The sequence below is a fragment of the Pseudorasbora parva genome, chromosome 13, assembly GCF_024679245.1.
Source record: "Pseudorasbora parva isolate DD20220531a chromosome 13, ASM2467924v1, whole genome shotgun sequence".
NCBI classification, from domain to species: Eukaryota; Metazoa; Chordata; class Actinopteri; order Cypriniformes; family Gobionidae; genus Pseudorasbora; species Pseudorasbora parva.
In genome coordinates this window covers 26,679,121-26,801,016 of record NC_090184.1, presented here as the reverse complement: position 1 = coordinate 26,801,016, position 121,896 = coordinate 26,679,121, and the positions used below count along the sequence as shown (strand labels likewise).

Genomic DNA, 121,896 nt, shown 5'->3' with positions numbered 1-121,896 from the left:
TAAACTCTGTTAGCCATGTGGAGCAGTTATAATGAAATCATGGGCTAATTTTCATTTTTTGGATGAACTAACTATTTGATCTACCCCCTATTTGGAAGTCAATGGTGCCCGGGCCCCCAAAGTGGCCTTACAAAATTTCTTACAAAATATCGTCTTTTGTGTTCAGCAGAAGAAAGAACTTCATACAAGTTGGGAACATCTTGAGGGAGAGTAAATGATGACAGGATTTTCATTTTTGGGTGAACTATCCCTTTAATAAGCCTGTAGCTATTAATGACGCAGGTTTTTGTTTTGTGAATTCATGCATTCAATTTCAGTATCGTTTTGCACTTGCAGCCCATATTAATCATACAAACATTAATTTAGGACTTTGTAGTTACAATGAACTGTAGTAAATTACAGGAAAAGCGTTGCAGGATAAGGTGGATGAGGTTCACTCCTCAGCTCTCATCTCATTACGAATCAGATCTGCTCAAATAAGCTCGGATCAATTTGTTTGTGAGTTGTTCACTCGGTAAACGATTCATTCAGACCGGTTTTGTGAGCTGGCTCGCCCGACTTATTAAAAAAGATCCGACTCCAAAGACTGATTCGTTCACCAATCTAACAGAACTGCATGGTGCAGTTGGAAATGGAATTCAAAAAACTGTTCGTCCTCGCACTGCGCCCACTTGCCCACATCTAAACCCCCTGCCGCCGCTCGTGCCAATGATGTCATTCTATTTCAACGGCTGAGGGGCGGGGCCGTGCCAAGCAGCTCCTCCTCGAGCCAATCGCGATCGAGGATAAGACAACTCCAGCAGCCCAACAGTGTCTGTGGGAGGATCTAACGGCTGCGCTCCGTTCCTTCTCGGCCAGCCAAACACTTGAAAACACTGCGCCAAAGAAAAAGGAAACCTTAAGCGCCGAAACTTCAGTTTGAAAACAAGGTAAGAGTTGATTTCGAAAGCATTTCGAGTTTGTATTACGTTCATTTTTTATTAGACAGTAGAACAAGCAAGAGCCCTTTCACGGCTTAACACTTCTGCGGGGAGAATAAGTAGGTGTTGGCTTCAGAAAAGCGTCTTTTATGAAGATCAACAACTTGACGTGTTTCTAAAGAAGCCTAGAAAACCCACATCAAAAGATTTTTGTTAGTGATCACTGAGGACACTAAAGCGTAGCTGAAGTTGTGGTGTGTTTCACAGTTGTCACCACCTGTTTTCACTCGCAGCTCGGTATCGCAGTGTTTGTTTTTGACCACAGCGCTAGATTCAGATGGATTTGGCTTGGGAGCGCCAAACAACACCCCTCTCGAACACCCCAAATCGTTGTGTTTAGGTTCACAAGGTCGTAGTAAATCAGTTCAGAGACGTCAACGTTATATGACACCCAGATGGAGTGTTAATTAGTGAAACCTGAAGATGAAAGACCGCGCCTCCAAATAAAATAACTAACTTTCATCTCATGTTTTTCAAGTCTCAGCAGCTCTTAGTGCGGGTTCATGTTACAGAATTATGCGCTGGTGCGCTTTCATGCCAAACTTTTTTTTTTTTCAGTGACGTGATTGTCATGTTTTTTTAAAGCATTTTTTAAAGTGGTAGTTCGCCTCCTCCTGAACGCCGCCATGTCGACGTCACATGACTTGTCTCGAAATACAGCTGACCGAATGTTCATGTGGATGTTGATAATATGAGGAACTATATATATATATATATATATAATCCCATAATTTATTCACTCAAGTCATCCCAGACGTATACGGTTATATATCATTTAAAAAAAAGCCCTGGCTCTTCCAAGCATTATAATGGCACATGCAGTGAATGGAAGCCCAAAAAGTGCATCCATTCGTTATAAAAGTAATCCACACTGCTCATGGGGGTTAATAAAGTTCTTCTGAGGTGAATTACAGGGTTTTTGTAAGAAAAACATCCATATTTAAAAATGTATAAAGTAAAATATATTGCTTCCGCCAGCCTGCCTTCCTTATTCAACTTGTGAAGAAAATGTAATGCCTCTTGCAGTTCAAAACACTTATGTGATGTCCAACATCATCATAGCGCCAGTTAAAGGTGCACTATGTAGTATTTTTGCAGTAAAATATCCAAAAACCATTAGGCCAGTGTTGTATATTTTGTTCAGTTGAGTACTTATAATATCCCAAATGTTTCCAACTATTTGAAAATTGTGAGAGAATTGCTATTTTAACCAAGGACCCATGACGTCTGAGGGAGTCGCCTGTCAATTGCGTCATATCTGCGTTAGGGCTGGGCGATAAATCGATTTTATCGATTAATTCAAGTTTGTAGTTTCATGTCTTTTTTTTCTTTTTTTTGTGAAAAATCGTTTTTTTTTCTTTTAAATCCGCCGACGCTCCCTCTGGGCTCCCGTAAAGGCTCAGCCCTCCCCCGCGCGTTTGCCAGTGCCACAGAGATACACAAACGACAAGGATAGCGTCTGACAACAACATCCAGTGTCATTGGTTCAGTTTTTCACGGAACTATTAACAATACCCCGCTGCAAAGTGTGTTTGAAGTCTGAACGGAACTGCGCGGACAACGAATGCAGCGCGAGCTCATACACGGGCCGATCTCGTGACAGGCTCGATACACGGCGCTGGAGATCCAGTGAGAGGGCGTTTAAATTCACCACAGAGTTAATAACATCGCTACTGTGATCTAGTGGAAGCGTTCGGCGCAGAATTCTGTCATGAACCACAGATATCAGATCAAACAGAGCTGACGTGGAGACAACATGAGCGAAGGTCAGGGGTTTCAGTCACAAATCACCAACATTCACCATGATTTACTGTAGTAAAACCACATGGATTTAATGTTGTTGTCATTATTTATCTTAGGATTCCTACAACCTTTTGAGATAGAAATTCAAGCACTTTCCAATGGTTTCGTACACTTATTTGTACACTTACTGCACTTATTTCCAGCACTTCAAAGCTATAAATGTCTAAAATATGCTATTTTTAATGTGATGGTTAGTAAAACTAAAAGTTTAAAGGGGTCTTGTGAAAGGAATAGTATTTTAGTTAATTGTTTTAAATGTTTAATCCATTTTGTGTCAAACAAGCATTTTTTATTAAAAAAAAGATATGCAGTGCCCACCACAATAACCAGCAGAAGAGCACGTATTGATTTATTAGCCATTTACACTCCCTAATATATGGAGAAAAGTGTGAAGTCACCAAGTCTCATGAAAAACTAAATTGCACAGAAAGCAAGTAAAGACCTCATTTAATAATAACTGAAGCTGTCGGTCAGTTCAGTGTGAGAATATTGAAGAACAATTGTAATCTATATTTAATATCATTCGCATATTATTAAATAGCATAACATTTAAATTTTCCCTATACTTTTTTGCACATTACTGTTGTTAATAAAAGTTAATTTGATCTGCATATCAATTAATAAACCTTTGATATGTATACTGTATATTGCAAAAGATATGGTGCCCATTTATACTGTGGAATGGTCTGGGTTATTCACATGCTGAAAGTTTGGCACACCAGGTAGGCACTCTACCAAGCCCCAAATATTTTACCTAAACAAAATAAAGTTAAAACTTGTTTTGAACAATTTCTTTGTCATGCAGATTGATTTTAAGTAGGAGAAAAGAAAAAAAAAAAAAAAAAAATCGATTAAAATCGTAAATCGAATTTTTTGGCAAAAAATCTGGGATTTTTTTTTTTGGGCCATATCGCCCAGCCCTAATCTGCGTTACCCTCGGTTTCTGGTTTTTACACTGCAGATGTGCTTTACTTTTAGCAGTGTGCAACAAGTGTCACAGCAGCCGCTGAGCGACCACACAGAGTAACGTCATAACATAATTTTTAACACAATCAAATGTATCTAATATGATAAACAGAGCTATAAACATGATAAACATTAAACCTCCTACTCGTGACCGGAAAAACAGAAATGGCGCCCGGCGACTGTGTCCCGTCCCATCATAATAAAAGCTTGCGAGGTGTGTGTTGTTCATCTCATTAACAATCACTCCAGCGGCCTTGCTCAACTCCCTCAACACTCGGTCCTGCTCTGCTTTATACTACAGTAACATTAATAACCGCATCTATGAACATGATTTCTGCCCAATTTCTGTCCTGTTTTCCACCAGTTGTGAGGTGAAGACCACATGTCCCAAGAGCCTGCGCTCAAACTTGGCATCATCAACCTACACCTTTGTTTTGACTAGGCGCCCTCTAGCAAACAAAAAGTTGCATAGTGCACCTTTAAGCTTTTTTCATAAGTTGAATACGAAAGGTGGAAGCTAGATATTTTACATTATAAAGTTTTAATTATGGATATTTTTCAATTCGCTTCAGAAGGTCTTTATTAACCACCCGGAGCTGTGTGGAGCTTTCTATAATGGATAGATGCACTTTTTTTAACTTCAAATTTTGGGTTGCCATTCACTGACATTATAATGCTTTGAAGAGCCAGGACATTTTTTAGCACAACTCAGTGTGTTCATCTGAAAGAAGAAGGTCCTATACAGGATGGCTTGAGGGGGCGTAAATCATGGGGTCATTTTTTAGTTAAACTTTCTTTTTAATGTTTACACTACTTGAAATGTATTACAATCAAAATTGGCAATCCTTATTTTTATGGAATATTGCAATATTTATTTTAAATTATTTATCAATTATTTATTTTGCAACGACATCACTTCTCTGATGTGTTTGTTGGTGTGAGGGCAGGACAACCTGTCACGCACAGGAGATCACCGCAATAGCAAACCACAATGATCCAATCAATTCCTGATGAAAAATAAAAATAAAAAATAACATTTTGTCTTGTTTGTAAAGCTGTTTCACTCCGATATGTATAAGGAAGAAACTATTTTATCGGAACTTGTATTTCATGCTGACTTTTAGTCTAATTGTAATTGATTACAGTTCTAAGAACTTTATAGTCCTGGATTTTCTTGTTTATCATTGACCCGTGCCACGTGTGTTTTGGACAGAAACAGCTGGTCATGGTCTGTTTTGTAGAAAGTGAAATGTTCATATAAAAACTTGTTAGACAGGAATGATTCGGGTGTTTGTGTTTGAAGCAGTACCTGTATAGTAAAACTCCCTCAATGTGTTTAGGAAGGAAGAGGCCACATTTCAGCAGGAATTTCTTAGCTATTCTTTCTGAAACGGAGTACTTCCTCCACATAAAGACAGTGTTTACATCACTAGATCTCAACGACCATGGCTCAAAACACACTGAGCTGCCTATCTAGACTGAATTTGTGGGCCTACTGCAGACTAATATTTACTGCATGCATTAAAAGATCTTGATTTACTGCTTATTAACCTTTTTAATCTGATGATGAGTGTGACTGTGATAAGCTGATGCTAAAAAAGAGTGGAGGGTCTGAAGAGCATCAGTCTCACTTGATAAGAACGTCTGAGTGTGCCTGTCATGCTGGAGAGGCTGCGGTCTGCTGTGCCACATCAGCAGCGCCAACAGGTGTGGGCCCACAGCCACAGCACTCTGTGTATGAGAGGTGCAGGTCGATATCGGTGTCATTATTCAGCTCGCTGTCCAAACTTCAAAGTGAGACACACTGGTTTGATTTGGAAGCAGCCTTCAGTGCTTTAGTGGGCACTAAGCCACAAACTGCATATGCGGAAAAAGTGGCAAAATAACCAAAACAGAACTTAAATTTTACATGTAAATTAATTATTAAATGTGTTTACTGAGCATTAACGAACATGGGAGGGGGGTGTTTGTTTGTTTACTTTTATCTTGCATAAGCAGAATGTTTTTGAGGGTGGTTTCCTGCATGTTAAAAACGAGTGGATGTCCTGGAGGAGTGTCTGTATGCTGTTGTGTCCTCTGGGCTGTTTTCCTCCTCTGTGATATCAGACACTTATGAAGTAGAGGAACGCTTGAATCCACCAGCAAGGACACCAATTTGTTAGACGTGTGAGGTCTGTCTTGCCCTCACTGGCTGCAGGTGATGTCAAAATATATTTCAAAAGTTTGGAACCGGTATTTATTTATTTTTTCAGCAAGGATGCATTACATTGGTCAGAAGTGACATTAAAGACATTTATATTCTTACAAAGCATTTCTATTTACTATAAATGCTGTAACTTTTAAATGATTTCCACAGAAATATTAAGATTATCGATCAATAAAACATTAAAGGGGGGGGTGAAACACTCGGTTTCAGTCTCATGTCAATCTTGAGTATCTATAGAGTAGTATTGCATCCTTCATATCGCCGAAAAGTCTTTAGTTTTATTATATTTATAAAAGAAAGCTAGGCTGAACCAAGTCTTTCCGGAAAAAAAACGAGCGGCTGGAGGCGTATTGTGTGGGCGGAGCTAAAGAATGACGAGCGCACACAAAGCGGTGACGTCCTCAAGCGTGGAGAAGAGAACGCTACCCTAAATCAGATTCAACTAATACATATATGATCCAGAATCAGATCCGGAGGCTGAAATAAATTGAACAGGAGAAACAGCAACAGCAGTACGTCCGTCTCTGTGGTATGTACTGTATTTAGTGGCCTGTCAACATCTGTGTGTGTTTACTCGCAGTTTATGAGGACATGATTCGGTTTATGGACTATTGTATGCGACTAAACCTTAGCAGTAGCAAGCAAAACGGTTTTGCACGTCAGACTAGTATAACGTTACATAGAACAACAATGGAGTAACCGTTGTTGCATTCGAATGACGAAGCACGCTTTGTGAGAACGCTAGGTTTATGTTTGGGTGGTTTTACAATAAACAAACTGACACCTATATTGGTCAGCTAAACAAATGTATTTAAACACACACCATAGATCGCATGCTCCATTGATAAATTAACTAACGTTATACGATCGTGTTGTTTACTGATGTTTACTTGCGCGACGATAGCCAACAGCACAGACATTTGAAGCAGTTTTACTCACCGCGCATGACCTTGAACCTTTATCGCTGGGACCGCTCTGTCAAAAACACACTTCTTTGGTAACTGTTGATTTCGTGAAGTCCTGTGACAGCAGTGACCGTGGAGATTTACTTTTGCGGCGCGACTGAAGTGTGACGTTGTGCCGCTTTCTGTCATTTCTGCGTTCAAATCGGTTCAAATGCAGCACTGCCTTCCCAGAATGCTGTGCTGAAGCGTTGAAGTCGCTCGACGTCATCCATAGGAATAAAGTGGAGCGCGGCGCCACAGAAGTGTTGCACTGACGACTGGATCTGCACCTGAGAGCAGTGTTTATGGGCGTGCATTTGCTCTCTCGCTCTAGTCACGCACGCGCGCACCCTACCAGGAGAAGAGCCCATACAAGGACCTTCCGCTCTATTAACATCAAGCGGACCCATACTCGAAAAAAACTCTGAAACTTGTGAGAAACCGGAAGGAGTATTTTTAAAACAGAAATACTCCATCAAACGTCCAACATTAGTTTTTGAAACTTTGTCTATGTTTAGGATGGCAATCACACAATGCAGGTGAAACTGTAATATAAACTGCATCAGTGCTATGATTGCTCACTGCACCATATAATTAACAGCACCAACTATCAATCTATGAATCAAACTCACTTTTCCACCCTTAATTTTATTATATCCATTTATGTGGTTACAGTCAAATCATATAAAATAATGGAATCACTCCGGCACACTGTCCTGCATGCTATGCCTGCACTCGAGACGGTGACGTGAGCTCCACTTGACAGTCTTCACTCTCATTGGTTGTTGTTTGCAAAATTCACTTCTTCAATTTGCATAAAGGTGAAATTTCTGAACTTTTGTTGCGTGTCTCCCATCACTTGACGCCCACATTATGTCGCTAACGGTCACTGTCGCTCATGTCGCCGGAAGTCTCCAGCGCTCCTTTGAAATGAATGGTATCATGAGTCATCATGACTCTTTGATGCTGTGTCGCTGGGGGTGTGAATGGGGCTTAACTGACAAATCAATGTTGCTGGTGGATTCAAGTGTTCCTCTAGCCAGACAAGCCTGACCCACATCAAGGGGTGCTTCTCAATATCCCTCCTTGTTTCCCCGCTCCTCCGTCCTCCATCCTATAACCCGGAAACTGATGGAGCTCAGCCATCTTGTAGAACATCTCAATTCTCTAATTCCACAGCGAGGATCAATGAGTGAGGAGGCTTCCTGAGGAGTCATGAGCGAGGATACGCAGGTGGATATGCAGGTGGAATTTGGAGAAATCTAGTAAAATCTTACATGTTGCAAAATACATTCATCAAAATGTAGTAAAAAGTAAATATATTGATAGAAATAGGGCTTTACTGAGATATTAAAAGACATTTATTTTAAATGTATAGCTTTTTTAATGCGGCAGCCGTAACCTATTCCAGATAGGCTATTAATTATCTTTCATTGCATAAAAGTATTATAACATGAACAGTTCCAATACAGAGCGGCACAAAGCGCGTATGCGTATCCCACGCACAGGATGATGCGCTTGAAGCAACACAGTCACTGCATTGAGAAGTTCAATTGAGAAGCAGTCCGCATTGAGAAGTTTAAGGCACAAAGTGAAGATATATCGCTGTGACTGTCCTAAATGAATGCGACACAGTTTAAAGCTAAATAGTGGCAGACTGAAAGCCATAGCAGAAGATAACAATTCACATGAACTTGAATTTAATGACTTAAATATTCATCTCTTCCTCACATTAAACTATGGAATGACTTCAGAAAACTTAGTGAAGTTTTATTAACTAATTTCGGGAGGAGCACTAACAGATAATTAAACAACGGAGCCGTCAGCTAATCAAACCTAATTAACAAGGGGAGCACGTCAGATAATTAAACCTAATTAAACACAGGTGGAGCATGGTAAGCTAATCAATCTGATCAACGATAGGAGGTGTACTTATACTACAGATTTACCTCCTCTCGTTGACCATTTTCATTTTGGCATGGATGGCTTCAGGCAGGTCGCCCCACCTGCACACTCACGCTGCTAGGCTAACTCCAAATGCTCAAGAAACAAGTATTTTCCTAACAAAAGTTTAAGCTATTTATAAACTCAACTCATACCGCTTCATCAGCACTCATGGTAAAAGATTTCTGCTTTTCCCTACGAAACACAATTGGCATTTTGTCTTCTAACAATTCTAATCGGTGAACAACGTCAATAATCAATGTCCTAAAAGCATGTTAATAACGTTGCGTTTTTGGAACCACGACAACAGAGTCAACTGCGAAAGCAGCACTCGTTCATCAAAGATTGCACACTGCTGAGACTTGCAACATTAAACTACAACAGTTTCTGACTTAAGAAATAGAAAACGATCTTAAATAATGAATGTATTGTATGAATGAATGTATTACTGGCACACCTCAAGCTTTCGATCGCTGTGTACTATGCCTACGTTACTTTTAATCCACGAGAATACGTTCATCATGCACGCGCACGCGGTGACCGTGGCGATGAACAAATAATTATACTTCTGGGAAAGTGAATGTACAGATATTTTGAGGCTACATCACTCAGATAATGACAATGCTACAGCGTGCATCACAAAAAAAAAAAAAAAAGACAAGCCACTAGTCGGAACCAGCTCTCCCTTGATCCAATACGTCTCAACTTGACTTCCAAATGAGCTCGGTCACACAGGGACACAGTGAGTACAACCTTCTTACAAGCATTTGCGACTCAGGGCATTTCCACACCTTAAAGTCCGCACTGGGGTCTGAACTGAAGCTCATGTTTTGATTCATTTTTACATGTTGAATTAGTTTTGTTTGCTTTCACATTGCAAATTGTGCGAGTGCACTAAAGAACTTACATGACATGCGTCCTGCTGTAGTGATGTCGTTTACGAACGATTCGTTCATTTTGTATGAATCTTTAATCCGAGTCTTTTGAACAACGAGTTTTCTCAGAGAGCGATTCGTTCATTTGTTTACCGAGCACGCGCATATGTTCTGTACAGGGAAGTACTAAACGTGCTGGAAAATGTAACATGCAACATTTTAATTAGATTCAGCTTAAATTAACGGGATCACTTTAGAAAAGATTCGTCCATTTTGCTGAACAAGATTCAAAGATCCGTATCAGTAAAAAGGATCCGAACTTCCCACTACTATTGCAGTGTGCTGCTTCTTGACATTGATTGGCTCGTAAACGAACGTGCGTCTGACGTCAGCGCATCGTCACTCGGGCGAGTAACTCCCAAAAACTTAGCCAGCTGACTCTTTGCCTCACTGCCTTACGAGACATGGCTTGTAAAGCGGTGTTTTGTCAATGATTTTGGACAGACTTCTAAGGCAGTGTAACAGTTTAATGATCTGCAGCAAACAGAGAGAGCTTTTGTGAAAACTAAGCACATCTAATTACTTCACTAGTACTACATTTATAATGACACCAGAAGTGGAAATATTGGTGGTTGCGTGTTTAAAAAAAAAAAAAATAATAATAAAAAAAAAAAAAATAAATAAATAAATAAATAAATAAATAAAAAAAAATAAAAAAAACTGGAAATTCCTTTTGAAATATCTTTAGAAGTTGTAGCCATTCATACAAACAAAATTCACCTAAAGAAGGCTTTCTATAAGGCTTTTAACATTACATCAACATAAAAAGGAACTTCCTGTAAATGGTCAGATAATTCAAACCATACAGAACGCTTTCGCACAAGAAACGAACCTAATCTTCGTTCAGTTTGATCCGGACAGAGACTTTGCAAACTGAAAGTCAGAATCCGGACGAAGCAAGACGAGCTGCATTTCACGAAATACAATCCAATTTGGAGCTCCTGTTTTCCTAAATATAACACAAATTTCTTACAGTAGGCTATATTGTATAGCATAATAATTATTATTTTAAGCCATCTTATATTTTGGGGAAAGAAAACGTATATCACGATTACGCAAACCTCAAAGGCCATGATTTCATTAAATAAACGTGAGCTTCACATTCAGAATCTGTGCGTTCTACAGCCTTCACAACAACAACGCTCTATTTCAGAGCAGTTCACAATCATGATTAGTTCTCGTTTATGCCAAGTAAATGCATACAATGACAAGGTTTCTGTACTACGATTATATCGTAATTTGTGGCACACAATTGTGAGGGAGTATATGTTATTTCCTTCATACTAGTTAAAAGGAGCATTCTACAATAATCAAGCAGTAATTTCAAAAGTCTCAGTTGGTCATACAAACATGTTTCTCCATTTGTCTGTTCAACGATTTTTTCTTCTGCCGCAGCAGTGCCGTTCCTTCAGTTCCCGCAGGAGCTGAGTTTCTCCGGCTAATTTTCTCCACAGCAGCAGCAGTGCTGTTCCCTCTGCTCCCACAGGAGCCGAGTTTCTCCAGCTAATTTTCTCCACAGCAGCAGCAGTGCCGTTCCCTCTGCTCCCACAGGAGCTCTGTTTCTCTGGCTAATTTTCTCCACAGCAGCAGCAGTGCTGTTCCCTCTGCTCACACGGAGCTCAGTTACTCTGGCTAAACTTTCTCCACTGCCGCAGCAGTGCCGTTCCCTCTACTCCCACAGGAGCTCAGTTTCTCTGGCTAATTTTCTCCACTGCCGCAGCAGTGCTGTTTCCTCTGCTCCCGCAGGAGCTCAGTTTCTCTGGTTAATTTCACCACTGCCGCAGCAGTGCTGTTTCCTCTGCTCCCGCAGGAGCTCAGTTTCTCTGACTAATTTTCTCCACTGCCGCAGCAGTGCTGTTTCCTCTGCTCCCGCAGGAGCTCAGTTTCTCTGGCTAATTTCACCACTGCCGCAGCAGTGCTGTTTCCTCTGCTCCCGCAGGAGCTCAGTTTCTCTGACTATTTTTCTCCACTGCCGCAGCAGTGCTGTTTCCTCTGCTCCCGCAGGAGCTCAGTTTCTCTGGCTAATTTCACCACTGCCGCAGCAGTGCCGTTTCCTCTGCTCCCGCAGGAGCTCAGTTTCTCTGACTAATTTTCACCACTGCCGCAGCAGTGCTGTTCCCTCTGCTCCCACAGGAGCTCAGTTTCTCTGGCTAATTTTCTCCACTGCCACAGCAGTGCTGTTTCCTCTGCTCCCGCAGGAGCTCAGTTTCTCTGGCTAATTTTCACCACTACAACAGCAGTGCTGTTCCCTCTGCTCTCACAGGAGCTCAGTTTCTCTGGCTAATTTTCTCCCTTATCCATCTGGCGAGGCTCCCCCATTGAAAGCAATGAGTCTTAATCTCCCATCGGATGTCGTCAGAGCCTCTCAGTCACTATCCATCTTTTCTTTTTCCGTCCGGTGAAGCTTCCCTTTCCGATTGCAGCGAGCATTGATCTCCCGTCGACTGCTGCGAAAGCTCTCCTGGCGTGCGTTTCCCCATCTCTTTCTCCGTACCGTCGGCCGATAGTACCCACTCATCTGATGCCAGGAATCTGCTCCTGGCGGAAGCTGGGTGGGCCCCCTCGGTCAGTCTTTCTTTTTAATTTCGACGCCCCATTTATCAATTTGGTAGGGCTCACTCATCTGACGCTGTGATTCTAATCTCCCGTCAGATGCGGCTTGAGCCCCCGATCGACGGTTTTTCAAACTTCGCGCATGTCGAATCCCGTTGTGCGCTCTTTCTCCGGACGGTAAGGTTTTTTCGTTTGTTGCAGTGAGCCGGGCCCCCCTCAGACATTGCAAGAGCTTTCCCGATTGGTCATCTTAATTTGAGGAAGCTCCTCATTTATCGGCCATTAGGGTTAGTTTCTCGTCTGTTGCAGTGAGCCCGGCCCCCCTCAGACGTTGCAAGAACCTTCCCGATCGGTCTTTCCAATTTGAGGATGCTCCTCATTTATTGGTCGGTGGGGTTTGTATCTCGTTGTGCGCTCTTTCTCCGGACGGTAAGGTTTTTTCGTTTGTTGCAGTGAGCCGGGCCCCCCTCAGACATTGCAAGAGCTTTCCCGATTGGTCATCTTAATTTGAGGAAGCTCCTCATTTATCGGCCATTAGGGTTAGTTTCTCGTCTGTTGCAGTGAGCCCGGCCCCCCTCAGACGTTGCAAGAACCTTCCCGATCGGTCTTTCCAATTTGAGGATGCTCCTCATTTATTGGTCGGTGGGGGTTTGTTTCTCGTCTGTTGCAGTGAGCCGGGCCCCCCTCAGACATTGCAAGAGCCTTCCCGATCGGTCACTCTAATTTGAGGATGCTCCTCATTTATCGGCCGTTAGGGTTTGTTTCTCGTCTGTTGCAGTGAGCTCGGCCCCCCTCAGACGTTGCAAGATCCTCCCCGATCAGTCTGTCAAATTCAAGGTTGCTCCTCATTTATTGGCCGGCAGGGTTTTTCTCGTCTGTTGCAGTGAGCCAGGCCCCCCTCAGACGTTGCAAGAGCCTTCCTAATCGGTCCTTCTGATTTGAGGATGCTCCTCATTATCAGCTGGTACAGCTTGTTTCTCGTCTGTTGCAGTGAGCCTGGCCCCCCTCAGACGTTGCAAGAGCCTTTCCGATCGGTAATTTTATTCAAGACCGCTCCTAATTTAATCGGCCGGTAGGGTTTTTTCCCATCTGTTGCAGTGAGCCTGGCCCCCCTCAGACGCCGTAAGAAGCCTTCCCAATCTACCCCGCTGATTTTGAGGATGCTCCTCATTTATCAGCTGGAAGAGCTCATCTTACATCTGTTGCAGTGAGCCAGGCCCCCCTCAGACTTGGTAGAGAGCCTTCCCGATCGGTACGCCAAATTCTAGGCTGCTCCTCCTCTATCGTTCAGTAGGGTCTTCTTTTTCATCTGTTGCAGTGAGCCTGACCCCCCTCAGATGCTGTAAGAAGCCTTCCCAATCTGCCCCCCTGATTTTGAGGATGCTCCTCATTTATCAGCCGGAAGAGCTCGTCTTACGTCTGTTGCAGTGAGCCAGGCCCCCCTCAGACTCGATAAAGAGCCCTCCCGATCGGTACGCCAAATTCTAGGCCGCTCCTCATTTATCGTCCGGTAGGGTTTTTCTCGTCTGTTGCAGTGAGCCCGGCCCCCCTCAGATGTTGTAAGAGCCTTCCCATCGGCCTCTCTGATTTTGAGGATGTTCCTCATTTATCAGCCGGAAGAGCTCGCTTCTCGTCTGTTGCAGTGAGCCGGACCCCCCTCAGACGTTGCAAAGGGCCCTCCCGATCGGTAATTTTACAAAAATTCTCCTCATCCATCGTCCGGTAGGGTTCTTTCCCGTCTGTTGCAGTGAGCCTGGCCCCCCTCAGACGCGGCAAGAGCTTTCCCGATCGATCTTCCAACGCCCAGTTTCCTTCAGCCAGTAGAACCCGTCCGCCCGAAGCAGCGAGGCAACACGGGCTCTCCTGGTCTAGCAGCCAGGCCTCTCAAATTATCAGCCCACCAATTTTTCTGCGTATTTGGGGGTTTTTCTGGTGGCTGTCCTCCACTCCTTGCATTTTGGGGGATATTCTGGGTTCGGGCAAAAATCCGAGCCCGGAGCCCTCCCCTGGACAGCACGCCAAATACGCATACTCTTTACTCTATTTAATTTGATGTAAGTGGGAACTCGTGAAAAGGGTTACTTCAGTGATTTAGCAGATGGCTTTGTATGAGTAGAAACCCGGGAGTATATTCAAATGATCGTGCCCCCTAATAATCCAGTGGGGCACAAAAAAATGTATCCAGTAGCGGTGGCTTTGGGAGTGGCCACGTAGGGCAGCGAAGCAAGTGCATTCTGGGAGTTGTTTTTCATCCCCATGAGACAAATACATTTTCTCAGTCTAGAAGGCACCAAATTAAAAAAATAATTTCACATTTCTACTACATTAATGACCCAGTTTAAATACAAAGCTTAATGCCAAGTAAATTAAGTAACCCTTTAATAAAGTACAAGAAGAGTTGATGATGCTTTTAAGGTTTTGTACCTTTTGTGGGGCACTGGGGCTCAATAAACTCAAATTATTATACACACTTTGGAACGGTCCTGTCTGACCGATACCTGATCCGGCAAATCATGGCGATATAGGAGCTGATACCATATACTGAGATAAACTAATCGGCGCATCCCTAAATATAAGTGTGTTTTTTTTCTCTCTTTTTTTTCTTTTTTTTTACGACACTGCTGTTGAAAAAAGAGAGAGAGAGTGGGCTTGTTCAAACTAGCAGTCTCTACATTTTTGCTCACTTTCTGATTGCTCAAAGATAAGTTTGCAGTGTGCAATGTCACTGATTTTGAGTGATTGTGCCTGGGAAGCTGTTTTCAGGTCAGTGTGAGCCCTCTGGGCTATAGTCCATTTACTCTTTGATGACGACCTGATCGAGTGAGAAGGAGAGATATAAAATAGGAGGGGGAGGAGGAAGAGAGGACGGTCTTTAATTAGGACACCCTCTTTTTCTCCTCTCCATATCCCCCTCTCTAGGAACAAGAACAAACATTCAAGTAGGTCAGACCCTTCTGCTGCTTCTGTCCTTAGCTTGGAAAAATCTGTCCATTTCATTTTGCTATGCGAGTTCTTCCAAACCTTCCAAAATAGCTAAAATCAGAGACACAGCTCTTATTTACGTTAACTGTTTTGCTTACCCGCCACTGTAGTCAGCGGTTTTCCAAATTTACTAGTCACTAGGGATGTGACGGTGAGGAGATTTTCCCACTGGTTAATAGACATGTGACAACACCGATAATTACCGGTATGACCGACAGGGGCTTTTAAATCGCACTGCTGCATTCATAATGGAGCAGTACGGAGCAAAGCAAGACTTTCAATTAATTCCTATGAAAGTTGAGCTTCCGTAGGAATGAACTGCAAATGTGCCATAAATGCGTGTGCGCTGTGCAGCCGTGAATGAATAAGTGTGGCATTGGTTCTAGTAAACTTAAGCGTAAGAACTTTTATTTAAAGTTGTGCTATATTTGTTTCCGTCTTGAAGTGTGTTATACACTGAAAGTATTTCCTCTCTGTGTGATAAGGAAGCCAAACATCAGTGAGGCCTCAGGAGGCCTTTAAATTAGAGTTTAATCTTCTGTGCTCGTCTCTGTTCTTTCATGTGGAGAACCTGATCTAAGGATTCACTGCTGCTCAGAAGCATGAGGCAGTTGTGTTCTTGTGTCTGACATTTGCTGTTGATTGGCCATCACCCTTGGGGTCAATGAATCCCGTAATAAAAGTGTTGTTGTAGCAATCTGACAATCTGCAGCGTCACTGGGATTGTGCTTCAGCAAGTGGTTTGGAAAGTACCTCATTGGTTTTCCACACAAACACACAGTCACATCACAAAGTGATCAGATGTAACAGATTGGAGATCTAGTTTTTCAAAAGGAATTCCCTGTTAAACACAATTATTTAAAGCATTAGATGCAATAATGCAGACTGACGTCTTGAACAAAAGCATGCACCATCGATTAACACAGTTGGTCCGTCTTTAACTGTTTAAAGTCTATTCCCCTATGGAGAAACTGTTGTACTCTATAAGTGATGTCTACAGCTGGACTATGGTTACAGTAAATTACAGCTTTACACTGTTTTACTTAAGGTTGAAGAGTGTTTTCATATGGTTTCTTGTAGTAGATGTTAAGTATCCCACACACGGAGTCATAAACTCAGATTTAATCTGTTATCTTTTTGTTCTACAGAGACTTCGTACTTTCAGCTTCCCAGACCAGGCTTTGCTTGGCAGGCAAATTACATGCATTAAAACCACAACCAAAGACCAAACACTATGACTAACCAACAACTTTCTTGCTGTGACATGTTTTCTTTCTCTGCGGAATCATTTTTATGATGAATCACGATGCTGATGTGCACGATTGTGCATCAATGCATAAAAACAAATGTTTTTTTTAAATGTAATTAAATAGGCCTTTCATAAATGTCTTGTATTACCTTAAAACAGCAACCAAAATGGAGTCTAAATCTGGACAGCGTGATGCGTTAATATAAATAGTGGCTTAAAAAAAAAAAAAAAATCATAGTCCCGGTCCCCAAATCATACCATTTTCCAGAGGTTTACCTGCTGAAAAAAAAATGTATGACTTATTTCAAAAGGAGAAAGCATTTTAACAAAGATTTTTTAATTTGGAAAATAGGTAATGTGTTTATTACATGTTGAACACAAACACAAAAACCAACCAATAGCAAGTTTTTAAAAGGGAGGGTGGGTGGTTTGGGGGGTGTAATTAACACTGTTAAAGAGATGTATTGACCCCAAAAAAACAAGTATAATGGAGTATTTCTATGCCAAATACACTCCTTCAGTTTTTTCTTGTCTTCCTCTTTCTCTTGAATATGGCCCTTTATGACGGCATAAATGGCGGAATTCCTTGTATGGGCACTTCTCACATGCACACATCAACCAGAGCAAGAGCAAGAGTGTGAGCAAGAGCGTGTCCTTCAACGAGCTTCATTCGGGTTACAGAAGCCGCCGTCAGTTCTGTCATTTTGTTTTAGACCACAAAATCAACAATAGCCACATTTACATGCAGACTTTTTTTTGTCATTCCGATTAAAATAATTCCGTTTGAAAGATTTGGTTTGTTTACATGTGTTCACGGATGCCATAGCAACACTCAATGGCCACCAGGACTTAAACGGTTTTATAAAAGCTATTTATTTATTGTAAAGTGTAAAGTGCCTGGGACAAACGCCACAGTTTTTATACCATCAAATAACTTACTAAAACTAAACTTATTTAAAACGAACACCTGAAATGGAATCATCGTGATGATAACTGCCTACAATGACATAAACTAACTTTTGGGAAAAAAAATATTTGAAGTGTAATTTTATTGTTTAGTTTGCCTTGAGTCCATTAGAAAACACAGAGGTGCGGCTATACTAGGACAGGTTGCCAGGGGGCAATGGAGGCGCGGAAGCTTCAGTTTCTTAGAAGGGTGCTGCAGGCTTGATCACGTCATATAAGGATGCACACTAAAAAACAATCGAGTCAGGTCTTTTACATGGTTACATTTTTCGTTTGATTGGTTCATGAAAAGGTTTATCCCACCCCTCTCAAACTGATTACAATTTCATTCGGTTTGGGCATTTTTATTCCGATTGAGGTGTTTATATGGAGCATTTTTATTCGATTTGGACTTTAAACCGATTACATTGCTCCATGTATTGTAAACGCACCTAATGTCACTAAAGAAGTGTGTTTTTTGTTTTGAGGAAAAGATAATCTTGTTGCTTCCCAAATAACCCAGCGTTAAGGAAACAGTGGGTGCAATTTGTTTTTCCGGAGCAGCTACAGAGTTCTGCAAGTGTGTTTGTTTGTTCCCAGTCAAGAGACGAACCTGCAGGCTGTGAGTAAAACTGCATCAAATGTCAGTGTTTTGTTGGCAATGGGTGCGTAAATGCATATAACGTAAACAACACAAACGTAGTGAATCGAAAGTTGAAGGGATAATGCCACGATGTGTGTTTGTTAGTGCGCGCTCGTAACTCTTTAGCTCTGCCCACTGTATGCCTCCACGAGTTCGGCTGTTTTAGGTAAAGAATCGGTACAGCGTTTCTTTTATATATCTGATAAAACTAAAGACTTTGGACATATGAAGGATGCAATACTCTATAGGTACTCAACATTAACATGAGTGGCAGAAACTGTGTTATGTACCCTTTAACTGGTAGCAAGAGTTCCTGCATACACAAACAGACACACACACATGGACACACATTCTCAAAGGTCTCTAAGCTGAAATATTCTTAACCTGCCCAGCATGTGTGCAGATTCCACACAGTCCAGACACCTCACAGCCTTCATGAACCTCAGGACTCACATCTGTTTTTTGCTTTGAGTCAAGGTTGGATTAGAGAATTTGGAATGATCCTAGATCAGCATTATTAAACTTGTCAAAGTATACTTTAAGATAAGCATCTTTAATTATTGGACTAAGCAGTGAAAACAACGGGGGATGAAGTGTTTGTTTGACTAGCTGTGTGTGTTTTGGTGTGATTACTTAACCGTGATAGTTCAGGCAAAAAAGTTAAATAATTTACTTGTATGACTTCTGTGGAACACAAAAGATGATTTGAAGACATTTTTGAAGAATGTCAACTGTTTTTGCTCATACAATGAAAGTCAATAGGGTCCAAAAATATTCATTGGACAAAATAAAAACAAATTTTCAGGTGAACTGGACTGTCTGGCTTAATTCTTGGATTCACCATGAAATCAAAATTGACCAATCTTGATTCTTCTTTTTTTTTTTACATTCATTTAATGAATGAATGTGCCTTCATCAGCTTTAATCAAGTAACTTTCCCTCCAGCTTGCAGTGATGATCTCTTCTATGATGACATGTTTTTCAGGCCAAAAACACGACAACCGGTCACTAACACGAGATCCAATCAAGTCCCCTTCTACTTTACTTATTTTGTTGTTTTTTTTTGGTTTATGTAGCCATTTCATTTAGATATGCATCACAACAGGGAAGAAAAGACTATCGCAATGGTTTCATGCTGACTTTAAGGTCTACCTGACCATAGCAGGCATATTCTGTAGTCTTGCTTTGTGTTCAGTGTCAGTGGCACACGGTGTTTATGCAGGTGTTATCTTTTATAGGTTTTCAGTATTCTAGAAGCTTCCGTATGATGTGATTTCATGTTTAAGTTTATGAAGGGTTTAAGGTTATGAAGGGGACAAGTAATGAGACTCTTAAGGATCCCCATTTTTTATTTTCCGATATCATCCAACTGTGGCCCCAAATGGGCGTTATCGTGCTGGTGGGGGTTACTGTTTTCATACTGGAACGCCCCCTTCTTCGTCTTTGCCTTCTTCTGCTGAACTGAGCTGTCAACATCTGGATTATGTTCAACATTTGCTAGTTAGTTACACTCCACTTTCTAAAGCCAAGTGGCGTGTTATCTGTGTGCATTTTGAGCTATCTGCGTGTATGTCTACGCCTTGTGATTCCGTGTGAATAGTTTATACCTAAATGATCCATCATCGCATGTGATTCCGCGTGTATGTTTATGCCAAAATGAACGTGTGTGTGTACCCACCTGTGCGTCCGCAATGTAAATGGATTTATAAATCTACTAAATTGTTGTTTTTTGAAAATGTAAAAAAGCAGAATGTGTCTTATGATGGGTAGGTTTAGGATCAGGGTTGGGTGTAGGCAATCGTTATTGTGATTGACATGGCCTAATGAAATGTTTAGAATCTGTTGCAGGGCATTTCCGCTGAACTGGTTTGGGGGGGGAAATGACGCATATGACATCATACCCATGTGCCTTGAGAAACTCATCGCGATTGGTCGACGAGACGCTACCAGGAACGCCCAATAGGCGTTCTTGTTTCATAATGTGAATGCCCAAGCCGCAGCTGGACCCTTCTCACTTTTTTTAGATCTTCTCCCGTGAAACTTGAAATGTTTCTAGAACCAAATTTGGCAAGGTTTTCAGTATAAAACTGTGAAGCTGTTTTGCCAGATTGACATAGGATTTTCTGGCTGTGTTAGCTGAGAAAGTGCTCCTTATCTCAAAGTGGTTTTGTAAGACTAAGATAAGAAATATGGAGTCAATGAGTTTGTGGAGGAACTTCACACTTGCAGTGAATATTCTTCCAAATATCTTCTGTGTTCAGCAGAAGAAAGAAATTCATACCGGTTTGGAACAATTTGAGGGTGAGTAAAGGATGTCAGACTCAGAATTTTCATTTTTGGGTCAGATATTATCATATTGCACACTCCTAGGTTGACCCCATCACAGGAACATTGAAGACATCAGCAACAGCAAAAACTTTCAAATCTATTCTTCTGATTCAATTCAGTTTTGCTCTTGTCTTGTGATTCAGTGGAAAAAGAATGAGTGGGTTTCTGTGAGGTTTCTCAGTCTTAAAGGCCTCATGGGACCCCCTGATGATCTCCACAGGTCATTAATTGTGAGATTAGCTGTGAATTGATGGCAGAGCTTCACCTTATTAAATGAATACTTATACCCCATTAAATATTTCTGATGTGCTCCAGTGGGTTTAAGTATATTGAAGCTCCAGTCAGATTTCCTAGAGAGAGAGAGGGAGAGATTGATCATCTTTACCTGTTCACTAAGATTTCGCTCGGCAAGCAAGCGCACTGAGATTCCTGCTGAAAATGAAAATTGGTCAGTGTTGGTCATCATGATTCGTTTTGAGCTTGAATCCATTTGCATTTAGCATTAAAAGTGCACATTAAAGCTGCAGTCCATAACTTTTTGCGCTGTAGTGGTTAATAAACAGAACTGCATGCATCTTGCGGAAGAACACTGCAGCCGGAGCTACTTCTCTCTGTTTATGTCTATGGCGAGTCACGCAGGGACTGTGCTCCTCCGCAGTGGTACCTACCAATCTGGCCTGAAATAGTCCCAATATAAATACTTATTATAAGTGTACCATAATGATTCAGGGTAAGACAAAAACAAGGTTTGGAAAATGGATTCATGTTGTACATTCTCATTATATAATTTTTGTAAATCTTGAACACAAAAAAGTTACGGACAGCAGCTTTAACAAACACAATTTTGAACATAGATTTGTGTTGTTGTTGTTGTTTTGTATGTGTTTGCGTATTCGTTCAGTAATAGAACTTTGTTTTAATTAAAAAAAAAAAAAAAAATATATATATATATATATATATATATATATATATATATATATATATATATATATATATATATATATATATATATATATATATATATATATATATATATTTTTTTTTTTTTTCCTTATGTTTGAGATGCATATTATTAACAGGTCAACTGGTTATCCAATAATTGTCAATTTAGTGAGGCAGAGGAGATGCTATTTATTTTATTTTGAATGATTGATATCAATGTAAACTTTTGCTAAAACACTGATGGTTACTTTCAGAAGTTGTAGCGACGCTTTCTTTTCCCAGAAAGAATGTGAAACTCAAATGATATCATTCTCAGTTTTTAATTAAAAAAATATATCATTTAAATAGATTTTACACACTAATAGCAATATCGTATCGAATTATTTAACTAGGTATTGCATGTAGCATTTTTCTTCAATATCGCGCAGCCCTAAAACCAACGCGTAACTTGCGGCGTAGAGGATACGGCGTAGGTCCAACTCAGAAGTATAAATCAGCCTTTAGCCTAATGGGCTGTTCACATCAAGAAACATAACTATAACAATAAAGATTTTAAAATCTTTAGAATTTTTATGAAAACCAGGAAGTCCACACTACAGCTAACTAGGGGTGCTCAGATTGATCGGCAACCAGTTCCTATCTGCTGATATATTGATTTGGGATGATTGATCGCCGGTCTCTAAAAAGGCCAATCTCATGCTGACGACACAAAGACCCGTGCCTGCTGTAAACAATATTATTTGAATCACTTTCAGACTAATATTCTCCAGAAGATGAAGAATAAAAAATATTGAGTATCAGAATCCATCCATCTTGAGCTTGAGCATTTAAAGCGGCAGCAACAAAGTAAGTGCAGTATGCGCTAATAATAAATAACACGCACAATAAATAATAAATAGTTATTTTTATAGTAGGGATGCACTGAAATTTTGGCTGCGGAAAATGGCATTTTTGTTTTTAGGAGAACTATAATGTATGGCGGAATAGTAAAAAGTCACGCCTGAAAAATCCTCCCTCAAATCTCCTCACATTTCTGTCAATATGGGGAGAGGATTTTTCAGGCGTGACTTTTTACTGAGCCGAGTCGAAGTACTCTCAAAAGTGCTATTCCGCCATACATTATAGTTATCCTTTTAAACCCACTTAGAAAAGCGCCACGTTTTATTTAGTGTCACCATACTTTGTCGTTCAACTATTCATGTAACTGTATTTTAATAGGAAAAACGTGGAGGTGTTTGGTCGCTTCTTACTTGATCTCTGTTTGGTACCATAGTGAATGAACTGGCTTAGTGGGTGAGCTAAATGCTATCAGATCATCACCGCGCGTCAGAGCGATTAAGTGAATGCACTGAGACGAGAGAGGTTTGTATCTACTCATCTTAGGTATGGGAATAACTTAGTTTAATATGAAAAAGAGTATTCCTTTAACATAAATTCAGTGTGGCCAACTGAAAAATGTAGATGTGATCAGCCACTACAAAATGTTCAATTGTGGCCTGAATTCTTTTTTACATTGTATCTGGTAATAATGTCACATACATGGTAGGCAGTGGCGATTTCTTTAAGACTGCAAGGGAAGCTCGGCTTCCCTTATAATGTCACAAAATTAATAGTCAAATATGTACTATTGTATTAACATTTTATTGACTAAAAATGCGTTAAAAAACTAAAGAAATCATTCTAGAAATCATCTCAAAGACGAGTTTGTTCAGATACATATAGCAAGTCGGCTGACTCGATTTCCTTCTCATACATTCTCGCAGCGTCACAGTGCATTTCCCTATTGAAGCCCAGCGTCCATTGACTTCAATGGGGCTGCTTTGAACAGTTTTTTTTCAGCGCTTCGAAACTAGACGGTCATTGGATAAACGCTGTGATTATGTCCCGCCCACGGACGCTCAGCGTCTCTGGGAGTGAATGGGGAGTGGGCTGGCCCGGACTCCGAGCTTCTGCGTGATGATTGGAGGGTCTGTCGAAAGACTGCATCTCCTTTTGACTGACAGCGAATCTGTACTATAAGGAATCACTGAAGCTATTCACGCTCAATCCCATCGCGGATTTCTCAAGTTCAGTCGAAATAAAAACTGCTGCAACCTATTTCTTTGATATTTGCTTGGCGAAGTTGCTTGATTTTCATCATACATTTCACACAATTATACACCACATTCCTTGTTTCAGTTCTACAGAGTTTAATATTTTTTTATAGCTCTGCTGGCCATTGAGAGGACACTGGTCAAGTCACTTGAAAAGACTCCTAGTTGGTACGACAGGGTCACAGACCATTTTCTTGAAAAGGAACGTAGAGCAGAATTTACTTTTAAATAAATAGACAATTTTATGATGTAGGCCGAAAATGAGCTTCCCCTCTCTGACAGACCAGTAGCCGCCACTGATGGTAGGTGACATTATTGCTCCCTCCAACTCCATAAACTAGTTTTTTTTGAAAGCGATATTAAAAACACAAAATATTTGACTGGTGGATTTATTATTTTTTCTAAATTTCTAGTTATCGTGATATTGTTATTGTGACAACTACAATAACAATATCACGACTTATCCAAGTAATGTCATTTTGCTCATCCCTAGTAAATAGGGTCATCCTGCAAACAGCTGGTTTGAGCCTCAGGCAGAATGCCGTAGGGGTGGGCGATATAGCCTTAAAATTATATCACAATATTTTATTTTCATTCAAATGCATCGCCACAGCGCTAGAAGTATTGAGCGCTGATGAGCCACGTGACTGTGTGCGCTGCCGGGAGATGAGAGCATGCTGCAACACGCTTTTCAACGCCTCTGGCTTTAACATTATCGCCAAAACTCAATTGTTTGAATTTCGCATTAAAACTTAATAATAATAAAAAAATCTATAGGCCTAGCTTTGTTTAATATCAAAAGCAGGTTTGGCAATTTGGCTTGAGATGAAGTTGGGCAGCGTGACTGAGAGCGTGACACAGAGCCTGAAAGCATGTGTGTTACACCACATGCGTGAGAGTTGGCAACCCTGTCAATAACAGCTTTAAGTTGTCAATGTTATGTCAGTTGTCAAGAGAGCTGACTTCTTGTAACCAAGCAGCTCCCTTTTCGGTACTAAATCCTCATCATCGGAGACATGCTGCTCTTCTCACTCAGACAGGTGTTATTGTGCACGCTAGGGAAAGTAAATGTGCCATACGTCATCGCGTCTCTATATCATTGATATCGTGATATCACACTTTATTTTTTTATCATGTAATTTTTTTTTACCGGTGTTACCGTGGACTGTATGATATGGCACACCCCTACCGCAGAGTGATTTTTTTACAGCTTGCCTGTGAGGTTCAGACGCCTGTTTCACAGAGCTCTCAGCACTGCGGCTTCCACTGCAGGCATCATATATTCACACACTCAGTGCTCACATCGTCCGTTACTTCCTGGAGACTCGCAGGAACCAGGCCAGTGGGCATCACTCAGCACAGTTTCATTTTTCTCCTTTACCCAGCCTGTCTGAGCTCTTTGTGCTAATGAGACAGACAGAGAACGAGTTACTCGGTTCAAACGTTACAGTGTGCCCTGCTCAGTGAACAGGCAGACTGACAGATGACTGCAGGCTTTACAGAGGTGGTGGCAGGAGGAGACGCTCCATACACCCTCACACTGGCCGAGATAGCCTTTTAACAAGACATCTTGATGTTTATGTACCCCCCATTTCTTTTTTTTTATTTAACCCGACCAAACAGCTGTTATTGTCCAAGGCGAGAAGTAAAATAAAGTTAAAAATAATCAAGGCATGTCAAGTCAATTACATTCCCATGAGACATAGAGGGAACTAGTTTATTGACACATGGTCTTTAGGAAGCTTAATGGCCAAATTAAAAACACATTAAGATTGTTGCGTGGTTCACAGTGTCACTTAATTTGATATCACGAGCCAAATTGTTGCAAATTCATCATGAATGTTCAATTTGCCACCCAACCATATTACAGAGCCATCAGTGCAGCAACTGTGGTTCAAGGTCAATTGAAAGCATTTAAAGTGTCCACACTCGTCCATTGCACACCCCCGAAAAGCTCTCCTGGGCCCCATTTAGTCTGTGCGTGTCATTTCTGTGGTGGGTTTGGAGGGAAGAAGGCTGCCGTGATGATGGACTTGACTCAATTATTCCATCATCCCTTATGGAAATCTTTCAAGCAGAAAGTCTAAACCCCCTCGTGAATCCAATTTAAATCTCATTCACTTTCCATATCCAGGTTGTATCGAGCTGTTATAGATTCCTATCAATCATAATGAAACTTGCTTTTTCTCATTTTCTTCTGATTATCTTCTGCTGATTTATTCCAGTGCTTGACTCAACTAGTCTTTGATTCTGATGATGTTAGGGTTGCACGAAACTACATATTTTCATTATTGTCTAGACGGATGGCTGAAGGGTTAGTTGACTTGTCAGCCTTAAAGAAGCTATATATACACTCACCTAAAGGATTATTAGGAACACCTGTTCAATTTCTCATTAATGCAATTATCTAATCAACCAATCACATGGCAGTTGCTTCAATGCATTTAGGGGTGTGGTCCTGGTGAAGACAATCTCCTGAACGCCAAACTGAATGTCAGAATGGGAAAGAAAGGTGATTTAAGCAATTTTGAGTGTGGCATGGTTGTTGGTGCCAGACCGGCCGGTCTGAGTATCTCACAATCTGCTCAGTTACTGGGATTTTCACGTACAACCATTTCTAGGATTTACAAAGAATGGTGTGAAAAAGTTCCATACGTTCCATATTCACAAATGTAGGGACTGTCTCTAAAGTTGCATATAACATTGGTAAGATATACACATTTATACTTGAATAGCATTTGAACGGAATGACGGTATCAAAACCAATTGTAATGTGTTCATCCATGTGTGAGCTATGATGCACACCTTTTACATAGTCCGTTCAAACTATTAAAGTAAGAAATGAGTACTATACAAATGTCATAACTTTAGAGGTCCTTAAATTTGTGAATACGTCCAGCGACTTTATGCCACAGTGGACTGGTAGGCTAATGCTCTGTGACGGCTCGTTGGGCTCTGTAATGTTGTTCGCAATTTGTCAACCAACTGCAAAATCGTGTTGTGGGAGTCTGTATAATATTTAAAGGGGGGGGGGGTGAAATGCTGTTACATGCATACTGAGCTTTTTACACTATTAAAGACTTGGATTCCCATCCTAAACATAGACAAAGTTTCAAAAACAAATGTTGGACGTTTGATGGAGTATTTCTGTGTCAAAAATACTCCTTCCGGTTTCTCACAAGTTTCGGAGAGTTTTTTTCGAGTATGAGTCGACTTGACATCGACAGAGCTGAAGGTCCTTGTATTGGCCGTACGGGCTCTTCTCCCGGTAGGGTGCGCGCGCGCGTGTGACTAGAGCGAGAGAGGAAATGCACGCCCATACACTCCCGCCGCGCTCTACTTTATTCCTATCTGTGACATCAAGCGACTTCAACGTTTCAGCACAGCAAGTCACTGCTGTCAGGACTTCACCAAATCAGCCGGTGAGTAAAACTGCTTCAAATGTCTCTGCTGTTGTCGCGTGAGTAAACATCAGTATACGACACGATTGCGTGCTTCGTCATTCAAATGCGCTAACGGACTCCATTGTTTGTATAACGTTACACTAGTCTGACGTGCAAAACCGTTTTGCTTGCTACTGCTAAGGTTTAGTCGCATACAATAGTCCCAAAAACCGAATCATGTCCTCATAAACTGCGAGTAAAGACACACAAATGTTGACAGGCCACTAAATACAGTACATACCACAGAGACGGACGTCCTGCTGCTGCTGTTTCTCCTGTTCAATTTATTTCAGCCTCCGAATGATTCTGGATCATATCTATTAGCTGAGCTCGATAGCGATGGGCTTCTACACGCTTGAGGACGTCATCGCTTTGCGCGCTCGTCATTCTTTAGCTCCGCCCACACGATACGCCTCCAGGCGCTCGGTTTTTTCCGGAAAGACTCTGTACAGCCCATATTTCTTTTATAAATATAATAAAACTAGAGACTTTTCAGAGATATTAAGGATGCAATACTACTCTATAGGTACTCAAGATTGACATGAGATTGACTGAAACTGAGTGTTTCACCCCCCGTTTAACGTTACAAGCATTTTATCAGGCCATCCTTAAAAATATTCTTGTTTGCCGTAACCCGACCGACCCTGTCAATTTAGGGCCGACTCAATTTTTTATTTTTTTTCCCTTTTAGTCCGACCGACTTGCCGGTTGTAAATGGGCTTTAAGACCGACCAATTTCTTTTTTTACTTTTCAAACAACTAATACAACAGTAATAAAATAATATGAATTATATTTTAGAGTATTATAAATGTATAAATTGCCTGGGCCATACAAACGAAGGCTACGTTCTTTCGTTTATAGAAAAACCCGTGACGTCATCTATGTTTACACTATGGTTAACGGATGTCACACTATGGCCTGTGCGTTCGTTTCGGCTCATACTCTCATTCACTGTAACGTTAGACTGTTAAAGCCCTGTCGGAGATTTCGCCGCATTGTGTGACAGGAGTCAGGACCATGGACACGTTACACACACCAGGCAAGTGCACTGCAGAGGGGAGGGCTTTAAGCCCCTGCCCTTTTTGAAAATGAATCAAAAGTGCCCCTCTCAACATTTATCATTACTATATTGTGGCGAATAAAACAACGTTTTATTATAACAACGTGTACAAAACGGTAACAAATGGCGGAAAAGCCGTTTATCTTGTCTCTGTCAGTCTGAAATGTCGTTGTCATAACGCGTTGCTATGGGTAGCGGGTGTTCTGCTCGACCCCAGCGCGTGGTGGGAGCGGCGGCACTAGTTGTAACTTGAAAAATAATGCTTTATGTATGGTTCTGTCGATGGATACACGTGCACTACAACAGCGATAATAAAAGAAAACATGGGCAAAACGGTCTATCTTTGTAAACTGTGTTCAATGCATGCGAGTGCTGCCGTATGACCAGTCATTTTCGCCATCATCACTCAGTATATTCGCCAGAAGACGCGAATGAGAACTGCAGTAAGAGAAGATCTGTCTCTGTGCGCAGCGCGCGCACGTCTCACAGCGCACAAATATTGAGTTCTTTCAAGTCTTGCGTTTGAACGGATAAACTCACACAAAAAGTATGTCAACATGTCGATCTTGATGAGTATCCATCAGACAGTCTGTATATGCCTTAAGAGAACTTTATACAGTTGAGAAAGACGATGCATATCTCTGTATTAGGTCTTAAAGGGGCAGTAGCCTTTACTGCTGTCTGTCAAACAAAAGATAAGGACTCACTCACTGCTCTTGATTGAATAGCTGGTTATAGCTACTTAATTAATTGAATTCATAAAAACAACTTTTTGCTTTTTAACTTCTTAATCCGCACCGGATCGTGGGCGGGGCGTCTGACGCAAGTGGGCGTGTCTCTACTTATAATTACTTTTGTTTTATACAAACTGTTCAATCAACTATCACAAACTATGCATCATTTAAAAGCTAAAACACTCAAGATTCATGTTCTGAACTCGTTTTTGCAATAAATACACCAGAGAGGAAAGGGTTAAATTAAATGCTAAAGCAGTGGCTATTTAAACATTAGCATAATGAACGCGGTACTCATCTTTCATCTCCTGACGTTCAGATCAGATCGGACGAATCCACGAAACAACAGCATACATGTCTGTGTAAGAGTCCACTCTTCAAAATGCATCCCACTTTTAATCCAAAACAACGAAAAAATAAGGGGAAAAAACTAAAAATCCTCCGTTGTTTGCATAAGCGTTTTGTGTTAAGAGTAATCAAGCATGTCCATTTTCAATGAAATAGCGATTGTAAGCCTTATTTTGACAATCTCCCCTGTACTGTGGACTGTTCCGGTTATATTAAACCCTCCCAGGTCTCTCTCCTTCAATCAAAAGCTGACTAGGACACATAAATAGAAAGGGAGCGCGTCACTGGGTGATACATCTGTCAGTCAAACTCGCCGGTCCTTTGTTGGATAAGCCAGTCAATGCCTAGCCAATGCATAGCCAGCATAGATTTGATTGATGGATGTAGTAACGAATCAAAAGACAATATTTTGCGTAGTTTCTGTAAGAGATGTCGTAAGAAGCATTGGTGAATACCTCATGCTTACTTAGCTGTTACTTACCGTCGTCTCCACAGTTTTCATTCATCGTATCCAGCGCCTGCCAGTGTAAGCACACATACTTACACACAACGCGCAGACTAAATAAGAGACTGTTTTTATCAACTAAATGAGTTTTTTTTACACTTGTAAATTCTGTAAATAGTTGTTTTAGTTATCAGGGACTGCAAATGCATTATAATTAGCAGTTTATTGCAGATTTATTTGAATAAAAACTACTCTTTACTATTACACAAATGTTCTAATATAATTGGACTTTATTGAAAGGACGCCCAGTCTTTTTTGACATAAAAGCTTACAGAAGCTACATTTTTGAGAGAATCGTCCTCAAATTTTAATCAAAGCATGATCAGACATTCAGTTTTATATTTAGGTTATTTTCAGGGCATAAAAATTAAAATCTAATATTTTTTTCCATAAGGGAATAATAAAAATAATAAAAACGTGAGTCACTTACATGCATATTTCCCCTTGTTTTAATCTGTCCCTATACTATTTGAGTTATTATGACTTTTGGGTAACATAATTTAAAGTGTCTAGTTTAAAATAAGACCACATTTATGGATATAGACCATAGGGTTTAAGAGCTGCAGACATTTTTATTTGGGGTATGTCATTTTTTTATTTATTTCTCAGCACAGGGCGAGGGTTAAGAGGTTAATATTCAAATGCACTAGTCTATATCACCAGATGCGTTGGTCTGGCAAGAAGTGCAAGCCACTTCAGAGACACAGATAGTTGCGTGTTCTGAGTTAACACAATCGAGCGTAAAAATAAGAAACATATCACGGGAAAATACTGAAACGGGAAGACAGCGGGAAAAGAGCTAAAATACCTGAGAAACCCGGAAAAAAAGGGAGGGTTGACAGCTTTGAGTCAATGACAGCTAGCTGGTGGTTGGACCCTTTTCTTAAAGAATGCACCTGAAATTTATGCAATAAACATGTTTTTGACAAATATTTCAATTTGTTTGTGGTCTATATAGCCTGCAATTAGCCTATGCGCCCGAAGGCACGGCTTGAAGACCCAGTCAGTGATGTCACGATATGCCAATTTGTTTAAATTCATACCTACGTAATCACCATCACCAAAAATTAACTTTTTTTTTTGTATTAAAATTTGAAAAAAAAATATATAGACCTACCTACCGACCCTTTTTTTAAAAAAATGTACTGTTACTGCAAACCAAAATATTTTTAAGGATGGCCTCATCAAAGCACAGCGCTAGCTGGATCTCCACCATCAAAACATCTCCACCATCAAAACATCGCTGCTCTTCATATTTTATAATTAATAAATGTAACGCTCTCTCGAAAAAGGATTTGTGTACTGTGATTTTTTTTTTTTTTTTTTTACCGCTGGATTTCTAAAAGGTTTGAAGTTAGGACACCAGTGGGGTTGTCCTAAAGTTAAGACAGCTTTTAGGATTTTTTGTCGAGTTAGAATGCTTCTGTAATACCCATTTCCTATCCATAGTTAAGATAGGATTTGTTGCCCAACCCTTTTTTTTTTATTATTCGTGAGGCTATCTGTTATGATGGATGAATTCACTTTTTGGTCTTTAAATCTAATCCTCTGTTACTGCCATTATAAAGTGTGGAAGAGCCAGGACATTTAATATATCTTTAATTGCATTCATCTGAAAGAACAAAGTACACCTAGGATGGATTGAGGGTGAGTAAATCATGGGGTAATTTTCATTTTTGATTAACACTTAGAGAAATGGACCCTAATCTAAGGTGATACCATTTGTTTTCCCTTGATGACTATCAAGCCGGTAAACAGTGTCAAATTTCACTTTATCTTCTGCTTCAGTGTTGTTTGCTAAAAATAATAATAATAATAATAATTCAATGAAATAAAGCTGAAATAAAATAAAACTTTAACCAAAACTTGAAATGTTGCCTTGGCAAACAATAAACTATGCCATATATGTATAACAAAATGAATAAAACCTACACTGCAATTAAAATAAAGTATAAAAAATATAAAGCTTATTTGACATCGATTTTTACCCAGATGCAACTGTTTATTAACAGATGTTTTTTGGAGCCTACATGTGAACAGGAAGGGAGTTTTCAGAACAGGAAGTGAGCTCTTTCTCTTCCTGCCACTAGAGGCTGAGGAAATCTTTCCACATTGTGCCCTTAGAGACGTGACAGCATTCCCAGAGCAAGCATCTGGGAAATTCCCAGTGTGACGCATCACAGATTTTCGCATATACTAAAACAATAATTGTGATTTTCGTTATTTCAGTTTTAGTGAATTGATAGGTCAGCATTGTAAATGTTCAAGTTCTTCGAAACTGTTTCAATAAGCCAGTGGTGTTCACGAATGTGCAGAGTTGGGTGTGTTTGAAGGGCTTGTGAGATAATGGCAACAGAGATTAATGTGTGTGTGCCAGAAAAACCAGGCTGCCGTCACCAAGAACGCATTTCTCTCTCCAGGGATGTACGTTTTAGAATAGCACTGACCTGCTTTGGTTCCTTTCTCTCTCTCAGAACGTGTCCGCTGTGATTTTTCAAGTTCAATGTGTGGGTGTGTGTCACTGTTTCAGGATTAGCTGACAACTTCCTATGGCCGTCGAATCCAAAACTCTCATTATGATACTGCAGTCTGCACAGTTATTCAATAAATATACCCTATGTAACTTATTTCATTCAAAATGTATATGCGCAAGTAGAGTACATCATTAATCTATCTTCTAAACTGTTTTTTGTCTTTTTTCTGAATCACTACAGTTCGCCTGTAGTAAGTGTTCATATTCAAACTATTTTAGGCCGAGCGGGACTGGCTACAATGTTCTTCCGCAACATTGCGTACAAATGCATGTAGGTTTGTTTATTAACTGCTAGAACACCAGATCTCTCTTTTTTTGTGTGTAACAATGTACTTCACTGTCACTTTTGATCAATTTAATGCATTTTGCTGAATAAAAATAATGTCTTGGAAAAAAACCTTTTGAATGGAAAAAAACCTTTTGAATGGTACAGTAATACGATGGTATTTTGATTAATTCCATTGTCATATTATATTGATAAGTATATGCTACACTAAGGTAATTCAATGAATACAATGGCACATGTCCAAAATATAGCATTGCCATGATTCTTAGAAATAATGTGGTATTATCACGATATGTCTAAAAAAAAAAAAAACGAGGCATTACCATGATATTGTCCAAAACAACATTACGGTGATATTACCATTTCAGGGCCAAGCAAAAAAATATATACATTATTTTTATTTTTTTTACTTGCTATGTGTGCTTATTAGTGTAAATTTCTAAGTAACCTACATCTCTCAATCTGCCGTCAGTCACACAAGCCAAAAGAGACAGATGTGTGTGTCTGTTGGAGTATGTCCACGTTCACTGGGCTACTGTACGGCAATGCTGCCTGCTACTCTACAGATGTTTGTGTGTGTGTCCTGCTAAAATGTGTACAACTGGTTGGATTGGCACTATTTAAAGAAAATGTGTGGCTGCGAGTGTATGTTCTTTGGCCGTGACATTTTTGGGCCATCGTGTCCTTATTTTGTTCTCCAAATTGCGGGAAAGAGAGGAAAAGGGTGGGACAGGAAAATATTTTTCTTACTTTATTTTTTCCATACGCTTCGTGTTCTCACTTTGCGTGGATACAAAAACTTCTCCCAAATAAAGCCTTAAACAAAATGTTCTATTTCATTTCAGGGTGATGTTCAGTTAGGCTCTTAAACATCAGCATTTTGGGCCCCTGATTCTGCAACGATGCGGGATTGATCTTGGACCAGTATCTGTTTCACCAATTATCCGTTACATAACATCTGTTATGTTGTGTTTCTCAAACAACAAGGTCTCATAACTCATGTGAGACGAACTGTTATGACGATTATTAGGACTCATTTCATGGCTTTCTGAAATGCTTGATTCTGATTTGTTAAATGTCTGTTTAGAATTACTGCTAAACTGGATATTCCACCGCAGTCAATGGCAACGTTTCGCTACTACTTTCACATCTCGTATCAGTCTGCAGTCTCTATCGTTTCATTTTTTTTATGAATCAATTCTCTATCATCAATTTTTTCATTGATTACCAGCTGGAATAAAAATTGTAGCTAAATATGTTAGCTAACAAGTCTATAGAAAAAGTCTATTGGGAGTGCAATAATATTATGACTTAATATTATATCCATATCCATCTCTCTATATCTATATGCAATACATAACATTTATATTTTATACAATTTAAACAAATATATAATGGGAGGAGCAGGAGGAGCGTTCATCATCAAATCACTCACAGTTCACATCCGTTCTGCCTGTTACATACATTTCATACAATTTTAGGTTACACTTTATTTTAAGGTGTTATTGTTGCAGTTTAATTATATATTTAAGTACTTAGTAATATTAATTAACTACATGCACTTACTGTAGGGTTAGGATTAGGGTTTGGTTGAGGGTTAGCTGCATCAATTACTGTGATAACCATATGTAACAAGGACACTGTAAAATGCAGTGTTACCTACTTTATTTATTTATTTATTTATTTATTTATTTTCTAAATAGCTATGTAATAAGTCGGATAATCTACTGCCAGGGGTCATTATTGCAAAATATGAAATGTACGTTTTGTGAATTTAACCATTTCTCATGGTAATGTTGTCTTTCTTTTTCTGTAGTGATGGCAGCTATTCGAAAGAAGCTGGTAATAGTGGGAGATGGAGCCTGTGGAAAGACCTGTTTGCTCATTGTGTTCAGTAAAGATCAGTTCCCAGAGGTCTACGTGCCCACAGTGTTCGAAAACTACATTGCTGACATAGAGGTGGACAGCAAACAGGTCAGTCGACCAAAAATAGTCTTGTATGCAGTTCTTCTTTCCTCGTTTTGTGGACTGAAGCACTGAGAATGTGGTGAGCGTATGCTTGTTTGAGAGGGGGAATTAAATGTTCCTGCAGCCTTTTAACACATGTTAGACTATCTTGATTTAGTGTAAAGAGAAATTCAGCAAGTTCAGAGGAAATTCATCTAAAAGTTCTGATTGAATAAGATTTCAGAAGTTAAACTGGTAGAGAACAGTGTTCCAGAACTTTTGATTTAAAAAAGTGCAGTTTGTCAGTTCATTCTATATCCTGTATGCCCCAGTACACACATTTCATCTCTGTCTCCTTGAATGTTTTGTATTTTCATTGAAGACTTCTAGTCCAGGGTGGACCGTAGTTATCTCTTTAAATAGCTTCAGGTTTACTAATGGTTCTTATATTTAGGACCACTGGCATTGACAATTAGGCCACTCAAAGTCCAATGACATACCTTCAGCTGACAAACAACACTGAAGCATCTGCAACTCTCTTCCTCTTTCAGGTGGAGTTGGCTCTATGGGACACAGCTGGTCAGGAAGACTATGATCGGTTGAGGCCATTGTCATATCCAGACACAGATGTTATTCTGATGTGTTTCTCTATAGACAGTCCAGATAGTTTAGGTACCTAACTACACACACACTATTGTTCAGAAATTTGGAGTCCGTAAGATCAGAAAGAATTAAAAAGTAAAGACAGCAAAGACATTTATGCCATGCTGTTCGTCTACTTACAAAAAAAATACAATTTTAGCTGAATGTGAGTAATTTAACATGTACATATTGCAATAAAGGTGCCCTAGAATGATTTTAAACAATATTTTAAATTGTTCTCTCATATCTACATAGACGGTATGTGGCTTATTTAAGGTCAGAAATTGTCCAGATACAGTTTTACAGGTCCATTTACAACCCTATAAACTGTCCCTAATGCTCTGTTTTTGCCTTATTTGGAATGGTCATGAATATAAATGCAGAGTTCTGCTCTGATTGGCTGTTTCACTGCACTGCTCAATGACAGCGAACACATCTATACAATCCGTCAATGGCAATGATTTGACAATGATAGCTTCTCGACTTTGAATCACGAAACTGAACTGGGTAGTATGTAAATGTTGTTTGTACAGTAATGTTACAGTTTGACAATAGAGTACTGATTTAATAGTCGATTTATTTAGCCAAACAAAGTCATGTAGAAGCCACTCAAAAAAGGTCAGTGTCATGTTTACTACTCACCCGCTGCAAAATAATCATAGTTCAGTTCTCCAAAAATGTATATTTTTTAACAAATTGACTAGAAGCCTTGTCAAATGACTCGTTTCAACTTAGAAGGTGACGTTAGCTACAAGGATCGAGTGAGCTATAGCAACTAAACAGTTGTAGTAAACGTAGTTAGCTTTTGAGTTGTGTTGATTATGAAATTTAGGCTAATTTAGATTTCAAGCCGTCAAAAGGGATTGACATGCGTATCTCCTGTTGTATTTTATAAGAACACTGGCAGAAAATATTAACCTTTGTCATTTGACAAACTGCTATGTGTGCTACTTGGAGTTTCTACTACATCTTGCATTGGATCTAGACAACAGGGGATATTAACAAAATGTTGTCTTACTAAGAAACTCTTAATTTAATCAGAAATGGGTTCGACATCAAGAAGTGGATAAAATGACTACTTACTGCTTGAAGGAATATGGTTGGAATCGGCCCTTTCTTCAGTTTTAGATGCTGAGCGAATCCAGCTTGATATTGTCCCAGGTTAGAAAAACTCTCTGTGGTGAAATGGGCCGAGCAAACAAACAACTTTGAATTAAATTATTGCGTTATCCGATTATAATAAACATCAACCAAGACTGTTGACATTTTTTTTTTTTATCTGTGGGAAGGCTATGGAAAGTCCTCACATCCCCTGCACAGCCTGGATCATAACATTTAATTCCATGATCAGTCATTTTCGCTATCCTCACGTGGTGCTTGTTTACCTGAAATCCCGACGGCTGCACCGATCCGCCTGACAGTGAACATGGGCTGGCATGCAAATGTTGGCCATACATATAAATGATTCCAGCGATTGCGTCACAGTTGGTGTTATGTTGAAAACCGCCTGGTTTTCTGTGGTGTTTTTCACAAACAAGATTTACATATGAAGCAGGAGGCAATGGTGTTTGAGACTCACAGTATGTGATGTCCATGTACTGAACTCTTGTTATTTAACTATGGCAAGGCTAATTGAATGTTTCATTCTAGGGCACCTTTTAAGGTGACATTAAAGATACTGTAACTTATTAAATACTCTAAATACACAAGATAATTTTACTGCAATTATTAGCATTTATAATATAATTTACTGTAATAAATTATTTCTAAAAAAACATCTTAACATTGACATCAGGTTTCGTAACTTCTGTTCTGGCCTCTTCCAGAGAATATTCCTGAGAAATGGACGCCAGAGGTAAAACATTTTTGTCCCAACGTTCCCATCATCCTCGTGGGCAATAAAAAGGACCTGCGAAATGATGAACACACGCGCAGGGAGCTGATCAAGATGAAACAGGTATGGCAGGTGTGCGTGCGTGCGTGTCTTTGTGCATGTGTAAAATGTGTGTTGCCATAGTAACTTGGAAGTAGAGGTTTGTAAGACACCACAGAGACCTTTTGTTGGCCTTTGCCTTAACAAACAGGACACTTCCTGTCTCTGACAGCCACAAAGGAAAATGAAAATGCAGCTGTTTCCTGTGGTGATAAAGCTGGGCCTCTGGGATTACATCATTCTGAAGGGTGTTTGTTAGAGTAAGGCAGAAACAGTAGTGAAACTGCTGAAACTTTCATGCTAGTTGTCATAGTACTTCTATATTTGCACATGTAGCATTTTTATGCGATTTGCTAATGAGAGATTTCAGTATACACAAATTGTAGGCTACGTTTACCCATAATGCTTTGTGTTGAAAAACTGTTGTGGGTGCCATTTAAGATAGCTAAGAAACATTTTCATTGGTGTCTAGGAATGCTCACTGAGCTCAAACCCTGATTTTATCTTTACAGGAATGTGGCAGATTGTAAGTCATGTGACATTCAGAGTACTACAGTATCAGTACGAAATGTCTATTGTAGTTTGTTGTTTATTGTAGAGTTACAAACGCGTTACATTTTCATATAAATCTAGCTACATGAATTGGGTCTGTCTCCATATGAGTCAGTGCCTAAATAAATATAAACCAAATATAAGAGGGCAGCTGTAATGGAGGTTTACCTTTTATGAAAATGGTGCTGAATAGACATTTAACAATGGTGTAATGAGAAAAAGTGCTGGAGAGGATTGTTAAAGCTGTCTACCAGAACGTTTATGCACTGATCTGAGGGATTGATGAGGCAAATATTTTTATTGCACATTTTCCAGTCAAGCTGTAATGTTGTCAAATTATATCAAAATTGAGAAAATATTGTTTTTATTGTGCATATTAAGGCTACCTGCATTGCTAGCCATGAAATCAGCTTTAGCAAGACAAATGATTCAGCCATTTATTCCAAAAATGTTCAAATTATCGCTAATAATTATGCTAGTTAACAAAAATCATCATTTGAGATGTGGAAATGTTCATGACTTTCAGAAACAATTAGGATGAATTCTCCTGTGATACACTACAATTCAAAAGTCTCTTAAGCTCTTAAAGGCTGCATTTATTTGATCAAAAGAAAAAATAACATTGTAAAATATCATTACAGTTGAAAATAACTAAAGTAACTATTTTAATATATTTAAAAATGTAATGTATTCCTGTGATGGCTGGAATGTCAGCATCATTCCTCCAGTCTTCAGTGTCACATGATCCTTCAGAAATCATTCTATGCTGATTTGGTGCTCGAAAACATTTCTTATCAGTGCTGAAAACAGTTGGGCTTTATTATCTTTATTTAAAATAGATAAGTATTTATCTAAAATAGATAAATAAGAATTCAATTATAAATATTTTGTAACATTATAAATGTCTTTACTGATCTTTTGAACTCGAGTACACTAGTAGACATTATTAGTGTACGAATGAAACTATTGAGAGGGTGAAAAAGAAAGTGAAAAAATATTTTGAAACACATTTTTTAAAAGAATGCTGCCTCTCATCATATATGTGTGTTTTAGGAACCTGTAAAACCAGAGGAGGGCCGTGACATGGCTAACAGGATCAGTGCTTTTGGATATTTGGAGTGTTCTGCGAAAACTAAGGATGGCGTGCGGGAGGTGTTTGAGATGGCCACCAGGGCGGCGCTGCAGGTGCGCAAGCGCAAGAAGAGAAGCGGCTGCCTATTGTTATGAGCCAGCCACACACACACACACACCCTCTAAGTTCCTTTCAGCAACTGACCCCAGGAAAATCCTACAGTACCTACCGCTCCCTGCATTTCTCGCAATCCAGGGGTGGATGACAAAAATATTTATAAAGAAACCGAAGTGTGTCAATACCCAGTACCTCTCCATCTTTCTCTTTCTTTTCTTTCCACTAGCATACTTTCCTTCCTTCCTTCCTTCTCTGGAAGAAAGACTGACAGATTAATTTTGTATTTGTACATAAATCTTCTCTGTATCTTTCGGTTCTGGTTTACAGTTATTCTATGCCTCTGTATATGATGCTCAGTGATTTAAGTTTGGGGGGGAAAGCAAAAATACATTTATCATTCATTTAAACTGCCAGCCTGTACTCTGTCTGTTTTTTTGACTGCTGACCTTTTGGACTGTTTAACTGCCAACTTTTTGTCCAATGGGATTGACCTTAGTTAGGATAGATGGCATGTTTATTTCACAGGAATGAAAATTGCGCTGGGAGGAATGCAGACATCCCAGTCCCACCTCTCCCAGATATTGATAGCCATCTCACACGAAAGCTTTGTTACAGGGTGGGATGGCTTAATAGATGTACAGTCTGGTCATTTGGGTTTACTGGTATACATGTTTGTGTTGATTGCTTGGAAAGTAACAAAATATTTGAACAAAAACGCTCCCGTATATAATGTTTTAAGTTTAAACCAAGTTAATGGTTTAGCAGGCTGAAATTGAATTATCGCTAAGTGCTAAATAAATGAGCTGGTCGGGTCTGAATAATGTCGGATAGAGATAGATTCATATTATTTTTGGCGGTGACTGTGTGCGTTACAATTTCAGAATTGTCAAACTCAAAGACAACTCATCAACTCCAGAGATGCCTGCTCTGAAGAAGGTCAGTGGTTTCATTAGATAAGTGTACCAATTAAGGTTTTGGTAAGGTGCGGTCATATTTAATGTTAGGAGAATCCAGTCATTTCAATAGGAATCCAGAGTTTCGCATGAGGGTGAAAGATTTCTTTATGCAGATTCCACAACAGGCCTACAAGTTGGTCATGCGAATTTGTAACGTTGACTAACAGAAAGCTGTCTGTTTTGTGACTTCACTATTATATTTTGCCCACAAAATATCAACAAAAGTTATGAACTCAGAATAAACAATTGTGAGGGGGGAAAATAAGCAGAGGTGGACAAAGTACACAACTCTATTACTTGAGTAAAAGTACTACTGGTCAAATATTACTCCATTACAAGTGAAAGTTGTAAAAATAGATTTTTACTCAAGTAAATGTACAGAAGTATTTGTTTTCAAAAGTACTTAAGTATCAAGGTAAATGTCCTTTTTTATGCCAATGCATTATTTTATTATTGTTGTATAAATGCACACTGTCATCATGGTTTAAGTCATTCAGTGATGCTCCATCTGACATACTAGCATATGACTAACTTAAACTCATTTAAATACTTAAGTATTAAATAGTATTAAATTAAGTATTAAATACTTAATACTTTTAATACTTAATATAAGTTACAAAGCTCTTTACAAAGCTGCTGTCGCTTTAAGGCCGAATGCACGGATCCAATACACTGATACACATCTGATATTCTCCTAACTTTACTCTTCTCTTTCTCCCAGACGTTTATAGTTTAATATTTTATCAGACATACACCAAGTGTATGCCAACTACACTAATCTTGATTTTTTTTTGTTTTTTTTAAACTGAACCATACTTTCAAAGTATAGCTATGGGTGCACACACTTGTGCCTAAGAACCTAAGTATATGACTATGAGTGATTCCTGACAGACTGTCTGCAACAACAACAACAAAACACCTTTTAAAGAAGGAAAATATCCACCGACTTTCAGAGCTGCTGCAGAAATGACTTTCGACCTAAATAGAAATGTAGTGGAGTAAAAAGTATGATATTTTTCTTTCAAATGTAGTGAAGTAAAAGTCATAAGTTTCCAGAAAAAAATAATACTCCAGTGAAGTACAGATACTCATAAAGTGTACTTAAGTACGGTACTCAAGTAAATGTACTTAGTTACTGTCCACCTCTGAAAATAAGTATCGTGACCTAAAGTATCAACTCTTGAGGGGAAAAAAAGTCAGGATTGTGATATATATATATATATATATATATATATATATATATATATATATATATATATATATATATATATATATATATATATATATATATTTATATATTTTTACTTAAAATTGTAAGTCAGAACTGCGAGATTTAACACCCACCGTCCCGCAGAACGCTCTTTTTATTTATCGCCTTTTTTTCATATTTTAGTAGCCTAATCATCATAAATTAGGTATCATTCGAAAGCTTATGAACTCTTTTAAATTAATTTTTCTAAATTATTTTGGCTCCTGGCACTGTCAGGTTTCACATTAAAGTTATTTTAACTTTTTAATCAAAACCTTTTCTAAGTTTGACAACACATCGCCAGAAAGGTCTCACGGTTCCATATTTTGTGATATTTATCAGTGATATTTGGGCAGAAATGTATTAATTTGTTTAATGCACAAAAAAGGGCATTTGCATTTGTTTAATGCACAGGGCAATGCACACACAAAAATCAATAGAACGTGGGTGACACCTGGTGGCTATTTTAGGAACTTCAAATACAATTTAAGTATAAAAAAAATATTTTGTCATGTATATAAAATAAAATTAAAATTAGGTCTATATTCCAAAGGCAGTCTTGAAGTTAATCACATCAATTCTCAAGAAAGGGGGTTACCATTATGGGGTTTGTAATTTTGAGGGGGAAAAAGAAGTGTAAATGCTATTGCAAAAGAATTAGATAAGTCGCAATTAACTTTATATTTTTATTCTGTGGTGGAAACAAGCTCCCATAGCTGGCAACACAAATATCTATGGGTTAATTGGAGGTAGAGGTGGCTGAGTTACTAAAATCTATTTCTGTATCCTTGAACACAAAAAGGACCCCGCGGAAATGTCCCTGTAGCCTAATTGGACCAGCATATTACTTTAAAATGAGAGGAAAGGAGGGCCCTGATTGGTTTAAAATTGGTGTACGCAGTTTGTTATTTTTGATGCAGTCAGAAAATATGTTTACTTGACAGATAGCACTAGATCAGGTGTGCTGATGTTGCAGACCTGACGGACATAGGCGCTACAAAATGCAATGATGAGGATAGGATTGCTTGTGAGCCAGAAGGTATTTGGTTTAACAGCACATAATATGAGGATAATGGCTCAAAAACCCCTGGAATTTGCAGCAATCTCCGCAGTACATCCAGTAGCCACAAGGGAGAGACACACACACACACACACACTGTAAAACCACTCAACAGAGGGGATGTTTTTGTTTAAAATTCATTTATAGACTTCATTTGAAAATATATTAACATGTCTGTGGTTTAACAATAATAAGCAAAGCTGGAATACAAAGGATCTATTAATAACAGGACTGATAATGTTCAGATGTTAAAAAAAAAAACATTTTAAGTCACATTTTGTGCAGAGTGAAAGGAAAAAAAATGTTTGGTTTAATTATCTTATTCACAATCATGAAAAAAATGAATTATAAAGTCACTTTAAAAGCAAAAATGTGTTCATATTTTCAAGGAAGTTTAAAATGTTTTGTTGTCTCAATTATATTCGATTAAAATTGTCGAATATATCATTTTCATTAAAATTGACACCAGGTTCGAACTGTATAATATTTTGGCTAAAATGTGTATCACACAGTCCGACTTAAAATGGTTGATGTTGCACAGTGTTAATGTAGGAATTAAAAAAGTCACTTCATCATATAAAAAAAAACTGGGTTTATAAATAAGCCCATGTGCTCTTTTTTTCCAAGGTAGATTAAAGTACAGTAACAATCATAGTTTTTTTACAGTAACAATCATAGTTTTCACCCAGCTTTAATGGGAAGATTCAGGATGTCATACTAGCTTCAAAAGAAGGAGTAGAATGGGTGTGGTCAGTGAAGACTGGCTGTTTAGTAATCATGTCTCCACTCAGGGTGCAGATGTTGTTGGACCGCACTCTCATCAGTTTCCACTAGGGGGTGAAAGAACACAACAGTTTTCTCATCATGCCTTCGAGAAACCATCATTATTCAGGCTATATTATATTATTATATAATATTTGAATTACTATTGTACTATTACTATATCATACTTACTTTTACTAAACTATAAATCATCATAGGCTGCGGTTTACTTATCAAATTGAGCAGAAGCTAATTATCTAGAACAATATATAATTTTTAATTATGAAAACGGGAAACCTGGAATTATAATCAGGTGCATATGTTTTTGTTTGATGACAACCGGTTTTGAAAAAATGGAGGAAACAGAACAGTATTCTGTTTGCAATGTGAATGTAAACAAATAGAGCATTTGCATCAAGGCAAACCCTTGAAATCTGACACAGTGTAATCTTTTTGGCAGAACATCAACTGACATTCATTACTGCTCCATCAATTTCCTCAGGTATTTTGAGGGCATTCAATTAAATCAAGTTTCATCCCAGTGAAAGATTACTTCTGAAATCTACAGTAACCAATAAAACTGGCATGAAAAACAGGTTTAAGTCAAACAATGTGTTGGTTTGACTTAAGTTTGTGATTAAAGCCTGTCTCACCGCTCTCGTCGTCAAAGTTAAGAGCAAGCAGACGCTTTTCGACCTCCTCTATGCCCTCTACACTGGTAAAGGGAAGCCCGGTGTAACCTCCCTGCTCGGAGCAGAAGTCAATAAACCTATGAAAATACACAATACACATCATTTAGTCAGTTCCTCATCAGGGTTTGCAATTCATCCGTGTGTAAGTTGGAAGTGTACAATATATACCGGCCCCATATTTCATCAGTCTGCAAAATGAAGGGGTTTCCCACCATGATGAACAGGGATTTTGCTCTCGTCACCGCCACATTGAATCTCTACAGAAAAAGACATGAAATTAACACAAGACTAAATACAAACCCAACAGAACAAGAGGATCAAGTCAGTTAGAATACCAAGAGTTCACTCAAAGCAAGGAGAGTCTGCTTTTAGTTATTATGCCAGCTTATTCAAATCCGGACTCAAAACACATCTGTTCAGCTGTGCATTTACTGAATGAGCACTGAGCCACTGTACGTCCGACTGATTACACCTTATCTTATCTCTTTATTCTTTTTATAATTGTTTTAGTTTACCCTTGTTCTTATCTTTGGTTATTGTTATTTTATATGTTAATTTGAGTTACATTTTTATTATTATTATTATTATTATCTTTACAACTGTTTTAACTCTGCTTGTTTTTAATTTTTCATTTGTCCACATGTATTCTTTTTTCTCATGCATATGTTACCACTATTTTAATTCATTTCTATGTAAAGCACTTTGAATTTCCATTGGGTGTGAAATGTGCTCTACAAATAAACTTGCCTTGCCTTGGTGTCAAGTTTGGGGTTTAGGGGAACCAATGCTCACCGCTATGAAGGGAAGGAAGTTGCGCAAGACAGTACACAGAAAGATCAGATTAATATCACAGGCCTGAAGTATAACCAGACTAAACTTTTGTTGGCGTTTGTCATGTTAATCATCTCTCTCTCTCTCTCTCTCTCTCTCTCTCTCTCTCTCTCTCTCTCTCTCTCTCTCTCTCTCTCTCTCTCTCCTCTCTCTCTCTCTCTCTCTCTCTCTCTCTCTCTCTCTCTCTCTCTCTCTCTCTCTCTCTCTCTCTCTCTCTCTCTCTCTCTCTCTCTCTCCTCTCTCTCTCTCTCTCTCTCTCTCTCTCTCTCTCTCTCTCTCTCTCTCTCTCTCTCCTGGTTTTCGACTAGCAACAACACATAGTTTAATATTATTGCTTATAAAAACGTCTGGCCATATAGAATTCACAATATAACGTGTATGTAGCGATAATAAATAGTTTGTGTATTTTCTTCATTGCTCCAGTACCGACAGCAGAACCGATAGCGTCAGAGCTTATGGATACTGCGTTTTTTTTATAATTTAGCACCGGGGCTCATTTAATACCGGGTTTTGGTACCCTAACCCATCCCTAGTCATCAGTGTCACATGATTTTTCATAAAATCATTCTAATATGATGATTTGCTGCTAGGCTATATAAATATTTCTAATTAATATCAGCTGAAAACATTTGTTACGCTTAATAGTTTTGTGAAAACTGTAATCCTGGAATCTCTGTGTCACAAATCAGGCCTCTGGGGCTCCTTCTGATCGCCACCAGAGGGCTCCCTTACCTCAATATTTATCCCCATTCCGGACTTCATTCCCCATAATCCTTTGCCCTGACTCATCAGCAATCATTGTTTACACCTGTGTGCCATTAGCCTCATCACCGCAGTCTATATAAACCTTGTTCACTCTGCTATTCACTGCGAAGTCTTGTAAAGTGTAATCACTACAATTCTGAGCGTTCTGTCTTGGTTTCATGTCTCTTGGTTTTCGATCACCGCCTGTTTCTGGACTGCTCTTTTGCCTACGTTCCCTGCCTTGTTGTGTTGTGTTGTGTTTGCTTGTTTGTTTGGACTGCCTACACGGATTGTGATTCTGCCTGAACTCTGGACTTTGATTTTGAACTGCTGTCTAAATAAAATTGCATTTGGATCCCCACTCTGTTGACTCATCGTTACACTCTGACTAATAGAAAGTACAAAAGAACAGCATTTATTTGAAATAGCTGTTTTTTTTGTAACAATGTAAAAGTCTTCAGAAAAAGTAAAGTGATGTGAAGTTTAATTATGGTAACCCATACACGGAATTAGTCCTCTGCATTTAAAGGAGCACTCCATTGTTTTTGACAATAGGCTCATTTTCCAACTCCCCTAGAGTTAAACAGATCTCCGGGTCTGGTGTTAGCACTTTAAGTATAATTTTTAGCTTTTTAATAACTTTTTTAATAACTTTTAGCGTTTTTGTGATTTTTTCCCTATTTCCTAAACTTGAAACTTCTGTAGATACATAGTGTTCTAAGACCTGCGGAAAATGAAAAGTTGCAATTTTCTAGACCGATATGGCTAGGGACTACACCCTTATTCCTGCGTAATAATCAAGTAACTTTTCTGACGTATCATGGGTGCAGCGGCGCAATGATATTACGCAGCGACTGAAAATAGTCCCTAGCGTGCTCTCTGTGCAAGCAGGTTGTCATTTTGGTTATGTTGATGGTCCGAAAGTTAGCCTATTTTCAGGCACTGCGTAATATCATTGCACCGCTGCACCCATGGAATGGCAGTAACGTTCCTTTATTGAGATGCTAACGGTCTAATCAGATTCAATGATCTATGCTAAGCTATGCTAAAAGTGCTACTGCCAGACCCGGAGATTGGCTGAATGGATTCGAAAATGATAAAACGCATATGTTTAACTCTAGGGGAGTTGGAAAAGGAGCCTATTTTCAAAAATAGTGGTGTATTCGTTTAACCCAACCAAGGAACAGTGAGTAGTGAACATTGCAAACAGTATATACACAAACCTGGAGTAGTGGGCAGCCATGGGCAGCAAGGGAGTGATTGGGGGTTAGGAGCCTTGCTCAAGGGCACCTCAGTCGGTATTGAGAACTGAACCCACAACCTTCGGGTTACCACACACACAGGGCCACAACTGCCCTTCTGCCCAAGCCTTATTGCAATATTAAAATTTAAAAGTACATTTATGTTGTGTTCTTTTGTAAGTTGTGTTTAGATACTACCTTCTCATTCTTGAGAAACCCGATGCTGAATGTTTCATCCAAAGTGATGTGTTCTTTGCTGCTACGAACAGCCGACACCATGATCACTTTCCTCTCTTGGCCCTGAAACTCCTCCACGGATCCCACCTACAAAACACACAATCGTTTTGTGTTGACGTGTCCTAATATAAGATAAAAAGCCATACCAGAGTGTTTACTAACTTTCAGGTCATCAATGCACATGCACTTTGCGAGGTCCTCGTCTGATTTGATGGCCCGTCTGATCTTCTCCACCTAAGAATATAATCCCAAGAGAAATTAGTGAAGGTACAGACCAGCAGAGATTCAAGAGAAGTGTCATGATCATTTAAACGATAGGGGTGTCCAAAAGCAGGCTCCACCTGTTTCCTGTAGGGGGCGATAATGCCAATCTCTCTGGGGGAGATTCTAGAGATTCCTTTCTTGGCCTGTGTCAGGAGCAGCTTCTTCAGGTAATCTATGATGATATCGATTTCAAAGGTGTTAAAGAATGAGGGGCTGTTCGACTCTCTTTCATCCTTCCCAGGAACTCCATGGAAAATCACAGGAAATCCCTGGAGGGTTAAAATAGACACATCTGGGTAATCTCCAGGAAACAGATTTAACCATAGTGCCATAGTGTTTAATATGTCTCATACTCTTTTAGGCAGGTACTCCCAAGTGCAGTACTGGTTAGAGCTGATCTCATTTGCACATGCCCTCAACTCTCCATCATAGAACAACTCATTAGGAACCTTCAGAATGGATGGATGAGACCTGAAGAAAGAGAAAGATAATAAAATAGGTGCACAATATGGCATCTATAACTGATAGAGATGCACAATATAAAAATGTTCAGGCTGATTTTTTTAATTAAAATTCTTTAGTAGCCTACTTATGTAATTACATACCATAGGCCTAACTACACTATTTTGTCTAAATAAATGAGTTATGTAATATTTTGTGTATTTATTTATTTATTATTGGTCTTGACATCTAGTAGGTGTCCCGGTAGGGCTGTAACTAAGCGCACAAAGGAAATACTGAAAATAGCCTTTAATTGTAGTAGACATTTGCCGATTTCGGCAATGCGATATATCACGGTATTAATGAATATGCATTGTCTTGTTATCGTGGGCACTTTAAAATAAATAATAATGTATTAACAATCATTCATTTTTTTATAATGCACTTAAGAATACTTTGCCCATCAACCCAATGAAATGCTCAACACCGCTGTATTCTGCGTCAAAGGGACACGAGTCGGCTGAACGAGTGAAGGAGATGCCGAATGAAGTGCACGTTCAATGACAACAGAGGGCGCTGATGGAACTGCAGAATGCAGCGCTTACCCCGGAAACCCCGCAAACAAAAGCAAACGTGCTAGGGAGGGACGTTTTTAAAATGCTCCAAAGAGCCATTCATTTTAGAGCCCTGCACGGGCCTCAAATCTAGGCCCTAGCCCGGCCCGTGTCCGACAGCTTATCAAAATTCTCGGCCCGAGTCCGACTGGAGCCCGTTTTTTTTTTTTTTTTTTTTTACATTGTTGCAGCCATTAAAATAGTTCTGTTTTGTTTTTAATGTCAAAGTAGTTATTTTTCGTTTCGTTCCTTTATTAAGTTAATTTAGAAAAATGTTTAGAGCATTTTTTTGTTTGTTAAATTAAAGTTTTAATTTTTTTAAGTGACGACCAAAAGCGGCCAGCGGCCGACAGTGAGTTAACCGCATATTTAATTAATTTAGTCTCTCAAATCAACTCTTGACTTGTCTTGCCTATAATAAAATCCATAAAACACTTCAAGCATCACAATGTTAGTTAATTTCGCCAACTATTACCACCAGTAGCCTAAAAGGCATTTTTGACGAACTGAGGCAGGCTGATTCTGCTCACGGCTCTCGCAAACGGAGCTAAACAAATAAAATAAAAAAGCACATGCAGGTTGTCTTATAGCCTACCTTACACCTACGCAAATGAATATAAATCCCATCTTCAATTCCCGGGGTATATGCTCATTTAACGGAGTTTACAGCAACGGAAGCAAAAGATTAAGGTGCATTTTATTCAGCAGCTTATTTTAGATTCAAATACCACATAAGAGAGCGCGACGCACTGGTAAGATAATGATCTCATTCATCTCATTCATTTTTATTGAAGATGATGGTGTTTTTGACTATCTTAGACTTATTTTAAGTTTCATTTACGGCCATTTGCGTTGGCTTGCATTAGTCATTTGCGGCGATGCGTGTTGCAGCACCATCATATCTATCTGACTACAACATATAGCCCATAACACATTGTGACACATAATGACATTTTCATGTTTGAAAGTCTGTAGGTTAACATAAATGCAGATAGGCCTAATTGTAATAATAAAAAACAACATAGCCTAATTATCGATTTTGAAATATTAAACCAGTCAATACAGAACTAATTATTCTTTTGCCGTCAATACCATGGATATGGCATGGGCCGGCTACTGCCGAAGTTGTCTTTGCTGTATCAATAGGCAATATATTTATATTTAACATGAAGTATAGGGCTTCCCTGTACATTAATAGCACCAGACGCCCCGCGGATGACACGCAACAGAAACGCCACGCTCACACCACGCTTGCAGTGTGTCTCCGCGCTGAAGAAACGCAAGCTGCTGCTGCTGGCGCGGACTCTGAACCTGTGCTCTGAACACTGTGCGAGCCATCTTAACAGTTGCGTTAGCTATTATGGTCTCCTGTTGTTTCCACCAGCGCAGAACTCATTGTTCCTTTTAATTGATAAAATAAATATAAAACGAAGGAGAAGCCTATAAAAAGGCCCGAAGCCCGGCCCGCGTTTTAGGTATGACGTGAAAATTGGCCCGAAGCCCGGCCCGAGGGGCGTAAAAAAGTCGGGGCCCGTCGGGCTCGGGCATAAATGCAGGGCTTTAATTCATTTTTGTACTCTCTATGTTGTTCATCACAGCACCAAATACTTTACACTTAAAGACTTAATAGGCTATTTATTTTCAAACTTAAACATTTTTTATATTTGAATCTGGACTACAACATGCCCTAATAATTAGAACTGTTCTGATTATTTGTTATTGTTCAGTAAAACTTTGAGACATAGCCTACTGCTTCATTAGTTAACATGTTAATTAATTTTTACCAAACTGACAATGAAAAATACTTATAAAGAATTAATTATTCTAAGTAGGCTAATGTTAATTTCTTACACTGTAAAAAAATTGTGGTGGTTTTTGTTGGTTTAACTTAAAAAAGTAAGTAACCTGGTTGCCTTAAAATTTTGAGTTTATTGAAATTAAAAATTTGAGTTGATACAATGAAGGAAATTAGTTTAATAAATAGAAACTCAAAATATTGTTGTATCTGAACCACATAAAAAATGTGATAAATCATAAAAATAGCACAATTTGGCATGTTTCACTGCGTCATCAGAAATAACACACACATAATTACCCAATATGCTTACAAAATCTTTTAATAATCTTTTAATAAATGTTGTCGAATCTCAAAAAATGTTCATTGTATTAACTCAAAATTTTTTATTTCAATGAACTCAAAATTTTAAAGCAACCAGGTAACTTTTTTTCTAAATATTTTTTTACAGTGTAGTTACTGTTTAATAACATTACTTAAACCAAAATAACTTATTTAATGGACCTAAAATAAAACAAAAAATGATCATTTGTATTTCTTGACTAACATTAACAAAAGAATAACACTTTCTGTAACAAATGTAGCTATAGCTCAATCTTAGTTAAAGCATTAAATAATGAGACCTTATTGTAATGCGTTACCGTTGTTCTTTATAGCCTAATTCTTTTGCACTTTAATGGTGTGTAAAAAAAACGACTTAAATTTGGCCTATTTAAACGCTAAGAGTAATTTTGGTTATTACAAAAAGAGTTCTTAAAGCTGTTATATTATGACAACACCTTTTTTGCAACTTATTTCAATACCGTGATAATACCGTATACCGTGATAAAAGCAATTATCTTAGAAAAATAGCACAACCACTTCAGCATAAACGTTAAACACACTAATGACAAACACAGGGCCGGCTCTAGCTCTTTGGTTGCCCTAGGCGAGATGCGCATATTTAAATGACATCCATGTAGGTGATTGTAAATTATTGTCAGTTAAGTTATGTCTGCAATACGTAGTAATACGTAAAAAACTAGCATGTGATAGCTTAGTGACAATAATAATAATTTTAATAAACTATATTGAATATTAGTTGATAATATTGATAATACTAAGTACATTTATTTAGTTTGACAACTTATTTGCTGAGATAAGAAGACTAACCTGGGCTTTCTTTTGATCTTCTTCCTTTTTTTCCTTTCTCTTTTTGTGTCCCTGTGCACTAGCGGGTTTAGACACCTCATTTTTGATGAACGCGCAAGATGGGCACCTGCCTGACCTAACGCCTGAACCAATAATCAGTAATCACCGTCAATTCAATCTAATAATCAGGTTGATAAGTAATTAAACGTGTGGCTGAGGGGTGCCCTATGATGATCATGTTTAATAAACATTATGTTGTATTTCGCTTGTTCTGATTCTATGCTTAATGGGAAGTAACGGGCGGCACTAGAGCGCGCTCACGCCCCTAACACAATTGTCGCCCTAGGCAACCGCCTAGCTCGCCTATAGCAAATGCCGGCCCTGGACAAACAATCCAGGACCAGGAACAAACTGAAACTGAGGGTTTAAATACAGAGGGCAAACAAAGGAGCAGATGAGTTCACTGATCGAGGGACAGGTGAGTTGGATGAATCAATGAAACTCGTAGGAAAACTGGGTCAAAGGAAAACAGGCAAACAAAAAATCAATGAAAAAAAGACCAGAACATAACTCTGACAATAGGTAGACTAAATAATTAAACATTAGTCTAAATAAATGAAAAAAGAAAATAAAGGATTCTCATTTCCGCCAAGCATTAAAAAATAAAATAGGTAATTGCGACTTTTTAACCAACACTTCAGACTTTGACAGGTTGTCCCGTCCTCGTGCCAGTGAACACATCATCAGAGAAGAGATGTCATTACAAGAGGAAGAAGTTTTTTTGATTAAAGAGTACAAGCACATTCATTTTATTACAATAATAATGCTGTACACGGGTAAATCTTTACCAGTAAATACTGCCATATTCTATAAAAATGGTACATTTTGATTTCATGGTAACTTTAAGAACTTAGCAGATTGGTGTGTTCTACCTGTAGTTCAGAAGAAGTTTGGTGACGTAGCGTTTGTCAAACTCAGTGTTATCTTTCTTATAAAGATCATTCTGTGTCATCAGCCTCTCCAGCAAAGAGACATCTCCAAGAAAGACATGCAACTCCAGATTACAATACATTACAATAAAACACATATTCATAAACACCATTTTGCTCATGCCTCCTTTTTTTAATTTACAACAGCCATGATTTAGTGATTGTTAAAGGTTAAATGGTAAACTATATCAATAGCTACTATTTTTAGTATAAAAAATATGTTAATTTAACATAATTTTAACATGAAATCAATTAGCGTATAGGTTGAGTGAATGATGTGTTTGTTTATATAGGCAGCTCACCAAGTCCATGATTCATAGCAAGAGGAGATCTCAGGATCGGTCCCAGCTGCTTGGGATCTCCAGCCAAAACAAGCTGCCCGGTCTCTGCATTCAGCAGTCCTTCACACACCCAACGAGACAATGTAATGATTCCAAAAATGGATCTCACTACTATTAGAGGTTAAGACTTTTACTACAGTACATACAGTATGTATGCATCTGAGCAAGAGTGGTTACCCACCTGCCACACTGATGATGGTCTCTGGCTCCACAGCATGTCCTGCCTCATCCACAAAGATGTGAGAAAAATGATCCACAGGAAAGCCCCCACTGACCAGCCTACCAACACACACACACAGTTTACAGACTGGTGTAAATCACACCTGTGAGAGAAATTTGTTTATAAGATGACGCCCTTTACCTGCCAGCGGTAACTAGAGTGCAGACCAGGATCTTATAGAACATCAGATCCTCTTTACATGGGAAAATAACCATTTCTCCCTCCATATTACAGTTGTTCTTAAAACACAGACACAGACACACACACACAACATGGACCATCAAGAGTAACTCCATATAGCATTTGGTCACTTAAAAATACATGCATTTCACTACATTAAATAAAGTATGACTAAAAATATCTTTATTAAATTAATCTTTATTAAAATAATATTTTTGGTTTATATATTATATGATATGTTTTACATTATTTCTAATATATATAATTTGTTTGATATATTATACTATATTATACATTTTAATTTAATATTGTTTGTTTACCTTTAGAACTTTAGGGATGTCTTTTGGATTGCGTGAGCTGGCGTAGAGTCTGTATATTTTACGTGCATCCACATGTTGACTAATGATCAACTTTTCACACAGTTGATCAGCTGCGCTGTTAGATGGAGCGCAAGCTAGGATATAGGCGCCGGGTATATTCCTCTCCACCTGAGAGATGTTGAGAAACAGAGAAACAAACAGAAAGAATGACTGAATCCGTTAGCCATTACACTGAAATCTTTCATGCAGGTGAGCATACTACCAAATGACATTTTCATGCAGACCTTGCGGTGATGTGTTTACTTTGGTGTGTATGATAACCAGTTTTACCTGTTTGATGGCCTCCACTATCGTGACGGTTTTACCAGTGCCAGGAGGTCCAAACACCAAGTACGGTGCAGGCTTGGACGTACCGGCCACAATGTTACATACTGCGCTGTACTGTTCAGAGTTCCTCTCAAGCTGTTGATCAAAGAGTCTAGAGATACACACATTGTGCTAAAACGCTTAATGTTTCCCTCTGAAGGTTTAACAGAATGATAATAATAGCATATTACTGACCTCAGTGCAGGTGGAGACACAGGGGTCCCAGCCCTTGAGCCCACAGGGAACAGCACATCTCTGAGATTGTGCTGGACCGCCATGTGTACAGCTCTGTGTTGCAGTCGTATTGGGAGACGATTCACCGTGAACTCCACGCGGAACTTCATCTTATCTATGTATACATGTTCAAGGAACCTTAACACACACACACACACACACACACACACACACACACACACACACACACACACACACACACACACACACACACACACACACACACACACACACACACACACACACACACACACACACACACACACACACACACACACACACACACACACACACACACACACAGGTTCAATGAATAAACAATTTGATTAATTGCCTTCAAATCAATCTGGTAATTTGATGATTGCTGAGTTTTAAAAATATCAGTAAAAAAAGCGTTCCATCACAAAACAACGAATAAATATTTTTCTAATTATATGTCAAACGTCAAAAGTTTTGACAAAAGAAGTATTTATAAATGTTAAAAATATATATAATTATATATATTTATAAAATATAAAAATAATTTAACATGCAATCTGCAAAGGAATGGAAAAATATACTCAAATAATCCCCCCCCCCCCCCCACACACACACACACAAAAGCTATAATTTGCTGTCGCTGAATGGACTGTAGTAAAACACCCACAGATGTAACATCTGCGCCATGTTTGCATTTTCTTCTGGCCCTAATTTTAAACCATGAAATCAGGATTAGGCATAAAATAATGTCATACATGGGAAAATCAGCTGAGAATTGAACAAATAGTTCTAAGCTGGCTCGGAGAATGTATTTGTGGCAGTTTTTCTCGTGTTTAAGCGGTAACAAAATGCTACGAAACGCAAATTATATTTTGTAAGAAAGTGTGTGTGCTAGAGTAAATCAGGCACCATTTTTTGGAATCAGCACCCCAAAATTAAGTAAGCGTTGGATTTCATACAGCCAATATAATGCAGGGCAGTATTATGACATATGCAGCATGTATTGTTTTAAATCTCACTCATACTTCATACCTTCTGGAGAAGCCCAGTTTAACTTGATCAAGTTCCACTTTGTGGACGTAACCTTTATATTTAGTCACATTTGAGAAATTGACCTCCTCGAACTTGGTGAGAAGCAGATGATCTCCCCTCAGGACTGATGGCCTGTTCTCTGATACACCAGGGAGCTTTAAATCAACAGATACACAAACAGACCTTAAAAACTATACACAGGAAGTGCTTTAACAAAAGACATTTCCACTCACGTTTAAGACCATTAGTCTTTTGTCATATTTGTCCCTGATTAATGTGACTTGCTCTCTGTTGTATCGCTTGATATCCACATGCATCTGACATTCCTCCAGGTGCAGCAGTAAATCAAAGCGTTCGGCATAATTATGGAAACTCAGCGGACTCTGCAGTAATGACCTAGACACCACCAAACACATTAAGGAATATTCATAACTATACTATATAACAGCAAATGACACAAAAAAGCAGTATGAAACACATATGAGTGCCACAAAGGACACACAGTTTGTGTGTGTCTCCTATAAAGCCTAAATAAACAAAAGCACAATTAAATTATCTTAGTAAAATCCAAAAAAAGGATTTAAATGATCCCCCCCCCAAGTGGATGCCTTTAGAATATTTAGTTTGCTCAAGGAGTTTGTGGGCAACATGAAAAAAGACAATGTAAAAACTGCACAAACTTTGCTGCATAGGCGTTTGGCCAAAACAGCATGGCACAAGTAATGCAAAGGTCACAGGTTCAATTCCCAGCGAATACATGAATGGATAAAACCTTTTTCTTTAATGCAACGTACGTCCTGCACCCCTGATAACATTTTTTTTTAAATCTCAAACCAGTTCTAAATGGCATAATTGGACACTTGAAGAACACTAACTAAGTATTATCAGCATATTGGAATGATTTCTGAAGGGTCATGTGACACTGAAGATTGGATTAATGGCTGCTGGAAATTCAATTATTAAAATTTGTAATAATATTTCTCTTCAATGATACTAACTGATTTTCCTGAAACTTTCCTCTGAGGATCCGATCATCTTTCAGGAGCCTGGCCAGCTGAGTGATGTCAGGAGAAGGAGTGTATTTCCCCAGTGGCAGAACATTTTCAAGAAAGTTCTGAACATAACTACAGGATAGAAAAATACACGGAGATACACATATATAAATAAATGCACAAATAAAGGTAAATTAGCCATTTTATTTCTATAACATTAAGGAGGACTAAATAGTTAAATATATATGTATTATTATTATTATTATTATTATTATTATTAATTACATTTTTATTATTAATTTGTATTGTTTTAATGAATAACTTTGTATAACAAAATTTGTATGACATTATTTATATTTATATATATATGTATATATATATATATATATATATATATATATATATATATATATATATATATATATATATATATATATATATATATATATATATATATATATATATATATATATATATATATCACTCGCCTGTTTGTGTCTTGTCATATCCGTAAATAGAGAAAAGTTGCTCCGGACACGTAAGTACGGATAATTGATGTATGTATAGTGTGGCAGTGGCATATGTTAGTTGTCACAACGAGAGAGAAAGGTGGACATGGAGCACACTAAATCTCCAACCTCCAGAGAATAACACTTTTTTTTTTAAAGTCTGCTGGCAAAAAAAAGTATGCAAAAGAGTAATAAAACAAGAATCAACATCACTCTAAAAACGCCAATTAATAAAATGTTGGAAGAGCAGAAAAATATATGTTGAACTAATTTTCTTACTAGTGGTTAGTTAAGAAGACATATTATATTAAGTCTGCACAAATATAATTGAAAAACATTAAATTAATTGATATTTTCAAATCCAGTTAACTTTTAGAATTGCAAATGTCGACTAGACTAAAAAACGTAAATCCAGTCAATGTTTTATAAAAGTTGAAATGGGTGCTGTTGAAATGGGCTGTAAGAAACATTTGGTAAGAGCCTATATCAGAACAACATTTGTGAAATGTTTTTTTATGGTATCTGCATTATGATAAGAAGATGGATCCTACAACACTTCTACTACATATTTAATATAAATATATAATTCATGAACATATGTAGCTAGTTTGTTGCATTTAATCTCCCTTATTTTAATGAATACACAATGTGAATGTTTGCTCTATCTGCTTTGTTACAAACATTCTTCCAAATTAGGGCTGCACGTTTTCAAGTTTTTCATTAACCGTTAACCGAGGCCCTTAGCGGTTAATACTCGGTTAACCATAGTGTGCGTCAGGGTTATTTTTAGCTTATTAATTTGACGACCACCATCTCCGTAGTGAACGCGCCTATAGAGAGAAATGCACATAATGGATTACATAATCAGAGAGTAGCCTATTTCTTTTCGTTTTAAATTGTTAAAAGACATTTCAAGTTTCTTAAGATCTATTTCATGTCTGCGAGGCGTACGCTGAGTTTCGTTAAATTAAGATGAGATGCGCTCCAGTTCACGAGTAATGCAAGTGGCCGCGAGGTGAGGGCGCCTGCATGATTAGGGCATTAGTAAAATATGCAGCCGAGAATGATTCACACAGCGTTTGACTCGCGCGGCTGAGCCTCTCCCGGCAGAGAGTTCAAGCATCTGTGGACTCGTCCCTTCAGCTCTGGCCATCTTGCTTTCAGTCCGCGATTAGCTTTTTTGTTTTCTTCATTACAGTTAAAGTAACGTCTGCTTTTCTCTAGTCATTCACAAGTTTCTCACTTAAAACTTTCTTTCTTCTGCTCCGTTATGCACAGCGCGCGCGGCTCGCGCTCTGCTTCTGCCCTGATGCGACTTATAGTCCAGTGCGATGTTTGTTATTTTCCTCTTCATGACGCACATTTTGACTGATGCGACTCATACTCCGGAGCAACTTATAGCCTGAAAAATGCGGTAAGCACTGCATTGCAATACTTGCATTTTGCCCCGTCACTCTCACGCTTTCTTTGCCCGCTTAGAAAGCTGGTCATGTCTTCTTCTTGTGGATATTACAAATGTCTGGCAGCGCTCTTGCGTCTCTGGTCTCTAGGGGTGCAAACATATATTACAACTAAATTCAAAGCACGTCATTGACGCCACTTAACCGAGTAAAATGTTTCACTCGGTTACGCAATTTTTAACGGTTAATCGGTCAATCGGTTAACCATGGACACCCCTATTCCAAATACCTTATTTTGTGTTCAGCAGAACAAAGAAACTCATACAGGACTGGGACAACAGGAGGGCAGAATTTGATTTGAATTAGTATATGATGACAGAATTTTCCTTTTTGGTGAACTATTCCTTTACCCTCTGAGCCAACTAAAAATTATTAATTCAAGTCACTTTACAAATAATTGAGCAAACGTACATTTTAATATTGAAGTCAAGTTTGAGCCAGTTAAAAAATGTTAATTTAGGTAACAATTTCTAGAACAAAATTGAGTGAACGTAAAAAATCTGTGGAACTAGTTACTAAATAATTAGTTGAAAGCACTTGAAATATTTTACAGTGTTGGCTTAGCTTTTTGGAGATATGAGAACTGAGGGTTTGAAATGTTGTAAAAGCAATGCGGAAATGGCATTTATATTTTATTGAAGAGAAAAAAAAAATGAAATGGGTAATTTCATTATGGTTGTTGTAGCTGTGCTAGAATTAGTTTAATTAATGTGTAGAGCAACAGTTACATCTTCAGCTAAACAGCGAATATTTTACGAGCAGTAGGATAACCATATTCATCTGCACAGTCACACAGAGCCAAAGCACAACCATTACATGCAGTACGTATGCATCCATTTTTGTTTTTTAATCACTAGAGGACTTAAAGTATTTCTTTAATTTCATAATATTTGATATTTTATTCTAAATTACACATTCATCATATCATTATGTTTCTCTCACCCTTCAGGTGGAACACCCTCATCCACTTTACAGTTTTCGGGTTCAAAGATGTTGAGTTTCAGGGGTTTAAATGGTTCTGTAGGACCCAGTAGGGCTGCAAGCTTAGTCCTGTACTGTGCCTCAATGAAGCGCACAATGTGGAAGGGACGGGTGGCCGACTGGGTGTTCTGCTTAAACTCAAATGCCAGAGTAGCTGAATAAACTCCAACATGACTGCATTTAATTCTCACAGTCACCTCATACTTATCACCTATTCAAAAAAAAAAAAAAAGTTAACCTGCATTTCCGATAGATCTGATTACAGAAGTCAAACCAGAATAGATCAAACTGTAACCTCCAAAACAACATGATGCGATTGGTTCAGTAGGTCAAGTGTCAGCTGTACTCACGTGGTTCCAGACGGAGTGGATTGTTGCGTGCGACTTTCCTGCTGTCTTCTAGAGTGAAACACTGCAGCCAGTGAAGAGCAGTGTAGTATGTGAAATACACTGCTTCTTGACCCGTGTTCTCCACAAACAGCTTCAGCTCATAAACTTCTGCCCGATCTACAGAGATCTGAATCTTTCCATTCTCCATATTGAGCTCCGAGGACACCCGCACCCCATGCTTATCAGATATAAAATGGGACCTGGGAAAGAGATAAGCAGCCTTACAGATTTGTGATGGTATTATTTAATTAAGAGCTTGCAAGTATCAAATGCAATTTTCACATTATGAGAGCAATGCAGATAATAATAAAATTAATTCTAAATATTGTTTGCCTATGTGTTACACCCAGTCGGTGTCTTTGGTAAAGGATAAAATTTAGAAAGTGTACCAACTCACCTGTCTGTACTGTTCAAACGCTGTAGGATGTCTTTTGCCAACCTTCTCCTTCCTCTGACTCCACCCTCTGGCCCTGGAACGGTGGTCTCCTGGCCACTAGGAGGCGGCAGTGAGCTAACATTACTTGGAACAGGGGTAGCTTGGATTTGCTGTCTTCGACAGGGTCTGAACCATTGATCGTGCAGCCTCACCCGAACCTGGATGTACCTTTTTCATGAGTGCACTACATCTAAGTTTTTTAAATCTCGACCAACATTAAACAATTAATGCCAGTCAAACAATTCACATGCATAAATGGTAAAAACCAATACAGGTCAATTAACACCTGTAGCGGGAGCAAATCTAGTCTGCCGCGAGTGTCGTCTAGCAACTCTCAATACACTTCTGAGCTGTAAACGCCAAACTCTTTATCCCGCCCCTCGGATTGAGCCTTCAATGAGTTTCCAGACCAAAACATCTTGATGTGGGTCAAGCTAGGCTGTGACTATACAATAACACATTTGCAGAACAACTGTATGAGCCAGAACTTTCAGATGACCACAGGTGCATCTCAATCAGCTCCCTAGTTAGTCAGGGCACTGATCACCCCATTGACTTATATCCTGTCCTTTAGTGCCAGGGAGCTGATTGAGGCACACCCCAAGAATTCAGCCTTCAAAATGTCCTGCTGATAAGAGTATTCACGTGACTTGACACGTGGTTAGAAAAATGCAAGGATTACATGTTGGTCCCTGGTTGGTCCAGGCTGGGGTTTATGCTGGTCTAGCTGGTGTACCAGCATATTAATGCTATTCTCAAGACATCATGATATGCTGGTTGCTGGTTTGCATTGCAAAACATGCCTTATGCTGGTGACCAGCAATGTGGGATTTTTCAGCATGGTTTGCATTGATAATAGTCTTTTCAAAATATATTGAAAATAATTTTATTAATTATATTTTATATAATTATCTCCAGTATATCACATGTGGTAGACATTCCCTGACACCTGCAATATTATAAAAGTGCGCATGAAGTGTGCCATGCCAAGACTGTCGGTCTTGTGGACTTACAATGGCCGCTGCATGCGTGTCCGTTAGATCCACGAGACCAAGGTGTCCCATTTGTCGTCTCTAAGGGTGCTCGCGAGCGCCCCCTTTGAAGTCGATATGCGCCCTCAATGCGCAGTGCGCACTTCTGCCGAGCCCGCACCGCACTGGTGCGGGTTACGCAGCGGACTTCTTCCCGGCAGTCAAAGCAGTATTACGTCGTGAAAGAGCGGACTCAGAGGAAGACCGTGAGGGTTTAGGGTGCCACTTGGGATAGTGCCTAAGTGACCGCATTATACCTGACCACATCAGAACCCGCCTGAGCCTCGCACTCAGGGCCGGCTCTAGCTCTTTAGTTGCCCTAGGCGAGATGGAGTTTTGCGCCCCCCACCCCACCCCACCCCACTCACCTTTATCGTCTCTGATTCAGCACATGTCTGTTTTCCTAGGCCTACCCCTAACCAAGAAGCACTTATTATCAAACACGTTCGACGCTTTATTTCCACTTTTCAAACATTTTCTCACTTTTTATTAAAAATATATGCCTTTCCAATTTGATATGTGATGGGAAAAGGGAATAGAGCGAGTGTGGCAAAAGGCAGAATCGAACCACTGATCGATCTGCATCAAATCTTGATGCCGTGCGTCTTACCACTACACTACAGCCACTGTAAAGAATTAGGTGAACACAGCATATTTGTGTTTAATGTAAATAATATGGCATCTATCATTAGGCTGCTCCAGTAAAAAAAAAAAAAAAAAAAACGAGAGGCCGTATTTATTTCCTTCCGACGCCCACGTAGAGAGCGTTTGTACTTTTCATAAATAACATGCATACGTTATCCATATTCATAACGAACTGGACTTTTGATATTTAAATGACATCCATGTAGGTTATTGTAGATTATTGTCAGTGAAGTTATGTTTGCAATACGTATAGTAATTATGTAGAAAACTAGCAAGTGATAGCTTAGTGACAATATTAATAATATTTATAAAATAAATATTAGTTGATAAGATTGATACTAAGTAATTTTATTTTGTTTGACAACTTATTGGCTGAGATAAGAAGACTAACCTCTATACTGGGCTTTCTTTCAATTTTCTTCCTTTCTCTTTTTCTCCTTTTCCGTCCCTGTGCACCCGCGGGTTAAGGCGCCTCATTTTTGATGAACGCGCAAGATGAGCACTTGCCTGACCTAACGCCTGAACTAATAATCAATAATCACCATCACTTCAATCTAATAATCAGGTTGATAAGAAATAAAACGTGTGGCTGAGGGTGCGCCCTATGATGATCATGTTTAATAAACATTATGTTGTATTTCGCTTGTTCCGATTCTATGCTTAATGGGTAGTAATGGGCGGCACTAGAGCGCGCTCGCGCCCTACACAATCGCGTTTTCGTTTTTGCTGTTTAAATTGTGTTAAAATAGTCTTTAATGTCTTACAAAGCATATGTTTCATATATTAGTAGTATATAACTGAAGCTATAAGTGCTTATATAAGTATATAATTCAGAACATGTTTTTGCTCCCATTATAGCAATCAATCCCAGATAGCACACATACGTCTGGCCGACGTCGGCCCCAGAGCGGACGTCGGCCTCCAAATCATAACATCGAATAAGTATCGGCCAGGCATATGCGAATATCGCTTTATTTCCAGCTCATCGGCTTTGGGTCGGCCCAATATACTCGAGGCCGATGCTGTGTTTATCTGTTGTTTGCTCATGATGCCCATTCATCTCTTTGCCACCAACCCGAGAGAAAGACGAAGCGACGCGACGCCATCTGTGGGTTTTAGGTAAATTTTCACTTGAGGAAATCAGAAAAAAAAACAGGCAGTTTGTAATCGCAGTTTTCACTCCAAGAATTCCTCACAGTTTTTAGTCAGAAATGGTGCATACTCTTGTGCCAAAGTTTTTTGATTTGCCAAACTGTCTGAACATTTGTCATCATCTGATAAATAAACTGACTGTTCATTAAATTGGTAATGTACGTGTTTATTTACGTAATGCTGCTGCGTGACTTTGACGGGCGTGCGTTGAACAGTCAAACACTTGAAGTTACCATGGAAACGGGCCGGAGTTTGCAGCAAGCCAGCAACAGCACAGTAACGGACACGCTCCTGTTATTTTCGCTGCTTTCAGGTAAGTTTAGTCCATAAACATTACACAAATAATATAAAACTGTTCCGTACACGTTTCTTACTGTAATTGACACGCTTCTGTCGAATATTTACTTTATTAAAATTGTTCAGTGTCTTTGAAAAAGTCCGTTAGCATCTCAACCGTTTTTTATTAGCAGTTTGCTAATATACTTTAGCTCTAATGAAAGTGAGTTTTTAATCACGTCTTTATGTGCAGAAGAGAGGCTTTGATAGTTTTTTTTTTAGGTTTGCTGGTAGTCTGTCAATGGGTTATTGGAAGTGAGCTAATTTATTTAACCTAACTTCACTATAAGTTAATGTTATTACAGGAAACGCCAAAATGAAATGAAATGATCTTTCACGGTAAAAAACAACAACAACAACAACCTAAATTACATTTAATGTTTAATTATTTAATACCAATTACGTTCATTTTTTTCCCCCCTGTGATTTCAGTAAAAAAAAAAATAATACAACAACGGAGGCAAAGGATGGTCCCATGGGCTGCTGACAGAAGGGTAAAATCTCATTAGATCTTAAGTATTTTTTCTACAAAAGGTAACACTTTAGTAAGGTGAACAATTCTTAGCTTGGACATTTGCTGTTTATTAGTATTATTAAGCACATATTAATGCATGACCTTATACTACAACATCCCTAAATTCTTCCTGGTATCTAACTAAACTTAAACGCTACAACAACTACCTTACTATCTATTAAGCAGTAAATTATGAATTTGAGGCAAAAGTTAAGTGAATGTTTCCCATACCAAAGTGTTACCATAATAAATATTTTACCTACATCACCATGCATGTTATTTTCTTTTGCAAAATTATTTTTTATTACAGTTTGCAAGGTTCTGACAACCACACGTAAGTAACACTGAGCAATGTAAAATGAAGTAAGCCTAAAACAAATTATGTTAAGAAATTATTGTATGTATACTCTGCATATTCTACTTTCTCTTATCTGTGTTTCACCTCTGCTCTAGCTTGTTTCCTTCTAATAAGCCTGACATTATATAGGCTCTGTGATAAATTGTTTATGTTCCTAGATTCTTCCATGCTGATGGCCTGCACTCCTGTTGAAGAAAATCTCAGGCTAAAAACTAGATGACTGGTAAGCAAAACCTCAAAAATTATACTACTGTTCAAAAGTTGGGGGTCTGTACATTTTAAAAACATTAACTCCATGTTGTTACAGTAAGACCGCCTGAAAAGCCTTTAGGGTAAAATAATCAGCAAAATGTAATGTGTTATAGTTTGTATTTATGATTAACTATTATGATAACAGGATGTTATGGTCATTAATATTAATATATTTTCTCTAGGTCTGTTTTGAGTTACATTTCTGAGACACCATACTACAGTGCCCCACTATTTGTATGTATATTTTACTGATAAATTCTATTATGATAACAGGATGTTATGGTCTTAAATACTTTTACTAAATACTTAAATACTTTAAATGCTGACTGTGGTTCAGGCGGTCAACAACTTTAGGCATTTAAGTTATTTTTCAGCGTACTCACTGCTCATACTATTAGCCTCTAAAATGTTTGAATTATATCACAATACAGTGTCAGAGGGTAAAGATATCATTAGAGTTCTTACAGTTATTGCTGTGCTCTTATTACCAGATCAGATATAAAGCCCAGCGTTTGGTGCTGAGATTTTTCAGGACAAGGCCTTGATGACATCTACAATTAGTACATGAAGATGGTGAGTTTCCCAATAGCTGCCACTATCCCAGATCAAAAGACTGAAAACAACAGGCTTCAATCTGTATTAAAGGTATAGTTCACTCAAAAAATTAGACTGTGCTGTTTATCTGCTGGGCTTCCGAGATGTAGGTGTGTTTATTTCTTCAGTAGAACACAAATGAAGATTTTTAACTTAGCTGTTGCTCATATAATGCATGTCATGGGGTGTATTTCTATGAGAGTAAAACACACACAGACATACGAATCCATATTAAACACAGCGGCACGTGGCGACACATTGATGTCTTAAGACACAAAACGATCACTTTCTGTGAGAAGCACAACAGTATTTGTGTTATTTTTTACCTCATATCAGACGAATCTCATCTAGTATTCCCAACGCCATTAGTTCCATCTAAGAAGGTCAAAACCCGGTGCGATCATAGATATATGCCTTATTAGTGCCTCGATGGATCGGTCGAATGAGGCATCTACGTTCGCGCCGGGATTTTGACCTACTCATCCTAAATGAGATTCGTCTTATATGAGGTAAAAAAATAACAAATACAGTTGTGTTTATCACAGAAACCGATCGTTTCGATGTGTCGCCACGAGCCACAGGGGTTGGGGTTTAATATGGATTAATATCGCTCGTATAATGCATGTCAAAGTTAAAAATCTTCATCTGAGTTCTACTGAAAAAACAAACACACCTACATCTCAGATGCCCTGCGGGTCAGTAGATAAACATCACATTTTCATTTTTGGGTGAACTATCCCTTTAATTTATTTTGATAGGTTTAATGTTACATTGTTAGTCTGGAAAATACACTCAAAAACAAAGCTATTGAACGCACTTAAATTAAGGAAAACTTTTCCACAAAATTGAATTACATTTTTCAAAATCTAATGGAATTATCTGTTATAATCTTGTTATATGAATTTAATGGGTTAGTTCACCCAAAAATGAAAAATCTCACTACAGTGGTTCTACACTAATTTTATGAAGCGATGAGAATAGTTTTTGTCCACCAAAAAAAGCAAAATAACGACTTATATAGTGATGGCTGATTTCAAAACACCGCTTCCTGAAGCTTCGAACCGTTATGAATCAGTATCGAATCATAATTCGGATCGTCAAAGTCACGTGATTTCAGCAGTTTGGTCATGAATCGATATGCTCGGATGCTTCAGGAAGAAGTGTTTTAAAATCACCCATCACTATAGAAGTCATTATTTAGTAGGGATGCACCAAATTTTCGGCTTTCTGCCAAAAGACTTTCATCACCAAAACAATATGGCCGAACTATATAATATGGGTTATAACTTGAAAATTATGCTTTATTTATTAAATTATCCTGTCGATGGATACACGTACTGGCTCCTCAGTTATACACTACAACAACAGTGATAATAAAAGAAAAACCAGTCATTTTCACCTTCATCACCCGCGTGTAGAGCCAGAAGACACGAATGAGAACTCTAGCGCGCTTTGAGAAGATCTGTCTGTGCATCATCCGAGAGTGCGCACGTCTCACAGCGCGCAAATATTGAGTTCTCTTACAAGTCTTGCGCTTAAACGGACAAACTCGCACAAGAAGTATGTCAACATGTCCATCTTGATGAGTATCCAAGCAGATACTCATCAAGACCCCCCCCAAACCTGCAACTGTCCGCGTTTCGACCGCGATCTAAAGTTCCGAGAAGATTAGGCAAATTAGTCTGGTGATGTAACCTACTGCGCGACTGCTCCTCCATCAATGTCAGACAGAAAGCATTTTTGTGTATACCGATTGAAAGATTTAGTGGACTGTCTACATGAGCCGTTATCTAAACTGATCTGGTGTTTACATGTGATGACTTTCAATCGCAATCATTTTGTCACATGCAGTTTGTCTGCCGCATCGAAAATGTCACCGCTGTTTTCTCCAGCAGCTGGAATGTGTTAACTGTAGCCATAGCAACTCTTAACGGCCACCAGGACTAATACAGTATTATTTATAGCTATTTGTTTGTTGTAAAGTGTAATAATCATCTCAGAAAAAAAAATCTTCTGTCAGGCGCAGTTAAAGTAAAAACTGCCTGGGGCAATATACGCTGTGTCATTATTCCAACATTATCTTCATAACTTACGAAATAAAATGTTTACCCCTCAGAAAAATTAACTATTCTCTCTTGTCAACATGAGCGCGGCGCGCGCTGTCACGTCATGTAAGGACACACACTTAAAAGTAATCGGTCAGGTCGTTTACATGGTGAAAAAAAATTAATAACAAGTATGGAAGAGATTCAAGCTGTGCTGCTTTTGCTGGTTATGACAGAAAAGAGCACTAATATGCAGATTCAGCAGCATATTCAGAAAGCTTGTAAAGCTAGATTTAAAATGACAATGTATATTATTATTAGCTATTACAGACATTGCACGTGAGATGGCTGAGACGAATGCGCGGTTGAAATAAAATGCTGCCTGTGCTCAACCAATCAGCATGTTCAGCGCCCAAGTCCCGCCCTCGAAAGTTCCTGAACTTTGAAAAAGTACTACCTTACTTACTACTTTACTATCATAAAATGATTATAGAGCCACTGTAGTGAGATGGGCTTTGTAACGCCGTCTTTAGTGCCTTTATGGGTCTTGAGAGAGGAAATGACATTGGTGTCAGTGAAGGCCTTTCTGAGCAATCTGATACATATTTTTATATGTATTTAATTGCTTTTTTTACATCTTGGCCAGGGGACTACAGATGAAAAATAGCCTTTTAGCTAATTCTGGCTTTTTTAACCATGTTTGTTCATGTGTTTTATGAAATTGCACTGTTCCCTTTCAAATAAACCATTAAATCAAATCAAATCATCGGATTTCAACACTAATATCTTCATCTGTGTGTGAAGATGAACGGAGGTCTGACCGGTGTCCAACCACATGAGGAATTATGACAGAATTTATTGGGTTATTTTTGGGTGAACTAACTCTTTAACTCTATATCGCACACCCCGCCCACACCACAGGTTTAAAAGATGGTGGTGCGCACTGCAGCCTCACTTCACCGCTCTAAGACACCAGCATTGCATCCGTGGCTAAACACCCCCTAACTTTAGTGCATCGTGATTGGATATTTTGCTCATATCAGCATAGACTCATTGGCACACAAAACAGAGCCAATTCAGAGAGAAATAAAATGCACAGAAATTAATGCAATACACAAGCGCCTATTGATTCAAGGGTGTCGTACCGAATGGGTCAATATTATATTGAGAATTGTGACATCCCTAATATTTTTCCAGTTTAGTTATGTAATTGTTTATATTTTACATTAATCATTCATTTTGTATAAAAATTAAATAGAGAAGAAAATGTGACAATGTCACTGGGCTTGTCACAAATTGAATGCCACAAAACCGTGCCTTTTTGTGCAATATCATGCTGCAAATATTGTATATTGCGCTAAAGTTAAATTGAACCTTGTATGATAATTTGTGTAACCAGATTCAATACTTTGTAATGAGTATGTACAATGGATTTTGAACTGTACTATTTTTGTTACAGGTTCTCTGGGAATCCCCAGTTGAAGGCATGAAGACATCAAATGTTGGCCTGGACAGATGTACCATCAGTCCACCACACTGACCTCTGCTTTTGCATGGATGGCTGATTGCTACCCTGTTCTGTGAGGGTATTATTATAGAAAAACTGAACACCTGTGACAGTGGGATTTGTAGTTGTAAAGAATAGTCACACATCAGTGCACTTAGGGTGCTTTCACATCTCTTGTTCAGTTAATTTGGTCCGAACCAAGGCCAAACAATTAAATAATACATTGTTGCATTTTACAGCTTTTTTGGTTCCTTTTCACACCACACTGATTGCTTTGGTCCGGACCAGTTGAAACACGTGACAACATCCACATCACTCATTGGCCATGGTGTATTACCTAAACTGCTTTTCGATTGGTCAGAATTTACTTTGTGGGAAAATTTCAACAGAAGAGGAAAAGCCAGCAAACTATAACACTATAGAAAGACGACTGCGGGCAGGTTTTGTCCCTGGCCATAATCTACTACATATTGTGTATTAACCACAGTATGCAAACAATACCTTTCTATAATGAAGCGCGGATGCAACTTGAAAACAACGTATTGCAGACGGCGAGCGCACATCACTCGTCACTTCAATCGGAGGCGTGCATTAATTATTCTTAACTCTGACACGCTCATTCCGAAAATATTTCCAACGATCTATCAGGTAATAATGTCATGCACATAATGTCAGCGCAGCTAACTATGGCAGCTGGTTTAGTCAAAATATTATCAGTACTTTTGCAGTTGGTTCTGTTCGAGGCCGGATCACGTTCTCACCACCAGCTAACCGCTCCAGAGTTCGTTTGAAAGCGCACCGAGACCAGCTCTTCAAGGAGGTCTCGGTACGCTTGTTTGGTCCGCTTTTGGTGCGCACCCGAGTGCGATTGCTGCTTTCACCAAACGAACCGCACCAAAGAGGGAAATGAACTCTAGTACGATTCAACTGAACTAAATAAGGCAGGTGTGAAAGCACCCTTAAAGTCAGAGAAAATGTTTTTTTTAGAAGTTGCAAACTACTTTTCTTTCTCTTACAAAGAACACAACAGTTAAACCTTTTCAAATTATTTTCTGGTGGTGCACAAGTCCTATTCTACAAATTAACAAATGATAAAAACATGACAAAACATGATATGACTTCATGCTCTGCAGAGTCTTTATATAAACATGAATTCAACATTTAAAAACAGTATATTCAAAATATAAAAAAAATATCTACTTGACTTTAATACAAAGGTTTCTCGTCAATGTAATGTAAAGTGTAGTGTGACCGTATCTTTATTCTGCGTTTGGTGCACCCATGTATCAAAAGTGTGAAGCCATGGACAAATTTTACTTGTTAGATGATGTGAGATCGTGAGTATGATTTTTTCCCCCTTGATGGAAAAAATGAGCCCACGGTTTTAATAATATTTGTGATTTGTTGAATAGGATTAGTACAAATGTAACTGTTGTGTTTGTGAGAGAAAAGAAAACTACAAGTTTACAAATCCTAATACATTTTCTCAGTGACTTGACTGAAATTTTCTCCACTGTCAGCAGTGCTTAGTTTTGCTAAAATAATACTCGATATTATACAGCACATGCATAGTTTGAGTCGATGTTCTGGTTATATTTTTTCCAGTCTCAATTTACCATTGCCAAACCTATTTCATTAACAACTATTAATTCTGTTTGTAGTCAATATATAAACAATTGATATTTAATTCAAGAGATTGGCTGGACTTTGCAGACTCGATCAGTATTTCTCATCCAATGGTCAAACTTTAATTTTCCAGTTTCACTAGTATTGCATCCTTCTCATCGGTATTTAATAATGACTTTTCAGTGTGGTTTAAACCTCTTTTTTGGCTCATAATATGCATTTTATTTTTTAAAGTAATTAAAAATATTTTCTCTATGCTATTGAAAATGTGGGTTACATCTTTGTCACCTTTTTCACCAAGGAGTTTACACTTGCTGATAGTAGGCTGCAATAGTTGCAAAAGAAAACCAATTCATCTGCAATATTCTTCTGCCCTACATTTTCAAGGGTAAGCTTTCTTTATAAACCATCTACTCACCCATATGCATTTATTTTGTGTAACACAAAAAGAGTCACATAGTCTCAGTCACCATTAGAAAAGAACCTGTGATTTGAGTCTCATTATGTTCTGACTGACATATCCTTTTGTGCTCCAATAAAAATAATGTGTCTGGTACATGATCAGTTGTTCTTGAGTAAATATTGCTTTTAATTTATGTACCTGTATAGCCTACCTCTTTGTGTATTTGAATGTAAATGCCTTTTCTATTATATATATTTTTCTATTAAATGCCTTTTCTATTATATTGTCATATTGAATATTTATATAGATTGTTTGCTCTAAACATGTAGGGTATCTGTAACTGCTCTGTAAATATTAAAACAATGTTAACTGAATGTTATGTGTGATTATTACATAAACAGGCTAATGTATCTTATTAGTATTAAGTATTTGCTATTTTTAAAACAGAAAATGTGTTAACGTTAACTGTACCAAACTGAAATCAACATCGTGTTTCACTTAACTGACATCAACGTCATTCAGCATAGGGTAAGTAAATCATCTGCGTAGATTGATGTTTTGAATGGAGTGTCTGACGTTGGTCTTTAATGCCGAGAGTGTAACGTTGATTCTATGCCAGTGTGCTATCTGGGTGTAACCCGAAAGGTTCGACCTAAATAAAGGTCCTAGAAAGCCCATGAATAGTGGCCAGGATTTGCTGTTTTGCATCGTCCACACGTCGGCCGGACAGCATTCGCGATCAAATGCCGATGTCTCGGCGACTTTGTCCCAATTAGCAAACGCTCTCTGATCGATGTCTTTCCGATGGAACTTTGTGCATCGCGCCGACATCGGCCCGACGTATGTGTGCTATCTGGGATTAAATATTTTAAATAAATGTTTTGCGTGTGTACTTATTATGGCAATGAATTTATAGTTTATTAGTTTATTATTTAGTTATTTTCAAACAATTAATTGTCCAGAACCATGTATAACAACTTTTGATCAGGCATTTAAAACCGCTACCAGCGGACACGATTTCACAGGGGGACAGGATTTGTCATGACACCGGCCCTGCTCGCACTGAGACGGATTACGTATTGCCCCCCCATGAGCACCTTCACTCGGGAATAAGATCTCTAGTTTTCCACTTCCTGCTGCGGAGACTCCAGACAATGCCTTTGAATATGGCTGCAAGACCTCTTCGTATAATTTAGCAAATATTATTGTTACTTCACTTTGTTACTCAAGTCATGAGTTTTAGATATCTAGTTTCAGGTCCCCTTTTGTTATAACCAGATTCAGACACACTGACTTTGGCCCATGATTTGGGGACATTCAAAATGATGTTAATCCAAGAAAAATACATTTTAGTTATGATTAATTAAAAATGACACCATACACACAAATCATTACCTGGTTTGAGAGGACTACATTTGATGTACACGCACATCATCTTAGGTAAAAAATAAATAACAAAAAAAGCACACACCAAGACTAAAACTGATACTGAAAATGCATAGGCTACTTCAGACAGTCATACATCTAACTAGTTAATAAGGTTCCTTACATTGCTGTTAAAGTAAACATGACCTGTTCTGGAAAGACGCGCTTTGTTGCCTTTTCTCAATGCAAAGATGACTCTAGAGAAGATTGGATCTTTGACACGACCATCCCTGTTAAGAAAAATGTGCAACTTGTAAATTTAACTAAACAAAAAACGTCCACTGACGTGCATTTATATTACTTAGCTACCTGTCTCGAAACTCTTCATTGTAGATGTCTCTGAGGGTGTTTCTATCAGTAATGGATCTCCTGTTTGTTTCCTCTAGCATCTCTATGAAGTCCAATCCAATTGCGCGCACAGCGACTAAAGGGAGATGATCATTCCTGTTTCTTCTGTTCATACTGTTTGAAACCCAAAGATCTCAGGTCGGTTACCAGAGAATGGACGGTTTACAAAGTCTCTATATCTCATATGAACCAGGCGAAGGTATTTCCGCGGAAGAGTTATAAACCGAGAAACCAGAGGCAAAACGAAACTTAAGCGTAAAGGGTTAAACCTGCAGAATACTTAAACGATATACCCATGCTTTCCATATGTGTAAAGAAAAAAATATGATATTAAGGATCATATTTAAATCCTTAAATATGACCCCCCCCCCCCAAAAAAAACTTGCAGAATTATTAGTATGTACTTAATTGAAGTGTTGAGAGGGATACGCGCGCCTCCTGTCGACCAGAGAGCAGCACTACAGTGAGCCAGTGAGGAGGAAATTGCAACATGACAAAAAAAAAAAAAAAAAAAAAAAAAAAATACACTAATAAAGAAGACAGGCCGTTGCCTGTTGCATAAAGCTGGTTTCAGTTGCTACCCAGAGTTACATGAAGCTAGCTGAACAAACTCTGAGTTTCAGAGTATGTTTAGAGTTGACAAATCCAGATTAATCCAACCTGGTTTAGATCAAGTTCAACCGTTTCTCAAAGCTCGGTATAAACTCTCTCTGTCAACTCTCTGTCAGCGCGCATCTGAAAGTGTGACACGTGCAGCAAACAGCCAATCACAGTAATTCACTTCTCTTCTGAAGATTTCGATTAAATGTGTTTACAAGGCAGGAATAAACAACTGCTGCTGCAGAGATAGTTTGAGAAGGTAGCTGAAAGAATATCTGACTATAACAATGCATGATGTGAATCAAAGAAATATGTATAATAATTATAGGTTCACAAAGAGCTCAAATGAATACACGTTGTTTAAAAGAATTATGAATGCATTATGAATTATGAAATGCAATAATGCATGTATTATATTTATAATACTATTTGGCTACTTGTCAATTAAAATAATATTTATATGAACATATTATATGAATTCAAAGTGATTTAAATTCATATAATATAAATATAATAAATAATTAACACCAAAAGATGCACAATCTTATTTCTAAAGTTTTTTTCATTATATAAACTGCTTTCATTTGGAACGAGAGATGAGCAACAACTCACTTCATTTTGATTTTATTTTAAACAAAACATGAAAAACATGTAATTTTACTTATCTAGTAAATGCATCTTGATTTAAGTTTTTTTTTTTTTTTTTTTTTTTGATATTTAGACTAGAATCAAGACAAAGATACTAAGTAAGAAGAGCATTTGTTGCAGTGCACAAACATTCAGAAAGAGATCACATGAGAGTCAGGCAAACTGTCCTGACCTATTTGCACACAGCAGCCTTAATCTCTGATATTATATAAACAATCATTAACTAGTACTGCTTAAATAAATATGCATGTGGATATAGCAAGCAAAAAAATCATCACCGGACATGAATGTTACTCCCAACAAATTACTGCAGCCTCCTCATCTACAGGATGCTAGTTGTCATTTTGACAGTGTCCTCTTAATCAAAATATTGACAGTGAATGAATAGACCTGCACTGCAAAAAATGCTTTTCTTATCTTGTAATTTTCAGTAAAAATATCTAAAGATTTTTTAAATCATTGTGCATTTCCACATAAGAAATGCATGTTCCTGGGGACAACAGAAAAAAGCTAATTTTTAAGGGCACTTTTCTTATTTTGCAAATGATCTGCTAATAGGAAAAATACTCAGTATGAAAAGCATTTGTGCCTCGTGAATGAATGAATTAAGCATTTAAACATCGCTGGCACTTTAAAAAGGGGGAGGAGACTGAAATAAACTCAGACAAAGAAAACCTGCTCCTGACCAGGTTAGGTATAATGAGGTATACATTATATAATTTCAGAACTTAATGTAGAAACTATGCTTCAGAAAAAATATCATATATTATATTTTCATGTTTAGTTTTTGGATGACAAGGAAACTGTATACAATGCTGTTAGTGATAAAAGATACATATTCAAGGGAGAAACAACGAAATACTTCATAGTAAATACATTTTCATACAAAGTTTTCTCAACTTGTCATGGCATGCAGCAAATTTTGTAGTCTGCCTCGACAGGCCTGACAGTGAGAAATCATAATTAACCCAGAAAAGTATCTGCAATGCCTAGTTATGAGTGTGTTGAAAGGGTTGTTAGAAGCATTTTAACATGTCACCAGATGTTTCATTGATTTGCGAAAAAACACGAGATCCTCCATTACACAATATTGTATTTACTTCACTCAAAAGTCTTTGAAATTAAGTACACAATATTTTAATAATGTGATTGACGATACACTGATGTAAACCTTCAACTTCTTTGGCAAATTTCCAAAGAAACAATGGGAACACAATCTTAATGCTGCTATGTACAGTATTGTTTGAAAGTTTTATGAAATAAGGCACGCCTTTTTCAGTGATTTATCATTCATGTGTTCCATGTGCTCATATTTATTTAATGCATCTAAACATGTAGACAATATTGCATACAAAGCCCTGAGATTAACGGACAAGTTTGCAGATTTTCAACCGGCTTTATATTGTTACAATGTCAATAGCATATGTAAATGGGCAGTGTTTATTTTTGTAATGTTGCCTGCACCCAGATCTCTTTGTTTATTTGTCAGCAAACATTTGACAGCTCCAGCCCTTCTGTTAAAAATACAGTTTTACATAAATACACGTATGAATGTTGAAGGTAGGAAAAAGGCTTCAGCTAGCTTATTTTCTCTAGTCACAATGTACAAATAAAAAGGTGTCTTTCTACTTTTTATTGCATAGACATACACGTGTTATTAAAACCCTATCTTGACAACAATGATTCACCAATTTAATGCCATGTTTATATATCATAGTACCGTTTTAGCTTTAAAATTAAGCTTCTGAGTTTCAGACTTTTCCTGCGACTTCAGAAAGGGCTGCCCTTATGGTAATGAGGGCCTGCGTAGGAGGGGCTTTAAAAGTGGCACTTCATTTTAATGTTCATGTCTCCATTCAGGATTCTCAAATTGCTGGACCACGCTCTCCTCTGTTTCCACTAGGGGGAGAAAGATTATAATAGTGAGCACTTGGTGTACATGATATCCTGTACATTCAATCCCAACAAAGAACAGAAATTGTCCTTAAAAAGAAGCTATAACAAAACAGGAGAGTTGTGTAGGTTCAATTGCACTACTGTTTAAAAGTATGACCCTTCATTCTGTGCTAATTTGCTGCTGAATAAGCATTTATTCATATAATTTTACAGTCGTGCTGTTGAATATATGAATATATTTGTGGAAACTATATACTTTTTTTAGAACTCTTTGATTGATATAGAATAATAGAAGTTCAAAAGAACTGCATTTATTTGAAATAGAAATGTTTTGTAATATTATAAATGCTGTTACTGTCTCTTTTGATCAATTTAATGTGCATTCATTTAAATATTAAATTCGATATTATTTGAATTATTTATTGAAAGAAATCTTACTGACCCTAAACTTGAACAGTAGTGTATAACCAGTCAATAAATGGTGAGACTGGGCTTTACTTCGGACACTAAATAAACAGCATGATGTCTCGCTCTTGGTCCATTTAAATAAATAATCAATTATAAATAGAGTATATTCAAAATGTTTAAATATATCTCTATGCAAATTCACAGATTAGCTGCACTTGAACTTAAAGGTGCATTGTGTAATATTGTTGATGATCTATTGACAGATATGCAATATAATATACATAACTAAGTTTTCAGTGGTGTATAAAGACCTTACATAATAAACATATATCACACATATATCAACCCGATCACATGTGAATGTGTATAAATAGTACGAGTGTGCAATGTCGTGGAATGTATACGCCAAAACTCATTTTGGTGTGCATATGATTCGCTTTTTTCCGCGTGCATATGATACGCACTTTATGGCGTGTATATGATACACTCTTGGGTGGGATTAGGGTAGTGGGGTGGGGTGGTGTGGGGTTGTTTGTATGTATAATACACCATAAAGTGCATATCATATGCACGCAAAAAACAGCGTAGCATAGGCACGCCAAAATGAGTTTTGGCGTATACATTCCACCACATTGCACACTCATACTATTTATAGTATATATACTATATATACTATATAGTACGGTAAATAATACATAATACATTTTCGTGAGATCCGCCTGCATAATTACATACAAAATGCTGCATTAAACAATTTCGTAAAGGAAAAAATGTATAAATAAATCAACTCCATAGTGGATTCCAAGTGATCAAGGGCTTACGGTGTTCCAGTTCAGTCCATTGCAAATGTTCCGCCAGTAGTGGATGCTCATGCAATGTAAGCAATGCGCACATCCAAGTGAACGAGATGGAGGGAAGTTAGCGAGTGAAGAGCATAGTAAAAACAAACAGGAACGCAGCAATAGCCTCACCACTAGATGTCGCTAAAATGTACACAGTGCACCTTAAAGTGAAAGACTACTTTGATGGAAGCAAATGAAGTGCAAAGTCTAGTGCGGCCGCACTTTAATTAAGTCCATTTCTTACCTCTGGTCTCCTGGTGGATGTTTAGAGCAATCAGACGATCAATAACTTCCTCTGTTCCCTCCAAGTTGGAAATATCATATCCAATATAACCTTTCTGATCCTGGCAAAAATTAATAAACCTACAAACACAAATATGCCAAAAAATTACCTTGCAATTTCACACATTTTATATTCATTTCATTCATATGTACGGCGGAAGTTTCTGTACCTGCCCCAGGTTGTGTCTGTTTGTAGAATGATGGGGTTTCCCACCATGATCAGCAGGGCTTTTGCTCTCGTCACTGCCACATTGAATCTCTAGAGGAGAGAATAAAAGAGGTGGGCAAACTTTGTTTTCTAGGCTTGGCTGTATTGTGTCGTCTACTCACTGTTTGCGAGATACTACCTTTTCATTTTTGAGAAAGCCAATATTGAATGTTTCATCCAAAGTGAAGTGTTCCTTGCTGCTGCGAACAGTTGACACAATGATCACTTTCCTCTCTTGGCCTTGAAACTCCTCCACGGATCCAACCTACACAACACAGTCATTTTTTGCTCACGTGTCCCGACAAGGATGAGAACCGATAACAGTGTAGGAGAGCTCAGACTCGCACTGACCTTCAACTCTTCAATGCTCATGCAGGATTTAAGCTCCTTGTGAATCTGAATGGCTTTCCTGATTTTTTCCACCTGTAAAATTAAAACAATGTTGAAAAAGGGAATACAGTGATAAAAATCAACAAGCAATCTATGTGAAAACAGTAGAAAAGGCATTGATAATAATAAATGTTTCTTGAGTAGCAAATCAGCATATCAGAATGATTTCTAAAGGATCATGTGACACTCAATTTTCAGCATCATTACTCCAGTCCTCAGTTTAGTTTAGTAAATTAAACTATATTAATAGAAAACACTTATTTTAAATAATACTGTAACATTTTTAAGTACTGTACCATAAGATACTTCTTTCAAAATAATTTTAAAAAAATCTCACTGACCCCAAACTTTTGAACAGTAGTGTATCTCTGCAAGCAAAATTTATTGAGGGTGTACTTGCTACCAACTATTTTGTGTGCAGTATGCATCAGGTTTGCTTTATTTTCACCTGTTTCCTGTAGGGGGCGATAATGCCAATCTCTTTGGGGGAGATTTTTGCAATGCCCTTCTTGGCCTGTGTCAGGAGCAGCTTCTTCAGGTAGTCTACGATAATGTTGATTTCAGAGATGTTGAAAAAGGAAGGACTGTTTGACTCTCTGTCATCTTTTCCAACCACTCCATGGAAAATCACAGGAAATCCCTATAAAAGAAGCACAGACCAGAGCATAATATTATGTCTAGAAGGTACAAAAAAGCTGATAAAGTGAAACCCATATTAAATTATCAGTGAAACCCAACAACATGATTAAAAAGGGACCTTGGTTTTGAACTTTAGACATTAACATGGCACAATCAGCATTACAAAAACAAGTGGAGACGCTAATGAAATACAACCAATATCAAGAAGACTGTTATCTCAGTTTGTGGCCTTCACATTCCTTACACTAATGACTGCCGTGTTTGCAGAACATCATGATCGCATAATCTTTTGTAGACTACACGTAAACAAGGGAGAGGAAGAAATTGAAATGCTCAAAACGACACATTTTTAATAGTTCATTTGTTTACTCTAGAACACGCATGCACTTTAACTCAACTTAATTGGGGACTAGTCTTTCCTCTTTCAAGCAGACAGGAGCTTGTATGCCCAGAAAAAAAGATTTGTGTGGCATAGATTAAAGCTTGGAACATACTCTGCAAGAACAAAGAAATTTGTTTGTTTTCTCGAGGTGGCAAGAACAAGAATAAAGTTCGTTATGGCCAGTACATTCATACTTCACGATAAAAGCAGCGCACAATCATCTGCGTTTCTCTGCATTAACCACGCCCACTTTAAATGTCTGACCAATCACGCAATAGTTCTCAGACACCCGCAAGAATAAAAGTTCTGCTCAGGCGATGTGTCGAGAACAAGCTGCGAGAACTCCCAAACCAGGCCTGCGAGAACAAAATGACGTAATTTTGTTCTCGCAGCCCTTGGAGCGAGAACTTTTTTCTCTGTTCTTGCGGAGTATGTTGCAGCCTTAATAAGACCTGAGTTATGTCCCTGAGTTTCAGAATGAAGCAAAGTCACAACAAAAAGAAACAAAAGCAAGCATTTTTACCATAAATATACTTAATAAAAAAAAGTTGCTGAACAAAAAATATGATATTTTAAAATAATGTCAGTAACTAAACAGTTGATGCCCTTAACTTCCATTGTATTTTTTTTTTTTTTTTTAGATATTTCACAAATATACTTTTCGCACAGGTGACAACCTATCACGGTACCACGCTTGAATTCACTGAGCTCCTGAGAGCGACCCATTCTTTCACAAATGTTTGTAGAAGCAGTCTGCATGACTAGAGCTTGATTTTATACACCTGTAGCCATGGAAGTGATTGAAACACCTGAATTCAATCATTTGTAGGGGTGTCCAATATTTTTGGCCTTGTTCTATTGTTCACTTCTTCTGGCTCTTTGCTTCAAGGGCCCTTCAGATCCCTTACTCTTTGCTAGATTATTATACTCAGATTCATGCTGCGTCCCAATTCGCCTACTTATACTACGTCCTAGAAGTATGTACTCTTTTTGTGAAGAAAAAGTATATACTTTTGAGTGTGTAGCAGAAAAGTATGCAAGCTGCGGGACATACTACTTCGCCATCTTTAACGGACTCTGTCGCTTAGTTACGTGCATCCCGTCACCGTTTATCTGCCCTGTCAATCATCGTCAGATTCGTCACAGTTCAAATCCTCCACATTCAGTTTAATCTCCTACCGTATCGGAGAGAAATGTAGCCGCTCGTTGATCTGCCATTTGTGGGTCTTTAATGCAGAGACTCTCCTCATGTATTTACAGTTTAAATATAATGATGCATTTAAAAGTTAATGGCCAAACGTGTCATTTCAAAAGTTCTCAATGCTGCTGCGGGTGAAATATAATGTGACAACACTGAATAAATATATTTTTGTCAGGTTAAATATTGATAGTTGGTCACTCAAACCCCTTTATCTAAACTTCTCTACTTAACCGTCGAACTCGCACATCCGTCATGTTTGTAGTTTTTTAACGCTTTTTATCCGCTTTTTATCCGCGTTTGTAGTTCTAATCGAATCCTCGTCCAACTCGCAATGGGTTGTGGGCAATATCAGCCGTTAGAGTGCCCATCGATCCATACTGTGAATTCGGACCGGAAATAGTAAACCATCCGGGAATCTTTGGAATACTCTTTTCAACATACTACGATTTGGGACATACTAATTCTATTTTCGAATACTATTTAGGATGGATAGTATGCGAATTGGGACGCAGGGCTAGACTTTGAATTAAGATTTCTTTCATTTCATATTGTACTCAATTATTAAACGTTTGTGTGTCTGGGATGTCTCACTCTTTTAGGCAGGTGCTCCCAGTTGCAGTACTGGTTGGAGCTGATCTCATCTGCACACGGAAGCAATTCCCCATCATAGAACAACTCATTAGGAACCTTCAGAATAGATGGATGAGACCTGAAGAGACAGATGGAGAAAAAAAAAGGGAAATAGAGCATTAAAAAACATAGACTTATTACTGTGGCCCAGCACAATTCAGACACTGAAGTCTCGTTTTAAAATGTAAAAAAAAAAACAACAATCCTACACATGATTAAGGATCAATGATCAGGTGTTCCCAACACTTATTTCAGACCAGGCCTATCTCAATTTATTTTGACTCAGATTGGCCCTTTCCCAAAGTTTTCATATGGCATCCTGTCCTCTGAAGACTTGTGACTAAATAAAGCTTTCTAGTGCCCTTTTCTGTTTCACATAACAAAAACCCAGACACACACACCAGCTTACTGTTTCCCATGTTTTATCGGGAGTGAAATTAATGTTAATAGCTGCTTTTCTTTTTTGGTTGTGCCGAATGTGCCCTAATCTTTGCTGAGCATAGCCCTCTGTTACTAAGCAGATAAGGTCTTCTACTATTACTGGCTACAAGTCAAAACTACTAAATCAAAAAGAAAAATGGCTCTGGTATGTGTGCCTCATTCATAACCATCTGTACTCTCTCCACACAGAGGTCCAGGAATTTGTGATCTGCTCTATACATCTCAGAAACTGTCTCTACATATATCCTCAGCTTTAGTTCAGCCCTGAGGCCCCTGTGCTTGTTCCATTCAGTTGAACTCCATCAAGCGGGTTCCATTAGTTGATATTAGTTATGCAATAAGTAACATTAACTAAGAAAAGAACAATACATTTGTCACAGTATGTGTTAATCTTTGTTAATGTTAATTAATAAAAAATTGACCTATTCATAGTTAGTTCATGTTAACTCAGGCCCATTAAATAATATTAACAGATACAACTTTTGATGTTAATAATGTAAATGTTGAAAATAATATTAACTAAGATTAATACATGCTTTAGAAGTCATTTTCACTCACTGTTAGTTCATGTAAACTAATGCAAACTAATAAAATGTTACCGTTTTTTTTAAACATGTTCATATTGTGTGAACAATTTTTCCACAATTACATACAGACGCCATTCTTTTCTAAGGGGCAGCTGGGCAACACTATCAATGCTTTGACGTTAATTATGATCATGCTGACTTATCACCTGCATCCCACACAAAGAGTTGGCCCTTCTTTTATTTTATTATTTTGTATCTTTTTTTGATGCATAGTCTACAAAAAATAAACGAATGTCCTCCACATCAGTCAATTTGTAGTGGAGGTCTCTGGATTATTCAGACTTTACCTATAGTTCCGCAGCAGTTTGGTGACATAACGGTTGTCGTATCCTGAAGTACCTTTCTGGTAAAGTTCATTCTGTGTCATCAGCCTCTCCAGCAGTGAAAGACCTACACACACATTTACAGTGCAAGGTAAAATAAGTGTTGAGAAGGATTTTTTTTATTAAACATATCTAACATATTTATTTTTCTTGCAGGATTAACGTTTATATGCTTTTGAATAAATGTCCCCAACATCAAAGTTAGTCTATACAGCCTTGCAACAAGCTGAATTATGAGGGGAATCAAAACTTGTTTACCTAGTAATAGAGAATTATACATATGAAGAACCAATCATATTGGAGAAAAAGGCTATAATGATTAACTTAAGTCAGGTGTGTAGGGGAATTCTAGCACAGTGTATACTGTATGTGTATTTATTTGTATCTCACCCAGTCCGTATTTAATGGCAAAGGGTGATCTCAGGATAGGCCCCAGCTGCTTGGGATCTCCAGCCAAAACAAGCTGCCCGGTCTCTGCATTCAGCAGTCCTAAACACATCCACACAATGATAGACAGAAAAATGCTACCACAGACTGATCTCTAATAAAAGATCCGAGTTTTCACAATGTTATATCTGTAAAGTGTTCGACCTGCCACACTGATGATGGTCTCTGGCTCCACAGCATGTCCTGCCTCATCCACAAAGATGTGAGAAAAATGATCCACAGGAAAGCCCCCACTGACCAGCCTACCAACACACACACACACAAACCCTCTTTACCTTTTGGCTGCTATGTGTATGTGAGAGAGAGCAAGTATATTGCATTTGTCTAATGTTTATACAACATTATACAACCTTTACCTGCCAGCGGTGACTAGAGTGCTGACCAGGATCTTGTAGGACATCAAATCCTCTTTACATGGGAAAATAATCATCTCTCCCTCCGCATTACTGTTGTTCTAAACACACAAAAACACAGTCAACAACAATACTACACAGCTCATTCTCTGAACAGGTCTCTCGCATTGTGTTCCCATGACTTACTACTGAAACTATCATAATATAAGATTACTAAATATAGCACTTTATTTGATATATTTAAATTTGTTGAATATCTAAGCTACTTAAATTACATTTTAACGGGTCAAAATAAAACAGTGTCAAATACTGCATACATTTTAAAATGCGAAACATTAAAATGCAGAACAAAATACATAGCAGACTCCCTAGACCAATGTTGAAACACTCAGTTTCAGTCAATCTCATGTCAATCTTTAGTTCCTACAGAGTAGTATTGCATCCTTCATATCTCCAAAAAGTCTTTAGTTTTATTATATTTATAAAAGAAATATAGGCTGTACTGGCTAGAGGCGCATCGTGTGGGCCGAGCTAAAGAATCATGAGCCTGCGCAGCTATTGCGTTGATAGCGTCTGAAAGCTCTGACATCCTTAATCATTGAGAAAAAAACGTTATCCTACCTAAAGACTATTGAGATCAATCAGATTTAGCCATACATATTAGCCTGACAAGCCAGACCCACATCAAGATGTTTGTTCTGGAAACTCACCATAGACAGGGCTCAATCCGAGGGGCGGGATAAACGGTTGTCTTTCAAACCCCCTTATGTACGCGATAGGATAGCGCTACACCAACCAGAGCAACGAAGGTGAAACAGAGCTTGTTGATAGATTAAACATTCGCTGTATCCGGTACCCCGGCAGCAAAACCCCGAACACATCTTCCCTTTTTAAGAATGACTTCAGTGCCGTTCTTTGTTCTTTTCTCAGAGAAAAGCTTAACTCCAAGTCTTCCAGAGTCGCGGTCAAAGCTGATTCGAAAGACCGCCGCCGTTTCTGTGTTTACTAGAAGCATGCAAACGCAACTCGGCCGTCATCATTATGGCCCCGCCCACCGACTCTATACACGACGTGATTGGCCTGGCAAGAGTTAGGGGAATACAGCTCAGAAGGGTATTGAGAGTTCCTAGACGACACTTGCGGGCAGATTAAATTTGCTGCCGCTAGGGTGCGTCTAGATTTCTAGGCTACATACATATATGATCCAGAATCAGATCTAGAGGATAAAAAGTAAATAGGAGAAGCAACAACAAAGACTACAGCAGGATGTCTCAATGGTATGTAGGCTACTGTAACTTATATATGCTTAGCGACTTGTCATGCTTGCGAGTTTTACAACATTTGTATATTGAAATAATTTGGTTTATGGACTATGCGATTTAATGTTAGCAGTAGCAAGCAGAACGGTTTTACACATCAGATTAGTGCATGCTTACATAGAAAAGCTAGCCTAGAAATCTAGACGCACCCTAGCGGCAGCAAATTTAATCTGCCCGCAAGTGTCGTCTAGGAACTCTCAATACCCTTCTGAGCTGTATTCCTCACAATTTGGACGGGCCAATCACGTCGTGTATAGAGTCGGCGGGCGGGGCCATAATGACGACGGCCGAGTTGCGTTTGCGTGCTTCTAGTAAACACAGAAACTGGCGAACGGCGGGGGTCTTTCGAATCTGATTTGACTGCGACTCTGGAAGACTTGGAGTTAAACTTTTCTCTGAGAAAAGAACAAAGAACGGCACTGAAGTCATTCTTAAAAAGGGAAGATGTGTTCAGAGTTTAGCCGACCGGATACGGCGAATGTTTAATCTATCAACAAGCTCTGTTTCACCTTCGTTGCTCTGGTTGGTGTAGCGCTATCCTATCGCGTGCAGAGGGAGTTTGAAAGACAACCGTTTATCCCGCCCCTCAGATTGAGCCCTGTCTATGGTGAGTTTCCAAACCAAACATCTTGATGTGGGTCTGGCTTGTCAGGCTATAGAAAAGCAATGGAATAGTAGCACATTTGAATGAACGAGTCGATAGCTAAAAATATAAAGACATTTGAAGCAGTTTTACTCACCGCCTGCTTCCAACATACGACGTGAACCTTAATAGCTGGAACCACTTTCAGCATTAGACGGAGTTAAACTGTACCTTGTTTATTAACGTAATTACATTGTCAGGGAGAACAAACAAAAACACTTGCACTACTCCGATGCTTCTCCGAAAAAAAGAAAACTCCATCCACTGTCCCATTAACGCTGGGTTCTTTGGGAAGCTGCACAGGGTTGTCTTGCCCGACAACCAAAAACACACTTCACTTGGTGATATTGTTGATTTCCTGTCCTAAAGCGTTTACTCTCTCGCTCTAGTCGTGTGTGCACACCCCTTCCGGGAGAAGATCCTGTACGGCCCGTAAAAAGACATTCCGCTGTATCTGATGCCAAATACACCCATACTAGAAAAAACTTTCTAGTATGAACTTTCAAGAAACCGGAAGGAGTTCTGGCACAGAAATACTCTATCAAACGTCCAAGTTTGTTTTAAATTTTTTACTTTGGTCATATTTAGGATGGGAATCCAAGTCCTTAACAGTGTATAAAGCTCAGTATGCATGAAACATTCCCTTTAAAAAATTGAGCTTGGTCTAGTGATAGCCAGACAACTAACCCGTAAGACTTGAGGGATGTCTTTTGGATTGCGTGAGCTGGCGTAGAGTCTGTATATTTTACGTGCATCCACATGTTGACTAATGATCAACTTTTCACACAGTTGATCAGCTGCGCTGTTAGATGGAGCGCAAGCTAGGATATAGGCACCGGGTATATTCCTCTCCACCTGAGAGATGAAAGACAAAGAAAGAAAAAGAAGCAGTTACAATGGCTGTTATTAAATTTAGCATACAGGCACAATGAGACAAGATGATTTGCCTTTAGGTGTGTCTCGTGAGTCTGTGGTTAGTTGAACATGATAACCAGTTTTACCTGTTTGATGGCCTCCACTATCGTGACGGTTTTACCAGTGCCAGGAGGTCCAAACACCAAGTACGGTGCCGGCTTGGACGTACCGGCCACGATGTTACATACTGCAGTTTTCTGTTCAGGGTTCTTCTCAAGTTGTTGATCAAAGAGCCTAGAGACACACATCTAGCTGAAATACTCCATAACATTTCATTAAAATATGATTTAGTAGCATACTTGCTGTCCAAAGGGGTCTTACTGACCTCAGTGCAGGTGGAGACACAGGGGTCCCAGCCCTTGAGCCCACAGGGAACAGCACATCTCTGAGATTGTGCTGGACCGCCATGTGTACAGCTCTGTGTTGCAGTTGTAATGGGAGACGATTCACCGTGAACTCCACGTGGAACTTCATATTATCTATAAAACTGTCAAGCATCCTTTACACATAAAACACACACATACACACAAAGTTTGAGTGGTTATAAACTGCTCTGTAAACATATATGCAAAATGAGACCAAATGAACCTGGCATAATATTTTGTGTGTGTGGCTGAAGCAGTTGACGTTTGACTTACACGACTGATCAAATGTTTGGGTTTTTTATTTTTGAAAGAAGTGTAATTGCAATATAAATGTAATTATATTTTTAAATATTTTTAAATATGTGTTAATGTAAAAAATGTAATTTATTCCATTGATGTCAAAGCTGAATTTTTAGCATCATTCCTCCAGTGTCACATGATCCTTCAGAAATCATTCTGATATGCTAATTTGCTGCTCAAAAAACTTTCCTTGTTATTATCAATGTTTAAAACAGCTGTGTTGCTTAATGTTTATGGAAGCTATGATACACTTTTTCAGGATTCTTTTATAAATATAAAGTTCAAAAGAACAGCATTTATTTGAAATCGAAACATTTTGTAACATTAGAAATGGTTTTACTGTGGTCACTTTAATGCATCCTTGCTGAATAAAATATTATTTCTTTAAAAACTAAACACAAAAAAACCTTACTGACCCAAACCTGTGTATAGGTTAGTCAGTTTTGAATGTTCTGTTACATATAGTTTACATATAATCTAATATGATGATATATTTTTCTAATTTTAAGGTTAATCTGGGAAAAGCAAAGCCTTGTGTCTTGAATTTTTAAATGTGACCCTTTAAAATGCTCTTTAGCTTAAAGTCTTAGAACTCATACTTCATACCTTCTGGAGAAGCCAAGTTTGACCTGATCTAGTTCCACTTTGTGGACGTAGCCCTTGTATTTGGTCACCGTTGGGAGCTGGAGCTCTTCACTCTTGGTGAGAAGCAGGTGATCTCCCCTCAGGACTGATGGCCTGTTCTCTGATACACCAGGGAGCTTTAAATCAACAGATACACAAACAGACCTTTAAACAGAAAATAGAGACAGGGCATTCAAAAACAACAACAATTGAAGGTAGTTATTGCCCTCTGGTGGGAGTAAAAAAAGAAAAACTGATGTAATGCCCTGTTTTGACGACTAGGTTCCTATATTATTCTATATAAAGTGGTTTATAAATTCTTTAGTGTTTTTATTATTTTTTTTATTAAATTGTGGATTTGGATTTATACTTAAACATTCTCAAAGACTCCTTTTTTTGTCAAGGTTTAGATTTTTTTTTTTAAATATATATTTTGATTTGAATGTCAGTTTTTGCAGTAATTTTACTACATTCAAACCTGAGCACAGAGAAGAACATTTTGAACATATAACATCAAAATTCAATAAAAATGTAACAAAAATGAACAGGTATGTTTTATCACCGCATAACAGATCTAATTTTAACCTCTTATTTGAGACATTTGGCTCAATTATACCACATTAATTACAGCCATATACCAGTTCATTTGTATGTGTATATTATTGTGGTTTGTGTGTTTGTCTCTGAGTGTGTTTGAGTTTGAGTGTGTCTGAGTGTTTCTGTCTGTTTTAACCCTTTTGATGTTTCAGAGTGTAACCTCTTCCTTGTTGTTTTTTTTACTGCATTGTGGCTGAATTATTGACTTTGTTGGGTTGGTTGTGTCTTGCACTCTTGATATTTTAGAGTGTCACCCCTACATTGCTATGCACTTTTGTTCTGGTTCATGGCTGATTTGTGGTTACCGTTTGTATCACCAAAAGATTCCCTGAGTTATTGTTTTTGCATTTCTCCCATTTATTTCCTATGTCTGTAATTTTTGACCGCGAAGGAGACAAGTGTGACTATTTTTTTATGACCCTTTAACATAACCAAAACATCATGATTTTTTTGTGTGTTCACAGCTAATGCAGAAAAAGTCACCAAAGCCCCTATCACACTGCACGTCAGACCCGCAATATTCCCGGAACATTGCCGGGTCGCCTTCTGTGTGAAAGCAACCATGTCCCAGAATTGATTACCGAATTGAACCCGGGTCGGGGACCTAGTAACATTGCGGGGTTCGATCGGGACAAGCGCTGTGTGAACAAAAGCCGAACCCAGATAGCATGGTGACATTGATTCAATGTTGAAATTCCATCAGAATCATCATTTTGGTTGAGGTTGAAATTTCAATGCTAAGTAATATTGGATCAATGTTGAAAATTCAATGCTAACACCATACTGGACCAATGTTGAAAATTCACTGCTAAATAATATTGGATCAATGTTGATAATTCCATGCTTTTCAGTGTTGAAAAGACAAACATTGAATCAATGCTGATGTTTGGTCAGCAAACATCAGCAACTTGTTTTACAACTTGTGTGCTTCTCCTCAACGAGTTTTAGTGAACTGCAATGTTAATAATAGTCACATGAGCGCCCTCGTAAGTTACACAACCAACGGCCAGGATAATCTTAATACATTGAGTTTCAGTTTGTTTTTCACCAAACCATATCATATTTGTAATCTTTTTTTTTCTTAAGATTGGCATACACTATGAATTGTGTCCAAATTCTGACTCGTGCAACTCTTTTTTTTTTTTTTTGAAACGGTGCTGCACATGCATTCATTGACTTGCGAGTCGATCCTATTAGATTCATTTGGATTTTGAGACCATATAGGATCGACTCACAAGTCAATCAATGCATCAATGCGCGGCGCGGATCCACAAACGTATCTTACTCGTTGCACACACAGATGAATCATCCTATATTCGTCCAGTGTATAAACGAGAGGCGATCGGAAGGTTAAATGAATTTCTGGCTTGTCAGTAATTGTGTTCGCCACTGGTGAGAGTATCTCACAGCTGAAGCAGAACTAGAACTGATTGACCTGTTAGCGCGGTGAGGGGAAATACAATCAGCTCGTAGATCTGCTTCAGCTGTACGATATCATCAAGTGAGCAGATCACAATGACATCATTACAGTTTAATCTTTAATGCAGCAAGAAAAAAAGAAAAGAGTGAGATCTTTAAGTTCTGTAGGCAGCTATATCAAACTACAGAAATTTAGTAAACAGTTGTGCCTCCAGTTCGTGTTGTAAATGGAAAAAATCTAAAAATGGAAAATCTTTTCCAAACCACCATGTAGCCTATACAGCTCTGCTATTTGGTCATTCATTTACTTGTTTCATTTTCACACTTTATTTATTTACTATTAAATACAATAATATTATTAGATAAAACACCGGATATATTCACTTTGCTTTTTCATTCAATGTGTGTCTGCAGGTCCTTTAAAGTCTGTACTAAAATGCATTAATAGTCCTGAATTTAATGTTACCGTGTTTTAACTGGGATATCAAGATTTTGATAAAATTTCAAGTTTCACTTCATTTTGTAGTAGGCTATATTTGTAATGTATAATTAATCACATTTCCAAATATTTACTAACTTCTTGTTGTTTTAGATGCCGTGAATGCTGATAAAAAGAGGCATCAGAGTTTATCTTTGCTGGGACGGTGCAAAACTGGCTCCATTACAACCTGAAAGGCTTCGGGGCATTGCTCATGGTGGAACCCCCTAAGTTTGGAGTATTATTCTTTCTTCTACCTTCTTTCTTTCAGTAGTACTGTGTCATTTCTGTATTTATTGGCAAGTTTACATTTGTATTTACTTCCATTTTGCAGATGCACGTTGTCATGTTTTTTCAGGCTCTTCTCATTTGTGTTATAAATTCAGATGTAATTGTTTTAAGTCAATCTGAGATTTCCTGTTGTAACTGTGGGGGCATAAATAAAGACATTTGCATCTAAACTGAAGGATGTTGTTTACTTTGAGTGACTTTTTAATGCAAAATCATATCGATTGCAGCCACACATGGTCTCTGATTAAAATGAATAAAATAAAGAGACAAATGAACTGGCATAGAATCCTGCTGTACATAAAGCAAGATTGATCTATTTTTCATTGTTGAAATAACATTATTTCCCGGTGCAAACCTGATGAAAAAATCAATGTTATATTTCAATATTGATTCAATGATATTTTGATTGATGCATTAACATTGATTCAACATTGATTCACTTAAATAAGTGGTTTAATTTTAGTTGGAAAACTATTGATTTTAAGCCCATCTTGATCTAACATTCTCAACATTGACATCTCAACATTGATTCAATGATATTTTAGTTGATGCATTAACATTGATTCAACGCTGATTCACTGTTTGTCTGCTATCTGGGAAACTAATGCCGCAACGTGTACGTAGTTATCGTGCGACTCCTAGAGCTTGTTTTTTCAATAATACAACCCTGCAGTGCTAGAAGAGCTAGTCGGTGTTTTAAACGCAGAGAGTGTTTGTATACAAAATAAACTAAAATTAAACAAGCAGAAATGTGTCCAAACTCGACACAAGTCGAGACCACGGAGCTCCTTACTATCCGCGCTGAAGCTGAGATCACTGGCCATTATACGTCACATCAGGATGTCACGAGTCAACTCGATCCGGGACCGTTACGGGTTGTGTGTGAAAGCACACATATTACGGTGTTTCGCTGGCAGTGTGAATGAACCAAATCTAGCGGCCCGGGAACAAATGCCGGGTCGCATTATCCATGTATTTGCCGGAATCGCAGTGTGAAAGGGGCTCAAGTGTCATCCCATTCTGCTGAACCGAACATATTTAAATAAACGTAAAATTTACATTTTCAAACCCCTAAACATGACGCTGAACAAAACACACTGTGACTGGTCATTTTACATGTCAGTCAGACTAACACAATCACATGCTTTATTGAAAGACAGAAAGAAGCTGCCACTCACCTCTAAGACAAGTAGTCGTTTGTTCACATGGTCCTTCACCATGGACACATCTTTTTTGTTATATCTCTTGATGTCCAGGCGCATCTGATCCTCCTCCAGGTACAACAGTAAATCAAACCGCTTAACGTAGTTCAGAAAATCCAGATCATTCTCAAGTAGTGACCTACAAACAACCAAAAGTACAGAGAAAACAGTCACAATGGCTTTTACTACACATGGTCATGCAAAGAGTTGATTCTGTACTATAACAGGTCTCAGATCAACTGTAGAAGGCACAACTGGTGCTAAAGACTACTAACTTTTGTATCTGGAACTCTTTTTTGTAACTCGGGACAGGACGGTTCTCTTTCAAGACCTCGACTAAGTCAGAGATGTAGAAAGGAAGACGGTAAAACTCGAGTGGCACCACAAATTTCAAAAAGTTTTGGGTAGTACTGCAAATGAGAGAAAACAATGCAAACAAATTATTTCTGTATATATAAACACAGATGATTTTTTTTGTTTTTATTCTAAAACTAGTGATTTTCTCTTACCTCTCAGGTTGAAAGCCCTCATCTATGTTGCACCTCATTGGCTCATAGGTCTCAAGCCTTTGAGGTCTGAATGGTTCTGTAGGACCCAGCTGAGCAGCAAGCTCAGAGTCAGACCTGTACTCTGCCTCAATGAAGCGCACAATGTGGAAAGGACGGCTTTCAGACTGGGTATTTTCCTTAAATTCAAACGCCAGAATGGCTGAATTAACTCCCATATGAACTGATGTGAATTTCAAGGTCACCTCATACTTTTCACCTTTAAAATAAAACGGAAGCAAGAGAGAAAAAGAGTAGATTTTGTTCAAACCTTTTTCTGCACTGAAAATATTTTTCATTTCTTATACATCAAATTAAACACTGTGTCTGAAATTGCATACTGTAGTACAGGGGTTCTCAACCTTGGTCCTCGAGGGCCACTGTCCTGCAGAGTTTAGCTCCAACTTTGATCAAACTCACTTGCCTGTAATCCTGAAGAGCTTATATAGCTGGTTTGGGTGTGATTGTTTAGGGTTGAAGCTAAACTCTGCAGGATAGTGGCCCTCAAGGACCAGGGTTAAAAATGCCTGCTGTAGTAGATAATATGGCCCTATCCCAAATGGCACTCTAAACCTTCACGGTCTTCTTTTGAGTCTGCACTTCAACGTAATGCCGCTTTGACTGCCGGGAAGAAGTCCGCTGCAGGCTCCAGTGCGGGCTCGGCAGAAGTGTGGATTGAGGGCGCATATTGACCACAAAGGAGGTGTTCGCGAGCACCCTTCTGAGTCCTAAAATGACAAATGGGACACTCGGTGGTCTCTGGGACTTAACGGACACGCACATGCAGGGGCCATTGTAAGTCCACAAGACTGAAAGTGCACATGAAGTGTGCTATTTGGGACAGGGCCTATATATGGACCATTGAAAAAGTACATTCTGTATATTTAGTAAGAAAGTACAACATTTGCCATGTTTTCAATGTTATGTGACCCATGGAATCAGTTGAGTTGCTTCACTGCCATTCACAAATCATCTCCTGTGGTCTCATGAGATAGAAAAGTGCCAATAAGATGCACACTTTAGAATCTCCCTGGAAGTAGTAGTTCATTAAGCTACTTTTTTTTCCGTTTCAACTGTTCCGGCTACTACTGTTTTATGAATACTATGAATTCAGACATACTACTCCGCTCACATACAGTTATTTTGTCTTCTATATAATATGGAAGTAGGCATTCAGGAGCAGGAAAAGTCACAGACTAGCAAACTACAGTACCAAATGTAGCCTCCAAAAAACACCACCACTTTATCTTGTATTGTTGTACAGTGTGGCTGCACTCACGTGGTTCCAGACGGAGTGGATTATTGCGTGTGACTTTCCTGCTGTCTTCCAGAGTGAAACACTGCAGCCAGTGAAGAGCACCGTAGTATGTGAAATGCACTGCCTCTTGACCCGTGTTCTCCACAAACAGCTTCAGCTCATAAACTTCTTCCCGATCCACATACAACTGGATCTTGCCATCCTCTATTTGCAGCTCTGAGAACACCCGCACCCCATGCTTATCAGCTATAAACATAGACCTGGAAAGGAAAAGGGCAGCAAAACAGTTTTTATATTTCGATGTATTTTCAAAGGTTGGTTTCTATCCACTGTTCAAAGTGACCGGTTCACCTCTCTGAACTGCTCAGTCGGTGCAGGATGTCTTTTCCGAGTCTTCTCCTCCCTCTGACTCCAGCCTCTGGTCCTGGCGGTGGGTCAGGACCCTGCGCACTAGCGGGCGGTAGTGAGCCACCATTACTCAGGTGGGGAGCAGCTTGGTTTTGCTGTCTACGATGGGGTCTGTCCCATTGATCATGTGGCCTCACTCGGACCTAGAAATGCCACAATTGGGTTGTCAGGCTTTGGCCATTCTCAGTAACACATTACATTAGAACAGGGATCAACAAATAACAATATGAGATATTTCAGATTTTTGTGTTTTGGTAATTGAAATTAAGAAATCAAATAAAATATAAATATAAGATGAAATATGTAAACATAATTTTGAAACATAATAAAAATTGCTTTAGTAACTAAATGAAATAAGTTGAAGCTAAAGTAAGATTGAACTAAAACTGAAATAAAAACTAATGAAAGTTAAATAGAAATATTTGAAAAATTTTTATAAAAATGACAAAAGTGCATTAAAAATGACTAAAAAAGTCAAATAAAAACATAAAAATATATATATTTTAAATAATAATAAATATATATTATATAAATATATTATATTATACATAATTTTTATAAATATATTATGCAATCAATGTATTTCATATTTGCTAGAAATAATATTTATTTTTTATTTGTCATTAAATATAATATTTTATCCTATTCCAACCCCCCCCCCCCCCCACACACACACACATTTTTTTACGAAAAGAAAACCAAACTTTCAACAAAAAACAGAAATGTAAAATTTCCAGTGGCACTGCACAACTGATTCAAAACTGCACATGCTCCACACTAGCAGGATATCCTTATCGTTGAGCCCTGTATAACCAGCTCATCATGAGATATATCTGATCACATTTATTTAATTGCAGGATGATAAATTCCCCAGATTCGATAAACAATTACGTTTCATGTTAGTTGATGGCAGTTCGTTTCATGAATATTTTCATGCAGTAACAGTGTTTACCAATGTTACAGTATCTTCAGCTAAAACAGCCAACCTTTATTATATGTATATCTCTTTTACTGTGTCTCTCTCCAACGCATTCCTCAGACACAATTAGCGAGACTTTTTCTCACGAGGCACCATTGACCTTGTCTGAAATGGCAGAGTGGAGATAAGTGTGGTTTTCTCACTTTATTATTAACATTCAGCAGACGGGTTTTATGCCTATGAAACTTTAAGGAATGAGGATGTGCTGTCCTGAATGTCTTGATTTACTCTTTTCATCTGCACCACTGACTTTTTTAATAAAATGAATTAGCTTAAGTGATAAGTTGCAGTGCATAGTGAGTGCATAGCATATGACAGTTGTCTTGAATTGATACATATGCAAGACAGAGAATTTTTTATGACTGTATCACATAATAAATGGACTTAAAAATGTCACCTACTGTTAAAGTGGCAAATACCAATACAAAGGGTAATTAAAAATGTTTTAAAAACAATTTGTGGATCAAAGGAAAAGAACAATCACCAACCAGACATGGTTCTGACCGAAAACTCGCAATTCTGAAGAAATTACATATTATATATCTTAAAGTATTTTAGATAACTAAAGTGATTTACTTTTTTGAATTGTAATTTCATCTATTTCATTTAAGGGGGGGGGGGGGGGGGGTGAAATGCTGTTTCATGCATACTGAGCTTTTTACACTGTTAAAGACTTGGATTCCCATCCTTAACATAGACAAAGTTTCAAAAACTAATGTTGGACGTTTGATGTAGTATTTCTGTGTCAAAAATACTCCTTCCGGTTTCTCACAAGTTTCGGAGAGTTTTTTTCGAGTATGGGTCGACTTGACGTTACTAGAGCGGAGGGTCCTTGTATGGGCCATACGGGCTCTTCTCCCGGTAGGGTGCGCGCGCACGTGACTAGAGAGCAAATGCATGCCCATAAACTCTGCTCTCAAGCTGCAGATCCACTCGTCCGTGTAACACTTATGTCGCGCGGCACGCTCCACTTTATTCCTATGGGTGATGTCAAACGACTTTAATGCGCCCGCACAGCATTCCAGGAAGGCAGGGCTGCACTTGAACCGATTTGAACGTAGAAATTACGAGAAGTGTCACAACATCACGTCGCAAAAGTGGATCTCCACGGTCATGCTGTCTCAGGACTTCATGAAATCAACAAGAAGTGTGTTTTTGACAGAGCGGTCCCAGCGATAAAGGTTCATGGTCGTGCTTTGGAAGCAGGTGGTGAATAAAACTGCTTCAAATGTCTATGCTGTTGGCTATCGTCGCGTAAGTAAACATCAGTAAACAACACGATCGTGTATAGTTAATTTATCAATGGAGCATGCGATGTATGGTGTGTGTTTAAATACATTTGTTTAGCTGACCACTATAGGTGTCAGTTTGTTTATTGTAAAACCACCCAAACATAAACCTAGGCTAGGGGACGTTCTCACAAAGCGTGCTTCGTCATTCAAATGCGCTTACGTTACTCCATTGTTTTTTTTTTTATACACTGACGTGCAAAACCGTTTTGCTTGCTACTGCTAAGGTTTAGTCGCATACAATTGTCCATAAACCGAATCATGTCCTCATAAACTGCGAGTAAACGCACACAAATGTTGACAGGCCACTAAATACAGTACATACCACAGAGACGGACGTCCTGCTGTTGTTGCTTCTCCTGTTCAATTTATTTCAGCCTTCGGATCTGATTCTGGATCATATATGTATTAGTTGAATCTGATTGATAGTCATGGTTTATTAGAGTAACGTTTTCTTTTGCACGCATGACAATGTCCGCTTTCAGAAGCTCTCGTGCTGTAGCTCCGTGCTCGTCATTCTTTAGCTCCGCCCACACGAGACGCCTCCAGCTGCTCGGTTTTTTCCGGAAAGACTCGGTACAGCCTATCTTTCTTTTATAAATATAATAAAACTAAAGACTTTTCGGAGATATGAAGGATGCATTACTACTCTATAGGTACTCAAGATTGACATGAGATTGACTGAAAGTGTTTCACCTTCCCTTTAAACAGCAATAGGTGATTCTCAGACTCTGACAGTTTGCAAAAGCATCCTAACATACATTTCATAACTCTTGCAGAATGTTTTTTTTTTTTTCAAAATATGTTATTTTTATTTAGTACTGTCCTAAATAAGCTATTTCAAATAATAGATGTTTACATACTGTATAGTCCACAAGGCCAAATTACTGAATTTATACAAATTGCTCATTCAGAAATGTATATACTCTTGAATCTGAACTGTCTGTCTTACCTGGATGATCCACAACAATGTTTTCATGATAGTTTCTGAGTCCCTTCTTTAAGTAATTTGTTTAGGTAATACAATAATAATAATAAGTAATATTAGGAGATATAAACTCACAATTGCTAGTCTTAATGTCTAATTATAAGTGGGGGGGGGGGGGATATAGGCCTATATACAACCAATTTAAAATGTAACTGTAATTAAAAAATTAGTTAAGTACAAATTTAATTTTAAGTACATAAGTTACATGTATTTCGTATTTCTCTCCAACCCTGATTACACATAGGACTTGCAGCAGATGTTATGCAACTGACTTCCTAGTACGCAATAGTGAGTATAAATCCCACAATTGTGAGAAAAAATGTCAGAATTGTGAGATAAAACGTTGCAATTAAGTTTCATATTTAGTGGCGGAACCAAGCCTTCATGAAATGCAATGCATTAAGAAAAGGGGTTGAAAACTTTTGAACAGGATGATGTGTAATTTTTTTATTTTGCTTAAAGATCTTTTTTTTTCATTTAGTACTGCCCTTCTGAAGCTAATAACTACATCCCAGAAGTTATTAGTTATTAGATGTCTGAAATATCCTTCCTCACATCTCCCCCTCCCTCTGATTTCTGTCAATAGGGGAGAGGGGGAAATTTGTATATCTCCAAAGTAATAAGTCAAGGTAAATACACTCAACTAAAGGATTATTAGGAACACCTGTTAAATTTCTCATTAATGCAATTATCTAATCAACCAATCACATGGCAGTTTCTTCAATGCATTTATGGGTGTAGTCCTGGTCAAGACAATCTCCTGAACTCCAAACTGAATGTCAGATTGGGAAAGAAAGGTGATTTAAGCAATTTTGAGAGTGGCATGGTTGTTGGTGCCAGGCGGGCTGGTCGGAGTATTTCACAATCTGCTCAGTTACTGGGATTTTCATGCACAACCATTTCTAGGGTTTACAAAGAATGGTGTGAAAAGGGAAAAACATTCAGTATGTGGCAGTCCTGTGGGCAAAAATGCCTTGTTGATGCTAGAAGTCAGAGGAGAACGGGCCGACTGATTCAAGCTGATAGAAGAGCAACTTTGACTGAAATAAGCACTCGTTACAATTGAGGTATGCGGCAAAGCATTTGTGAAGCCACAACACGCACAACCTTGAGGCGGATGGGCTACAACAGCAGAAGACCCCACGGGGTACCACTCATCTCCAATACAAATAGGAAAAAGAGGCTACAATTTGCACAAGCTCCCCAAAATTGGACAGTTGAAGACTGGAAAATGTAGCCTGGTCTGATGAGTCTCGATTTCTGTTGAGACATTCAGATGGTAGAATCAGGATCCATCATGGATCCATCATGCCTTGTTACCACTGTGCAGGCTGATGGTGGTGTGTAATGGTGTGGGGATGTTTTTTTGCACACTTTAGGCCCCTAAGTGCCCAATATAGGGCATCGTTTAAATGCCACGGCCTACCTGAGCATTTTTCTGACCATGTCCATCCCTTTATGACCACCATGTACCTATCCGCTGATGGCTCCTCCCAACAGGATAATGCACCATGTCACAAAGCTTGAATCATTTCAAATTGGTTTCTTGAACATGACAATGAGTTCACTGTACTAAAATGGCCCCCACAGTCACCACAGATCTCAACCCAATAGAGCATCTTTGGGATGCGGTGGAACGGGAGCTTCGTGCCCTGGATGTGCATCCCACAAATCTCCAACTGCAAGATGCTATCCTATCAATATGGGACAACATATCTAAAGAATGCTTGCACAAGCACATTGTTGAATCAATTAGAATATTAGAATGGTGTTCCTAGGTGAGTGTGTATATATATATATATATATATATATATATATATATATATATATATATATATATATATATATATATATATATATACATACACACACACACACTAAATACACTTAAAACTATGCTTTGCACAACTAAATTACATCTAAAATATAGGCTACTTAGTACAAAATCAGATGTTTCAAAATAGCACGCTTTTTTTCACTAGGGCGTTCACTAAAAACGATGTGTAAAATGGTTTTAGATGACTCACTGTTATGCGCATCAGCTGATCAAGGTACACCGAATGATTATCAACTCGGTTTCAGTTTGATGAAAATGAAACACTTCAGGTTTCAAATTCAGACACAATTTGTTTTGCTTTCCAAAAACAACTTATCTTAGCATTACAATTACAAACCAGTTACATAAACAGTATGCAGTTATGAGAAGATCACCTCTTATGGCAATGTCTTTATTTTCTTTATTGATTTATTTATTTTTTTAATCCCGTAGACGCGATCAGACTATGTACGGTCCTATAACATAAACCACAATTTTGTACAAACCTACAAACATACTGCCATTGACAACAAAAATAACACTAGATGGGCATCAACAAGAGAATTAGTAAATGTCAGACAGTGGAGGTTTCTTACATTTCCGTTAAAGTAAACAGCTGTTTTGGTGACGCGCGCTTTGCGGCAGTTTCTCAGTACAAAGAGGACTGAAGAGAAGTTTGGGTCTCTGACTCCATCCCTGTGGATACAATTCGTAAAATAAATAGGCTAAATGTCTTCATATTCATTTTTGTTGTTAATTCATTCTTTTCACGTCATTTTATTTTCAGAGTTTTGACTCAATTTATCAATCCAGTACTAGGCTAAAATAGATGTGTTAAAAATGACACGTTGTGCAGAATTGCAGGTTGAAACATGGATTTTACATAAATGCATACAACTTTCTCTTTTTTAAGTTTAATTGAACTTACTGAAGAAGAAACTTAAAGTTTTCAGTTTGTTTACACAGCACACTTCCTCTTTAAACAAAAATCTGTTTATGGATTGGGAATATCGATCATTTCAGTGTAGGCCTAATAGCTTAAGTGGAATAATTATTAAGCAATAGGCTATTAATAAAAAATTTAAAAAAAATAAACGATTACCTGTGTCTGAACTCGTCATTGTAGATGCGTTTGAGATGGCTTCTATCAGTAATGTTTCTCCTGTGGCTTTCCTCCAGCAGCTCTATAAAATCAAATCCAACAGCGCGCAAGTCAGCGTTAGAAAGCTTGTTTTTTCTGTTTACCATGCTTCTTGACTTTGGTACCGTGAGCTCGGGACTTATACAGATATAATGTCAGTTATGGGCCACACTGGCTTATAAGCGCAACTGTTTCAGCGGAAGCTGTAAGAACGCAGGAAACGAAACTTAATGTAGTCTAGCCTATGGTGGGTTCTTCTACAATGAAAACGTAACAAATACACTTCGTTTATTTCCGCTAATAAAGGAGAAACATCCAGGAAATGTCCAAAGCGCTAGTGGGCAAAAATAAAAGAGCATATTATTATAAGAAACTGTATTAAGTTGCTCGGAGAGGTAAAGTGCGCTCTCTGGTGTTCAAAGGGAGCAATTGCTCCGCCAATGACACGCAGTTTTCTTGAAAAGTAGTCGTTTTTTAAACTTCAAAAGAACAACACCGGAAACTGACAAGAGTCATTTGATCGTAATTCTGACACCACTAGCGTATTTTTATTTATTTTTTTGCTTGTAGCAATGACATGCGCTTCTGGCCTTATTTCGTCTCTGCATCCCATTCGAGACTACTCAACAAAGCAGCAGGCCAGGCCATGATGGTATTGAAAGTAGCCTATGTGATGATCAGTTGTGTTCAGGTTTTCATTTAAATGTTTCTTTATCCTTCTTCATCAAAAAATACCTGTAGCCTAATGTTGAAGACATCGTGTCTTGTTCCAAATAGAAATCGCACCGTGGCTCGTGCAGTTTAAACATTTTGAGACCCATTGCTTTGACATCACATTAAATGTTTTGAAAGAACGGTCATTTGATTAGACAGATGTCAGTTTTTCAAGATCTTTTCAAATTCGCAGAATTTTTTTAGGAGCAATGTCATTATGTAGAACAGCTACATTAACTAATGTTAACAAATGAAACCTTATTGTAAAGTGTAACCAATCTTTTTTTTATTTTATTTTTTAGCACAAATGCCAATAATCAGTCTCAGTCTGCAGAGCCGCAGTTTCACGCGAGCCGCGGTTTTGCCTTGCGCATGCGCAATTTCACTACAGCGTCTAAATCTTAATTCTGTCATAAAACTATCTATTGATTATTGATGCTCCTGCGGATTTTTTTTTTTTTTTTTTTTTTTTTTTTTGCATCTGCTGTTGCCCAGAGGCCTTCAGGCTCCTTTACTGATATAAAACAATGCTGTCATGAACACTTAAATATTACGTTGCTAAAATCAAACACTAGATGTCAGTCTTGTCCTTTTTTATATTTGGCCCAAAGTCTTGTTCATTTAACGTTTATACTATGTACGTAGTAATTTCTTCATTTACCAGGTCTAATATAAATATTACAAATCTGACCAGTTAAAATGAGTACCAGTAGGGGCCTATCTGCTGTATTGTTTTTTATTCTCTACCCCCAGACATGCTCTCTGCCTTTCACTGTGATAAAGGGTGATATGGGTGGATAGATGTTAAGAGTATGTCTGTCTGTGGTAAAGAGGATGCTTGAGGTTCTTATCAGTTCCTGCTTTTGCCTCTTATGACCCAGACAGACTGGAGAGCCCCTCTTCAGCTGCCTGCCCTCCCCAGGTTGAGTGCACCCTGCCGGGCCAACACTCCATCGTTACACCCTTATCTCCACCTGTGGAGGAATTCTCCAGCCATATATGCCGCTCTCCTACTGCTGTGTTCAGGCCAAGTGTGCTGTAGCCAGCGTTGGTGTAGGCATAAGTCTAAATTTGTGGTTGTATATGAAAGTAGTTTGAATGATGGGTGCGTGTCTGTTTTGGGTCTCCTCCTCTGAAAAGATGGTAAAACTTCTCATCTCTTTCTGGCTTTGATGCTTTAAGACTCCATTTTTATAGACTGTTTGGACTGATAATCTCTGTTTACAAGCTTTACCTTTGTTTACAGCGCTGTTTACGAGCTATTCTTCCTCTTAATGTTGGGAAAGAGGGCAGGAAGAAGGAGGAGGGAGAGTGTGGGAGATGAGAGGAGAGGAAAGAGTGTTTGTTGAGGAATGCAAGTGGTGATGGGCAGGTTATGGTGTCTATGTGTGTTTGAGTGAGTGTGTATTGTAGATTGTAAAACTAGGAGAGTCATAAGAAGGTTAAGAGCCATGTTGTACTTCCCTAAAAAACTCATGATAGATCAAAGGGGGGTCTGTCTGGTTCCTCTTCTGTGTAACTGTTCTTGTATAACTAAGACGTCCATTCATCACAGTGGCATGAGCTGATCCCTTTCTCTGTGAAACTGACTAGACTGTATCCATATTTGAGCTTATGTACATATATCTCCTTGAGCTGATTCCAGTTTCAATACAGTGGTTAGAGCTCATCTCTATCACTGACACTGATTTGAGCTGATCCCTTTTTGAGTGACGATGATTTAAGCCGAATTTTATTTTTTTGTGGCAGTGATGTGAGCTAATTCCTATCATTGAGTCCCCTTTAGTGACAGTGATTTGAGCTATCGCTCCGTGAACTGATCCCGTCCTTTAGCTTATCACTGTTTTTAGTACAGTGATTTGATCCGATCTTTCTATCAGTGACACTGTTTTGAGCTGATCTCTCCTACCTTCGATCTCTGTCTGAATCTATCCAGCTTATATGAGTAAAGCAAACTTATATCTGTTTGCAGAATTAAGTAGCTTAACTGAGTGTTGTTGAATAGGTAATCTAAGTGAATGACTCCGGAAGCCTTGTACTTTCAAGTTACAAATGACTGCACCTGTACACCATACACCTGCTCTTACGTTAAAAATAAGGTGGATATGACAGTGCCTTTTTCTGATCCTGTGACAAGGATTTGAGTGGCTGGTGGTGAGGTTGCTAGTGGGTGTTCATTCACACTACAGTTTTCTTTACAAACTTTACAAATTATATTCACAGATATCATTCCACATTGTAGAGGCAGAATCTGTGTTCTTGCCGCTAAATATAATGTTTTTGAGACTAAAAATTAATGGAATTAGTACATAACTTTTTTTTTTGTTTGTTTATAACATAAGTCAATACATCCTCAATCATTATTCTAAAATGATTTTTGTCTTACCCTGATTCACTCTAGTAAGCCTGTTATAATGAGTGTTTATATTTAAAACCCGACGGGATGGTTTTCGCTGGAAATTTTGTACATTCACCGCTTGCCCGTGTTTTTTCGTATCCGTAAATAGAGAAAAGTTGTTCTGGCTACTTTGATGTATGCACACTCTAAAAAATGCTGGGTTAAAAACAACCCAAGTTGGGTTAAAAATGGACAAACCCAGAAATTGGGTTGTTTAAATGGGTCCATCTAGCCTAGAAATCTAGACGCACTTTAGCGGCAGCAAATCTAATCTGCCTGCGATTGTCGTCTAGCAACTCTCAATACCCTTCTGAGCTATAAACGGCAAACTCTTGCCGGGCCAATCACATCGTGTATAGAGTCGGTGGGTGGGGCCATAATGACGACGGCCGAGTTGCGTTTGCGTGCTTCTAGTAAACACAGAAACTGGCGAACAGCGGTCTTTCGAATCAGCTTTGACCGCGACTCTGGAAGACTTGGAGTTAAGCTTTTCTCTGAGAAAAGAACAAAGAACGGCACTGAAGTCATTCTTAAAAAGGGAAGATGTGTTCGGAGTTTTGCCGACCGGATGCGGCGAATGTTTAATCTATCAACAAGCTCTGTTTCACCTTCGTTGCTCTGGTTGGTGTAGCGCTATCCTATCGTGTGCAGGGGGAGATTGAAAGACAACCGTTTATCCCGCCCCTCGGATTGAGCTGTCAATGGTGAGTTTCCAGAACAAACATCTTGATGTGGGTCTGGCTTGTCAGGCTAGGGTCCATCCACTGGGTTCACACAACCCAATTTCTGGGTTTGTCCATTTTCAACCCAACTTGGTTTGTTTTTAACCCAGCACTTTTTAGAGTTTATGATGTGGGATCTCCAACCTCCGGGAAAGCATCCGTTTTAAAAAAGAACAGAGTTTGCCTTCAAAAAAAAAAAAAAAAAAAAGAGCGCAATTGAGCTTTTAATAAAACGAGAATCAACACTGGCTGCGCTTTTTGGAGAACTTAGGGATTTGAAATGTTGTAAAAGTGACGCAGAGAGGATTTTTTATTACTCAACAGGTGAGTAAGGTATTTTATTGAACAGATAAATTCTGTTCTCTAACAGAGTTCATTGTAAAGCATTATCTATTGTGAAGGGTCATATCATTATGAGTTGTTGTAGCGCTGGGCTGGAATTTATTTTCAAGGAAGTGCCATGTCTGTTAAAGGGTAGAGCTACAATTACGTCTTCAGCTGGTCAGCCTAGTAGTGAATGTTTTATGAGAAGTTAGGATAACCATTTTAATCCACACAGTCACTCAGAGCCAAAGCACAACCAAAACAGTGTTCTTCCACAAAATGCATGCAGTTTTTTTAAGCCGCAAAGGCAAAAACATGTGGTTTACTTTTTAATATTAAAGATGAAGGAGAACCAGTGAGTGGTTGCTCTTTGCCATCGCGGCTATTTATCTGCAGCGGTGGTCCATGTGGGTTCACAAAACCATTCAGGCTCAGGGTCAGCATGGCGAGTACCACCGTATACACAGAGATATATCATAAATTATAGGAAATTTGATGACCGCTAATATAACCTCCACAAACTGTTCACTTTTGGACGGATTACATGCTCTCAACTGACTTCACTCCTATTGGTTTTCTTCCCGAAAGTCACACTTCATTTGCATAAAGTTAAACATGTCTCAACTTTGTCGCATCACTTGACATGCCTACATCTTGTCACCAATGGTCACTTTTGCTTGTGTTACCGGAAATTGCCAGCTCTTCATTGAAAATGAATGGGATCATGTGGCTTTGTTGTTGCATGTTGCTGACAGTGTGAACACAGCTTGACAGTAATTTGAGCTGATCTCTCTATTTGATCTAATGTCTCTCTCTCTCTCTCTCTCTCTCTCTCTCTCTCTCTCTCTCTCTCTCTCTCTCTCTCTCTCTCTCTCTCTCTCTCTCTCTCTCTCTCTCTCTGCCAGTGACTTTAGCTGATCTCTGTCCTTGTGCTAGTTCCTCGTTCAGTGACAGTGATTTGAGCTGTTCCCTCTCTTTGAGAAAATCCCCTTTCACTGGAGTGATTTAAACCAATCTCTCCCTATGAATGATTTAAGCTGATCTCTCTCCTTGAGGTGATCCCCCCTTCAATACAGTGATTCACGAGTTCACACACAAATATAATCAGATAGAGTATGCATATTGGCATGTTGTTGGGAGAGGAGTGCTCCTAGATCGGAATTTGGTCCGAGCCCAGAGTACTCCCCCATATCCATCCATGGCAGGGATAGGAACAGTTGAAAGTGAGGATTTGGGGTGGTAAAGTGATGCTGGAAAACTGCGGGACAGAGGTGAGTCGGCTATAGGCCTCTTGTAGTGATTGGTTATATTATCTGAACATGCTCCTCCAGAATGTTGTTAATAAAACCTCATTCTGATCTCTATCAGTGATAATGATTTGAGCGGATCCCTTTTTGTGTGGCAATGATTTAAGGGGATCTTTATTTTAGTGGCAGTGAATTGAGCTAATATCTGTAATTCAACTGTAACTTTTTCAGCTGATTGTCACGTCTGAAACAACAAAACTAGTGCGAGGACTCAAGTGCAGAGAAATGATAATTTATTATAAAATAAAACATAAAACCCACGAGGGGGATAAAACAACAAATGCAAAACAATACAACTCAACACATACCAGAAAGAAATTTCGGGGAAGACGGGAGACGTAGACATAACAACGATCCGACAAAGATACAAGGAACTTATAAAAGGGAACAAATGAGGCAAGGACCGAGGGAACACAGGTTGGGCAAATAAAACCAATAATGAGATAACAAGGGGGGAGGGATCAAACAATGACAGAAGCACAATGGCCATAACTAACCAAAAGTGGCCAAAAGTGCACACAAGTCAGGACAGGCATGTGACACTGATCCCCTTTATAATATAGGAATTTGATTTGAACTGATCCTTCTGAACTAATCCTTCTCTATATGACAGGGATTCGAGTTGATCTATCTATTTGAACTAATCTGTCTTTATGGCAGTGACTTAAGCTGATTCTTCACCTTAAGTGAATTCTTCATTCAGTGACAATGATTTGATCTCTCCCTTTATGACAGTAACTGTGTTTCCATTACCATTACCATTACAATTGCAAATTGCAAATACTCCCAATGGAAGTCAATTTAGCAAAAACTACATTTTTATGCTCGGTTGAGGTGGTTTTTCAGGCAATTTGAAAAAGGAATATTTCGCAAAACTTCAATCGAAACTCTTTAAAGATGGCAGTGGTATATTTGGACACAAGACGAGTGAGATTTCTTTATTAAACTCATAAAATAATTACGGGAATACTGAATCTAAACAAAGACAATGCCACAATTTATCAAGACCTCGAAGCAGATAGGAGGGAGAAACACCCAAAACACGGCTCATAAGTGGCCGCTCACAAGTAAAAGGGACTTTCCTTGCCATTAATGATGCTTGGCTAACACGCCTTTCGTCTCTCCGTCGATTAAAAATAATAGCTAGTGGGGTGGCTGCGATATACGCTAACCTACCAACATCCGTTGCCATGATTTTTGGAATGACTTATTGTGAGAGGAAAAAAAATGTAATTGCATTTTAGTCGCATAACATTGATTAATGGAAATATTATTGTCACTTCGCAATGGGTTTTTATCGACATTTTGAAAATATTACAAAAATTTTGTGCAAATCTGTAATGAAACCGCAGCTAGTGTTTTAAAGTCGGCATGAATCGGAAGTTGCAACATTCTTTTCTTTTCCATATTGTGACCAATATCTGAGGGAAACTGCTTTTCGAACAAGAAAACTGTAGGGAGGGACTTGATTTGGCATGACATGAGGAATCAGATCGTTGGATTATTGTGGATTGCTATTGCTATGATCTCATGTGAGCGACCGGTTGTCCCGACATCACACCAGTAAACACCTAATTAGAGAAGAAGAGATGTTTTTGCATGAGGAAAAGGAAGTTATTTTGATTAAAGAGTTATGTGTGCCACTCACAAATCCTGAAAAGTTCAATCGCTCCCTGGTGGCTGGCTGCAGTATAGGTCATAACCTGCCCTTTTTATATAATCGAATGGGATGCGAGCCAAACTAAAAAATCAAATTCCACTTAAAAAAAAATTCTAAAGATGGCTTGGACAATTCAGGTAGTTATTATAACTCAGACTGATGTTCAATTGTTTGTTTTTCCAGTAAGTTTTGTTTTAGTTAATTATTTGAATCTATAAAATAAGGGTTTAATCATGATTGACTAAACGGACCTCCTTGACACCACTACTCCATCAGCAATGACTGTCACTGTGATATTTTGGCTTTGTTTTTCTATAGTAAAAGGAAGTGGAGATGTCTAGTCCATCTTTTTTGCCACAGTCTATGAAGATTATAAATAATAATGAGGCATGCAGATCAATCATTTATAATAAATACTGCAATATTTCCTATTTTGATGTCATGGTTGTTTTAAGCTGATCCCACTCCTGACCTAATTTTTTTATTCAGAGACTGATTTGAGTTGATTTCTCTTTATGACAGTAACTTTAGCTGATCCCTCTCTCGGTGACAGTGATCCTTCTCCTGCATAGTTCAGACTCTCTCTGTGAGAGTGACTGATCCCTCTTCTATGTAACTCTCTCTTGTCTATTTTCTGCTCTAATAGATGGTAAACGTCTGTGTGAACAGAGCAGTGGGATCCAGAGCAGAAAAAATGTTTACAACACTGTGATCTATCGACCATTAACAACCGGCTTAAAGCAGCCAACCCACATATCTCAGCATAACTCTGCACACCATGGAGAATATCACTGCATGATGGATTCACCAGTGTAAATGAGAGTGCTGTGTGCATGTGTGTGTTTAGCACATATGTGTATTGGCATGATTGGTTTGCTTCTAGATTACATAACATAAGACATAGCTCTTTTTGCATGTATGTTTGACTGTCTGTCTGTATGGGCGGTTGGGTTGGTGGAGTGAAGTGAATTGCATTGATACATGATATTAGCATAGCTAATATGGCTCAGAATTATTAATTCTCAATGCTTTTGAGAATTAAATCTTTAAAGGCTTTTTTTTGTTGAGGCTCAAAACTTTAAAGAATAGCACCTGAAATAGTACTGATAGTGCTGCAAGAGAATACATTTTCACATCAAGTTTCTAAACATAATTTCGGGAGAACTAACAGCTTACTAACAACTTGCACCATCGCAAACACTCTTCTGCCGTTAAGAGACTAGGATTTAGACACGCTGTGATAAATTAGCACTGAAAATGCTTGGACGGTTATTTTTGTGGCTGACCTTATTGCATGTGTATTTGTAGGAGTATCCCTTTCAGGCACAAAAAAGAATGGGAGGAGAGTATTTAAATTAATCACGCGAGGTGATATGCAAAGGTTGGCGCTCGTCAATTTACTGGTGTTTCGCGCCATTATTTACCGTCCAAAAGTGCTCGTCTTATACCAGACACTAACAGGTAGATTGCGCTGGTCATTAGGTAAATGATCCGGCTGTGTTTGTGTTAATTCATTTGCATGTTGTCAGTAGATCACACACAGAACTGTTGACTCTTATCACCGTTTTTATGGAATTTCGTACTCTGACACTTATTTGCCCTGTTTAGTAAATCTGGCCCTTAAAGCAGCACTAGGTAACTTTTCAACCTTCATAATATATTTTTTAAGACTCTTGTGATGATAAATCGACTTACAATAGGTTGAATGACACGTCTGCCATAGCCTGACGGGGTCTGTATCGTTTTTAATTGTACTTTTAAACTTCGGGTTTCGGGTAGTAACCCGAGAACAAAAAGAACTACAAAATTCGACTGCTTTACGGCATATACGTCACTTCCACCAACACCCACACTTCCTTAAATTCGGACGTGCGAGCCCAACTTTGTTCGTCGGATAATATAGTCATGTCCGAAGCAGCACAGACACATAAGAAAGAAAAGGTTTTGTTGGAGGAAAGCAATAAGAGGAAACGAAAAAGTGATGGGATTAAAGGAAGGACAAGGATCAAAATGTGACCAGGGTTTGCTCGTCGGCGTGAGCTGAAGGAGGCGTGCCCGACCGATGCTGTCATGCTTGTTACGGTGAGCCACTCAAACATTGAACTGAAGTATCATATAGATTCTGTAAAATGGTAACCAATAGATTACTGACGCTGGCTTGTAAACGTGAGCATCGTGGTTATTTGGCGTTTGAAAAAAATAAAACCCATGAAATTATATTCATATGACATGCTGAAACATATGCCACTGACTGTAACGTTACCTGGGATGAAGACATTTCACACGCGACGCCAGAAGAACTCGAACTCCTCTTGCAGTGTTCAGGGGAACTGTTAGTGCTGCACCAACCCGCGGGACGCTTTTATGAAGTTATTTGGCCCGCACCGCACCACTGTATATATTTTTACAACCCGCCGCGCACCCGCGACCATTAAATAGACATACGGGGTTATGAGACGGGCCACGCATCACTAGTTCAGGGCTATCAGGGTTGTCATGTCAACAAATGCATGCGCGATGGCATCCCCTGTTGTAGGATGACAGCTCTTACGACAGTAGTTGAGGACATTATTTTTTCCAAACTGTAGGGGGACCCCAAGAGCAAAAGTAGCCAAGTGCGGCTTTAATTTTTTAACTGCCAGAGGACATAAGCAGCAGCTCACCTGGCGTAGACATCAGTCGGCTCCCCACCTCGCCAACATAATTTAGGCATCTTGCTACCATACTCATCTTCCAAGCATTAGTAGTTCTGCTTGGGGTATCTAAATTCAAGTTTAAGTTGCGAGCCCCTCCATTGCAGGCAGCAAGCCAAATGTGTTTAAAGCTGTTGCTGACGCAGAAGCTGACCAATTCAAAGCCGGCATTCTAAAGTACCCGTTGATCATGCCTCTTGTGGTCTGATTGGTTGAAGCACTATCCAATTGCATACAGTTTATCATGCCTCTTGTGAACTGATTGGTTAAAGGACTATCCAATTGTGTACAGAGTCATTTGAATTATGCCTGTTGGTCATGCCTCTTGTGGTCTGATTGGTTGAAGGACTATTCAATTGCGTACACAGTCATTTGAATAATGCTCGTTGTTCAAGCCTCTTGTGCAGTAGAAAATACAGAGCAGACTCCCCAGACCAATGTTCAATCTTAAATTGAGCTTGGTCTGGTGATAGCAATGCATTCACATCACACTAACTATAGTAATATAGTAATAAAGTTAAAAATAAAAGAATAGCAGAGTCCACACCACAACTTGAACTATAATGGCACAGAGAAACAATATCGTTGGAATCCTTTTATGAGCTTGAGAATTTAAAGTGGCAGACAATGAGAATGAACAGAACAACATCGTTCGTGGATTGGACGCTAATATAGTTATCTTATTGGTGTGAACAGGCCTTGAGACTGAATTTTACCGGTATGAGACTTTATACCTGTATGCAGGGCTTGACAATAAAACCCACCAAATGCGGTGGGATTTGTCAATAATATAATTTTTTCAATACATAACAATACTAAAATATCTGGAACGCCTTCAATACTGTAGAATAGATACAGGATACCAGCTGCGCTTTCTCAATTTCTTCTCTCTGTGTGTCAGGTCTTAAAGTGACAACAGCCTAATATACCTGCTGCCAAATTATATTAGTTAATCTAAAAAATATGGCGGTTTTTCCCCATGGTATCAATGTCAAAAATTTGGTCTGTGACAGTGCTGAGTGCCTAGTAACTCTGGGAGAAAAAAAGTTAACATCAAACTAAATGTCATTAAAAGTATTTAGTCAGCCACCAATTGTGCAAGTTCTCCCACTAAAAAAAGATGAGTAGGCCTGTAATTTTCATCATAGTACAACTTCAACAATGAGAGACAGAATGAGAAAAAAAATTCCATAAAATCACATTGTCTGGTTTTTACAGAATTTCTTTGCAAATTATGGGTGATACAAAAGAATAAGTATTTGGTCAATAACAGAAGTTCATCTCAATACTTCGTTATATACCCTTACATATATGGTCAAACGTTTTCTGTAAGTTGTCACAAGGTTTTAACACACTGTTCCTGGTAGTTTGGCCCACTCCTCGATGCAGATCTCCTCTAGAGCAGTGATGTTTTGGGGCTGTAGCTGGGCAACACAAATTTTCAACTCCTTACAAAGATTTTCTATTGGGTTGAGATCTGGAGACTGGCTAAAACACTGCGTTTGGGATCATTGTCATGCTGAAAGACCCAGCCACGTTTCATCTTCAATGCCCTTGCTGATGGAAGGAAGTTTTTACTCAAAATCTCACGATATATGGCCCAATTCATTTTTTCCTTTACACAGATCAGTCGTCCTGGTACCTGTTGCAGAAAAACAGCCCCAAAGCATGATGTTTTCACCCCCATGCTTCACAGTAGGTATGGTGCAACTCAGCGTTCTTTCTCCTCCAAACACAAGTAGAGTTTTTACCAAAAATGTCTTGGTTTTATCTGACGATATGACATTCTCCCAATCCTCTTCTGGATCATCCAAATGCTTTCTAGCAAACATCAGATGGGCCTGGACATGTACTGGCTTAAGCAGGGGTCACATCTGGCACTGCAGAATTTAAGTCCCTGGCGACGTAGTGTGTTACTGATGGTAGCCTTTGTTACTTTGGTCCCAGCTCTCTGCAGGTCATCCACTAGGTCCCCCGTGTGGTTCTGGGATTTTTGCTCTCCTTTCTTGTGATCATTTTGACCCCACGGGGTGAGATCTTGTGTGGAGCCCCAGATCAAGGGAGATTATCAGTGGTCTTGTATGGCTTCCATTTTCTAATAATTGCTCCCACAGTTGATTCACACCAAGCTGCTTACCTATTGAAGATTCATTCTTCCCAGCCTGGTGCAGGTCTACAATTTTGTTTTTGGTGTCATTTGACAGCTGTTTGGTCTTGGCCATAGTGGAGTTTGGAGTCTGACTGTTTGAGGTTGTGGACAGGTGTCTTTTATACTGATAACGAGTTCAAACAGGTGTCATTAATACAGGTATCGAGTGGAGGACAGAGGAGCCTCTTAAAGAAGAAGTTACAGGTCTGTGAGAGCCAGAAATCTTGTTTATTTTTTTGTAGTTGACCAAATACTTATTTGCCACCATGGGAGAACTTGCACAATTGGTGGCTGACTAAATACCTTTTTGCCACTGTAGATGGTCTCAAAGCTAACAAGCCTAAATACTAAAACTGATATCTGCAGTGTTTCAGTGCAGCTGGCCACAAAGCATCGTGGCAGGGCATTTCACAATTTAGCTTATAAGTTTTTCCTAACAGCATAATATCACATACGAGTACAAAATAAAACATCAGATCATAAGACGCCATCACCCAAAGAATTCAGCATGTGTTTTAGTGTAAAATCGAGCATGATTGAACCTCTTTATGATTGCAAGATACAGGGACTGAAACAAGATCAAAGCGTTCAAAGGAACTGGTATTAGTCTTGATTTTGTATTAGTGATTTGAAATGGCCCCCAGAGGGAGGAGATCCTTATCGCAGAGCGGGTCCACCTCACACCAACACATGTAGGCTATGTGAAGAGAAAATCAACATGAGGGTAAGAAAAGCAAAGTATAAAGATGCCAAATCATCTGCTTCCATGTTAAAAGAGAATAAACGTACCAATGAGGTAGCAAAGATATCAAGAAGACCCAGAGCTATTTTATCTTATGTGCAATAGAATAACATGTTGAGTTCTGTGTTTTTAGTGTTCTGGCGTAAATAATTAAGCATTTTTCAGCAGCATCACAGCATTTAAAAAACTGGTAAAAAAACCCTATACTTTTTAATGTTGTGCTCTATTGCACATGCACTCAAGCAAAACTCATATGCAGTGTTAGAAAGCAAATTGATTAGGTGAAACGGTTTGTTTTGGCAGTTAATGCAAATATATATATTTATACATTTTTTTTAATTCACTGATTGATTGAGCATTTCGTTTTTTCTGACGTGTGTGCCCTGGGTATAAGCCAAAGATTGCCTGAAGACTGATAACTACAATTTCATTATCTTAAGACTGATGTGTTACACGCCTGAATGCAAAGATATGCTGCTGTTATCAATGCAAGGCCAGAGGGTCAGACAACACCTGAAAAAGGCAAACACACACACACACACACACACTTGCACTCACAAATAGTCACTGATAGCATGGACTGGTGTGAAAAGTGAGAGTTGGCAAGTGAAAAGAAACAAATGTCAAGTAGCAGAAATCAGAACAGCTGGAGAAGAATGATTTACACACTACAGCAGTGTGTGTGTGTGTGTGTGTGTGTCTGTGTGTGTGCGTTCATGTTCTTCTATCCCAGTGGGGATTTTAATCTAAATGCACACTGACTCATAGGGCTTGTGTCACCGTGGGGACCTAAATTGAGGTTCCCATGAGGAAGCTTATAAATCATACAGTATGAGGTTTTTTTTGTTTTTGTTTTGTTGAAAAAGTAAAAATGCACAAAGTGTTATGTGATGGGTAGATTTAAGGGTAGGTTTAGTGTAAGTGGGTAGTATACAATTTGTACAATATATATATATATATATATATATATATATATATATATATATATATATATATATATATATATATATATATATATATATATATATATATATATATATATATAAAACATATCTATCTATCTATCTATCTATCTATCTATCTATCTATCTATCTATCTATCTATCTATCTATCTGTCTGTCTGTCTGTCTGTCTGTCTGTCTGTCTGTCTGTCTGTCTGTCTGTCTGTCTGTCCACCGCATAGGATGCTTTTTTTTCCTGACAGCTTTTTAGCTTTACCAGCAAGACTTCCTTGAAAAAATGACTTCATCATGAAACCGGTTTCCCATCGAAGTATTGCCGGTCATGTTGGTTGAGCAATTGAAAAAAAATACAGCTAACAGCATTAATCAGCATAAACCGCCTAGATCAAAGTGTAAATGGATATGCCGGCCAGACATATCCAACCAATCGCAAGTACACCAACACACATAAGCATTGTGCTGAGTTGTTGTGTTCTGCTGTTCCTTGTTGCATGTGCCTCTGTCTGCCCTCAGTTTGCTGTTCGTGGGTGTGATGAGGTGTGAAGTAACGCGGCCAGTTGTTTACTAACAGACGTGCGGCTTGACAGGGTGACACTCTCGTTGTTTGTGTTTTGCGTTCCATTGAAGCTGGCGGACACTGACCCAGGGCGAGAGGAGTCGGCAGAGAGCGGGGAGTGTTTGAAAAGATGCAGATAAGTGGAGAGCAACATTCCGTACTCTGACCGGAGGCGTCTGAGAGGCACAACACTCTCACAGGATCAAATCCTGCCTCTGCTTTGACTCTGATGGTCTGGACCACAGAATATTTTTGGGTTCATGCTTGTGTCTCAGATGTTGACTGATGTTTTAGAGAGGCTTGCAAAACCATTCTCCTAACATATAGATTAGCTAAGCAATATCTCAAATGAAAGTTTTGCTCTTGACACACTTTCATTCAAACATGACATGAGGGAAAAGAAGATAGAGAATTTATGTATATATTTGTTAGTGTAAGGATATATTATACAGTACATATTTGTGGCACAGTTTCTGCCTGAAATACCAAAAACACATAAATGCAACTACATTTTTTCTATCCACAAATTCTCTCTCTCTCTCTCTCTCTCTCTCTCTCTCTCTCTCTCTCTCTCTCTCTCTCTCTCTAAATCTCAGGTTTTACTATCCTTATGGGGAAATTTGGTCCCCACAATGTAATATAAACACACACACACACGCACATAAAATATGCTATATTTCTATACTATAACATGCTGTTATACTTCATATACCTCCATATAAAAGCCACAAAAAAGTATTGCTGTCATGACTTTGCAATCAAAAACTAACATTGCATCAAAGCCAATGTTGTTACTAATCTTTCACATGTCCAAGAATGTGATAAAAAGTAAAAAAAATCTTTTTTTTGTTATTTCCCCCAAAATCAGTGACATCATTTATGAACTTTGCAATTAAATAGTAAAAATCCTGGATTTCTTTTTTTACATTTAGTTGTTTTGATCAAAACTGAGGTTGATTAATAGATTTATGCAAAAAAAAAAAAAAAGAAAAAGCAGTTTAATTTAGTGGATGTTTTATAAAATATCTCTTCATCACAGCACATGTTAGTGGGCGGGATATTTAAGACAGCAAGTGAACATTTTGTTCTTAAAGTTGATGTGTTAGAAGCAGGAAAAAAAAGGGAAAGTGTCAGGATTTAAGCAAGTTTGACAATGGTCAAATTGTGATCGTTAGACAACTGGGTCAGAGTATCTCCAAAACTGCAGCTCTTGTGGAATGTTCTCTGTCTGCAGTGGTCAGTATCTATCAAAAGTGGAGGAAGGAACAGTGGCCAAGGCTCATTGATGCATGTGGGGAGCGACGGCTGGTCCATGTGGTCCATTCAAACAGATGAGCTAATGTAGCTCAAATTGCTCAAGAAGTTGATGCTGGTTTTGATAGAAAGGTGTCAGAATACACTTGGATTTTGAAGAAACCAAATTTCCATCACAGTTAGTTGCGTATGGTGCTGCATAGTCATTGACCAGTCAGGGTGCCCATGCTGACCCCTGTCCATTGGCGAAAGTTCCAACAGTGGGCATGTGAGCATCAGAACTGGACCACGGAGCAATATAATAAGGTGGCCTGGTCTGATGAATCACATTTTCTTTGACATCATGTGGATGGCCAGGTGCATGTGCATCGCTTACCTGGGGAACACATGGCACCAGGATGCACTATGGGAAGAAGGCAAGCTGGCGGAGGCAGTGCGATGCTTTGGGCAATGTTCTGCTGGGAAACCTTGAGTCCTGACATCCATGCGGATGTTACTTTGAAACGTACCACCTACCTAAGCATTGTTGCAGACCATGTCCACCCTTTCTCGGAAACGGTATTCCCTGGTGGATGGCCTCTTTCAGCAGGATAATGCACCCTCCCACAATGCAAAAATGGTTCAGGAATGGTTTGAGGAGCACAGCGAGTTTGAGGTGTTGGCCGCTAAGTTCCCCAGTTCTCAATCCAATCGAGCATCTGTGGGATGTGCAAAACAAACAAGTCCGATCCATGGAGGCCCCACCCCACAACTCACATGACTTGCCGTGAGGACGGACCTGCTGCTGAAATCTTTGTGACAGATACCCCAGCACACCTTCAGGGGTCTTGTGGAGTCCAAGCCTTGACGATTCAGGGCTGTTTTGGCAGCAAAAGCGGGACCAACACAATATTAGTTTATGTCATAATGTTATGCCTGATCGGTGTATATCTCACAATGTGAGAGAGTCCCGCCCAAACTCTGGCATGTTGAGATGCTCAAACAAACAGAGCAATGTTTTTATAGCGCCACAGTGTTTACACTTTTCAGGTAAATCAACCTACAAACAGCTTACTTTTTCTTGTCTCTGTATATCAAGCCGGGACAGGAGAAAGTAAGTGTGTGGATGAGAGGAACACACAGCAAGCAAAACTTGTCTGACATTACAAACTGTCAAATCACAACAGCCACATCACAGAAAAAGAGAGAATAAGATGAAGAGGGTACGTACAGAGGGACCACCGAGGGTTCTATTAAAAGCACATGGTGGGTGGGGGGCAAACTATGTTCTGGTTTAGGGGCTGTGGAACAGCACGACCAGGCCTCTAAGATCTGTGTAATCTACAACAGACCAGACCACCTAAACCTCCGACCTCCCCCTTCTCTCTTTCATCTTCCTCCCTTCTTTTAGTCTAATCTCTCTAAAACACAGAAAGACATCTCAGTCATTTCAAACCATTTTCCTCACCATTAATTAATGATTATGCTTCATTACCACTCGTCCCATCAAACTCGGAGATATCTGATGTTAACTCAACTGTGAGGTGAAGATCTGGTCAGTGGCCTCTCTTTCGCTCACTCTCACTCTTTTTCTCTCTCAGGTGAAATATGGCTGGAGTTGGGTAAAAGTTTTTTGGCTTTCTCAGCGGCTGACTTCATTTGAAACGGAGAATGGTTTCATGCTGCTTGCAAAATCATAACTCAGGCAGGCAGGAGGAGAAGCCAGACACTGGCCAGAAACGAGGCCCAGAGATTCGAGATGCTCAGTCAGTCTTCTCTGCAGGTACAGAACACAGAGCAGAGATACACTGGAGTCCACCTCAGGTCAGAGGGTCCATGTTCCCACACAAACCTGTCCGTCCATCCATCCATCCATCCATCCATCCATCCATCCATCCATCCATCCATCCATCCATCCATCCATCCATCCATCCATCCATCCATCCGTCTGCCTGTCTATCGTTCTGTCTATTTCTTTTGTTCTATCATCCATCCATCCATCCATCCATCCATCCATCCATCCATCCATCCATCCATCCATCTGCCTGTCTGTCTGTTGTTCTGTCTATTTCATTTGTTCTATCATCCATCCATCCATCCATCCATCCATCCATCCATCCATCCATCCATCCATCCATCCATCCATCCATCCATCCACCTGCCTGTCTATCTATCGTTCTGTCTTTTTCTTTTGTTTTCTTTCTATCTGTTGTTCTGTCTATCTTTTGTCATATCATTCTGTGTATCGTTTGTTCTATCCTTCTATCTGTTGTTCTGTCTATCGTTTGTTCTATCATGCTATCTGTTGTTCTATCAATCTTTTGTCATTTCATTCTGTCTATTGTTTATTCGATCATTTTGTCTATCTTTTGTTCTATCACTCTATCTATAACTTTGTCTTTGTTCTATCATTCTGTCTATCGTTTGTTCTATCATGTCTAGCGTTTGCTCTATCATTCGTATTATTTGTTCTCATTCTGTCTATCATTTGTTCTATCATGTCTAGCGTTTTCTCTATCTTTCGTATTATTTGTTCTCATTCTATCTATTGTTTGTTCTATCATTCTGTCTATTGTTTGTTCTATCATTCTGTCTATTGTTTGTTCTATCATTCTGTCTATTGTTTGTTCTATCATTCTGTCTAGCGTTTGTTCTATCATTCTATCTATTGTTTGTTCTATCATTCTATCTATTGTTTGTTCTATCATTCTGTCTAGCGTTTGTTCTATCATTCTATCTATTGTTTGTTCTATCATGTCTAGCGTTTGTTCTATCATTCTATCTATTGTTTGTTCTATCATTCTATCTATTGTTTGTTCTATCATTCTGTATATCGTTTGTTCTATCATGTCTATCGTTTTTTTCTATCTTTCTGTCTATCTTTGTTCTATCATTCTATCTATCATTTTTTCTATCATTCTGTCAATCGTTTGTTTTATTGTTCTTTCTATCATTTGTTCTATTGTTCTATCATTTGTGCTGTCATTCTGTATATCGTTTGTTCTATCATTCTGTCTATTGTTCTGTCTATTTGTTCTATCATTCTGTCTATCGTTCTGTCTATCTTTTGTTCTATCATGTCTATCTTTTGTTCTATCATGTCTATCGTTTGATCTATCTATCTATCTATCTATCTATCTATCTATCTATCTATCTATCTATCTATCTATCTATCTATCTATCTATCTATCTATCTATCTATCTATCTATCTATCTGCCTGTCTATCGCTTTAAATATCTGTTGTTTTACCTATCTGTTGTTCTATTGTTCTTTCTGTCTATCGTTCTATCATTCTATCTTTCTAGGTGCACCTTTGGTCTGAATGTTCTTCCAACTCATGTGTAGCACATGGAGAGAAAAAGACAAAGAGAAATACTCTGTTCCATCACATCAAAATGACATCAGCAGAGAAATATCACCATCTCAGGAAACAAAGGTGCTGCGATCCTCTAATATCACCTGCCAATAGTTTTAACACACGGTAAAGAAATCCGGCCAAATGCGATATCTCTCTTTCTCCCTGCCTCTATCGCTCTCTCACACCATTTGTCTCTGGAGAATGATGAAAGAAACACAAATCATTCAGCTGTAGTGGTCGTTCAGAGGAATAACAGTTTGATTTTTTGGAAAAATGATTTCTCGAAGTGTTATTTGGCAGAACTGATAAAATATGAGCCGTTAGAACAGATCTCTCTATCAGATCCAATCCACAGAAATATGAAGCCTTTGGAACTTTGTAAAAAGTAATTAATTTGCATACTAAACTATAAAAGAGTCATTCAGTCCAATCCAGATATGTCAAGAACTTACACATTCACAGGTTATTTCACAGTGTTGTCATATTCATGATGCTGTTAAATCCATTTTTAGAATAGACTTCACTCTATGATGCATTTTGCAATGACCCTGCCAAAGATCCACAGCAAAACCCGTATGGAAGTTTGGGCTGAGATATACATGACCTTTTTGTTCAAATATGTACCAAAAATATAAACTTCATCTAAGATTTCAGCTTAGTTAGATTAGAAAATGTGAACCACTGCCATAAACAAATGCAGATTTGAATTTCAGCTGATAAGAGATATAATTTACCACAGAAAACATATTAGTCAACCATAATTGTAACGATTAATCCTTTGCTTCTTTTATAGTCATGCCAATACAGCCTTATCAATTTGATTTTACATGAGAAAAAGAGAAACAGGCATCAACAGAGACAGAGAGTTTGTATAAATCGAAACAGAATATGTTTCGGCTGTGTGCTGGTTGATCTGTGGTGTAGAGCAGGTCCGTCCTGGCTCGAATATCAAAGCTTTCCTGTAGCCTGTTCTACATTCAGGCTACACACACACACACACACACACACAAACACCTGCAGCAAGTTAGAAATGGTGTCATCGCTCAGAGAATAGTGAGGTACTCTCATTCTCCCTCTCTCTGCCTTCTCATGTTGACCCCCTCCAGGCTGAAACATCATGTGCGACCCTTATAGAGTATGTACACACACACACACACAAAAACACAAGCATACATGTTACAAACAGTTCTTCGGTTTGAACCAAGTGCTTTTTTGGTACTCCAGTGCTTTAAGGGATAGTTCACCTACAATTTTAAATTCGGTCTACATTTTCATTTATCATTCACCCTCATGTCGTTCCAAACCTTGTCGTTGAGAAGATGTTTTGAAGAAAGGTAAGGTCCAAAATAAATTGCAACCCAATGATCCACAAAAAAATAAAAAAATAAAAATACTGGGACATTTTTCAAATATCTTCTTTCGTGCTCCACAGAAGAAAGACAGGAGAAGATCAGAACGATTGGTTTAGATGAATAACATCTGTAAATTAAAACCATAGGATTATAAGGATAGCAGGTACAATTACCAAGCGAAATTCAATATTCAATTATATGATATAGCAGATCATAGAAAAGCATTTGCTATAAGTTGAAACACAACTCATCCTCTTAATTATGTCTTTGAATTATTACCATCTGGTCATCATTAAAGGACAACTAAGGCGACTAAATCGATATATAAACAAAAATGTTATCAAGTCTTCTGAATAAGTGGTTGCAAGGTTGTTGTAGGTAATGTGATTGTATTTTATTATCAATAAAGGTTCATTTCAACTAAACTAACTGAACTAAGACTTTGTTCAGACGGCAGCAAAAATTATATTTTCAGATGCAATCCAGATTTGTTTAGATGTTTTCAGGCTACATTAAATGTAATATAATTATATGTAGTTTGAAATCAGATTTAAAACAGCCGTGAAGGGATTTCAGGTTGTTGTTTTATTGTCTTTTTGAAATAACGTGTTACACAAAAAGTTGAATTCAGGTCTGAATTCATTCATTCATGTTCGCATTGTGATATTCACAACGTATTGAGTGGTGAGTAAGTGAATGTACCTATATTTTAGACAAAGCGTATGCATTAATGTTTGAATCCAGGACATCCTTTAATGCTTCTTGTTAGTTCAATACCACGAGAAAGTCATGATGAACACGATCAGGGTCAGTCAGGTGGACATGAGTCACTGTCAGTTTTCCTCCATTATGCATCTTGACATAATTTTATTGCATAAAGTGTAAATATGCCATCATGTAATGAACAAATATTTTTCTTGTTTTCCTTGTTACCTGGACCTAATTTCAAGTTTGTTCAGCAGCATAAGTCCACAGGACGATGCAAAATGCGTCATCAGGCGTACTTTTGACAGCTCCATGTCTTTTGTGAAAACTACTGATTATAGTTTGCGCATATTGTATCCCCACACACGGACAGTTGGATCGGAAGAGGGTTATTACCATAACAGTTATTGTAAGGGTACTGAAAAGAGTAAAGGGTCCAATTCTCAACTAAATACTTATTAACATGCATATTACTAGGATATTGGCTGTTTATTAGTATTTATAAAGCACATATTAATGCCTTATTTTGCATCAAAATAGTCTACAGCCCTTAATCCTTCCTGATTCCTACCCAAAACCTAAAGATACCATAACATCTTATTAACTATTATTGAGCAGTAATTATTAGTTTATTGAGGCAAAAGTCATAGTTAGTTAGTAATATAATTACAAAGTTGTCATCAGTTCACATATATCCCTAGATGTGCTCATCGGTTAAATGTACAGGCTGTCACATGACCGTACAGAAGTTTAGAATTCAGCATTCTCCTGTAGTGCAAGAGATCAGAGCAAATTCTGCTAAATAAACAGCTCCGCTTCAACAGACCGGCCTGCACCGTGCGAAAGAGTGAGCGAGTGAGAGACAGAAAGGGAAAGTGAGGCACATTCACAGACACATCAACACACTGACCCTGCACAGAACTGACAGCACTGCTGACGAAGACACATTAACTCACACACACACACACACACACACACACCATGAGGCTCTGTGACATGTTGGACATGAGTAGTGAATGAGCAGATGTGATCTTATACCGGTTGTTCCTTCCTGCTGTGCTGTAAGAGGTGGTCTGCATGTAACAGATTCATGTCTAAATATCATCATTACAATGAGTAATACACTGCAACAAAAAAAAAGAAATTGCTGTGGGTCTGGGTCTGCAAACAAAATACAGCAGATGGATGAATGGATGGACCCAAGGACATAGAACTGAATAGGGATGCTAGGGACAATAAAAATATTTAGCAATACTGATTTGCCCCTAGCTATAATTTTGATCGTATATATATTGTAAATAGTAAAGTAAGTAAAGTCTTTCAAAAATGTGTGACAGAGTGAGCACAGTTCAGTTTTAGTTTTGTTAATTTTTACTCTCTAACGTTGTTGTTAAACTGTATATATATATATATATATATATATATATATATATATGAAGCAAACTGTTAGCTCAAATATCTACTAAATTAGATAGATACAACACTGAAATAAGAGTGCATGGTTTATCTGTCAATCAGATGCTTGTGAAAGTTGTGTCCGTTTCTACGGCAACAGTAGACTCTCAGTCAGCTTTTTTTTTTCAGAATCATCATGGGTTCAGTTGATTTTTAATATGATGTGCAGAGTCATCAAGAGCGCTCTGGTCCCCAAAAAACTGTACTTAACTTAACATTACAGTTTTTTCCAATTGCCAACACACAATTTTGCAAACTAGGCTGGTTTTATCAAAATACTTAACACAATTCACAAAACCACGCACCCAAACTGCAAAATTCCTCAAATGTCTTGCAAAATGACGCACTGCAACCAAAACTACATATAGCATTATCAAAATCAAACTTTTGCACAAAATGGAACACACTTCATTCATATTACCAGATTTTTGTCTAACCAACTACACACTTTTGGGCATAATGAAACGCTATATGCACTATGCCAAATATTATGTATAATATTTAATTTACAGATACCCACACATGCTGTTGAAACATTTATGATTTGTTATTTAAATTTTCACCAAACAAGTCAGTACAACTTTTGCACAGCAGATATATTTACATTGGACTGAACAAAAATATGCTCACAAAAAACTAAAAGTAAACTGAAAAAAGTATATATATGTTACATGTATGGTCTGTTTTGGTTGTGTTTTTCTCCTTTTACTTCCTGTTTTGAGTTGTCACATGTTCCTTTGTTCTGTTTCCCGCCACTTTTCCGTTGTCATAGTTACCCTCATGAGTTTAGTCCCATTCAGCTGTGTTTAGTTGTCATCATTGTCACCTGTCCCCCTCGTTTAGTTAGTCATCAGTGTTGGTATTTAGTTCTCCCCTGTTCACTCTGTCTATGTCCGGCCTCATGTTAAGTTTACGGTGTTTGATGAGCCCGATCTCACGAAAATGCGTATAAATAGTACGAGTTTGCAATCTCGTGGAATGTATACGCCAAAATGAGTTTTGGCGTGCATATGGTACGCGGTTTTTCGCGTTCATCTGATACGCACTTTAAGTGTTAACCAGTAAGGTGTTTAGCCAGCTCAGATTTGGTTCAGCTCATGTATTGGCCATTTAGCTCACGCAGTGTCATTTTGAATGGCAGTGTTTTGAAATGGCAAACATGTGACTTTATGTCAGATTGTTATGTCTTATGTAGAAAACCGTATTCAGGGCATTTAAAATGTGCCATTTTGAATTGCAAAAAATGTGTTGAGACTTGAGTAGAGGTTTTGCTCTCTGTGTGTCAGTTTAAATAATTGTGCTGTGCACGTCATTTTAAGCAATGGGAAAAAATGTGCTCTGAG

The 121,896-nt window shown here is 38.5% G+C and overlaps 3 protein-coding genes and 1 long non-coding RNA gene across 7 annotated transcripts; 2 read left to right on the top strand and 2 right to left on the bottom strand.

Annotated features, from left to right (window-relative positions):
• The first annotated feature begins 772 nt into the window (after positions 1 to 772).
• On the top strand, positions 773 to 39,099 carry rhocb (ras homolog family member Cb). The gene is made up of 5 exons (XM_067413650.1): positions 773 to 929; positions 34,240 to 34,397; positions 34,922 to 35,042; positions 36,839 to 36,969; positions 38,551 to 39,099. Exons 2-5 carry the CDS (start codon positions 34,242 to 34,244, stop codon positions 38,722 to 38,724), a joined length of 582 nt encoding a protein of 193 aa, XP_067269751.1. The 5' UTR covers positions 773 to 929; positions 34,240 to 34,241; the 3' UTR covers positions 38,725 to 39,099.
• A 3,533-nt stretch (positions 39,100 to 42,632) lies between these two features.
• On the bottom strand, positions 42,633 to 71,569 carry mov10b.2 (Mov10 RNA helicase b, tandem duplicate 2). Its single transcript, XM_067413648.1, has 22 exons — positions 71,329 to 71,569; positions 71,144 to 71,249; positions 59,093 to 59,289; positions 58,657 to 58,895; positions 58,268 to 58,517; positions 55,363 to 55,488; positions 54,598 to 54,760; positions 54,365 to 54,519; positions 53,315 to 53,491; positions 53,084 to 53,231; positions 52,754 to 52,921; positions 52,395 to 52,492; positions 52,215 to 52,312; positions 51,995 to 52,093; positions 51,636 to 51,738; positions 47,076 to 47,193; positions 46,800 to 46,991; positions 46,621 to 46,692; positions 46,420 to 46,545; positions 43,574 to 43,662; positions 43,367 to 43,482; positions 42,633 to 42,781 (listed from the first exon to the last, which is right to left on the bottom strand). The coding sequence occupies exons 1-22, from the start codon at positions 71,478 to 71,480 to the stop codon at positions 42,720 to 42,722; spliced, it is 3,054 nt and encodes a 1,017-aa protein (XP_067269749.1). The 5' UTR covers positions 71,481 to 71,569; the 3' UTR covers positions 42,633 to 42,719.
• LOC137038770 (uncharacterized) lies at positions 61,708 to 70,066 on the top strand. Of its 4 annotated transcripts, none has more exons than XR_010897552.1 (5): positions 61,713 to 61,926; positions 62,175 to 63,390; positions 63,602 to 63,653; positions 63,911 to 63,992; positions 67,518 to 70,066. It is a non-coding gene; the product is annotated as an uncharacterized lncRNA (long non-coding RNA). The 4 variants fall into 4 exon arrangements; XR_010897554.1 differs by having other exon boundaries at positions 61,718 to 62,634; positions 62,728 to 63,390; positions 67,518 to 69,977; XR_010897551.1 differs by having other exon boundaries at positions 61,708 to 63,390; positions 67,518 to 69,954.
• A 1,905-nt stretch (positions 71,570 to 73,474) lies between the features above and the next one.
• On the bottom strand, positions 73,475 to 98,539 carry LOC137038768 (putative helicase mov-10-B.1). Its single transcript, XM_067413647.1, has 22 exons — positions 98,183 to 98,539; positions 97,677 to 97,776; positions 91,952 to 92,151; positions 91,622 to 91,860; positions 90,307 to 90,562; positions 90,073 to 90,207; positions 89,774 to 89,936; positions 85,793 to 85,947; positions 84,847 to 85,020; positions 84,608 to 84,755; positions 84,294 to 84,461; positions 81,648 to 81,745; positions 81,436 to 81,533; positions 81,235 to 81,333; positions 80,809 to 80,911; positions 79,455 to 79,572; positions 77,090 to 77,281; positions 76,603 to 76,674; positions 76,391 to 76,516; positions 76,214 to 76,302; positions 76,006 to 76,124; positions 73,475 to 74,514 (listed from the first exon to the last, which is right to left on the bottom strand). Exons 1-22 carry the CDS (start codon positions 98,326 to 98,328, stop codon positions 74,453 to 74,455), a joined length of 3,060 nt encoding a protein of 1,019 aa, XP_067269748.1. The 5' UTR covers positions 98,329 to 98,539; the 3' UTR covers positions 73,475 to 74,452.
• Positions 98,540 to 121,896: the final 23,357 nt, after the last annotated feature.

Bases quoted from the DNA above. Each gene is read 5' to 3' on its own strand.
- rhocb (XM_067413650.1), top strand. From the start codon at position 34,242: ATGGCAGCTATTCGAAAGAAGCTGGTAATAGTGGGAGATGGAGCCTGT. The intron at 35,043-36,838 runs GTACCTAACTAC...GGCCTCTTCCAG, and splicing joins AGACAGTCCAGATAGTTTAG to AGAATATTCCTGAGAAATGG. The intron at 36,970-38,550 runs GTATGGCAGGTG...TGTGTGTTTTAG, and splicing joins AGCTGATCAAGATGAAACAG to GAACCTGTAAAACCAGAGGA.
- mov10b.2 (XM_067413648.1), bottom strand. From the start codon at position 71,480: ATGAACAGAAGAAACAGGAATGATCATCTCCCTTTAGTCGCTGTGCGC. The intron at 55,489-58,267 runs GTGAGAGAAACA...TCTATCCTGTAG, and splicing joins GAGGGTGTTCCACCTGAAGG to TTATGTTCAGAACTTTCTTG. The intron at 54,520-54,597 runs GTGAGTGGAAAT...GTTGATTTAAAG, and splicing joins AAAGACTAATGGTCTTAAAC to CTCCCTGGTGTATCAGAGAA.
- LOC137038768 (XM_067413647.1), bottom strand. From the start codon at position 98,328: ATGGTAAACAGAAAAAACAAGCTTTCTAACGCTGACTTGCGCGCTGTT. The intron at 97,777-98,182 runs GTAATCGTTTAT...TTGTATCCACAG, and splicing joins AATGACGAGTTCAGACACAG to GGATGGAGTCAGAGACCCAA. The intron at 76,675-77,089 runs GTGAAAATAAAG...TTAATTTTACAG, and splicing joins TCGCCCCCTACAGGAAACAG to GTGGAAAAAATCAGGAAAGC.